Source organism: Megalops cyprinoides, chromosome 9 (genome assembly GCF_013368585.1).
Source record: "Megalops cyprinoides isolate fMegCyp1 chromosome 9, fMegCyp1.pri, whole genome shotgun sequence".
NCBI lineage: Eukaryota > Metazoa > Chordata > Actinopteri > Elopiformes > Megalopidae > Megalops > Megalops cyprinoides.
Genome location: NC_050591.1, coordinates 17,736,040 through 17,880,218, shown reverse-complemented (window position 1 = coordinate 17,880,218; position 144,179 = coordinate 17,736,040). Strand labels below are relative to the sequence as shown.

At 41.6% G+C, this 144,179-nt stretch overlaps 6 protein-coding genes across 10 annotated transcripts in view; 3 read left to right on the top strand and 3 right to left on the bottom strand.

The window, feature by feature from the left end:
- LOC118783603 (sestrin-3-like) overlaps window positions 1-18,711 on the top strand; it is a 21,287-nt gene extending 2,576 nt beyond the window's left edge. The window contains exons 2-10 of the mRNA XM_036537546.1: window positions 10,017-10,082; window positions 10,912-11,112; window positions 11,942-12,124; window positions 12,371-12,607; window positions 13,341-13,488; window positions 14,490-14,608; window positions 14,933-15,123; window positions 15,575-15,719; window positions 16,280-18,711. Of these exons, the coding sequence (XP_036393439.1) occupies window positions 10,017-10,082; window positions 10,912-11,112; window positions 11,942-12,124; window positions 12,371-12,607; window positions 13,341-13,488; window positions 14,490-14,608; window positions 14,933-15,123; window positions 15,575-15,719; window positions 16,280-16,366 (1,377 nt within the window). The 3' untranslated portion in view covers window positions 16,367-18,711. The remainder of the gene's footprint in view (window positions 1-10,016; window positions 10,083-10,911; window positions 11,113-11,941; window positions 12,125-12,370; window positions 12,608-13,340; window positions 13,489-14,489; window positions 14,609-14,932; window positions 15,124-15,574; window positions 15,720-16,279) is intronic.
- A 14,667-nt stretch (window positions 18,712-33,378) lies between these two features.
- LOC118783602 (angiomotin-like protein 1) lies at window positions 33,379-54,062 on the bottom strand. Of its 2 annotated transcripts, none has more exons than XM_036537544.1 (14): window positions 53,972-54,062; window positions 53,184-53,231; window positions 49,473-49,619; window positions 47,973-49,089; window positions 45,708-45,972; window positions 44,555-44,699; window positions 44,133-44,222; window positions 39,665-39,810; window positions 39,027-39,176; window positions 37,412-37,605; window positions 37,110-37,235; window positions 36,566-36,792; window positions 35,746-36,003; window positions 33,379-35,019 (listed from the first exon to the last, which is right to left on the bottom strand). In XM_036537544.1, the coding sequence occupies exons 1-14, from the start codon at window positions 54,060-54,062 to the stop codon at window positions 34,922-34,924; spliced, it is 3,102 nt and encodes a 1,033-aa protein (XP_036393437.1). In that variant the 3' UTR covers window positions 33,379-34,921. The 2 variants fall into 2 exon arrangements, with proteins under 2 accessions (XP_036393437.1, XP_036393438.1); XM_036537545.1 differs by having other exon boundaries at window positions 37,110-37,199.
- A 15,784-nt stretch (window positions 54,063-69,846) lies between these two features.
- LOC118783474 (alpha-(1,3)-fucosyltransferase 4-like) lies at window positions 69,847-71,095 on the bottom strand. Its single transcript, XM_036537365.1, has one exon. The coding sequence runs from the start codon at window positions 70,975-70,977 to the stop codon at window positions 69,847-69,849; it is 1,131 nt and encodes a 376-aa protein (XP_036393258.1). The 5' UTR covers window positions 70,978-71,095.
- A 6,466-nt stretch (window positions 71,096-77,561) lies between these two features.
- On the bottom strand, window positions 77,562-82,826 carry ankrd49 (ankyrin repeat domain 49). Of its 3 annotated transcripts, none has more exons than XM_036536751.1 (4): window positions 82,786-82,826; window positions 81,324-81,382; window positions 80,879-81,131; window positions 77,562-78,973 (listed from the first exon to the last, which is right to left on the bottom strand). In XM_036536751.1, exons 3-4 carry the CDS (start codon window positions 81,098-81,100, stop codon window positions 78,512-78,514), a joined length of 684 nt encoding a protein of 227 aa, XP_036392644.1. In that variant the 5' UTR covers window positions 81,101-81,131; window positions 81,324-81,382; window positions 82,786-82,826; the 3' UTR covers window positions 77,562-78,511. The 3 variants fall into 3 exon arrangements, with proteins under 3 accessions (XP_036392644.1, XP_036392643.1, XP_036392645.1); XM_036536750.1 differs by having other exon boundaries at window positions 81,320-81,382; window positions 82,786-82,820; XM_036536752.1 differs by lacking the exon at window positions 81,324-81,382 and having other exon boundaries at window positions 82,786-82,816.
- A 139-nt stretch (window positions 82,827-82,965) lies between these two features.
- mre11a (MRE11 homolog A, double strand break repair nuclease) lies at window positions 82,966-133,164 on the top strand. 2 transcript variants are annotated; one of them, XM_036536924.1, is made up of 20 exons: window positions 82,966-83,041; window positions 83,458-83,536; window positions 83,658-83,790; window positions 84,557-84,717; window positions 90,306-90,393; window positions 90,869-91,010; window positions 94,319-94,433; window positions 96,608-96,793; window positions 98,156-98,327; window positions 101,208-101,288; window positions 102,219-102,345; window positions 102,914-103,020; window positions 113,817-113,990; window positions 122,107-122,166; window positions 122,262-122,472; window positions 125,507-125,593; window positions 126,812-126,873; window positions 129,460-129,524; window positions 132,477-132,567; window positions 132,806-133,164. In XM_036536924.1, the coding sequence occupies exons 2-20, from the start codon at window positions 83,517-83,519 to the stop codon at window positions 132,860-132,862; spliced, it is 2,139 nt and encodes a 712-aa protein (XP_036392817.1). In that variant the 5' UTR covers window positions 82,966-83,041; window positions 83,458-83,516; the 3' UTR covers window positions 132,863-133,164. The 2 variants fall into 2 exon arrangements, with proteins under 2 accessions (XP_036392817.1, XP_036392818.1); XM_036536925.1 differs by having other exon boundaries at window positions 82,993-83,055.
- Window positions 133,165-138,433: 5,269 nt separating this feature from the next.
- On the top strand, window positions 138,434-141,095 carry LOC118783645 (probable G-protein coupled receptor 83). The gene is made up of 4 exons (XM_036537596.1): window positions 138,434-138,826; window positions 139,045-139,170; window positions 139,882-140,015; window positions 140,462-141,095. The coding sequence occupies exons 1-4, from the start codon at window positions 138,434-138,436 to the stop codon at window positions 141,093-141,095; spliced, it is 1,287 nt and encodes a 428-aa protein (XP_036393489.1).
- Window positions 141,096-144,179: the final 3,084 nt, after the last annotated feature.

The window sequence follows — 144,179 nt, the reverse complement described above, 5'->3', positions numbered from 1 at the left end:
GGGTTGCCCTCATTCTCAAAGAACTGGAGGAAAAACCACTGGAATGTGCAGTGTACACTGGGATGGGGGTGAATCAGTACTCAGTAAGTTTCTTTGTAGAGATGATAATACATGCAATATGACACATAGATTACATACATCAGAAATCTCTAAAATTCTGTTTCTCTTCAGACTGCTGTTGCATAAAGCAATTGTGACTGTTTTGTGACAAAAAAACTAGCCTTTCAGGGGTTTCATTAAATTTCAGAAAAACCCTGTGATCATGCAATTGTTTTAATTTTTTCAATGTGAAAGCTAAAGTGGAAAAGAAATTCGGATGGTTTGTCAAATAAACAAGACCAACCAAGAGAGAAATAAAGAGAGAAGCTTGTGGGCTGGATGCTGGACTCTGTTCTTTTTTTCTCCTGGACATTGTAGAAAGTTTTTTTTTACCCCTCTCTTCTCTTTGTAAAGCCACCATTGTTGGAATGTAATCCTTCTGTTGACTCACTGCCAAAGTGTGGAAAGCCAGAGAGAGCCCAGGCTGCTGATTCAACACTGGCCCTCTCACTTCCTGTTTCAGGGGACCAGCATCTGCCTAGCCCACTGGCATGAAAGGAAACACCAAACAAATGCAAAAACAACATGAACAAAAAAAAGTTTAATTTAACAACATTAGAAGTTTATACCAAAATGACAAGCAAAGGTAGTATCCCAGTCTCTCTGTCTCTGTAATTGGGGAAAGAAGCAATATAGGAAACAATAAAGGAAAAATGAAAAGCTTCAACACAAGAATATGTGAATGTCCACACTGATATGTGATATTTACAAGGACCCCCTCTAAGTCATTCACTTGCTCTTTTTCTCTCATACACCCCCTGTCTCTTGCTAAAATTAAATATAATGTGTCCCTAACAAGCCCAAATCAAAGAGGCTTTGTCTGACTTATAAATTCACATTCTTCTGACATTTGCCAAGGATTCCCCACAAAAATAATAAAAGACATTCTGTGACAATTCTGGCAACGAGCTGGATAGAACCTGATATTGATTTTGAAACATCTGTATATAAGCATGAGTTTGGGAAAACATGCCAAAGTAGCTTTTTCATTCTTTATCCTTTTCAATACAACCTTCTGAGTGTAACATGGACACCAGACAAAGACCCCTGCAGTTTAGTGGGTGGATATGCATTATTTCACTGCTGTTTTGAATCTTCTTGCCAATTATCTTTGGTCCACTCCAAGTGTATATACCATTCCATGAGACATGCTACATTTTTACCATGTTTCCCTGCATGTAGGGCCTGCCATTACCTATCCTAAAGGACTTGACTTAGTGCCAATATGACATTTTATTACATCATCTGTGTTATTATTTATTTGCTAAGGGGGTGATGTGTTTAACTGGGGTGGTTTACTTAGTAATTTAGTGAGGTCTTAGCTGCAACACCATGACCCATAACTGAACCAGCAACCTTGTGGTCACAAGTTCAGTACCCTGTCTAATTGCACCATACTGCTTTCCACAGTTAAAGGCCTCCAAAGCTCTTCTTCAAATAAATCTAATAAAACGATTTGTTAAAGGGAAGTCAGAGAAACCAACCCATCTGTATCCTTCTTGTATGCTTAACCGCAAACAGGAAAACCTCTCTGTCAGCTTGTTCCACCAGTGATCACAGCAACAGACATGACAAACCTAAAAAAAAATACCCAGAATGCAATGGCAGTTGAAAGGTCTGACATGTCTATTTAGCCGAGAGGAGATTTCAGGTTTTCAAGTCAATCAGCTTAATTCACAGGAAATTGTCTGTCTGTTTGTTGAGAGGACAAATAAAGGTCTGTTATGTAACTGGGCATATGCTTGTGTGTGACGCTGAAGAGGGTGGGCAGTGTGGAAAGAGGACAAGAAGCCGGGGAGAGAACACTCCTGGATCCAAATGCTGTTTGAGTTTCCATTGGCGCCGCAAGGGGGACTTTGTAAGGCGCATCCGGTTTCCAGGACCATTGAAGGTTTAGTCTGTTCAGGCAATACATCAGGACTCGGTTTGTGAAAAAGCATGTTATGTGCTTTTCTGTCACCTTCTGTCGTACACTCCCCCCACCCTCTTTGGTGGGAAAATTCTAGTGCTTACGTTCACCTACAGAATATGTAAGTCCTGCTTGTTTGGCTTGGCTGGCCTGAGGTAGAGACTGGTTTCCCTTGTGCTCTCTCTCTGCTTTAAGTGGCTGTCGTTCAAAGGGAAGTGTAGGCTCAATGGCAGTACTCTTTGGCTCATGTTGGACCTGCACAGGAATTGGTGTGAAAATGAGATTTTAAACACAGACTAGTTTCAGTGTCTTCAACTATGTGCAGCCGTTGGCCCAATTTTGTACGCTAACTTTTATGCTAGTTATGTAAATGAAAACTTCTACCCAATTAGGACAATCACAATCAATTGCTTTGAGGGTGTGTATCAGTGGCTGGGTCACAAATCAGTGCAGGACTGACACACTCTGAGGAGGAGGGGAACAGATCCTCTGACAGCATCAGGTCAAGTACCATTTTATAAATTGCTATGTTTCTGTATTGGTGGACACAATCATATATTTACAGTATCAAATACACTACGTATGTTATATGGTAATACCATATTTGCCCCTGAAAACATTGATCATGAGACTAGCACAGTGTCATGGTGGCTGGAAACAAATGGCTTCATTTTGTAAGTAAGTCTTTAGCCCACAAATGAAGAACCCTTGTTGCATCATTAGCCTAGATCAAAAAGCAGTTGTACAATGTATCTGGAAGTAATTTCTAAAGGGGTTTAACAACAGATGGTGTGCTCATGTCTCCCTCTTCTTCATCTCTCTTCCTTCTCTTGACGGAAGTTATTTAATTTAACATCTTACCCTTGTGCAGTTCAGTGCTCTGCCTATCAGTTAATACTGTATTTTACGCACCCACAATGAATGCATAGCTCATATTGACACAGTTGTTGAATATTTGCTCTGTGCAGTTGCAGCTTAACCCAGGTCTGATGCATTAGTGACTGTGAAGGACTGTATATTAAGTTGTAAAAAGGTGATTTTGAGGCATGTTAAAAGTGTGCAAAGCCCTTTAACAAGACTGCTGAGTGACTCCGTGGATGTCGTGACCAATGATCACACAATTCTGTTTCCATGATGAGGTTGCAACTATTACCATGACATCCTAGTGTTTTTGCATATTGGGGCTTTATTGACTGCTGCAGTTGGATGAGGTTTGCATATGTGCAGATGTGTATGCCAGCCCTCATTTGCCTCAGGGGATTGGTATGTCTTTAGCACTCTTGCACTGTTCCACTGACTAAAGGCTGATTAATGCTCTGGATAAACTTGAAGGAAGAGATTCGGGGGCGGGGGACATAGATCAGAAAGCAGATGATCTGCTTAACATGGGGTTAAGTATAACAGACCAAAAGGAATTTGTGTTTGAGTAGAGCTGGGCTTTTTTTTTTTCTCCCTGTAAAGGGTGATGCGTAAATGACTACCTAATGAGGGGTTATGCAACTCCTCCAGTGGAGTTGCTGGCTGGCCCCTGGCCAAGTCAAGCTCATGATCAGGCTACCATAAGGTCTTCTAAATTCCTGCCCCTCCCAGAGGAGACAGCTTTTTGTCTCATCTGAAGTACTTTGTCCTTCCCTTATCTTCCAGCCCCCCTGGTGGGTTAACAAAATTACCTCCCCTCCCCCAGCTTATATTTGTTAGATTAGTTGAAATGGACTATAAGAAATGAAGCTTGCTGTTGTATTGTGTGGATTGCTTGGTTGGTGAGGTGTGGAGTATTGTTGAACTGTTGGAAGTGTGGGGGGAGGTGAACTCCTGCCCACATTACACCAGATTATAGGTTATGGTTTCACACTTCAGGCTGGGTCCCTTGTGCATCATTGCCTTGCTTCCATGACTAAGGGGTTACGAAGCACCAAAGGAGCAACAGCATCTCCCTGATTCTCTTAATGAAGGGATGAGAGGGCAAAATAGCCTCACTGGCACATTGCATTTTTCTCCAGGATAGTGAGAACTGGGGTGAAGTCAGGGTGCCTAATGGGGGTGTGCTAACCCTCTCCTGGTGCCCTGCACCCCCCCCCCCCCCCCCCCCCCCCCCCCCAACACACACACACACACACACACTCTGGAGTGCCTCAAGGTACTCTTACACACTTGCTATTTGTAACCTTTGGTAACAATTTCGCCATGCCTGATTCCACAGTCCTTTGACTGAACAAAAATATTACTTCCCCTCATGTAAGAACTAATGTAATACACAAAGTTGTTTTTCTTCCTATTCCTTTTTTTGTTTCCTTTTTTGCTGCCAAGAGTCTTTGTAAACCACTTGTTTTTTTTTATTTCTGAGTCTGAATCTGCGTTAACTTGGTATCTCCCGTGTCTTGTTAAGCTTTGGTCATTTTGGTGTTCCTTCAGTTCAGTAAACTGGGCTTTTGGCCTATTGTCTTGCTGATGGGTTTGCTTTGATCACTTGGGCTCTCTCCAGTCCTTTCTACCAAACATAGGAGGTATTTGGGCTGGATTCTCATTAACTCTTCCCTGTATCAGGCTGGTGAAGGTTTTGGTTGTAGCGCCTCTTTTCAGGGCCTCTCCTCTCCATGTCTGTCCCCTTTGGTAGGTGGGCTTTGATTGGTTGGAAATCTGACTCCACTGACATGTGACCGAGATGGACCCCAGCCAGACTTGGAGCTCCTCACAGCCTGAAAATAATCTCCCTGAAACTGTACAGCGCAGAGATAGAATGTGGGAGCGAGGTCTTTGTGAACTTGTGATGTTGCATGCTAACGTGTCGCCCTCGGGAGCTAAGCCGGAGAAGACGCAAGTCTTGTTTTTGTCACCACATTACTACATTCGATAGGGTTTTTTTTGTGTGATATGCATTTCTGATAATGTGCAAATGGGTTTTAAAAGCTCTGTCTATGTCCCGCTCCCCTTGCCACACACTGCATCTTGTGTTGTGGATAACATTTGGCCTCTTCACCCCTCACTGCCAACAGATTTGAGGTTCCATAGACAAGCGTGTTCATTAGTAACCTGTGGTGGATGGTTTGATTCCCCCTGAGTGAGGCATTCTGGGACGCTTGGCAGAGGAGAGGGTGCAGCATAAACATGTTGGCCCAGGACGAAAACAACCCAGCTTGTTTTGTAAACCGTGGCACTTAACTGAACTGCAGAACACAGAGGTTATTCTCGATGTCCTTTTTTGTTTTTCTCAACCTCCCTCGCTGGCGGGGGCCGCTGATGTATTCCCGATCTTTGCTCTTTAAATAATGTTCCATTTACACAATAACGGCGGCCGCTGCAGCGGCAGCAGCAGCACCGGCAACAAAGACCAGCATTGTCCAGCAGACATGTTTTTCCAACTAGAGTTTGGACTGCTTGCGCTAATTTGGCTATAACCGATGAGCTCCTTCAGATGTAGGAGAGAGAGCGGTAGGAGGCTCTTTATGGGAGCTTTATTAGGAGATAAAGCTGGGGCTGTGCTCTCTATTTTGTCAGTGCAGCAGAGAGAGTTCAGCGCTTTTGAGTTCACCACCCATTGCCGTTGTCCTTGAGTGTTCTGCGTCTAACTGAATACAAAACAGGAGCCCATTCTTTTGCTGTGTCACTGAACGCTAGCAGGTCCTGCGTGAAGATTGATATTCAGCAGGTGTGTGATGATAATGGGATTACCTCTTACAAAGTGGGAGGATCAAGATGCCTAGGCCGCTCTGTATCTGAGGTGCAGATTTGCAACCTGAGGCCTCCAGCATCTCCAGGAATTTAATCTCAGGCCATAAACTAAAGCATGCGTCTCAGTTAGTCGGGAATTCCGGGGGGTATGTTTTAGGCGTGTACACATTTGCAGGGCATAGAATGAATGTGGTTGGATGTTTGTTTGAGTTGGATAGGGAAGCAGGCATCAGCCAGTTGAAGAAAAGCATTTTGCCCTACATTTTGCAGGTTTTTGAAAGAAACTTTTTTTTTTTGTTGGAGTGCCTGTTTGCTTTGGAGGAGAACATGAGGGAGAGTGGGTGGATCTCGCTCGGGAGGCAATGCATCGATCTTATTGGTGACTCCGCTGCTTGTGTAAGGAGTCTGGCCTCCGCATAAAACTGTGGAAAACTCAATGATAATAAAATGCATCTTGTTTTTGGAGCTTTTTTTTTTTTTTTTAAATTAATTATTTATTATTTCTTAAGGGTTTCCACTGACTAATGGCACTGTGTCTGGAAGTAAATGTGTGGAGCAAAAACATGCTGTCAGAACACAAACGGTTTTACCTCCATGTATGAGGCCCAGGTAGGGGACCCACTTCATCAGCCGTGATGTTAAGGCTCCAGGTTTGGCTGTTTTCATAAACAGACCGTGCTGGTTTCTTTGCTAATACGTGTTTGGCGAAGGTGGAGTGAGGTGAAGGGCGACCGAGCTTTATCACATGACTCAATCCTGTCTTTCGAGTCCAGCTCAATGTAATATTGTTTGTACGGTGGCTGATTCCTTCACAGCCGTCTTGGACAACTCTTATGGTGTCATACTCAAGTCATGAGAATATTTTTCTTTTAAAACAGAAAGTTGAAGTAATTAGTTCCCATAAAATTTGCAAGTGCTTCGGAAAAAAAAACTGGTGACTGGGAGGTCAGAAACAAGAGGGGAGCTTTTCTATTGCCCAGGGCTATCCATTACATGGTTATTTAAATAAATTATGTTTGTTACAATATGGCCAAGGTAATGTGTCATCAACCAGCCTGAAATATCACCAGATTCAATCAACAAAGGTATATGTTGTGTAAGATGGGGTGGTGTTCGTGTGTGTGTGTGTGTGTGTGTGTGTGTGTGTGTGTGTGTGTGTGTGTTGGGGGGGGGGGGTTAGTCTGCTGGGTAGTCAGCACTGTTATATCTGTAGCTCATTGTAGAAACTGATTATCTAATTCATGGATATGTTAATGTTTACTTGATTGTTAAAAAGAGGAAATGGAACACTGTTGTGTTTGTTTTTTAAATCTATTTTCTTGCCTTAGAAATACACTTCTGTTTTCCTCTTCCTCAAACAAGCAGAGCACAGCATTGACCAGATTGGTGCATGTTTTTATAACCTCAGTCTTGCACTTACAGAACAATGTAGCTTGGGCCTCTGCAAGATTGTCTGCCTGTGTGGAGACATTACAAGTGGTTTGCTTTCTCACAGAGGGAATGAAAGGACAACAAAGCATGGGATTATTGTATAGGTTTCCGAGTCTTTCTGCGTCATCTGCTGTGTATGTTTGCCTCTGTGTGAAATTGGTTTTGTATGTGTTTGTGATTATATATAGAATATATATAGATAGATATGTAATATACACAGACACACATTCTCATTTTCCTCACATGCAGTCTCATTTTTCTAATGCTGTGAAGCACTCCAGCACAAGGCCACTGGCACCCGCTCTCACTGTGAAGGGGAGAGTGCCGTAATTTTCCATGCGCTTGCCTCAGCGGCCCTCTAACTCCCTCCCTGCCTTGTTGGCCCACCGGCCTCAGTGACTTGTTCACCCTCGTTCCTGACCTAGAGCTTTTACAGCAGCTGTCTCAGGTTTTTGCCAAGGATCAAATCGCACACATGCACATACACAAACACGCTTATGAAGAGCAGGCCTCCTCATCCAGCCTCTCTCTCGTCACACATACAAACTCTGTGGCACATGCCAGGGTGCCTCACCAACATATTTTGTACATTTTATCAAACAGTTTCCACTGCTGAATTTGTAAGAATGTAAGAATGACGGCGGTAGTGTTGCATAGTGGTAAGGAGCAGGACTTGTAACCAAAAGGTTGCTGGTTCGACTCCCCGCTGGGGCTGTGCTGATGTACCCTTGGGGAAGGTACTTTGCCTCAGTAAATGTCCAGCTGTATAAATGGGTACCATGTAAAAAAAAAAAAAACTGTAACCTATGTAAGTCGCTCTGGATAAGAGCGTCAGCTAAATGCCGATAATGCAATGTAATGATGTAAGAAATATGTGGAAGTTTAAGAAACAGCAGTAATCCTTTCAAATTTCAAATCCCACACTAAATCATGAACAGTGGCCCTGATTAAAGGAGCTCTGCCATAAGGTATAACGGGGTTGACATGCAGTGTGGGAAAGATGAATAACCCCGGACGTCTTTGTCAGCAGACACAGTAGCTCCTGCCACATGCCGGCTGAACTACTGCGTGTTATAAGAGGTCACTTGTTTAACCCGCTCACTAGCGGTATGGAGTGTGAATAATGGAGGCTTCTTTGCTCTGCGCTCTCAGTGCTGTCTCTGGTCGTGTCCCGTCAGCTAATGTGCACACGAAGCTTGTTTGCTTTGCTGGAAACGTTAGCGCCGGATGGGGGTGGGAGGACAGAGGGGAGGGTGGCGGCAGAGAGGTGCAGGGCAGAGGTGGGGGTGTGATGACTGCAGTCCCGTTGGTCAGCGAAACAGAGTGAGCCGATTTCCTAACCTTATGACGCCGTGCCTCTGAGCAGGTCGATGGGGAGACAAGCCTGCCGGGCCGGTGGCCGAGAGAGAGAGAGAGCACGTCACCTGACCGACGCGCTGTCACGGAAAAATCTGCTCACCCAGCAAAGAGAGGGTGAGGGGGGGAGGGGGGGGGGAGAGAGGACACAGCAGTGAAAGGGAAATCATCCCGATCAGAGGAGAGGAAGAGTAACCTGGTTGTGGGTTAGAGTCCTGGGAATATCCATAGTGCTTCTCACATGGTCTTTTCATTTTACCTATATTTAATGAGACAGAGACATCTTATATGCTGAATTAAAAAAATACATATTTGTATGTTTACTCATATTTTTATATGTACATACACTGCACTCTACATGTATGGTTTGTGCTTTTATAAATATAGTTTTGTTCTGGATGAATATATAAATATGGAAATTTGGGTAGATTTCAGATGCATGCATTCAGATTAGTGAGCTGGTGGTGGTGGTGGGAACGAGGGGGTTGTCGCCAGGGACATTGGGATGTTCTGGTTGTCTGTTGTAGTTTAGCCTCAGAAGAGGCAATTGAACCAGATCAGCAATGTCAGGGAAGGTTTACCACACAACAGGGTCAGCTTTTACCACAAAACAAAAACAGTGGCATGCAAGAGGGTGGAGAGCTCATGCTGGTGGGAAGCTTACGGTATGGCCAGTGGGAGAGGGAGAGAGAGAAGGACAGGGAGAGGGTGCGTTGGAGCCCTGATCTGTGGCATATGAGTGAGGGAGTGTGAGAGAGAGAGTCAGCAGAGAGGAGCACACAGTGTTTGCCCTTCCACTGGTTGACCACATCTCTCACACTGTCGTAAACATCCTTAAACATGCGCTGAAGTTCTGCAGCCAAACAAGCAGAGCATGCAGACTAGCTAAGATTCAGTCGGTTGTTACGTTTTGGAAGATATTTACATTTTTGTTTATAAAACCTGTGTTGCAGTCAATGGAATTAGGGACAGGACACTGTTTTCCCAGTTCAGTGTGAGTGAATCTGCTGTTTCAAAGAAAAGGCGTTTATATCAAAATGAAGCATGACAAAGCTCCACGCTTCTCGTTTGACCAGGCAGGTCGAGATCTCTGCAAAGTACTCAGTGATCTACAGCGAAATTTTTTGAAAATTGGAATTTGAAGTTAACTGTTATAGTGCCACCAAGTGTCCAATCAGTGCTGTACAACTGCGCCAGGCTGGGTTGGGCTCTTGGAGTAAGCCTAGACTTGCCTGCCAAATCTTGTGAGTTTTCAATAAACCATCAGGATGTTATAGCTGTTTTTCCAAAGGGGTGGAATGAGACAAGAAAAAACTGGACAATAGCAATATGGAGCCTAATGATAATCATATTTTTGGAATCTGATCATTATTATTGCTTGACACAGTTCTCTGTGCATTTCTGCAGAGACACTATTCCAAAGTGGATTGCTCGGCTTTCATCAGGAGACGCTGCTGACTGGTGCATGTTGGGTGCCTATAGTTGTGATATGTCGCAGTTCTTGTGTCCACGCTGTGTTCTGAGAAACCTCTCTGTCTCTGGTTCTGAACAGGAAAAAGGAATGAAAGTCCCTCGACCCCTCACCAGCGGACCCAGCTCCTTCATTCCGGAAAATGAGGTAAGTGGCACTCACTGCAGCTGAACGCTGGCCCGCTTCCTCTCTGGCTTCCTGTTCCGCCCCCTCGCCTGCACCTCTGTTGGATTTGTTACGTAAGTCCAAAGCCCCTCAAACAGACAGTCTGAAGTCCAGCAGCCATCCCCTGCTCACATTCCTTAGTTCTTACATGCTCCGCTTCCACATTTTCCCAAGCCATCTAAGCCTGCGGCTGATTTGTACAGTCTGTAATACGGCATTCTTGCCCAGATTAATTTTTTTTTCCGCCTCCGTCTTTATTAAATCCACACCCCATATAACATCCCCCCAACCCCCAAGTCTCCGTTGAATTTGCCTGTGAATCTCCGAGGGCTGTGTCGGCTTGGGGATTAGCAATGGTTTAGCAGCGCAGAACAGCGTTAAGAGTGTGGGTTTGGTTTGATTTGGTGATTATCATTTAGCACGGGTATCTTACCATGGCTGCCTAATGTACGCCTCAGGTTCATTATGAGATTTCAGGAAAAAGCAAATATTTGAGAATAAACTTCAGGGAGAGCATTGTGTTGAATCACATAGCTAGTAAACTGATAGGGCTGGAATGACAAGCACATATATTTTCTTATATAACCACCCACAGTGCTTTTAAAGCCAGGTAATTAACCCCAAATTGCTCCAGTAAAAAGCAGTATAAATGCAGTGTGCTGTGTGTCAAAGCTAAGTCAGCCAAGGCAGCCTGAAACACCAATGAAATAAATGTTACCCGGATCCCACCAGTCTCCTGCTTTGGCTCTGTCAAACCCCGCACACTGAAGTTTTGCCTGCTGATGGTATCCCCACCCCACCCCGCTCGCAGATCATCGAGGCCACGCCTGTGGACGGCCACACCATCCTGTTGCTGGCGGAGGAGTACTCCACGAGTGGGCGCCTGGACAACATAACCCAGGTGATGGGCCTTCACCCCCACTACCTGGAGTCCTTCCTGCGGAGTCAGTTCTACATGCTGAGGATGGATGGACCCCTGCCGCTGCACTACCGCCACTACATCGCCATCATGGTGAGTCAGCGGCGGGCGGCTCCCATCACGCACCATAATGGCTGGCAAGGGTGGTATAGTTACAGAAATGGGAACTCCACATTGATTTTCCTCAGGAAAATGTCTGGTGACCATTTATTATACCTGTTGCAGTTTGAAACAAGTAGAAGTTACCTGGTGCATCAGAGCATGATGAAAAACCAAGGTGTCTGTGCCTGATTCCCAGCTGAGATATGGGATGAGTCCCATCTATTCTAATTTTAATACATTTTTGCAGTGCAGAGGTTCATTGAAAGACCACATACACATAATGTGCCCTATTGCTGAAAATGTATTGACACTTTTCTACTTTACAGTCTTCTTCACACTTTGGTTAGTAGGTTTTGTGTAGTCATTATACTTCCCACACATTCCTTTAATTTCTCACCTCAGTGACACTGTTTGTTCTAGCTTAGTAATGTTTAGTTTTTTCTGTGATTTGAGGGAGGAAACACATGTGTAGTTTACCCGGAAAGTAAAGAATGTGAAGTTGGCGGCAGTGTAGCATAGTGGTAAGGAGCAGGACTTGAAACTGAAAGGTTTCAGTTTTATTCACCGCTGGGCACTGCTGTTGTACCCGTGGGCAAGGTACTTAACCCACAATTGCCACAGTGAATATCCAGCTGTATAAATGGGTAACAGAAAAAATTGTAACCTATGTTGCTCTGGATAAGAGCATCTGCTAAAAGCCAATAATGTAATGCAAAGTGGGAGCTCATCTGAAAGTGAGCATACTGCCTGCTGTCAGAGTGGACACTTGTGCAGTAATGATTGTAGAGCTGGGTTCTCAGTCCTGACTCGGTGTCCGCAGGCGGCCGCACGGCACCAGTGCTCGTTCCTGGTAAACATGCACGTTCAGGAGTTCTACCAGATGGGCGTGTGCGTGGAGTGGCTGAACGGGCTACAGCATGCTCCTCAGCGGCTGAGGAACCTCAACGAGATCAACAAGATTCTCGCACACAGACCCTGGCTCATTACCAAGGACCACATACAGGTGGGACACACACACATACGCGGGTTGTTCAGCAAGGACTGTTCAGAATTATACACAGAATTAATGTTGGATTCACACCATAATACCCTAACTACTATCTAGAATAGAACCTGAAATCTAGTAATTAGCATTCTGAAGCTATGTCTTAACTGTTTGGAGCGACTGTACATATTCAGTAGCTGTAATGTTCAAAAGGTTCCCTCTTCTCTCTCTTACATCTCATTTTTTTTCTCCTGTCACTCTCAGAAACTGGTTAAGACAGGGGAGAACAGCTGGTCTTTAGCGGAGCTGGTCCATGCAGTGGTCCTGCTAGCCCACTTCCATGCCCTGGCTAGCTTCGTGTTTGGGAGTGGCATCAACCCCGAGCCAGATGGGGAGAACACCAACGGCTTCCAGCAGATGGGCGTCAGCAACGTGTGCCTGTGTGACCTGGCCAATGACAACATCCTTGAGGAGGTCCCCTTCAGCAGCCCCTCCCTCGGGGTGAGACATCCCTCCTCAGAGCCACAGACACATCCGACAGGACTGAGCTACTTCCTGCCACTGTGAAAAAAAGGGTCTCTTGACACGGGTACAGCTCGTTTAACCTTGCATGTCAGGTGCTGTGAAGAAAGGATGTGTGCCTTAAAATGTCAGAGGTCACAGGCTGTAACCCCCGTAAGTCCACCATACTCACCCCTGTCACTCCTTTGCTCACACATGACTTGTCTTCACCTCACTCACTGGGGCAGAAGAATAGTCTTCCTGTTACCATCCAGTGATAACGCAGAGCTGATATCGTTATAGTGTGGTCATGCATTTGTACCATGTAAAACAGTCAGAGCTCCTGTGCAAGCCTGGAGCAGTGGAAAATAATATGGATCAAATTGAAGAGTAGAATCTGGAAAAAATTAAATTCCACACCAGTGCTGTCGTAAAAATTCGAATCAATAAATATTGCCACCTAGCGAATGCTGCATTAGGAGTTAACTGAACGCCGTAGCTTCAGCAGCAAGCCAAGCGATCCCTCGCTGTGAAAAAGCAGCCAGGTTAATGTAAATGTGCACATGAGTGTGCCACGGTAGCCTGCCTGGTGAAATTGTCGAGTTGCTAGCTGTCACTAGTGCAGTAGCAGGGCAGACGATCGGGTGGTGTGCGACTCTGCTCTCCACACACAAAGCCGCGTGGAGCACGAGTGAAAGAGACACAGTGAATGATGGGGGCGTTTGTGTTTCAGACAACGGACTCTGTGAGCGAGCTGGAGGCCCTGATGGAGCGGATGAAGAGACTGCTGGAGGAGCGAGAGGACGAGGAGGCCACGCAGGAGGAGATGGCCACACGCTTCGAGAAGGAGAAGAAGGAGAGCCTCCTGGTGGGCTCTGGAGGTACTGCATTCTCACGCCACACCATTTTACACACATATACATGCAATCACACCCTCTCATAAAAATACATAGCATTAGCATATGTTGTCCTAATATTGTGATTCTGGGGTTTCATTGGGGGGAAAAATTGCAAAAAAAGTGCACATCAGGCAGCACTGCATGGTCTGGTGGTTCAACATGGAGGTATAAGGATTTAAAAAATCTCTATGAAATATTATTACAACGATGACGTTGCATTCTTGTGGCAAGCAGCCTTTTGAAGGGGCGTAAAATGCACTCAACGCATCTGTTTCTTCTCCAGGGTTTCGGTTTTGTGCATTTTGGTTCAATTAGTTTTTTTTTTTAATCTGTGACTGAAACGTCAATGGGGCAGAGCAAACAGAGGTGGTGGGTGACACTGGTGGATCACCGCCAGCCCCAGTTCACACGCTGCGGTTACTAGGCATCCCTGCATTAGCCGCAGAAGCCCCTGGATTGCAAAACTCTGCAAAGCTCTTTATCTGTGTCCTGTCCCCATCTTTGTCTCGGAGAGAGAGAGAGAGAGCCAGGTGGGCAGATGCGGTTGTGTAACAGTGCGTTAGTGGAAATGATTACCCTGTGTGTGTGTGTGTGTGTGTGTGTGTGTGTGTGTGAGTGTGAGTGAGACACTAAGTCATGGGTTCTCTTGTCGACTTTTGGCCAGATTCCCAAGTGTCTTCATTAGAAGACCGACCCACCCCCCACCCCCACCCATATGGCCTTATATCACACAGTTAAACATCAGACATCTGCTTGGGCTACTCTAACTGCATTAAGATGCGCAGAGGCTGTCTGAATTTATCATTTTTTCTGTTCTTTTTTTTCACATTGGGAAATGGGTTCAGAGCGACCATGATAACAAAGAAACTTTGAAAAAGAAAGTGCCTCAAAGGTCCAAGCTGCTTTGTCATGCACATTTTAAATAAGAGAGAAGAGTTCTGTGCAGGTTAAGTTATATTGATCCGGTCTGTGGATCTCATCAGGTTTTCAAGATACAATGGTGCCAACATCGAAAGTGTCCCAATTCGTGGAAGACGCCACCTTTGGCTACCAGGACTTTGCCAGGCACGGGGAGGACAACCCACCAACATTCAGAGCACAGGTTAGCCAGGAGCACAGCGAACTGGAGCAGAAGTCAAACACAAGATTGTCTCTATCCCTATGTGAGCATCACATTTGGTTTAAAATCAGCATTTGGGAGAGAACAGATACCCTGAACTATGACATGCAGACCATCGGAAAATCTGGACAGAAGTGTAAAGGAACAGAATGTTGCACACTTCCATTGCTCCAACACTGGTTCTACATCATGGGTAGCTTTTCAGAACTTAAAACAGCTACCTACTTGAAAGTCCAGTTTCATAACCACACTTCCTTACCTCTGTTCTTGATGGCATCTCTTTCTCTCGCTCTTTTGCTTTCACAGGATTATTCATGGGAAGATCACGGCTTTTCGCTGGTCAACCGGCTCTATTCTGACATCGGCCATCTGCTGGACGAGAAGTTCCGTACGGTGTACAACCTGACCTACTACAACATGGCCAGCCACGAGGACGTGGACACCACCATGCTGCGCCGCGCTCTCTTTAACTATGTGCACTGCATGTACGGCATCAGGTGAGCGGCACGCCCAACAGTACAACACCGCTCTGCACGAGTACGCCTCCCAGCGGCAGGCTCCAGACCCGTCTCCTCCCTGTACTGTGTGTGCATGTGCACTGCTGCGGACTCTCCTCTGTAGAGTTCATAGTAGGCTCTCCATTGCAGAGCGTAATGCACTGTCTTCTGTACAGTGTGTGCAACTGTGTGGTGTATTTGTGCAGTTGTAGAGACATTTGTCTGAGGAGTGTAATGTGTGTATGTGTGTGTGTGTGTGTGTGTGTGTGTGTGTGTGCGCATTTGCAGTGTGCTGCAGTGATAAATTGGAAATGTGAAATGTCTAATGACATCCATGTGCCTCCATTTCCAAAATTTTCTTAAAAACGGTTCTGTGTGTTTTGGCCTGCCTTGAGAATGAAGCTTGCCCACAGACACAGACAATAGTGTGTAAAGTACACCTCTGCTCCAGGTATGATGACTACGACTATGGAGAGGTCAACCAGCTGCTGGAGCGCAGCCTGAAGGTGTACATCAAGACAGTGACCTGCTACCCGGAGAGGACCACTCGCCGCATGTATGACAGCTACTGGCGTCAGTTCCGCCACTCTGAGAAGGTGCGTGTGCAGTAGAGCAAGTGTTTCTTAGTACTAATACTGTCATGTACTTACCCTGTCTCACTCACTTAAACCAGCTCAGCATGCAATGGCCAAGTGAATACCTTGCATTCTTGTTTGTTCTTTGAGACCTTGAGACACTGAAACTATCGAAAGGGTGCAAGGCAATGAAGTGCTTGGTTGCAGAAGGGTGGATTAATTGTGTGTGCACTGTACTTTTAAAGAGACTCCTTAGGAAAACATTCAAGCCTTTGCGCACACACACACTTCCAATAGACAAATAGAATATATAGGTCAATGTCAATGTTCTCTACACACGTAGCAGTACAGTAACAGACAAAGACTGTAACAGAGCAGATAGTTTTTATTTAGGCTCATGGCAGCTTTGTACATTTTAGTGTACATTATGGCATAAACCAAGTGAACTGACATTCTCTTATGCAGTGCTGAGTATTTGTTGTGTTACTGTAAGGTAATATGCTACTGGTTTAAAGGTTTGCTCAGGGCTGATTTTGTGGTCAGGTACCCTTTGGTGACCGCCTATCCTCCCCTCACTCCAGGTACATGTGAACCTGCTTCTGATGGAGGCGCGCATGCAGGCCGAGCTCCTCTACGCTCTGCGTGCCATCACACGTTACATGACCTGAGAGGGAGGGGGGTGTCCAGCTCTCCTCCGACCCTCTGCCTCCCCACCGCCCCCCTTCCCCTGGAGTGGGTTGCTGTGCTGAGTCCTATACGGATGGGGGGGTTGTCCATGTGTCCCCATATGTCGTTATTTCACAGTGTGCCTCTTGGCTCCCATAACCTACCCTGCAGTATCCCTCCCTGCCTCCTGGCGGAGCTCAGCACAGTGTCATGGCTCAGAGGTGCCATAAACTCTCCCTTCTTTTTTTATCCCCTCCCAGAGAATCTTGCGAGGCACAAAAGCTATTTCAGTGGCTCTTCATTATCTCTGAAAGGAAGAAAAGATGCAATATTACAATAATACGGAAGAGTCCGACTTTCAGTGCCAAGTAGTCCCTGTGTCATTATTTTACTTTACTTTTTATTTATTGGCAGGACTGGCTAATGTGAAAGGGCAGTGAGATTTCCCGTGGTCTGCTAGTGGATATGTAGCCTGAAAATGTGAAAATCATTTTAAAATAGTAACATATTAAAGCAAAGGCCAGTCATCTCAAACCCGGCATGAAATGAGAGAATAGCACATTTGAAAAAGCTATCAGTTCTCTTTGGGTGGCATGTAAAGGCTCCTAACTGTACCAGATCATAAAGTGTAAAATGGGCATCTTTATCTAAGAAGTCTATCATTGCATTTTACACATCTTTTTTGGCACAAATAAAGCATAGGCAGAATATTCAGAAAAGTCATCCGTAAATTCACGTATCTAGTTATGTGATTCATGTAGCATTTGTACCATCTGTTTAACTGAATCCTTCCAACTGTGATGCTTTGTGTTTTTATACATAAGAATCATATATCAGAGGGTGTTTCTGCACTTACAGGAAACTAATTACTGATACCCAAAGCGATTGCACAATTGACTGATAGACACTGTGGAGTCACTGGAAGAGACAAAGAAATAGTAACATATCTGAACAGTGAAATAAAGGTTTTGGGGGTTGAGCTGGAGCTATAAATCTGTATGTATCAACATGACAAACAGAAAAACGGAAAGTGTTTCATAAGTATACAGATAAAATTAATATAGATATTCTTCTATGTGGAGTTAATGGTCTGTCTGCTCCTCGTGTGTCTGTGCATCATGTTATCCTGTGGTGAATGTTCTGATGTTAATGGGCTCAAATGCATGACGTAGTGTAGGGAAGGTGAGACTTTGAGTAGGAACTTTCATATATACTAATCTATAAATTAAAGTGATGGCTTTTTAAATAGTCAATTCTTTCATTTCAAGCCTTGATTGAGATGACCAGTCTTGCACTTTTAGGTATAATTTTCACCACCTGGTTTAATGTAGCTTCCAATAGTGTGGCCACATTCTGATTTTCAAACCTACACAGATTTTTATAGACCTAATAAATACAGTAATACACCGATGATGGGAAATGGCTACACTATATATTATAGGCAGCACAGGCTGCATTCCTAATTGATTCCTACTCCCCTAGCCAGCACTGATTTCTGATCAGTGGTCAGAAAAGGGAGCCAGTCAATGGCTGATTCACACACTTGCATGACCTTATCAGAGGTCAGTGTTTGGATTGCAGCCGTGAACGAGAGACTGTCGAGGATCTCAGGTTCTCAGCCATTAAAAATGAAAGGCAAACATCATGTGCTTACAGAGCATTTTCCCCCAAATGCTTTGTGCTCCACCGAAGGCTCACATTGCTGTTTGCTGTAACATTGCCAAATCTACACCATGTTGCCTTCTATTAACCCATTTGCTACAGGGGTACATCTGTGATATTGTGGGCCATGCATCTGTATGCCTTCCCCTTGAGAAAATTGCTCATTGCCATTAAGCAGCAGTTATGCAAAACTCGTCTCCCTGTGAAAGTGCGGCTTTTCTCAGAGGCCTCCATTTCCCATGGCTCAAGTACAGGTGTGTCACTAAAGGATGTCAGAGCAGGAGCATGTATACAGTGCATCTGATTGTGTGCTGAAAAAAAGCTCTTCTGCTTACTGATGTGATTGGGGGAATTTAATAAGTGCAATATTCATCTCTGGTGAATCATCAAGTTTTACAGTTAGAAATACTGTGCTAGAGTATTAACCCTTACAAGAATTAAGCTCAGTTCCCTAAAAAAGAAGATATTATTTTCCACTTAAATATTTGCACATTTATAAAGTTTCAGGACTTTGAAAACTGTGCTGTTTTGCTCTATATTAGAATAGAGCATAAATTACCACCATATGACAGACTTTCAGAGCACTAGATTATCTGTAATACATCATAGATTAGATCTGCTGGTTCCCCATCTTCTGTTCTTCTATAAATGTATGTTTTCAGTATTAATGGTTTTGTTCAAGAGAGGAAATGAAAGCTGGTGACAAACAGCCATTGTTATCTAATTGTCACCATGGACCCAATCAGATTGGTTCTTTTAATCCAAACAATTTCAGTTAGCAAAAATGTATCCAACCCATTTAACAGTTGAAAACTCTTGTTTTTCAGAAATTAAACTTTGATGTAACAGCAAACTAACATTTAAATTGCTTAGCACATTTTTGTTTCCAAATTGCTGTGTTTTCTTTCCTACATTTTAGTGCTGTAATAACACCATATTTCATTTGAAGGTCTGCCTGTTTGGAGAGGTGACAAAGTCATTTCACCCCACAGTATAAATCATAACCTTTTATTCTGGAACTGGCTCTTTGAGGTGAGATTCAAACTTGAAATGTTCCTTCTACCTTGGCTTTGCTTGACTTGTCGTATGTCATATGATGTAATGAATGTATATATTTCTACTGAAAAGTAAATAGATAAAAAAAAAATTGCGAGGACGAATCTGCGTAAACTTTTTATTTTCTTTTTTTTTTGTCCTGTATTTTTTTAGATGTTTACTAAGAAATTTTGTAGCATGTCATGTAATGAGAGCAACATACTGTACTTTTATTTCTTGTGATTTTTTGAGCCCTTTTTTCAGTATTACTAGAATTATAGGCTGCGCTTTTGTGTGTGTATAAACCGACATTATTACACAACTGTCACTATCTTCAGTCATGTGCTTTGTTACTGTACCGTTCATTGTGGAGAAACAGTGTGCATTTTTTTCCATTGAATCTAAGATGACAATCATGTCTCTTAGTACTTCTGCTGGAAGACACATTTCAGAACTTGAATAAGCTATGTACTCTGATTAATAACTTAGTTGAAAATTGGGCCATAAACTATAGTCTGTAACAAATTTAATACCTTTTAGGGCCATTCAACCCTGGTCTGGCTGGGAGGGGGGGGGGGGGTTTTCAGAACTTTTCTGAAGTATTTTCAGAATTTTTCCGTGATTCAGGTAATCATTGCTTTGGCTTGTTGGATTGTAGGTCACCAGGACCAGGGTTGAAGAGCCCTGAGTTAGTGGCTTGTAAGGATGGCATATTTTGTTTCTTACTCCTCTGTCTAAACCACTGGTGTACAACAGAACTTTGAGAAGTCATTAGAGTAAGGAGGGGTTTGTTGCTGGTCTGATCCAAACCAGGAATCTCCAGCTTTGATTTCTGGAGATTTTCTTGTTCCCCTGGAATCAGAACACTATCAGCCAAGGAAGGGATGACTGTCCACTTTTTACAGTGCCTGCTGTTGAATTTTAGAAGAGCTTTTTTAAAGGGGAAAATAAATGTGATTACTCATTTTTGTATAGCTCCAAAATTGTTTTCATGGTGCTTTGTAAACAAATTTTGTGTACATCTCCAAAATGTTACTTAAAACAGACAAATGCTGACTGAATTCTCAATTTTGATATACACCAGGGGTTGCAGAGTTTATCACTAAATAACTTGTTGGAAGTGTACTTTTACAGTTTTGTTTTGTATTTTCAACGATAAACTATTTTTTTTAAGGTAGTATTTTTTTTGCTATTGATTTAATATTTTCACCATTTATGTTGATGGACCTTGATTGTCTGCTCTGGTTCAAAATGAGCGCAATACGGGCTGTTCTGAACAGCGTGAAGTAAAGATATGGATAGAAAATAAAGGATGCGGTGTACACCGTTGCAGCTGGAGAATGGAATACCTTATGCGACTTGTACATTGGACTGAATTAAAGCTGTGCCGTTTTGGCACTCGATGAGCCTGCATCAATGCAAAAGGGTAGCATCACCTCTGCTTATTCTCTATCCTGCATGTGTGTGTGTGTGTGCGTGCGTGTGTGTGTGAGCGCCTTAAGACCAAGTGAGTGAAACAAGCTGACCCAGCACAGCACACAGCACTCTCATAACATGACGACGCAGTGCGACCATTGCACGTTGACAGGGGATGGTGAATGGAATGAGGGGTTGACCCGTCTTTTGAACCTGAGATCGAAGCTCTCAGTGCCTTGTTTGCAGCCTGACGCAGGCCGTGCTGACCGATATGACCTTGGAGGTTCCAGACGGAAAGGATCAGAACTCCTGTGTGGTTCACTGGTGCTGTCTGTGTTCCTTTTGGTTCAGGCCATAACAATGAAGCTGTGATTCAAAACAAAACAAAAAACTAAACTCCTAAGTGTTACCATGGTAACTCCTCAGCGAGTAATATCTGCACTTTTCCCCCCCCCATGAGATTTTTCTCTTTTTTTTGTTTCTATAACTTGGTACGGAACAATGGGGTTGGCTTTATACAACTATATCATGGTCATATGGGCGGGATTGTATTTTACAGTTGCTTGTAGAAAAAAATAAGAATCTCATTGTTTCAATAAAGCTGTTCAAACACCATCTGATTCCTGTATTTTGTTAGGTCTTAATGAACCCAGGCACTGAAAACAAGAAAGAAGAACAAAAAAAAAAAAATCCAGGCTGAAGTTGCTGTGTTTGTTTTACCTGCTGGCTATCAAAAGAACTTGCATTTAATGATTTTTAGACATTTGGAGGTCTTTCAAGGGATGAGGGATGTAGGTGCAAAGTAGTATACTAGCTACACATTACAAAGTGAGTTAGGAAAGCCATTCCAGTTGTCAGCAACCACAAGATAAGGGCTTAAAATAAGGACTTAAGACTTACCTGCCTGTACTGCCCTTACTGCTAGTTCTGCCTATGCTTGGGGAAGGAGGCAGTGATAAATGTGGCTGTCCCAGTCTTCTGAGCCTAGATCGTATGGTCTCCTTTGCTGATACTGCAATCGTGTTTTAGAACAAACACGACTGATGATAATTATCAAAGGAGAATAAATAATATTTCCACATTCGCATGTCACTCATTAACTTCAATACATGAACACTGCGATTTTAGCGTCACCTCTGCACCGAGTACCACTCCCGACTCAAATACATGAGCTACACCGCTCCGCTAACCAGCTCACCCTCTTCACCCCTAGAGGTGCATTGCACCCCCAGGCGGTCAAAGAGGGCAATATAAAATTACAGCTGAACTTGATTGTCGACCCAAAACAGATTTAGGTGAGCTTTCTTTTCTGAGAAATTTACCGCTATAGGCAAGCCATGGATTGTAATTCACAGTAGCCTAGGCAAGAGACAAAGGGGGCAAAACACATAGTATTAAAACACTGTCCATTCGGGCAACCAAAAACTGTTGATTACTTGGCCCGCTGGGCAACCACGGGAAAGCGTCATGCCCTGTAACAACCTAACAACCTGATGAAAAGTGACAAACTAGTTAGCTGTGGCAAACAACGTTCAGCAACTACCTAGCAACCTAGTAAACAAATTAGCAAGCATGCTAATCATATCGGCAGAATCCCATGGAAGGTAGATAACGTTCACTGGGTCACCTGTCAAATTATGACGCAAACAAACATATAACTATCATATATTTACAAGAAAATATTGCTAACGTAACCTTTCGGCGAGAGAATTTACTATGGACCTAACCGGATCAGGAAGCCGTTTACCACGGTTCTCATCACATTTGGCGGTAAAATATTGATTTTTCTCAAAAGCATTATCTTGATTACTCCACCCCACACAAATTACAGGGCGGCCGTGCGCATATTCTTACGTTGCTATATTGTTGCGAGTTTTGCGGATGTTTGATATTACCTGTTCACTAAAAGAGGTGAGGCATTGGCCATACTTATGGCGGGCGACCATGCCTCCAACATGTAGAATGACGTGTCTGATCAAATTCACATGCAGAGAAAGCGGCCTACCTGGTCCAGGTTCAACCAGTCAACTTCAAATCCCAGAAAGCTCCTGACATTTTAGTTGTTTTTTCCTCCACATTTCATGATTGTACCACTAGAGGGCAGTAAGAAGCTGCCTTTTTAGCGATATGTGTATATCGTCCATTTCTCTTTTCCTCAAGCTTCCAGCCTACAGGTGTTCAAACAAGCGGGCATAGTGGTTTGAACATTATTAATTACCAAATTTTGTTAACTCTTATTTTCTAAAAATGGTTTATTTCTATAACTTCAGCATGCATGTATAACAAGTAGATTAAACGGTGTTAGTGGTAAATATTTTACTGTTGGGTTCCGATTAAGTTAATTGCATTACATTAAAAAGATCTGACTTGTTAAGATATTGCAAAGAAAATTGCAATTGAAAATTCTGAAAATCAGTCGTTATACTGCATGTTTCAGTGGTCCTCTGGGCGGTCCTGTATAGTAAAAGAAGCCACCTTAGTCTGCTCAGCATGGAACGCTTTTGAGTGCTTTCATGTCCACAAATCATAACTTATCCGTAAGTACGCATTTAAGATTAGAGGCTGATATTTTCTCACAGATACGCGAAATGTGAAATGTCATCGTAGCCGATGATGTGTTTCAGACTTCAAAACGTTTATCATCAGAAACCTTCACTGTGAGCATTTGCCTTGAGTGGATGAGTGGAGTAGATGAAATGCTATATTTTGCCATGTTTACAAAAGGCATCGTCAGTCAGACGGAAAATTGAACTTGGAGAAACGAAGCCTTTTCGTGAAAATGACAGATGTTTTGCTGTCGGGGACAAGGGGTGAACATTTTGTCTCGTGAAATTTAAATTTCTTTTCCTATGAGCATTAGAAATAAACATAATGAATTCCTGTACACATTCTTTGGCTGTGCTGGAAGGAGATTTTGGGGAGATACTAGAGCTGGCTAATGTTTTGTTTACAAGGGTGACAGGCCTTTGATTAGAGTGACTACTTATCCCACAGGAGCATTCAGTATGGTCTGGGAAAGGAGGCTTCCTGCTAGGCATGCCATATCTTAGTGTCATTAAAGCACTAATAAGGAGCAAAACAAATGTACTTCCAGGAATGTATCCAAATTAAATCTAGCAAATCATTAGCCTTTTCATATGCCCCATGCATACTTTGACAGTGGTGGGTTAGTCTTGGAGTTAAGGTGAGGTATGGTATGGTCATTGGTATGGTCATTGAATGAAGTTGTAACCAGATCAACCTAGTTAAAGTATCTTATCTAACCTGCTAGGTACATGACCAAAAAATGTATGTGATGTACAAAATGTGACAAATGAGGTTGTTTGGTTAACTAGCTAGCAAGCTGCCTAGCTGTTAACAACAGACAAGTAAACATGCTACTGCCCGGTGTTCCTGATGCTGCCCATACACACAAAAACACATTACCCATTTCACACACCCCATTCATACTTTGACTGTGGTGGGTTAGTCTAGGAGTTAAGGTGAGGTTGTGGGGGTATGGTGCTTGGTCAAAGGCACCCATCTTACAAAGCTAGCTAGCTTTGGTGTGGAAGAGCCACATTTACATTAAAAAATTGAGGCTGAATTTCTCTGTAAGTACAAACGTGTGTTCTTAAGCACTGTAAATTATAATATTAAAAAAAAAAATGCTTTAAACCGGCCTGTTGGAAAGCCACAATTTCTGTGGGTCTCCATTCCACACCAGTACCAGCATAAATCTGAAGAATCGGCATTCTGATTCTGCAGTATCGTCTTGTTTTGACTGTTTCTGAAAACGCTGGTGGTGCGGAAAGAGCTGGAAGGCCCGCCGGGCCGCAGACAGCTTGGGGGGCAGGCAGGGACATTAGAATATGGACCCATTCCACATGGTTGGTCTCTTGCACACATTGTTCAATGTGTTCGTGAAGTAGGTGCTCTCTGGTAAACACGCCTGAGTTTGTAATCCGGCAGAGGTATGCATTCTCAGGGTCCACAGTAATAGGCGTGAAATCACCTCCGGTCAGCCTTGGCCAGGCCAGATTTCCTTTTAGGAGCAGAAATGAAGGGTGCATATGAGCAGGCAGGGCAGGATGTGTGTATGGGTCACCATGGGTAATGCTCTGCAGCCCAGCCTCATTAAAAAAGAGGCTTTCAGAGCAGAAAATCAGTGCCTGGATAACCAGTGTCTCCCCCCCCCCCCCCCATGACCCCGACTCTCCCTCAATTGATGGGCACAGTCGACATGTCAATCTGTATCTTTTCACCCTGCTCTGGGAACGGTCCAAAGGATTTTCGCCACCCCATTCATTCTCCAGAGTGCCCTCAGCCTTATAGACAGGGTGGAATTGCAGGGGAGCGCTGTCTGTCAGGAAAAGGACAGACAAAAGTGCTGCAGGTGTGCTGCAGCGCTGTGAAAGTATGTCAGAAGTCACATGATCTGCTGTCACTGGGCAGAGATACACATATTATGACCACTAGTTTTACAACCTTTGTCTAGATGGAGTGAAATTCAGTTTTATTTGACTAAACAACTGTTTTTGCAACATGAACATGAGTTGTAGCCACTGCTGTGCACATTAAAAGACGGAGTCCGCCCTGCCAAGGTGATGTGTGCTGGCCGTGCTATGTGTGTTGTTGTTGTGTGTGTGTCTCTGTGTGTGTGTTTGTGTATATTTTGGGAGGGTACAGTAGGAAATGCGGTGCGTATGCATCTCTAAACCTCATTTTAAAGTGAGCCGTGACGTGTGACCTGGGGCCTTTCCCGTGTGAAGGGACCGCGCCGCCCCTCCCCTGGGGAGTCTGGGTTTGGTGGAACCGGGCCCAAACGGGGCTGTGTGGTTGGGGTGGTGAGCACTCTGGGCAGCACATAAAGTCCCACATTATATTTATATCCCATTTGGAGAGGCCCTGAGAGCCACATTTTCTATATGAATCAACACAAGGCCTTGTGAGAGAAAGTCAGAGAAAAACATGCACACATGCATGCACACAATCACACACACATAAACATGCACGTGATAAACATCTGCCCTAAAACTTTTCCCATGTGTAGAAGAGTGGGAAAGTCCCTCATGCTATGCTGACTTTTGCTAGTCTCCTCCCTGCAGCACTGCCTGACTGACAGGCCATTCGGCTCTCACAAGTCTTTACTGAGGCCTGCATCTTTCTGAGAGACACAGAGAGGAGGTGACGGGCTTTTAGACTGGAATAAACTGGAGAGTCTTTCTCTTTAGTGTCCTAATGGAGGAAACTTGTGTGCTTAAAGTGGACTTACAGGAAGAGAAGTAAAGAAGGGAAAAACAGGGTCTCTTTCTCTCTCTCTCTCTCTCTCTCTCTCTCTCTCTCAGAACCTTCTTGGCTTTAGATTTTAGTGCAGAGATCTAGAGTGACTAAGATCGTGGCGGGAAGGGTGGGGGTATGCTTGCCCATTTTAATTGTACTCCAGACATCCGGCAAACCCCTGCTTCCATGCACAGCATTTCCTCATGTGGGACTTGCCTCCCCCTCCCCCTTTGCCCAAACATTGACAGAAGAAAATACCAACTTTGCTTCATAATTACATAGCAGAACTTTCTCGAAAGCAGGAACTAAGCAAAGACCAAAAAAAAAGCAAAACTCAGAGGGAACACAGGCCTGTGTTCTTCAAGTTTGTATTCTTCCAGTGTACACAATTGAAATGTGCATATGTTGAAATCATGTTTCACAAAAACTGTAAATAACCACTCCTTAACAATAATCAACAGCCATTCCACACAAGAAGCAATATTCGGAATGGCACTGACAGACTGACAGTCAGCAATGGAAGCTGAGTAGGTTGATGTGGTGAAGTTCTCCTTCATTTTTCATCTGAAGTTGACAATAGAATAGCAGTAGATTGTTGTGTAGGTGTTTTGAAGGGGAGCTGTATGTTTATGTGTGCAGTGTGTTGCTGTGTGTTTGTGTCGTACATGTGTAATGCATTGTGTGTGGGTGGGCAGACAAGTAAATACAAGGAATGCTTGACAATGCCCAACATTAATTTGTGCTCTCTGACTGGCTGAGATGGACTCAATGGGGCAGGATAGCCGACTTAGTCATTTTGGAACCAGATCTAGCTGATTCTACAATGTCCTAATAATGTTTTCCACACAGATACATTTGACTTCTTTCCCCAGTGATCAATCACTAGTTTATATGGGGTATATTTACGGTAGCACAGTGCTGCAAAAATGTAGGGTACATGCTAAAATTAAGCTAGATGTCCGTTTAACATTAGCTAAGCTCTTGCCCCTGTTGACTTTTTTTTTTTTTAAAAAGTGACCTTTGGAGAGCAATCGTGCAAATTTTTGCCCGGGAGGGTCAAACACCATAAACCCAATACAGCTGCTAGAGCCCGCTGGAGTAGATGCGTTTACTCACAGAACACTGACGATGACATGGGGTTGTTTCTCACAGAAGGAATGATAAATTGTCATGCAAAAGAATCTCTGGCAGGAGCCATGGGAACCCTGGGAACTCCCCAGTGTTAAAGCTTCCCAGAGATCATTTGCGTTCAGAGCAGAATCCCACACTATTCTGAGTTGTCACATTTAATCGAATCGGTTTTCCATTTGGTACAACCCCCCTCAGAAAAAGTAATGCCACAGAGTGATTTACAGATCACATTTCATTTTTTCAAGTACTAGCAGATATAACCCAAATGAATTTTCAATTCATGAAAAAATCCCTCTCATACATTTAAAGGAATAGATGCTGAGGAACTTGGTGGGGGGATTTGCTGGTCACATTAAAAGTGTAATCCTTACATTGGGAGCTAGCACCCGTGCGTTCTTCGGAAACGGCTCACGAGGATTGCTCCTTGCCTCTCTAACAATGCAGTTGCTGTCAGCTTTTGGGAACAATGAATTCAATGACAGCAGAGTAAAATGACAACAGAATGTTCCAGAAGGCCAACCTGAATGGCCTCTCCTGCATGCTCACTCACACACACACACACACACACACACAGACACACCACAGACACACCACAGACACACTCACACACTGAAGTCACCTTTTGTTGATAATATTTGTCATGTTTGCCACAGTAGAGTGTGAGGACTGGTTAAAGATTGGTTTCCCAGACGAGCTGTGCTTTTTGAGTGCATCAGAGAGAAAGAGCTATCTATAACTGAGGTCAGCTTCATGTCGATGCAAATGACTGGATTTGAGCGTTGTGCATTTCAAAAGTAATTATCCACGCTAATTAAGTGTACCAGTTCATTATCCTTTCTTCAAAATAGACTATTTTAAGGTGGAAGATGATAATATTGCATCTGATAACAGCCCTTGTGAACTTTTTTTACCTTAGTGAATCTCAGAAAACGTTGTATTTTAAATATATGTTCAGTTTGACCCTAAGCTGATGATATTAATTTGCAGAACTTTTGTGGAGTTTGACTGAATTTGTCATCCAGACATATAAATAACTAAAGTCTTTGTAGTTTTGTCATGTATAACCAATAAAACAAGTTTAGTCTATCCATCTTTGATAGCGTGATAGCATCCCACATTGGTACTCAATTGGTTAATGAGATTTAAGATGTTCCTGTAGAAACAAACTGAAATTGAATCAGCCAGTTTAAATTTATCCAGAGAGGCTGCCCTGACTGACCCAATGTAGCTTTCATTCCTGAAAATACATGCTGTTAGTTTACCCTTCCTGCTATAATCTGTGTGGAACAGGCTGAGAAGCTAGAAGGCTGGAAGCTGTGTTCTGTTGAAAGAGGTACATATCAGAATCTGTGACAGTTATCCTCATAAGGTGTAGGGTTATAAGAGGTTAAGGTAAGGTATAAAACCTAGTGATGGACATGTATTCAGCACATCAAAAGAGCCACCCAGCCCCACCCCCAACCAAGCCCCTTCTGACCATGGATAACAGGACTGGAGCTAAGGCAGCTCACAGCTGCTCATGTGAATCTCTAGGAGGAAGTGGGAAATTTAGAGCAGACAGAAATATTACAGAGCAAAGAAATATTTAACATCCGTAATACACATATCCATGCAATCTGATGATACAGTATATAGCTACAGCAGGTCTATTGCAAAGGTGAGAGACTCATATGCAGTGAAAATGGAAGCACTGTGTTTAGCCACTAATATTATATGGATCTGTCCATATAATCAAAGGTGTGTGCTGTTAGTGAATCCAGATGATGTAAATATTAGTGGACTTTGTAATACCTGCTTTAAATTGATGCCCGTGAACTGGCAGATAGTTATGTCTAACTGATTTGCCATTCAGCATCCCCTCCACAGTCCTTTCAGATCCATTGTGTCCTCCTCCAGATAAGATGGTAGTCGAAAAGGATATTTTTTCTTCACAGCCAATGAAAAGGTTAAAACATGACTGAAGTCACTGAATGGAAATATGAGCAACATGCTGACATCATCATTGCTAGACCTAGGTTATCCAGGATTGAAAGCCTGTATTTGTTGTCTATTAGAATACTCAGAACAGATGCAATTCCCATTGGGGCTTGCAGTGCATGTTGTCTTTATTCTTAATGCCACTGGTTATTGGTTATGAGTCAGTAGGGCTGGGAAAAGTAATTATATAGGTCTCTTTCCGGAGGGATACCCATATCATGTTCAAGTACTGACGCTGGGGATGACTTCACTGTGAAGGTGTGACTCATTACTGATGCCCTGACATTGGAATTTCACAAGAAATTTGTGGAAAACTGCATGAAAAAAGCATGGCCAGTTCCAGGCAGATGCGACGTCTCTGCCCCTGGCTTGCTTGTGGCAGTGGAGAGCCTGAGAAGAAAGGGTTGTTTGTTCTGGGCAGCCAGTGGTCTAAGGGTCTCTTTACTGATTCAGACCTTTAACTACAGGTAAGGCCATAGCAGATTAAAAATGATAATTTACAACAACAGAAAATTAAAATACATAATAATGTATTTTTATCATTTCAGATTTAGGCAACATAACAAGCCAAAATGGGCTTTATGACATGTTCTTATTATCACAATAATAAGATAGCCCCAATTAAAACAGTGGAATATGTCAGTTAGTAGTTTCCTGTGGCCCTGCTCTTGTGCTTCGTGGTGTTGACCTATGCTGCACTTATGTGAATCCCAGATATTTCCCTGGAATCTGAGGAACCTGTCGGCAGCTACGCTTTGCTGACGGTTACTGAAGTCTCAGGAACAGGTGGTGAGCAGGTGAAAGTGAGGCTTGCCTGCCTTGTTGTCCATGCAAGTGACATGCCATGAATTCCTATTTCTGTGGACGTCTGTCTTTCATGGAGTGGATTTGAAAACATGTGCTAACTGTATTACTGGCCTTAATGTGACACCTGAAACATGTCTATCACAATTCAGAAACAGGAGGGTGATTTTTTTTAAATACAGTTTTAAAGATAGATTTCAATTGGGATATGGTTATGAGCTGCAACAATTTTTTAAAGAGACACTTTCATTGGGATATGGTTGTGAGCTGCAACGAGTAGAATATGCTCAAGATATAGCACTTGTCGAAACTCCAGGGCACACAAAATCACAGTTTATATCACATTACCCAGCTATTTCCAATTACCATGCTTCTGTTTGTAGTAGGAGCTGTCTGTAGACAGATTAAATAAACCCTTATGCTCTTGCCACAGCTCAGGATACTTATCAGCTGACATTGTCTGTGTGTATTTTCAGCTTTTCTTTTAATCCTTACAAGGCCAGTTAAAAGAAGTAACCTGAGGCTAAAATTGTGAAGTGTGTACTGTTGCTCTTGTGAGTTTTCTTACAGTTTAATGGCATGATTTTGGTGAAATTGAGAAAAAGCACACTGAATTCATTGTATGTGAACACAATAGGGGAGAAGGGCTTCTTTCCTCCGCAAGGGTTAAAGTGATCTGGAAGTGGTTATTGTGTTTATGGTGTGAAACCCATTTTTTCAAGTAAGCAACTGTTTGAGACAACTCCTGTCTCAGTGGAAGTGTTAAATGTAACTCAAACTACAATTAGCTAACCCAAACGAATGAACTACGATCAGCCAACAAAGACGAGAATGTTTTATAATACAGAAGAAACTCTACTGTAGGTTTCTCACAAATACCTTATCAGAGGTGGATCAGATCAGATACATTATGAGGTTTTTTCAGTCTGGCTGCAAATTGTTTTCAGGAAAGATTGATGGCTAAGACAATTTTTATGAGAGAACAGGATTCAGCTCATCCAGATCCTTCTCCAGTTCTGTACTGCTGCTGATGTGTAATGCGCCAAAAATACACAGGCATTTTGCAATGTCAAAACAAGCAGCGGACTTTTAAATAGGTGGATGTCTGGATGTTGCTCATGCCCCTGATGTGCGGTAAACATGATTGCAATAGTGCGCATATGTAACCCCGCTGCATTTGGGGAAGGGCTCGAGATCTGCTTTCATAGCGGGGAGCAGGACCGAGCAACGTGCTCTGGGGGAGGGGGAGGGGGGGGGCAAGTTGTTGGGGGGGAGATGTAATGCTATCGAAACGCACTCTGGAAACTATGAGGTGAGACATTTTATTCATCTGGAAGCTGAAGTGGCTGGTATGAGAGGGAGAAAATGCTTGTGGCAGGGGAGGGGGGCTGGAGGGGTGGGGAGGGTTTTCTAGGTTCACTGTAATGCAATTCCATGGCTCTGTTTATTTCTGGTGGCGCTCCCTCCCTTCCTGTCGCAGCCTAGAGTGCACGCTCACCGGCTCTTTGCTGCTGCGAACAGGCTTGTGTTCACAAGACGCAGTCATGCACAGGGCCTTTGCCATGTTGCTGCTCATTGTGTTATTTGGATGGGCTATAACGAATGCAGGAGAGAATGCCCATCTTATTCCATGGGACATCTGTATTCCAGATAATGGAAGGATCGGTGAATCTGGTACAGGTCCCGGGCCGAACTGATCGTTGTGGAGACACCTGAATGTTCTAATGGAGCAAGAGGGGATCCGTGCATGTAATGAGGCTAGCTGGCTGTCACAGCGTCACCCTCCCTGGCAATATGGAGTGGCCGCGGCCAGATAGGATGCCTATTAGGGAGTGGCTGTGGGAGTCAGGGGTGAGGAGGGAGGAGAGCAGAGATCTACACTACCTGCAGATCTGCTGGAGGTGGCCCAGGTCAAATGTCTTGAATAAAGCTGTCTCCAAGTAAAGATCTTCATCATTGCTGCAGATGCACCACAGAGCGCTTGCTATCTGTAATCCTGTGTGGGTCTGCAGTCCTCCTCTGGAGGAAGGGGTTAAAGCACGGGGGACTGGTTCCACGTTGAGCGGAGGTGTCAGCAGTGGCAGCTTGCACACAGCACCCCTCCAAAGCCCCCAAACCCACAGAGCCAGGTTAATCAGACAGGCATCCCTGACATCTGCCTGTCTTGCTGACACATCGCCATTCCGGAGCTTGTGCAAACAGGTGCAGGGGGAGTGGCAGAGAGCAGGGGAGGGGTGGGGTGGGGGGTCACGGATGGGACGATGGGGCTCTCTGGCAGCACTCATGCCAGGCATTGGCTGAGCACTTTCACAGCCGTTGGGATGCGGTTCAGGAATTTCCTAATAGAATCACTCAGGCATGTAAAGGCCGGCTGTATTAATAGGTAGCTTGCAACACACTCCCAGCCCTCTCAGTTGTTTCTGTGCCTTCTGATGCCCCCATTATCTCCCCTTGAACTGTTTCCCATTCCACAGAGGGGTATAAAAACTCCAGGTTCTAAGTCTTACAGATGGCAGTCAAATCCAGCAGCGGTTCCCACACAATTTCCTGAAAGATGACGTCACATAATTCACATAATGACTGCTGCGCCTCATTAGTGGTGGTTATGATAAGGTTTCTCTATATTTGTGTTATTATTATTATTATTGTTGTTGATGTTATCATAATAACTCTTAGAATCTTGATGTCTTGCATCAGCAGGAACAGATGCGCCTCAAACAACCTTCCTTATGACAGATTTTTGGAACCCAGAAAAATTTGTATCCTGCCATTCTGGAGCATGGGCAGTCAGTCTGAAGTAAGAAGGGAGAGAGCAGGGTCAGTGAGGACACTGCAATTTGTTGCCTGATATTCCCTGACTGCAATTTTCGTACAAGGAAAATACAAGGATACACTGAATACACTTAAATCGAAGTTTACTGTGTGCTTTGCATCATGGGTAAAAAGCAAGAAGGGAAAGACACAGAAACAAGTGTATCACAAGGAAGAACTGTTTTTTAAATGTGCAATTTAATTTGTACAGTACACATCTGAAGGCACCATTGTATGCTGCAAGAAGAAAATTCTTTGGTTGACAAAATCAATATTTTCTACAGAAGTAAAAAGTTTCACATTCTTTATGTACAAATACCTCCTTGCTGTACAGTTTTGTACAAACATCTCATCTGAACAAACTCCAAGTATTTACTGCAATACTGATATGCATTTTTCTCTACCCATAGCTCGGAATGAACTAAAAGAAAGGCCACAAGAAAAACAAAAGCAAACAACAGCCGAAACAGCGTAAACAGAACACGGAAATAATTTTGCTTCATTTTTTTTGTTGAGGCAAAACCATTTGATTAAATATCAGTGTAGTCTGTGCTATCCATAATGAAAACTTAACATTGTGAAACCGGACACATTTCATTGACTGAAGGAAAGAGTAAACAAACATCTTATCTCATCTGTTCACAGAGGTGATATTTTCAATCAAAGCCGTTTATCATGTTTTGACCCCCCAACCCCGTTCAATTTTCGGTCCTCTGAAGGCAATAGTCTTCAGAGGAATGTAATGCTATTACAAAAATGCAAGTGAATACAGATGAAAACTATTAAAATGCAAATTAAAGGAAAAGGAAAAATACAGATGAGCTCTATTAATATCCCAAGTCATGTGCTGACCAAATTTGACATATATTAAGTGATTTTTATAAAAAATAAAAAACAACATATAAACCTACAGTGCATGGAAAATGTTTTAAAGGTTTTAAGAGGGTTGGTATGTCAACTTCAACAGACATTAACTGGGTTCATCTGTAATTTGATATATATTTGTAAAACATCAAAAATATTTATTTCAGTAAAAAAAAAAAGTCTGAGTCATTCATAATCCTTTGCATGTTCACAAGTTCTTGCTTCTCTCAACTCTTAGCACAAGCTTAGCCTAATACTCTTTTCACATGATCCCCAAAGGCATTTAGAGGGTTTGTTTTTACTTGCCCTTTCCCATAATCAATAACTTGATTGATTTACACACTACTATCTCTAGGTTTTCATTTTTAATTTAAACCTATTGCTCTGAGTCTGTAAGGTGCACAAAGGGGAAATATAGTACTAACATAAAAATATCTACATTTTATGAACAGGATAGAACAAGGTAAGTGCAAAAGCCAATATGAATTTTTTCCCTGGCCAGGAGGGGAGGGGGGTGTGGACTTAGTTGATTTTTTTTAAACCTTTCATAACAGAGAACTGGAGTTAAAATGCACGCTAGTCTATCCAGAAAAGACAGTGGAGTCAGGGATAATAACATCGGAATATGGGTTTTAATTTGTGCCAATTCATTTAGAATAGACTATTATTATTAATATGTATGAAGGAGAGAACAGAAGGACATTCTCACCCCCCCCCCCCATCACCCCCTCACGTTTGACATGACTCGCTCTGTCCAACTGTTGTCTCCCACTCGTAATTGTGATATCAGCTTTCACGGCTGTGCCAGTGGCTGTGACAGCTTTTTAGTCAAGGTTGAAGTCCTACAGGAATGCAAGCCAGACACAAGAGAGCTGCTAGCCTCCCACAGACTTGACAGCTGAAAAAATACATACAGGGTCACTGCATGTCTTGTAGGAGAAAAATCGTATTACTTCTTAGCCCAAACAAAACTTTCTCTCCATTCCTATTTGAAGTATCCATTGGAGCTGTGGTGAAGTTGTGGTACACATATCTTGCATTCTGCTGTTCCTTTATAGAACTGGTAGCAAACAGAGCGTGGCTGAATGCACTGCCATTATCTGCTTGAACCATAATGGCACTACACATCTCCAGAATGCCCTGCTCATAAGCAGTGCTCCATGGACAGTGCCCAGGACATTTTTAAGACTCTGTGGTAACAGTACCAAAAGAAACAACTGCCTACTTTCACAATTCTCAAACAAATCATGTATCCCTTCAGCCCTCAACACCCTACACATTCCATGGTCATTCATCACTGCTTAGCCTCTCTCCAACCAGTAATTCTGTCTTCTCTTTTCATTGCTTTGAGGCCTTTCTTCCAACTTTCAAGAGTCTCTTTCTGCCAATGTCAGAGTTTCTCTGATCCTTCTTCCTCCGTATGGGGGAAAACACCATCCTACCATGTTTTCTGACAGTCGGCCATTCACATGCCCACTTCCTGAGCCTCCCTTTCCCTTTCCCGCTGTCCCTCTCTGCCTTCGCTTGACTCCCTCATATGACACCCTCTGTGAATCTGACAATAAACATCTCGCTGCCTCAGCTCTGGCGCCAGCTCAGATGAGTATCTCCACCACGTCCGAGTCGGGGAGCTCATGCCTGTGGCCAGAGCCCAGAGGAGGTCTTCCTTCTGCAGCCTTCCCCAGGGTGTTCTCTGTGAACATACAAACACACGAGGAAGAAGTCAGACAAATGCAGCAGAGAGGTGGGGGCTCACAGACGCATCAGAGCCAGCACCAGAGACTGAGCTATCCAGGTTTGCAACTTGTAACTCTCCCATGAACATGTCTTCTGCAACAATGGGGAATTTTTTGATGGATAGATAAATGTCACATTCTATTACAGACAAATGTCTTCCACATCACCACCCCTGACTTTGCCCCTGCTATTTAGTTGCCCAGCCTGGATTCACTGCTGTCACGTCACTTGCTGACTTGCTGTCCTACAAGGGAAATCCATAGAGTGCTCATGGACAGCCCCCCCTGCCCCCCAAAACTGCTTAAGCTGTATGATTCTGGCACAGACACACAATGCCCCAGTCACAGCCATTAATTGTCAAAGTGTGGTGGTAGTGTGAGTCTAAAACCCAAGATGCAACACTGTGAGGGTTGAAGTGTGCTTTTTTTCTCCTATCACACAAGACCCTCAGTAGGACAAGGTTGATTAGTTAGGGCCTGCAGGTTTGATCACTCTAGAAGGGAGGCAGGGCCTTTTAGGTTGTGATGCTTTTCCTCATACAAAGCCTTTCTGACAGAGAGAACAAAATGCAACAACAGGGCAAAATAACAAAACCAGGGGTATACTGTTCTGGTCAGCATCCATGGCGACAGCGCAGGGGATCCTGGCCTAATTAACGTGACCCCCAAAGTGACCCCCTCACCTGTCTTCTCAGCTCCACCCCTGGTCAGGGTGTGGCGCATGATTGGGCTGCTGCTGGGCGTGTTGCCCAGCCTGGCCCTGCCTGCGATGGGCGTGGCCCTCAGCAGCTCAGGGCTCTTTTCCGTCTGGGTGCTGCTATCCTTGCTGCCCGTCTTCATGTGGGTGGAGAGCAGGGGGGTGGAGGGTAGCGAAGCAGGTGCAGGGAGCAGCTGAAGGGACGGCAGGAGGTGCTCCAGGGGCTCCTTGCCCAGCAGTATACCTGGGAAGACACCGGCAGATGATCAAAGAAGCTGCGGAACACATCACTCCACAGCATGAACCAGATCCTTATGTCAGGGGCAGTGCTCTGGCCAGAAGTGGTATGTAGTTATAAAAGGACTGGGCTTAACACCAAAAGGTTAGAGTATGAATCCCTGTCGTAGCCGTACCTGCAGGGTAAGTATATTATTAAACCCTGCCTGAGCCCAGGTAGCTCAGAGGGTCAGCAGATATCCTGATATGTGGGTATCAGAAAGCTCTCTGATTTACAAATACACCCCCTGGACAGAATGCCAGTCTACCGCTTCCAAAAAAAAAAAACTTAACTAAAATCTCCTAAGTGGATATCCAGCTGCATTGATAGATGATACAAAATGTTTATCTAATAAGGGTGACTTCTAAGCAAAAAATGTAATTGAAGCTGTAATATTAATACGTGACAAGAATATGTAATGTGTAGCGCATGACTATAGCACTGCAATGGGGATCATGCCTAACTGCACAGCAGGCTGTCCTTACTGCCTCTCCCTTCGGGTTCATTTCAAGTGTCAGTCGCCACTCACTCATGCTGCCCTTCCAGCCCCTCTCCTCCCTCCTCTCCTCTGGGATCTGGCCGCTGGTCTGGGAGGCCTGCCGCAGGTGCAGGCCCGTCGCCACGGAGATGGAAGGCACCGAGCGGGCGGGGCGCAGCGGCACGGTGTCCGTCTTCCCCGGCTCCTTCCTGGAGCGCTGCTGGAGCACCTTGATCATGGCGTCCTTCTCGATAATCTGAGCGTGCAGGTTCTTTATCCTGTGGAGGGGGGTTGTCAAATTTCACACTGTCAGGACCTTTGGGGAAAGACTGTTTGATGGATGTAAGGAAGGTAGGCACGTTAAACCCCTTCCTCATTTAGGCTCTAGACTACAATCTGTTTTAATCTGCAGATCAGCCAAAAAATTTTACAAAAAATTTCAGCCACTGGTGTTTGTGTCACTTCTGCAAGAAGTCGCTCTGGATGAGAGTGTCTGCTAAATTAATGTAATATAATGTAATGGATCAATCAATTTGAGGAGCTGGAACTGAAGGCTTGCACGCAAGGTGGAAATGACTGGGGGGAAATGAGGTACCTGTGTTCCATGTCCTGGCAGCGGCGGTTGGCTTGCAGGATCTCCTCCTCCTCCTGCCAGATACGCGCCTCCAGCGAGCTGTCACTGTAACTGCCATTGCGGGAATGGTTTATTATAGTGGTGTCCCTGCCGAGAAGGACACACCAACAGCTCCGTCTCACTACTGAGGAAACCGCTTCTGCATTCTGCACAAGCACCTCTGCAATTTACTGCAGTGCTTTTCTTTTTCTTTTTACTTTAAAAATGTTTTGGTTTTTTTACAAACTAAATGTTTGTCGCACCCATGTTTGCCTGTGCTGTACCTCTGTGCTGCGGCGGTGGCGGCCGCATCCATGGCAAAGTGCCTCATGGCGCTCTCTTCCAGGTACTTCTGCTCCCACTTGGTCATGTCGGCCTCCAGGGCCAGGATGCGCTCCTCCTTCTCCCTCAGCAGCTCCATCAGGGCAGGGGCGTTGTACTCCGAGGGTGGGGCGCTCTGGGCCCCTCCCCCTTGACGCTGTTCCAGAAAGAGAAAGAGAGTGGATATTTGGGAGTTGTTTCCGTTTCTAACTAAACCACTCACTTCCTTCTGGGTGATGACAGTGAGGTTTTAAGTTTTAAAGTTTAAACCGGCAGAAGGGGGGAGGGGGCATATCACACAGGCAGTGATAAATCCTCTGTGCCTTTTTAAAATATGATCCAGGTCGTATTTTGGGAGAATGTTACATAATGCCAAAGAGTCTGAGGCCCATGCGTCCGCTAATCAAAGACAGATGTTAATATTGGTGTTCAAAAGGCAGCCGACCGCAGGTAAAACGATCAAGTTACAAGCCTCACAAGCTTCACAGCAGGACGCGGCTTGGTAATTCACACCAAAACCCGGACAGGTACGCCTGCTTTCATCACTAGCTCTGATCTCAGAACTATTTGGGAAGATGATAACTTACAAAGACTTTTTTTTCCTCTAATCCTTGAACTTCTCTGTGCAAGTGTGTCAGACTGCACGAGGGAAAGTCTGTCAAGACATATTTTTACCACTGAGCAACCCAGGCATCAGGGATTTAAAACAAATAAAAAAAGAATTTCAGAAATAAAGTCCTGGGCTGAATGTTTTAAATAACTTTAAACTGTTCTGTCCACTTGAATTGAGCTGCGTTCCTTTTTGTTTTCACAAAGCCAAACTGTTGGCCTTTTCAAGCTCGTCCTTTTTTCGTGCAGCGCCTTCCTTTACACCCTGCAATTACGGCTAAGGCAGACAAAGTAATTGGTAGGGACAGGAGTCCAAGGAGTCAAACGGGAGACTCCCTTCTGTGACTCAAAGGAAGAGAAACGACCGAACTGGCTGATACGCTTTCAGAAACCACTGCCACTTCCTGGGGGGCTGTGACCTCTGACCCCTGAGGATTCCGAGGCATGCATGAGATTCCAGCCTCACTGAGCAGGCTAACGAGCAGGCTAAGAGAGTGGAGAAACACAAATCCAGCGTACTGGATTCAGAATGGACTCGTGCAGGTGGGGGGATGGCACATGACCTCAAATTTCAGACAAAAATTCACACTGAAAAAATGTGCAATGTGTAAAATGTAATAAAGAGACACAAATCAACCTTCAGGGGTCAGGCTAAAACACTTGTCCCTGCCATTGTCAACCAAAATCTCTATCACTTAAATAGCCAAGGGCGTAATTTTGCATATGGACGGTAGGGACATATCCCTACCAATATTTGAGCGAACTCGTTCGCATTATCTTTGGAGTGAAGTCATATTACATAATTCCAATGTCCCCTCGGTTGTTGTGTCCCTACCAATGTTGAGACCAAAACTACGCCCTTGTAAATAGCGGTCCTTAGCTGGACTAGGAGGTGAAAGTTGGCTATACAGCCTCCCACGTGATAGAGGGTCTCCGGGGGTCACCTGCGGTCTGCCGGTGGCCGCTCACCTGCTGCGAGCGCAGAGACTCCAGCTCCCGCTCCAGCCGCGTGCGCAGCCTCTTCTCCAGCTGCTCGCGCTTCTCACAGGCGGCCTGCAGCTGAGACAGGGCCTGCTGCAGCTTCTCCACCTTGTCCACGTACACCTGCTTCTTCCGCAGCTGTCCGGGTGGAGGGAGAGAGAGGGAGAGAGAGGGAGAGAGACACGCCCAGCCGTGAGGGTCACGCGTCACGACCCTCCTCCCATTTCTGGCATTCTCCACTGTGCATATGTGCTGCACACATTTTACCTCAGACGACTCCCCACTCCGAATATCCCATTTTGTAAAATACTCTATATCCACCTCCCCGCCCCAACCCCCACCCCCTCACATACATGAAGGGCTTGGTATAATCTCTTGCTTACAAAAACGTGCCAAACAGGAGCATTAGCTCATTAATCAGCAGCAACTGGAGCATGAAATCTCATAAGACCGAATAACAGGCATTCTAAGTCCTGTTGTGCTAAAGACCTTAAAGTACCAGGAAACCCTTATGACTAGGCTAGGCAGGGCATGTGTGAGTACACCATGGGAGAGCTACACAGTGTCTCCATCTGCGCCCTGCTGGTTAACAGGGATAAGTGGATGAGATGGAATGAGCCGGCTACCTCCTCCTCCAGCTTGACCACCTTGCCCTGCGCGTTGTTGAGGGCCTGCTCCAGGATCTCCACGTGTCGCCTCTGGTCCTCGTTAGCTGAGCGCAAAGCTGCAACCTCCATCTCCAGCTTCTCTCTCTCTTTTATGCTTTCCCTGCCTAGGGAGTAGGAGAGAGAGAGAGAGACAGAGAGTGCCCTGTCAAAATCACTCACAGATGCTGGGTGGGGGCCAAGTGACCTCAAACTGCAAAAATGAGCGGGCAGCCCATGCAACCACGTGGGGCACCCTGACATTTAAAGTACTGCTCTTGGGTGTGGGGCTCAGTATGCAATAGGGTGTGTGCCTTATTTACCAAACGATAAAAAATAACAATAAAAAACATTACAATAATATAATGTAATATAAATAGATTCAGCTTGACCATGGGTGGCTGAATCACGACTCAAAGGGGGTCTCTGCCATACAGATGTAAAGCTAAATCACCTGCTGTATCAAATCCAAATTAGTTTTGCAGCACTAATGTACCAGCAAAGCTAACTGCAACGGCCTCTGAGTACTGGAACAGTGAGGCTGAAATGAGCTTTGAGGGTAGCTGGTGACCCAAAAAAATAGGGTGGGTTTATCCCCGGGTGGCGCACCTCAAATATTCAGAGCTGAAATTCCAGAGTGCATTGGGGAGGGACCCTCTCATCCAAACAGGGAAACTGCTGATTCTGGAGAGTGGGCGGGGCTTGCACGGGGTGCTGGCACAGTGCTCGGCTTTGTGCCGTAAACGCAGGGGTGGGCTTACAGAGGGGCCAGCAGACAGGACAGCACTGGCCTTGGCAGCCCAACAAAACACGGGCTCCTCTGTGTGTGTGTGTGTGTGTAGCTGGCATGCAGCACCCAGCCCAATTTAGATTGGCAGGGTATTGCTGTCAGTCCAGAAGAGGGTATGTTGCTCAGGAGAGCGCACCAAGGCCTGTGTCCTGGTCAGTGTCATAGTACTGCTGATACAACAGCGTTAAACTCTTATAGCGAATGGTGGGCTGGGAATGATGTGCTTTGCTTCACCATGCGCCTTTAAGCAAAAGCCTTGAACCCTACAAATATTACAACAGATACAACAATATGCGAGTAGCCTCATTTCCTACAAACCCACTGATGGCTTCCTGTGCTGTCACGTAAGCCACACTGCTTTAACATACTCAATGTGCAAGTAACACAGGACCACTGTAACATTAACACAGCCTCACCTTTCGTTCCAACACGTGCCTGAGTCCCAGGACCAACACACTGGGACCCATCTGGCCCTCTGCGGAGGGGAATCCCCGGGACAGGAGTGAGGCCAGGGGTCTTGGTTATATTTGACTCCTCTCAGGACCAGATATATTCTCATGTTACCAACAAATTTACTACAGGGTTAAACCCAGGAGAGAGCTCTTTAATGTAAATTATTGCTCCTGTGCCATTCCCTGGAGTTTTTCTTCAGCTTTTCCACATATAACGTTACTCAGAGGCTATCCCCTGGAGTTCTGTCTCCAGCTCTTTCACGCTGCACAGGGTTGAACATTTCCAAACACACGAGGTCACGGGGTAATGGAGGAAGGGGTGGGAAATGAACAACCACAAATGTAAAAATGTCAGGAAGTACTGAAGAGAGCTAAAATGAGGTCCCATGGTACACAGTCATGCTGTGAGGGAAAATACAGGAGAGAACCGGGGCAAAGATAACATCTTTCTGGATTAACCTTTTAGAAAAACAAAAAAAAATGTACTTGATGTGCCAAAGAAGACTGTTGAGAACAAAAGGTCAGAAGCAGTGAGACAAAGTAGGAGTCTCTACCACACAGTGTGTGTTTATGAGACCTGTCTGCTCCTGTTCATGTGCATGTGTTCACTCAGGATTCCCATATGTATGTATCTATATTATCATATTAAAAAAACACTACCTTGTCATAAGGGATTCACTCATGCCACAAGGTGGGCTTCATCTGAAGAAAAACTGGAGGCAAAGACTACAATGTCAAAAATTTGACCAGGTTCCATTGAAGCAGGGCACATTTTGGTGTTTGAATTCCGCTTTCATTTTCGTCTCTGTTTTCTCAGGCTTTCATCAGATAAGCATGAGCTCCATGACATGGCAGCTCGGTGTGTGATGGAGATTGGGCTTCCATACATGCTGGAGCACACAACCTCCACATTTTTTACAGGCTGAAACCCATGCGCACAGCAGAGAATTTACTAGAGCAATTTGGGCAAATTACATCACCCAAGGGTGCATAATCCTCTCCTGCTCAACACTGCCGGCCCCATAAATCCAAAAGGCTCAGGCAGGGGGCATGGAAGTAAGAGTGGCCACTATTTATTTTGCCATTTTAGGAGAGGGTAGCTGAGGGAAAGAAAACTCTGCAGCCCTAGATTGCAAATATCAAGACTGCTCTTGTTCTGGTCACTTATGAGTGGCAACATTGGCCTTTTGAGAAAACGCTGCTCCTCCATTGGTGCTCTCATTATTGCAGCAATAAGAGCCTGGCTGCTGTGAGTGCATCTGGGAAGCTCACAGCCCCGAGTCACCGCGATTGGGTGTTAGTCGCAGCCATACAGGGCTCTTCTCCCACCAGGCAGGCCCGTCGGAGGAATCTCTCTCTCACAGCAAGTCAGCGTTTCAGAGCAACAGTGCAAAATACCAGAGAGCCGGGAGATAAATACCAGGATTAGACGCCATGGCTGGCAGTGGGGCCTGATCAGTGTACCCAGAGAGGCAGAGAGAGAGAGAGAGAGAGAGAGAGAGAGAGAAAGCAAAGGGCTTGAGCTGTCAAAAGCAGAGAGGCTGTCCACGTACTGCCCCTGCCTCACCATGCTGATAGAGTTGAGGAATAGCTGTTAGTTGAAACCCTTTGCCCAACGGCAAAGTGGCAGACTCTCAAAAGAAATCAGTCCAAAAAAAGCCTACTTAAATCTGTGTTTCTAGTTCAGTCTTTCTGTGCTTTATTTCTTCAGTTGTTAAGAGCTATGTTTATGTCCTCACTTCAGAGGCTGTAGAACTCCCACAGGCCCACTGCGTCCTTTCTGTGACTATTTTCTGTCATGCTCTTTGTTTGGATTTTAAACTGTGCAAGGGAGGCAAGGTCAAAAGCAGTCGAATATAGTCCTACTTATTGTTTAAAGATGAATCACTAATAACTCCATTCAAAAACAAATCAACGGACCAAAGCCTTCACGGGGTTAAAGTATCCTTCTCCAATGAAGGCTACCATTGAAAAAGCCATATTGAGAGCTTTGAGCACACCCAATAGGGGCTATTTATTTAAATAATACAGAAGCAGACCGCAACAATAGCCAAGCTACAACAGCATAGCCAGGATAATCAAACTAATTTATCTCCAGTAAACATTAAAGTATGTACTGAGATCACGGAGCATTTAGTATTCACACAGAGAGCATGGATGTGAACTACTGCGCCTTTCAGTTGCTCTCTGAGACCCCCAAACACAGATGCCCTCTGCCACTTCATTAGCCAGCATCAGCTATCAACAGACCACATTGTTCCCTCTGACACACAGACAGCACTCCTCCATATGGCCTTGACAAAGTAAACCCTGCCAGCGCAGCTCTGTTGACTGAGATACAAGGACTATTGTGGAAACATCCACACTGTTGTGATACATCCCCACAGCAAACCATTTAACTTCTTAAAAGAAACAGCGCATAAGGGCAAAAGAGGGGAAAATACATTGACTGCACACAGATATATATACAACTTCTTAGTCTAAAAGGGCATGGAAAAACTCCAGTTATACTACTAATACCTAGGTGGCAGGGTGTGTGTGTGTGTGTGTGTGTGTGTGTGTGTGTGTGTGTGTGTGTGAACAACAACTGTTACTCTCTCTAATGTATGGGCTGTTCTGCTAATTCACTTTTATCTGTCTTACACTTCTCCCAAATCAAACAATGTACTAACAGCTGCCATTGTCACATTGTGTTACCATACTAGAATCACAAAATGCACACAATGTTAGGGCAGGTTCATAATCCAGCCTGTAAAGCTACTGATAGATTCCTACTCTCCCCAGGTAGAAACCGCCAAGTGACACGACAGAAATCAAACCGAGCTGGGAGATCCAGGAGAAAGGATGGAGCGGGAGTGGCGTAGACAAATCAGTGTTAAATGGACTGTTGGTGTGGAAAGCATGTTCACTTAAAAAAAAAGTATGAGAATCAGACCCTTGTGACTTTTGAAAATGCTCACAAAATATGTCCCCGGTGTTTCTTTAACGACTTACATCACTCACTTAACAAGTTCCCTGTGTTTTCTTCCCAAAAAGTACTTTGTAACACTGAACACATTTTTTGTCAAAGCTGGCAGTGGGATAATTTTGTCCATGCCATTTTTAGCCACAGAAGGCTCTGCAGAGAGAGAGAGAGAGAGAGAGAGAGAGATAGAGAAAAGGGAAATATTAAGGTATAAGGGCTGGTGTTGGCAGGCTACACACTCACTCTGTGACAGATAGAGCCCTGTTGCCCGCCCCTCCTCATGGCCTTCCAGGTCCCGGCTGGCCAGCTGCCTGTTGGCTGTCTCCAGCCGATCTGTAAGCAAGAAGCAGTCATTAAAAGATGACAGCGTTGCAAGTACAGTCTATCAGGCCTTTAAGAGAAAAACTCTTCGTCTGAACCTGGGTCATCTGGGTCAGCCTGACGTTCGCAGAGAAGAATGCCTGGATAGCCTTAGTGTCTCAGTTTTATGCAGGAAGCTAAACCTGGTTTAATAGGAGATGCAGTAGGTAATACTGCACTGTATAGTGCCTGGGAGACATCAGTCTGCATGGTGTTTTTAGTGGTAGATCCAATTACTATTTGCGTAATGTAAACCATGAGGTGGGCCACTGGACGTGTGTGTGTATATGACCCTGGTGTCTGACCTCTCAGGTCCCGGTTGAAGTCGTGCAGGCGTCGGATCTCTCCCTCAAGCTTGTTTTTCATGGCCTTGTCCAGGGACTCCCTCTTGGACGAGCTCTTCACCAGGCTCTCGTACGCCTCCGAGATCTTCTGGATCTCCGCTTCGAACTGCAGCGAAAGGAAATTCAGCCCACAGTGATCCCACGGTTTCCACTGATCACATTCCCCTACAGACTGATGCTTGATGCTGATGCTCAGGCAATAGCCATGTGCTCAGTTACTCCTGAGGGTAAACTTTCTTTAACTTGACATCAACCAAAGCAGTCAACTCAAATTTTTATTTTTTGACATAAACTGCGACTCTATTTAATCAGACACCAGAAATCAGTAGTCGTTTGTTTAAATAAAAATCTCCCTACCCCCCACTGACAAATTCACGCTCCCATGACTTGACTTTTCCCCACAAAGGATTGTTGTGGCCCAACAGACGGACCAGGGCTCCACACTTGCGCTGTATGGGTGAGTGGGAGGCTTATCAAAGAGTCTTTTGTTTCAGCATTTAAAAGGGGGGAAGGGGCGGCCTGGCAATGAATCAAGCTTGGGTTTCTGTTCAGGCAGCAGGGAGACTCCAGCATGCTTTACAATGGACCCCCTGCCCCCCCCCACCCCCCACCCTCCTGAGGGCCTGTTGGTGATGATGCCAGACAGACTACCAACACCCTTCCATACGTTCTCAGACACCGCTCGCTAACCTCACCACCTTCCACTCCTACACATACTTTTTCTCCTTCACATAAAAAGGGCTCTTTTATTTGTTCTGCCAGTGTTGTTTTCATCCAGATGTGAAGCTTTTTCTTTAAAAACTGGCAAGACATAATGGATCAGAGAGCCGATGCTTATGTGAACTGCGAAATACCAAAAATAAGGCTATTAGGGTTCAGAATTTAACCCTCACATAATAAATGGAACAATTCAATAATTCAAGGGCAGGTAATCTTGAGAATGCTGTAGTGTCCTCTATTTTCATACCATTCCCGAACTCGTGATCTCTGTGCTGGATTAATGAATTATTTGGCTTAATTGTTCCAAATAACCACATGGCTGTTCTGACGAAACACCTAGAAAATCTGACGAACAATGGAGAGAGCCGGTCCCCGGGGGGTGACGGTGCAGTACCCGCTGTATCTTGCACGCCTTCTCGCAGTAGCCCTGCATCTCCTGCCTCAGCGCCTTGTTCTCCTCCGACAGGATCTCCACCATCTGCTGGGCGCGGGCCACGATGGCGAAGGCTGCCCCCGGGTGCTGGTGAGCGGCGGGGTGGGAGAGGGGCAGGGGCGGTGGCAGCGGCTGGGGAGGCAGGGCTCCGGACAGGGACGAGGCCTGCGAAGACATGGGGCTGTGCTGCTGCACGGACAGGCCCCCGAGGGACACCGGGAACTGCCTGAGGAAAGGGGGGGGGGGGAGGGGGAGAAGGAGCTCAGGCGCCAGATACAACTCAAGCCTCACCTTTATTTTCCATAAACGTGCCCTCAGACACACAGAACTGCTTTTCTTAATATCCCCAAGAGCTTTTCACTGAGCTCGGTGAGTGTAATGTAGTCCCCAATGGGTCTGTTCATCAGGAACATTTGCTGACACTACCCAAAACATTCCCCTGGAATTACATTACATAACACCCGCAGTTCTCAACACATCGCTGGAAACCCCCAGAGGGTTTTGTTTACATTAGCGTTATTTGTGATGATTTGCTACCCATCCAATCAGCTGCAAAATATTGAAACTCCACTCCACAAGTTGTGTAAACAAATATATGTATGTATATTTTATTTTCAGCAGCTACATCAGATTACTTATCATACCTGCATGACTGATCCTTAACTCACTTCTTGAAACAAGAAAAAATAGAGCATGCGAGAATGTAGGACAAACCACAAATTTTGGTGACTCATTTTGGCCCTTCACTGAAGGAACACCCTTACAGGTGTGGGAGGTTACCTGGGTCAAGATATCAGGTAAAATACCCTGGGGACATCAGGAAAATCAGTCCTATGTGAGTTTGGTTACATAAAGAGATCGCCTTACCCTGACTCACACCTGCAGTACCCACCCAGGAGGTGGGTGCCATAACTTACCTCACTGCTGCCTGACTGGCAACACCTGAGGCATCAATACTGCATGAGCATCAATACTGACCTTGGATCAGTCCTGAGAAATATCACCACACCTTTGCAGATAAAGGTCACCTACCAGCTTCACTCACACCTGCCAGACCGTAAATGAGTAAAGGCCACCATGTGATCATATCTCATCTGCATTACAGATGGAGAAGACTACCCAGTAAGAAAAACCTGTCCAAAAAACCTTTTAGCAGTTTACCCTATTAATGGTATTAAACCACCTACATCCACAGAGCATGAAACTTCACTACCTCCACAGAAACCCCCCCCCCCAAAAAAAAACAGCCTGTGGGTTTTTTGTGGGATCAGTGTTTTAAGTGTTAAAAGACAAGGATGAACTAACTGGGAGACACAAAAAAAGATGAAGATGGAAAAAAGTAGGTACAGAACAGGAGGAAACAGTAATCTTGTACTGTAATGATTACTAAAGAACCACGACAAAACGTGGGCAGTTCGGCAGCGTTGGTGCAGATAGACACAGTAGGCATGATCTGCTCAGCTTCAGCTCTCTGAACTTTCTGTGACTCGTCACATCGGTGGCCTGTATATTTTAACTCCGGAGCTGTGTAAACTCGGTCCACGCTCCCACTTCGCATTGAAAACGGCTGTGCCTTAGCAGCGGAGAATGCTGGGACGTATCATAAACAGATGGCCATGTATGTCCTACAGTTCCAGTAACTTCCCCCAGTGAGCTGTCAGACACAAAACACTATTATTATTCTCAGGCAGGGGTACAGCTGTTCTTGGCCTGTTGTCATCCAGCGACTTAAATCTGCATTTTCATTATACGTGTACATGGGGCACTGCAGGTCTCACACTGGGTTCAACAAGGACATGGCTAGATTAATTGTGTTGTTGTTTACCAGATTGCTGTCCCCCTGATTTTATATAGTAATAGCTGACGTAATGACCCTGGCACCACAAACCATTCATCATAATGGAGACCGGCCTGTCTGCATTCTGGCTGTTGAAATGGACAACTACATATTGTTCCAGTGATGCAATGCTCAGTTCACCAATTCAAGAGTAGGAAGTTTTAGTGTAAATCACAGAGGCCAACACTCCAGATAGAGTACATGCAGCGGAAATCCCATGCAATTCATTTAAATCTGAAAGTGTCAGCAAGTCCACTAATCAAAGTAGATTTTTTTTCCTAAAAAAAGAGAACTGAACAGGAGAGCTATGTATTTAGATTATTGCCTTGAAATCTTCATAGGCTTCCTGTAAGTTCTAGAGGGCTGTTCAGGTCTGGCGGGAGGGTTACCTGGTGTAGTACTCTGGCGGTGGGGGGTATCTCACATAGGTGATCTCTGTCTTTGTGGGCTGAGGCATGGGGTAGCTCTTTGGCAGGTCTGTCATTGGTCCAGGGTGCTGGTCACTGAAGAAGAGTCCATGCTCCATGGGAGAGGAGGCCGGAGGGGTCTTGCTGGTGGGGGAGAGGGTTTGCTTAGACTTGAAGGGGTACTCAGGTGGAGGCCCTCGAGGGTCCCCTCCTTTCCCCTGAGCCTGGGGCGGTGAAGGTAGGGGCGGGGGTGGGGGCGGCAGCGCCCCTGCGCATTTCAGGGCTTTGGCGGAGGATCCCTGGGAAGGCAGGCTGCTGCAGCCGGACGCCGGAGGGTGCTGCTTGGCCCCGTTCCGCTCCAGCGACATCTGCATGATGCGCTCGCTGAGGGACCTGACGTGGCCCTGCTTCAGCTCCTTCAGTGCCTCGTCCTTGTGGGGCTGCCCGCTGCCCGAGCGGTTCACAGTCGCCCTGCCCTCTGTCCGCGCCTTCTGCGCCACCGAGGACGAGGAGGACGAGGAGGAGGAGGAAGTGGAGCTGATGGCGGTGGTGGAGGAGGTGGAAGTGCTGGGGACCCCTCCGGCTATGTAGTACTGGCTGCTGATGGTGACTGGCTGCTGCTGGTGGCCTCTGAAGAACTGTGACTGGGCCTTAGCCTCTTCGTAGGTGGGCAGCTCCTCGTTGTTCTGCTGCTGCTGCTGCTGCTGCTGCTGTTGCTGCTGCTGGCTGACCCGCGTCCCCTGCTTCTCCATCGCGGTGCTGTCGACCTGGTGCTCCTGCCCCTGCGGCTCCTGCCGCGTCGACTGGTGGACCACCTGGGGGTCGTCCTGCAGGAGGTTCTCGGTGGAGGACAGGGCGCTGGGCCCGGCGCTCGCTGTGCCCTGGTGCTGGTGCAGGGGCTGTGATGGAGCTGCTGGCTGGGGTGGCTGCATGCTCAGCAGGCTCATGCTGTCGCCCTGGTGGCCCCCGTACCTCAGGTGCTCCTGCATCAGCCGCTGCAGCACCGTGCCGGACACCGCATCCTCGGAACCCCGCATCTCACTTTCCGGCGGGTACAGGGGGAGTGGTGCAGCACAGACACCAAAACAAATCTCCTCACCTGCGGGAAGTTTACGGATTAAGACTCAGATACGGTCAGCTCAAGGCAATTGACTACATAAATCAATGGCACCATGCTGTCTTGGTAATCCAAGTCACAGGGAACAGTTAGTGTGCATTCCATAGGGGCTCTGTCTTACCTTAAGAGTGACAACATCAAGATATTCTAACTCAAACTAAGAGTTATTTAAAAACCTGTAGTACCATTTCAGGGCTGCTGAGGGCTGCTGGACAAAGCATCACAGTGTTACCTTGACTCACCCCTGAGAACACAAGTGTTGTTCTGAAAGAAATCTGGCGAAATCCATGTGCATCAGGTTGTTCAACACTTAACAGAAAAGCCAGGATAAGCGCTTGTGCTCTTCTGAGAGGAGAGCTTTGTACCTGATTCCCTGTCAGGTCTGGTGAAGCACTGGGCCGTCAGTGGGAGAAGCTCATGATTTCTGACATATGGCACTTGCTCTGGGTAACAGTAGACCAGGTCATCCAGCACCCCAAGCGGACTGCACAGGCTGTGGTACCCAGGAGCCGCTGGATAACATTGAGGAATGGAAAAGAAACAAACAAAAAACGAATAAGCTTTCTTGTGGCTGTGCAACTCGCACACCAATCAACTAAGTGGCTGCTGGCATTTCTCGCCATCACGTGAAAAAGACTATAGAAAGAAAGCCAGGATCACATGCTAACTATTTGCAGCTCAGCCAAATACCAAATTAAAAATGCATTGCCATGTATGTATACATATATATTCATGCACACACACACAACACACACACATATTGCCAGCTTTGCTGCTGTGAAAAACATTATTAAATGCAGCATTCATTTTAGAATGTTATTGAGCTGAGACTCGGAAGACAAAAAATATCCAGGGCTTACTATAGCTCCTAATGCTTTATGTTATTAAATTAGAGGGGGGCACTGTAGGAATTCTAACATCTACATCTACGTTATATAATTTACTCAGTAACATCGCCACTGTACTCATTTAATTCAAAGTGACTTGACACTGTGTTTTAATCATTCACACTAATAACTGGAATTATGATTTTCCAATTTTTCATGAGCGCTCTAGTGTGTATTCATAGACACAGGGTTCTGCCGTTGTGCAACTAGTGAGTTTGCATCAACTTATTTAAAATGCAAAAAATATCCAACAGCATATGTTCAAACCTACAAATAATTAAGATTTAAGAGGTGGCACAGCTCTGGAAATCCGCGTCTTGGTTACAATGGCCAGATGAGGTGGTGAACGATGTGCCCCTTCTGTTCTGCTGAGAGCATAAAGATCCGTGAGGTACCAAACAGCCAGCTGTCAGCAGATCACTCTGAGGAGTTGTGTGACAGTGTCGTTTCGACTTGTTTTGGTTTTGGAATTTCTTGGCTCCTGGTGGGAGTCCGGACGTGCTACCCTGTGCAGAATGGGAGGCATGTGATATAGTCTGTGTTGCTCTTCTCATGACTTGATGCTCCTGAGAACTGAGTGTACAAAGGCATTTCGGTTGTCTTAGCAATGTGCAATCATCTTTCCCTTGACATGAAGTACAGAAATAGCAGAAGCGGGGTAAATCTGTTTCCTAATAAACATTTTATCTAAAGCTATATTGGTTAGTTTTTATACAACTACAGTTACATTAATAATTTTTTTGTTTTATACAATAATGCTAAACTCAGCTCATAATTTACTGTGGTTATGTTAAAGCATTTAATTAGTATTTTAACCTGTCTCAGCTGTGTAGGCGTATTACGTATAGTTTGGCCTGCAAAAGGAACCCCTGCATTCAGTTTCACCAAATTGTTTCAAGTTAACATTTTACTTCAAGAGAATAACGCCAAGGAAAATACCTTTTTCCACGTTTCTAAAATAACAAATATTACAAATTGCAAACATTACACATTTCTGTGTTGCCGCAATTTCTGGCTGAGCATGCAGCTCCAAGTGGGGGTGTGAAATGTTCCCTTTTGGGTAAATTGAGCCATTGCTGTGGCTTCACATTCCACGATGGAATGGGCCATATCCGCAAGGGATTTAAAATGAAGGTAACGAAGCCTCTGGGATTAAAACAATCACCATCTGGCAAGCAGTTAAAACGTAACACCTCTTATAAAGCGGTGGTCGGATCGGATTGTGGATGAGGTACCGCTTGCGATAACGTAAATGTGGCAACGTGATACCTTTGACCTTAGGGTCAGTCGTGCACAACTGACTACTAGTGAATTGATGTTCTTTGACCTACGTGTAATGCAAGGAGACACCCGAAAATGAGCGATTAGCATGCCTCTCTTGGTACTGCCAACGATGGAGGTTGCCCTTTAAATAATGAAATATCTGACATTACAGTATGAGCTTCATTGTTACTGACGTAAAAGATATCATGTGAGAGTAACAACGCACAATGGTCTCAACGCGTTTATCTCGAAAAACACTTAATTAGCGTCGCTTGTTCACCCACAGTTGTAATTAACAAGATGACCTCACCAGACCTTAAATCCAGTAAATTACAGTCCTGGCCGGAGACCTTTCGAAGTAGGTAGGCTACTGTTAAACTTTTCATACTGTGGCAAGTTATTCTGCAAACGTCCTGACACAGATTTATAACACCATGTGACAAGTCAATTTTACTTCTTTACAAACGTAATGAATTAACTTCCCCGTTTACGACGACTCTAAGTCCATAAAGTCCACTCTAAGTCCTCTAAAGCCATTTCATGTAGGCAGAAAACCATGCATATATCCATGACTATTGCACATTCCTTGATATTGAACTTTTAAGAAGCTTCCTTGCAGTACACTAGCGGTATGTTACTGATATGCTATTTTTTTACTTAGAAACTGTCATTGCCATCGGTATAAAGATATTTCAGACACCATCAAAGTTTTGATCTATGTCGTGTTCTGTAAAGAGATCGTCGATAACGATTTTTACCTAATTAGATCAACCAGACGCAAGTATAAAATAAATACGCTGTTGCATAAGAGGATGATCAACACACAGTACGCCTTTGCCACGGGGAATACTGTACCTTCCTCACGTCTATAGTGCACGGATTCGCGGTGAAATGACCCGTCAAGTCAGTACCCTCTTGTTGAGCGCTGCGAGAGGAGACGGTACCGCTGAGAGTGTGGCAACGGATACGCACATCGTGTTATAGCCAGAGCTGACACACTTTTCACGGACGAAAATAGAACGCGGGGATGAATTTCAGCAATACCTAGATAATCCACGCGGCAGTCATTCTTAACACTTTTAGAATGTCTGTTCTTTTCATTTCTGTCCACAGTTTACTTCTTTTAGAGTCGTTCTGCGGTAGGCTTGTTAGACAAACCAAATTTATGGTAAATGTGACGCTTCAATTTATTTCAAAGTTCCTAGGTAAATCGTATGTCGCTATCCACACACATGAACGTCGTTCTTACAAGAACACTGAAAATACTGAGCCTTAATCTCGTAATTACTTGCGCCCGGGTGCGACGAATAGCCTACAGTGCATAAAGTAACAAAAGTTGTTTCACGGTAGTTGTTTCTGGAGTTTCACAAGTTGAAAACAAGAAACAAGTTACGATGAGATCCCACAAGCTGCTCATAACAACTTCAGACGCAAAGGATAACAAGTTTACCAATAAGTAGGACAGTTAGATGGTTATTCACAAGCTTTTTACCTCTTTAGCCTTTTCCTTTGTTGTGATGAATAAATGGCCCGCCGGAAAGTGCCAATATGTGTTTCTTCCCATGTAAAATTATCAAAGCAAAATGCGATAAAGTGCCTCCCCAGAGGATGAGCTTGACATAACGTTTTGAGAGCTGTACTGGACGGATCTGATCTGGGTAGTCCTAGTAACAACAATCACTCCCATTCATACTGGAATGAGAGGAATGCCAGCGTGCTCGACCCTCTATTCAGCAGTATGTGGGTCCTAGTGCCTCCCGTTTCACAGGCAACCCCAATCACGGAGCAGCACAGGGTCCCAGTTCAGGGACCCTCCCACATCCCTTTAATTTAATCATGCTTTGTCACAATGGCACAAAGGCATATATTTTGCACCATATTTAAAAATGATGATGTAACATTGTTAGTATTATTGTGTAGACGTACCCATTTGTTCCACATCATATTGGTTTGGCAGACGGTCAATTTCGTTGTCTAGGACAAAGGGAAAGCAATTGATAGAATAATCTTATTTCGAGAGAGAGGTTATATTAGTACAACGAGATACTACAGCATAACTTCTGCCTGTAATTCAGTTAAAATAATCCTTTTTGTACTAATTTGATATTAGAGTTCATAAACAGGAGCACTAGATTATCTGACAAGGGAAAAACAGGAAAAAAGTATCTTAAATGTCAGATGTTTGGACGACTGAATCTCACAAAATGGCATAAAGAAGCATCTGTACCTCAGTATAGATAAAGAACTAGGTTTGTTATCAGAAAGTTCAAAGGTTATTTTGTAATTGGAGCTTTAATATAAAGCATCTTATCTTGAATTACCTCAGAAAATGTCCAGCTATAATTGATATTGGGGTAATATGTAAACATGTGAATTGCCAGATAAAGTGTTACATGGTTTCGTTCTTCCAAGATTTAGTGGAGGGATGTCCAAATTAAGGTCCTGAAATGGTCCTGTCTTCTGTGAACAACTCACTACCTGACCAACAAGTGTGAGCAAATTCAGCAATAAATCACTTCACAGGTAGCTGCTAAAGTTTGATAAATAACTTGCATCCGACTTACTGACTAAGTCATAGATTTCCCGTCTTTATGCACCAAGCCCCTGGTCAACCTACCACCTGATTAAATCAAATTCATATCCACCTGCCCATGCTGGTTATTTCATCAGTGTGAATAGGAGTGCTGATGAAGAGAGACCCTTGGAATTTTCACCTCTCTGTGTATTTGCGGAGTTGTGGTGAACTCCAATATGATCCAACCATCGAGCCACGTCTTCCGGGATCCAGTTATCTCCAGGATCCATTCTCGTCCCTTTTCTGACTCAACTGGGGTTCTCTTTTTCACCCCCTTCTGAAACAAGCACAAACAAAATAAATAGAAGGATCACCATGGTACGACTATTACCTCTGCTACTACTACTAATAAAACCAGGACTTAAGTGGAATGTAAAAAAAAAGGTCATTTATGGTTCAAACAACATTTTTTAAAAATGATTATTTTATTATTGTTAATTCAGAAATGTACTCAGTTACATTCTTCAAATATAGAACAAAACATACTTGAATTTACAATGCTTTTATGTAATCCTTTGTCAAATAACATGGATCACATTAATTATTTCTAAGTCACTAGAGCAAATTAATGGGCATTGTGCAGGCTATGGTGCAGTCACCTTGCAGTCAATGTCCATAACTGAATTAAAACATCTAATAATATCACTCACATTTATTTTTTCAAGAGTCAACGTGATTACTGGCACTATACAGAATCAAGGGATGCTTCAGCCATTGGATTCTTCCATTTTACACAGTTTACCATGTCCTACATCCTGTCCTTTAAGAATCTGAGAATATGTAGACTGTTGAATGTCCGGTTTTTCAGCCATATCTCTTTTGATGGTCATAAAACTACTGCAAGACTGAAGAAGGCAACCTTTTCCATTTGTATAGAGGATGTGCCTTTTTTCCTGTCATGTAAACTGCCATCCAGTCATTTAGCTAAAATGCACAATGTCTATTCTTAAATTATTTTATAGGTAAGTAGGACAAAATAGGAGATTCAATGTATTAAAATTCTAGATGACTTTTTTCACTTGCATGCTATTGCATTTGCTAATGCACATGAATATTGTATTACATGTTGTGAGTGAGCCCACATGATTCTTACAAGCAGAACATTGAAACAGTGTTAACATAGAAATGATTCATTTACAGTGTTTTTGATCACTGTATGAGGATATTTCTTATATCTAATTCTTATCAGCATAGTGCACTGTATTATTATTGTTAGTATTATGGACATGAGTATCATAACTATTATGATGATAACTCTCAACATCTTCAGAATGATGACAAAGGCTTAATTTCAATTAACTTCTGACACAGTCTCCTAATAGCTTGTAGATCATCTTACAATCATATAGCTGTGACATAATAATGATATTGATTGCCAACATTGTCGGAATGGGCTGAAAGATGGAGTAAATGTTTTGGCCTTGATGTGATCAACATTAACAAATCGTCAAACGTTCTTCCATCTTTCTAGCATTATTTTACTGTCAGGGTTTGATTGAAGTATGTTTGAAATAGACTGGGAGCAGTGGTGATAGACAGAGACAGGCAGAATGGTGGTTTAATGGAGCTGCTCAGGAATTTCAGAACCATCTGTGAAGTCATTTTAACTGTTGCTGGGATCAAAAGACTGCTGCCATTTCCTACACCTCTCCAGGGGGGCCCGGGATGTCCTTTTTACTCTGCTTTAATCAGAACAGACCTCAGATCCAGGGACAGTCCTAGCAATAACAGTATTTACATTATTTACTCACTGAGCCTCACAGTTCACAAACGGCCGCTTTTACTCAACCACAGCATCACGTAACATCATGTATTTCAGTACAAGCTTTATATCGAGACCATTTATTTTTAAATAGGAAGCAATCATGATGTATGACCTCAGTATTGTCCTGTCTTTCCTGGTCAGTACTCTTATACTACTACTACTACTACTACTACTACTACTAATAATAATAATAATAATAATAATAGGGCAAACCTACTCTGCTGTAAAAAGTCGCATGTCTTAACACTGTATGAGTGAATGCACTGCAAATGGAGCCATGCAAGTGATGCCTGAGGGCACATGAAACCTTGCTATGCCTGTCTCTTTCCATGAAAGCAGCCCATTAAAAGGGCCTTTAAGCCATTTTGGGCAAAGGACATTTTTGGGGAGCTGCACTGTAAATGTGATTCTTCTTAAGAGTTAACATCTTTAGGATCTTCTGTTTTCCTCTCTCTAATTAAACTAAGATAGGTTAATGAATTCACAGTATAAACATTAAACCATAAAGCCATAAAAAATAAAAATTTGTGTTTTGTTCAGAAAAGGGAACATAATCACACCTTCCTGCTGCCTTCATTTACACTGACTGCAGTGTAACTTTGTGGAACCTTCAAAACTGTAAGGTGGTAGACAGTCCTCCACATGTCTGAGCCTGTTGTGTTTAAACACAAGCACAAAAAGCCCCTCAACAAAACCAGTACCCAACCTCTCTCCAAGAATGTATCTTCCTGCATGTGCTCGTTCATCTGCAAGTGGACAGTGTCTTACCTTGGTACCCGCTCAGGCGATGTGGGTGATAAGCTTGGCCTCGTCTCTGTCCTCTCTGTGGATATGAACAAAGAGGGTTTTTGGGAGCGGGCAATACGCTGCACAGCCGACAGAGTGACGCCGGTGTCAGAGGTATGCAGCGGCTGCCCAGACTTGCTAGGTTCAGAGTCAGACTCTGAAAGGCCTTGGAATGAAAGAGAAGGAGTGAGGAGAGAGAGAGAGAGAGAGAGAGAGAGAGAGAGAGAGAGAGAGAGAGAGAGAGAGATAGAGAGAGAGAGAGAGAGCAAGAGAGAGGGAAGAAGAAAAAGATAAAGAGTTCTGTCAGAGGAGCCTTCCCAGAGCATTCCAACACCTTGTTAACACTGGAAAAACTCTCTGTCCTTCCCCTGGTTATCTCCCCAGCTTTAACAATGCAGAGCACAAGGACAAGGCCAGAGGGCCACAACATTATCCACAGATGTTTGACTCGGCTGCAGCGTCTGGCCCTGACTAAGTCACAGGAGAGGACACCTGTCACGGCGTAAGTGTGGGGTTTGTCAGAAAGTACAGGTTACCTGGCAGAGCTCACTACTTTTGTTCTTCAGCACAGGGGCTCTGCAGAGATCAGGAACAGGGTTAATCTACAGTACACCGATCTCAGCTAAAGTCCTATTCATATGAGATGCATTTCAAGAGACTTAAGGGTCTCGTACATCAACCCAGAGACCTGGCTTCACAGTAAATGAGCCCTGACGAGTCAATGCACTGGGGTAGTTGGAGTTTTACAGGAGGTGACGGGGTGATGTAGAATCCTGAACACTCACTGGGTATTCCTGAGCCATTGGAGCCAAGAGATACGTGCAATAGCAATGATGCGTCTACTGGAGGTAAAGGGTTCTATTCAAATTTTCACTGACACAAAACAAAAAACAGCACTGTAGTTATGCATTTGTTTTACAGAGACTTTCCTGATTTACACTTCGTTCTTTGTTGTTGTTGTAATGTAAGTCAAACATTTGAATAAACAATAAAGATGCGGAGTTACAAAGAGTTGCAAAGCCCTATGGTTGCCTAAAGATGATTGGTTCTCATAAATGAAAGGAAGAAACAATACATTCATTTTAATGCTTCAGGGTATTGTTCCTGTTATTCTTCACCAGAACTGTGTGGTTAGATGCAAACTGTCAGTTTCAACAAGTTGAGAGGTGTTCCACTTCATGTGAGGATCTCAAACCAACAAACAAACACAGAATAGATCTGTTGTGAACAGATCTATAAAGGCTTGAGCTTGATGAGAGTATCAAACCACTGGTAAAAAGGGACTCTTTTGCAAGTGAAACAGCTGAGGATATTAGCAAAAGGGAACACTGCAGCAAAATGGCACTTGTGAATGCAAACTAGATACTCAGAGAACCTGCCCTTTCATGTTTGTATTTTTTATGGCATCATTGTTGTCTCCTTTCAGTGGAATCTACTGGAAAATAGACAGAGGAGAGAGAATTCTCAATCAATCCTCTTACTGGGGAACCCTCTGAGAGATGGTGACGGCCCATGCCTGACATCTCCCTCTTTTTGTGAGACTGTTAAACAACGTTTAAGTGGATAAACAGGGGTAAAGATGAAAGACAGTGCCTGCTGTCTTCAAAGACCCCTGAGTTTATAGCATGTGGTGCGCAAAGGTAGTGCGGACATGCAGTCAGGACTTAGAGGGGGACTTAGACTTAGAGGGGTTCAGCACATGCACCACATTACAGAAACACATTACTGTTTCCTCACTTCCAGTTTTTACATCAAGGAAAACAATAACTGGATTGAGGAGCTTCATAATCCATTTCTGCCTATCTGTGAACAGAACTGAGTATGGCAGCTTAGATGAATGGGTGAAGCCGAGCCGTCAAACCCAAACTGACTAAACTTTTCCACTTGTTAAATAAGCTGCTAGGAGTAGTCACTTTTGTACATAATTCCACCCCCGGTTTGTTCCCTATTCTCAACACACTGTTGATCATTAAATCCCTATTACAGCATTAATTATCAGACCATTCCCAGCTCTCAGTCTTGAGGGACACATCAACCATTGCTCACGGGCATCATTTTGACACACTCTGCAGTGAAGATCTCACAGTAAGGAATAGCAGGAAAAATACTTTCATACACAGTAACGCATTTACTCGTCCCTTGTGAGAACAGGAAGAACATAAAGCCTGCTCCTGAGAGTTGAACAGCGTGCATCACGTGCAATGATATATGAACCATGTTTCCTATGCTGGGGGTAAAACAGAAATAAATCTGTCCAGTTACACATGTCCCCCTATATTAAGTGAGATTTGTGCTCAGCTGTCTGTGGTGAGACTGACAAGTCTTCAACAGCCATTCTGGAGCCTGACAACATAGGTGCACACCGATGCCCTTCCATGGCCAGTGCACACAAAGTGTCCACAGTGTCTCTTGTGTTAACTGAGCAGTAGCAATACACTGTACTGTTACTGGTGGAAGATGCTATACAGGGAATAGGGTTGGAATGGAAGTCCTTCATTGCGACGGGATTGGGGGTTGGGCAGACAGCAAAGGTCAAAGTAAATGGGGTTCAGAGGTCATGGCAACTTCCTTCCTTTTAGAACAGGGTCGTGATCTCAGAAGGCTCTTTGGTAATGGGCCTGGCTAATTACTTCTGGAGCATGCCTTCTGCAGTTTGTGAAGGATGAGCTGAAGAGTGAAGGGAATCCCAGAATGCTTTGCAACAAGTGAAATATTTTAAGACTAAACTGGGGTCATGTATCAGTGCTTTTCAGTCAACTAACTGAATAAAAGATTTTACAGCCAAATTGAAAGGTAATGTTTTTAATGCTGATCTATGCTGTGTAAGCAGTAACTTGTAATTTGATACCATTTATCTAGGGACAGCTAAGTTTTTTGATTGATTCATACAACTCCGCAAGCTATAGAACATAGTAGTTCTACCTTAGAACTTGGGACTTGTGATTATAATGTTCTGGGGTTGGGGAGCTACTACCCTTGAGCATAATGGCTTATAGTAAAACTCTTTGAATAGGTACCAGAACACCTGAAGAAGCAGCAGAGGCCAGTTTCCAATTTTCTATTGTACTATATCAATTCTGTAATTGCAGGACATTCCTTGAAATTTGACCTTGTGTAACTTTTTCTTCAAAGCTGGCCATATATTTTCTCTAAAAGAGACACATGCTCCCCTTCTCTGTCCGTAGGACTGAAAATGAATATGACGCTAATGGTAGAAGTTAAAAATTTCATACATTATATAATTATATACATGGCTATGTAATATATTATATATAATGCAATGAAATACAGTATAGCTATTAATCTTTTCAGAATACAGCAAATCAAACATTTTGATTGTCTTTGCCCCACAGTAACCTTTACTCCAATTACTGTACAGACAGTAAGGTTAAAGTCAGAAGTGAAAAAGTATGAAAGTTCTTAAATGAGGAGCTCTGCATCACAGAATTAATGTTCCATAGCAGTAAAATTGCTTTTCTGGTCTCTTGATGTCAGGCTTGGTTGAACACATGGTTTCAGATGGTAGAAAACAGCTCAGCACCTCTTGACAGTACAAATCACTTCAGCATAACAGGGCTAGAGGCAAGAGACATTTAAAATTCCTTTTTGTTATTTTTGATGATATTAGTCTTTGCTGGAGAATTTAAGTTCTTTTTTTTGCTCCTCAAACATTAAGGGACAGCTTGACAGGAAAACAAGAAACTGTTTAGATTCCTCAGTTTTTAGTATTTATTTTGAAGTTCTTAATTTCAAGCTTCAAAAATACTGTGAGACTGTAATAGGATTCAATGTATAGGATAATATAATAGGATATAAAAGGATATCCTTTCAATGTTGAAATATTGCTTCAGTTCAACTGACTGTTGCCACTGATAATCACGTCAACAATGGCAACTTCTGAATTAATGAAAAATGATTTTTGATTGACGGTACGCCAGGCAACATATAGCTGCATACAACATATGCTTTCAGATTTACAGGAGAGAATACTATTGTAAAATTCCATTCCTTTTATAACTTTGGCATTAGCTGTGCTAAATAAATGAATGAACACATTTTTACAAATATTATCGGCAGGATGTTGCCTCATCTCCTGCGCATGTCTTGCTGCATGTTTAACTCCCTCTGCCGCTGAGTCACCGTTGTGTCTGGACACGTTGGGTGTTGCTCACACAAGGGCGGACTCATATTTTTCTGGATTACAAGGCATCCATCTCTCCCCATAAACTGCCACGGGGCATTATTCTCTTGGTGCATGATCCAGCGGGCTTGGCACTGTTGGAAATTATCCCCACACCCAATTCAGGAGCTAGGGAGCAGCTCTTGCTGCAAAAAAAAAACAATGTGGAACGTAGGGGGGAGGAGGCTATTGGAGCAGGGGGCAACATGTGTCTCAGAAAACTTCCTCTTGGTCTCGGCATTCTTCCAGGTGCATTTCTGAAGCGCTAGTGGAGGCTGGTCTTAATCCTAGTTACACATGTGAAGTCACAATAGGGCTGACAGAGGGAGAGGGCCTGAGGAATGCAAAAGTGTGAACAGAATGTTCACAACTTCTCTAGGCCAGTGGCGCCATTTTTCCATGGAGCCCAAAACGACAAACTGTTTGTAGATTTCCTCTATGGCGCCATCAATGTCAATGAAACTGTGGTCTAAATAAATAAGAAAATCTAATCGACCAGTTTTCCCATTTCTCAAAACATTGTCTTATGGTTTTTATCACACAAAATGCAAATCTTAAACACAGTTTTGCAAATCAACGAATATGGACCGCAGTACTTGACACAAGATATCAATCTTTGTTAATAAAATGTAAGTGCTTGTATGCAGCTTGTATGCATAATATATATAACGTATATCATTAATCCTTCTGTCACATGAGCAAATTTGCTTAAATTGCTTAATCACCAGTCAATCCTGAATAAGTCAGAGGGGGATGAGATATGAGAGTAAGATGTGAAAGCCAACAACCTCAAAATGGCACTAAGAGATGACAGCGGTCTCTGACAGCACCACACACAATATTTCAGTTGCTGATTATGTAGTAGCATTTCTTGTTCATTTTCTCACAGTAGCTGAAACCCCAAAGAAAAAAAAACAGAAATCTGTTTGTCAAAACCCTTTATACATTCTCATTGTTTTCACAGAAGTTGCAATACCAGTAACATATGCTTTCAAAATACTTAGGCTTTATTGATTACTTTGACAACATTTCTGAAACAATATTCTTTGCTGCTTTGCTTCAAAGTGATATATTTGTCACTGAACAGAGGATGTGCATTGGGACATAGACACTGAACAGAGTGTACATCAGGATGTAGACACTCAACAGTCTATAAGTGTATCTCCATGACATTGTCTGAAGTGCTCATAGGCATCTGCATGAATCACAGTGTGATGGGAGCAGTGCAGTGCCAAGACCCTGGCCTACCCCAACTCCACTGGAAGGAAACTGATTTATTCCACCACTGTGGGCTCCAGGTATTTGTCAGCAGGCAATGGTGGCTGGGTTTTAGCTAGGGTCGTGGGGTTCAGCTTTTGCTTGGAACACATGCCTTTATGGTCTGAGCCACTCATGAGCCCCCACCGCATCTGCTTTTTACCTTATTTCTTCTGTTACCTGATCAGTCCTTTCATTGGTTTACTTGTCTAAAACTATTGGAAATTGTGTTATACATGTTGATCCCAGTTGTCTGGGATCTGACACTGGCATCACAGTAGACTTTCACGTCAAATCGCAGTTTACTAGAATGTAAATGGCATACAGAAAAAAGGATTTTATCCAGCATCCAGCAGCTGGTGTCTGTCAGGCTGCAAGTTTTCATACATTACTAAAAATAGTCTTTTGGGTTTACTACTTTGGGAAAAAAATGAAGTGCATGGCAGAGCTACCTCTGACAAGTGATATCTTTACATATCTCTTCTATGGCCTGGAGACGGACTTTTGCCAGAATGAACATTAATTGCTATCTCACAATGAAGTATTTCGCCAGAAAAGCAATTAGCATTTGAAACAGACTCCTTATAGAAGACAAAAGTATTTAAACAATTGAGCTGGGTAAGAGCTGTGTGAAAGGAAGGAATTTTTCAAATTCTTTTGCATTAAGGGTTTTCACTTTGTGGTTTTTGTAAAATCTTTTAAAAAAGTGAACATATATTCATACAATCTACAAAAGGTAGTCTCCTCATTGCAACTAATTTGCGTTTTTGGTAAAAGTGAGAAAGAATTTAGAAATTAAACCCTCAGAGCATCAGACATAATGATCAAAAAGGCAAACAAACAGCCCTTTCAAAGCAGATTTTCAGATGCTGGGCACAGCCAACAAAACACCCCGCGGTTCACTGTCATGTAGGTGCCTTTTTGTGAGTGGCTACTGCCATTGTCACGCTCTCACCATGTAATTTGCTTGTTTGGTTAAACCCTCAGGTGATTGCACATGTACTCTGTTAGAGTGGACTGAAAAGTTTGTGATCTCACCCAGGTACGAGTTTCTCTGTGTTAGAAATACCCAGAAATACACAGAAATACCCCCTTTCATATGCGTATCTTTTATAGTCACATGTTCAGGCATCACAGTGAGGGCCGTAACCTGCTTCCCTTTATGATATCGGAAAGCAAATGAATTGTTGCACTTCTGAAAGATAGAAAAAAGTGACCTGGGTCTAACTTTAGTCTTTCATCTCACCACCTCCAAATAAAACATGTACTCAAGTTAGTCTTGAGTTGGATGAAGAAGAACATCCAGTTGTAATGTCAAGATAATAATATGTTGTATTACAGGAGCATTTTTCCATCAGAAGTTTAAGTGAGATTTAGGGGGCTCAGTCCAATTATGTTTAATCACTAAGGCAAGGAATCTCTGTAATTAAGATTATGCTAATGAAGCAGACCTTGACTATGAAATTAAGTGAATTCCCACAACTTTCACATGCTTGACTGTACTGCCCCCTTGTGTCAACTGTACTCAGTGCAAGGTTCATTTTGCGTTGGAAATCCTTTTTTGTATGATACATAAATCAAACCTTTTGCAGCCCTACATATCTGGTAATTTAATGAAAGATACAAGTTATATTGTAATCATCCCTTTCCTCATATCCTAAACGCACAAACACACACTGTCACACACACATATATACATACAATGATGCAACTAGTGCACTGAAAACCCCTAACATCCCTACTTCATGGCAAGGTACTTAAAAACAAAGCAAACAATTAATATATTTTTAAGTCTAAAGTGGTGTTGTTTCATTTTTTTAAACCTTTGGTTATTATTTTTTTGTGTAACAATTACATCATCCAATTACAAGAGAAACTTTCAGCTATTAAACAAATTTTAATAAACTGTTCCACCCAAGAAAATGATTAAATATTTGGTGAAATTGTGCAAGACCTTTAAAGGTTAAGAATCTAGTCTTGATTAAAGGTTGAATAGTAAATATGACACTGGTTGTATCTTGATTAGGGATTTAGCTTTATTAGAATCATGATATTCATTTACATTCAGTTTTAGTTTAATGTCCATGATACCCAATCAATTTGCATTTTAAAGATATGAAGGCTCATGATTTGACTGCAAATGTTGAATGTCCAACTCCAAGCTGTGTTACTACATCTCTGCTGCTGGCATCTGTACTGGAAGCTGTTAGGAGGCAGAGAAAGGAGAAACATGCAGCGTAGGTCACAGCAAGCAGCCAGATGCAGATAATAACATTTAGCTTTTGTGTGGAGGTTGGGAGGAACCTCGGCAGACTACAGATGAAGGACAGGCAAGTTGTCAGTCTGGGTAAGCGCCAGGATTTAGCGTGACTCCAGCGTGCGCTGGGAAAATGATAATGCTGTAGTGCGCTGCTGATCCAGCGAGCTTTGGTCTCAGCTTGTGGTAACCTATTTCCTCCTCTGTGAGGGACAATGAGTATCAGGGCTGTGGATGCTAATTGCTACCACAAGGCAGCATGGGTCAGATACGTCTCAGGGCATAGTTACATTAAACACCTGAACTCTAGTACTGGAGGTGATTTACTACCTCTTTGGCAGGTCAAGTGTCCAGAGCAGCCCAACATGGCTACCAAAATAACATTTCCCTTGTAAATGAGTTCATTTAAATTCACAATTTCGAGGTAGGTCTGTGATTTTATCTATTGCTACAGAGCAGCAAGAAGGTTTACTGCTGCTTAGTTGGTCCACAGTCTTGGCAATTACTTTTGCCTCTTGCCCCAGCTGATCTCCCTCCCTGGCTGCTGGTAATGGCTTTCATCTATTTCAAAAAGCTGGTATTAACTAGCCAGGTGGCAAGGGGAACGGCTATCCCTTATCTTCAATCTTCATCAGACCCGTAACCAGCCAAGTCACCCTGTTCTGCAACCTCAGAATGCCTAGCTGTCCCTCCTCACTGAAGCACTTTCACGTCCTCTCTCTGTTAAGGACAAACGTGGCAAGAATAGCAGTTATCTTCTATTGAAGACTAAAGACCCATCTCTTCAGATTGCATCTTAGCACCCCAACCCAAGTACATGACACCTTCTCCTTATTTATGTGATTTTATGCTGTATTCCACTTATATGTAGCCCTTGTGTACTTACAGAAGAATGTATGCTCTAAGCATTACAGCACTGTGTAAGGGGCTGATGCATGTATTTAGCATCTCTCATGTGACTTTATTTGATGTGCTTGTAAGACTGTACTCATTCTTTGTATTATTTTTAACTCTAAAAAGAGCAAATGACAAGATGGGAAAGTAAATGTAAATGTTCATGTATATTTAATCAAAAGTAATTGACCTGATACAGTATAATAGTACCGTTCAGTTAAAACTAAGGCAGATTATAATAAAGCTCACATTGATTAATTTAACTAATTTAAAGTATTATGTGTACATCTTCAATAGAAATGTTCACTCAGTAGTCTGTAGGACTGAAGATTGATTCTTGCATAGCTATCATGCTGTCACTGGCAAACATGGTTATTCAGCATGGGGAAGATAGCATGATTCTTTTGTATGTATTTTTAAAAGTATTTCTCTCATTTGCTAAGTTAAAGGGAACATAGAAGATAAAAAAACTGGTTCTTATAGGAATTAGTTTCCAAATGACTAAAGTTTAAAATTCCCAGCTTGTGGAGAGATTTCCACCTTACAATTTAAAAAAGGAACTTGTGCCTTGATGCATGAAATCTTTATAGTTTTACATATAGTTAAAACAGGCAAGTAGCTTATTTAGAAATAACACATTCACATGATCATTGGTAACATGCGAGCAACAAAGAAAAGACAAGCGCATACATTGGACGGAAGTGGAATATGAGGAGCTGGGACCAGAGCACAAGTGCTTATATCGAGTACTGTTCATTTGCCCTGTGTGGCACCATCCTGGGGTTCAGAACTGGCGTGGTGCGCTGGCCTCGACCTCAAGGATTCCACACAAAGACGCCTGCACGGAGTGATAGGTACACTATAGCAAATTCTTTAGAGTGGAGAATTTATAGAAAAGCCTGGTTCAACCGCAAGGCATTTCAGGTAACAGAAGCCATAAGCGTACTGACTCACAAGCACGAACACACACACACACACACACACACACACACACACACACACACACACACACACACACACATACCCGTGCTCCACAAAGCTTGTCCTTTTCTGTTGATGCAATAAATGGAGTTGACCAAAGTAGAAATTAACTGAAGAGTAGCCCCATTACAAGGATGGAGGTTTGATTTAGCTGTGAATTAAATGTGCATATGAAGATGCAAACCAATTACATGTGGTGGCAACAACAGACCCAAAATGCTCCTTTCGCAATGTAATAGTTTGATAGGATCAGCAAAAGGCTGAAAATCTCCCCAGGTGGACTCCTCCTGTGTGATTGGAACAGTGCCTCAGAGCACTGTGATAACGTTAGCATTACAGAGGGTCAATTTAAATGTAAATATGCTCTTGGTCTAGCTTCCCTTGGCTCCGCTGTGTGTGTGTGTGTGTGTGTGTGTGTGTGTGTTGGTGTGTGTGTTTGTGTGTGTGTGCTTGTGTAAGCGTAATTGTGCTTGCATGCGTTTCACTGTTTGCATGCATGTGTGAGCATGTGTATCCATGTACGTGTGTGAGTGTGTTTGCATACGTGTGTATATGTGTGCCCATGTACACATTTGTGCATTACATTTGCGTACATGTTCATATGTATGCATGCAAATGCTTGTGTGTGTGTGGACATGTGTATGCGTGTATGTGTGTATGTGTAGATAAAATCAATTCAAATCATGTGGATTATCACATTTTTCCCGGAACCTGCTTTCATGAAAAATTGATTCAAAAAGCTAGGGTCTTATAGACAGAAATTATTTCATCACTCAGTTAAATCCAGTGTCAGATGAATGCAAAAGCCATGTGACCACAATGAAAAGTATCCTATCAATCTATTTCAGCTGTGACTTTCAATAAGAAGTTGATGTGATTTAAGGGTGGCTTGGTTAGCATGTGAGTCCTGTCATTCACAAACAACTGTGGTATTTTGGATACCACAGTTTTCTGAAACTCAAAGAGAATGTCCCACCAACCTAACCAGTTCATTTCCATATGTAACCATACATTACACCTTGTGTTCAACCCAAAGCTGCAGAGTTACTCTGGCAAATTCAGGCAGATGTCCCTGGTGATCTCTGGTTTGCCACTTCTTCTGAGGGGGATGCCTCTCTCAGGTGAGACTTTAACATCTCATATATGTATGCATCCATTATTTTTGCTTAAGGTGCAACACTATTGCAATTTGAACTTTCATTCTAGTGTTAACAAGTGCTCCTAAACCATTTTACAGTGGAGGCTGGTAAGCTGCAGATAGGGGAGGCAGAGGGCATATTATGTATCATATTATTATTATGATAAATATCCTGAGTATGCTGTTCGACTGTTTTGCAGGATTAACAAGCATACCAGTATAGATAGGGGATCATCAAGCACAATCCTTTTTCCTTAGCTGCATATGATGTTAGCTTTACCTTTGTGCTCTTCACATGAAATCATTTTAATTATTACTACCTCTTATGTATGATTACTTATTTTATGCACCTGATCCTCCTTGTTATTGAACAAAAATATTTAATGCACAGTGACCCAATCTCTTTGTAATTGTCAAAATTAATTCAAGCACAGTACGAAATAGTAAAAGTGTTACCTTAACAACAATAAAGTAAAAAACAATCAGATTCTAATGAGTAATCCTCATTAGAATTGAAAAGCTTGTAGTTTTATAAGAGCTTTCTGGACCATTATCAGCTGAAGTTAATTTCTCTGCCTCCCCCCTTATTGTACCTCGCCAGCCATCGCTGCTGCACATTTCTGCAGCTGTTATGGTCTTTGGTGAGCATTTAGGCAGAAGACTTCCTTCCTGTCCTTGTAATGGTAAGCATACTTACAGGAAAACTGTATTCTCCAATGGTACCGATCTGATTCATTTGCTGTTCTGCTCTGTTTGTGCAGGGCACGTATGATAAACACATTTTGAAAGCCACTGTAGTTTTGACGTAAGTTCACATTCACCACTGCAACATTTTGTGGTCCTTTCCTGAATACCCGCGTTTTCCTGGACCTTAATTTATCAGTGAAAAGATGAAAGAAATCCCACAGACCCTGGATACACACACATACACATAGATGGAGACTCTTCATAAAGTTCGGGGCCAAATAATTTTGTGAAAAAGCACTCGCAAGTGGAACCTTGTTAGAGAAGGTCAGACCTTGCTGGCAAGTACACGCAGTACGCACAGAGCATGCTTGCTTTCAGTGTTCACACCAGACATCCTGTTCTGTGCCCAGAATCACTGTGGTTTTTTACTTCATCAAAGGTCTCAGAACTGCCAACGTGGCCTTATTCACATCACTTTCTCAGAAGTAAACATCAACAGTTAGAAGCAGATATAAATCACTAGATACAAATCATTTTTTACCCTTCTTTAAAATCCACCATAAATACCAGTCATTCAAACTGCTGAAAATTAGCACCTCAAAAATAGCAGGTCATGGAACATTTCTTTCAAAGCAGTGTGTACTGCTGTGGTCTCATTGTGGAGATGTGTGAGTCAGTTAAGATACTGCTTGCTTACTCTTCAGTGTGGATTAAGCTGACGACTAGTGTTTTCAAACTGAGGGCAGCCTTTTCAGAGAGGTTCTCAAAATGTCTTTTACTAGCATTCATTACACAACCGTGGCATGGAAAGTTACTGCAGTATTTCTGAAATGAAATTTTTCAAAGCAGCTATTAATGTTCAGAGTATTTCAACTCTTTTTCAGCTCTCCACTTTGCCTGTGCTTTAATTTCTAAGAAAAACCAAAGGAACCATGCTCTGCTCAAAATACCAAGAATGCCTGCCAAACAGTAGAAATAAAAGACAGTGCAACACCACAGAAACAATAGCAATCAAGTACACACCCACAAATAGACAATACACTGGGAAAGAAAGAATGTGTTCCTACTGACTCCTTTGAGGAAACGCCTGCAGTTTTCTGTAGCAGGATAACAATGGATTTGATGTGGGGTCCGGAGGGGGGTGTCCTCTTCCTGCAGTATCTCCCCTTTCAGCCTGCACCTGAGGCCATCTCAAGGTCTCCTAAAGGTGTGTAGCGGGGGCTGCACTATACAATGATGTACTCTGTCTGATTGTGATTTTTTGTATTCTAGCTCCAATGGAACAATGTGTCAGGACCAAGTTACTGAACAAACAGGCAGATCATATTGCAAATTTCCTCAACTTAATACCACTCATACATTTTTGTAACACTAGAACAGCCATGTTAATAGATTCTGCTTGTAAGAGTGGGTAAGGGAAACCAGCACATTCATATCTGTGGTGAAAGCTACAATGGCGTACAGTGGGGGGATGTGGAACTATGAAAAGGGGTCTTTGCCTCTGCAGATCTGTGCAAAGTAATACCTTTGTGTGACTATTTTCTTAATAACTGGCTTTATTTAAATTGTGAATGGACCTTTCAAGAACCCGTATAAGCATCATTAAAACATGTATGGTAAGCATGTGATGGGAGAGTTTAAAATTTCCTACAATCAAAAGTCACTTGTTCAGTCAGCAAATCAAAGAAATTACACATGGCCAACCTGTAACATCATCTTGTATTTTGCTCTTTCTCAATGACAGAATGGAAGAACACAGTCCTTTCTGAGTTGACAGCATGTTAGAAACACCAGTGTATAGAGGGTGGCTGAGACAGACTTTAAGAGATGCATTCAGTCTGAAAGAGGCTCAGGTTCCTTGATTGTGCATCCAGAGCCACTCGATCTTTGGCTTTATTAAGGCAGTCAAAGAAGGCACAGCTCCTGTCTTTTATTTTAAATAATATAACTATTTTCTTCATAATTCTGCACAGTAAATAATTCTCATTTGATAAACCATAAATAAATAGAATTAGTCTCTCCTCAAGGGTATGCACTAATAAAGAGCAAAAATAGCAACTCTCCGTATCTTAGGTTTCAAACCACAAGGTGAGGTCAGAGACCACTTTAGTCTGGTACCTGCCGGCCCGCACCGCTTTGCAGGCAGCACAGTAGTGTTCATTCCAGAAGGAGGAGACATGGACCGTGTAGTCCCTTTTCCAGTTAAAGTAACGTTTGTATAGCCGGGGGGTTTTGGCCAGGAACCTCAGGTATGCGGCGAGCATCTTGGGGCTGTGGAAGTCATCGACATGGATGAACGCGTCGCCAGGCAGGAACCTCTCGTAGTTGCTTCGGGGGGGCCCCAGGACCACTGGCACAGCACTGGACCCCAAAGCATTTCGCCACAGCTTCTCAGTGATGTAGTCTGGGTGCTGTGAGTTCTCAAACGCCAGATAGAATTTGTACTGTGAGACAGTCTGCACCACGCTGTTGTTCACCAGCTGCATGAAATCACGGCCGTACACATCAATGGGAATGTACTTACTCAGCCTCCAGTAGAGGGCTACTCGGGCATGGTTCTCATTCCAATTGCTGATAACCCAGGCTACCAGCCTTTTCTTGCGTGGCAAGAGCACAGTGGAGGACTGCGAGGTTTTGCGAGGTCGCAGGTAACCGTATGGCATGAAAATGTCAGAGCCCACCTTGTAAGACATGGTCCAGTTGAAGATGCCCTCGAGCTCCTCCAGGCCTGAGGTGTGGGTGGGCGACTCAAAGTTCATCCATATCCACTTCTGTGTTGGTGGCCGTGGTTCGCGTGGAAGCCTGCTCAGATTGCCTATTATTTCCCTGTGATGTATAATGACTGCGTCGGCTCGTGAGTACACAGCATGGTCAGTAGTTATTTTGCACCCCTGAATTCCGTAACTCGCTTCACAGTCCGGCATCCGCCGGTAATTCCCGAAGGGTATCCACCAAACAAGAATGGTGATGGCGTTATTATCGCTACCTGTAGGGAGACGGATACTTTGCACCGGTTGCGGTAGGTTTCGAAAGCACACAACGATGATCAGAAGAATGCAGGCGAAAGCAACGACAAAAACCTGCGGAAAGAAAGTTCTCATAACAATTGAATGACATTGTTTGTAGCACAGAGGTTGCCGCTTCTCGGTCTTGTAAGCTAAGTGTGTCTCTGTCTCCGAGTCGATGGGAGTACTTTCCATGAAAAACCGAGATTTCGAAACTTTCTTTATTTTCGCCGTCGCTTTCAACTGGTTGGCTCACAGCTCCATGTACGTAAACCTGAGTCTGACAGCAAGATAATGCTGTTAGTCTTGAAGTAGTCGCGTAAGTTCTGAGTCACTTGCCAGCGTTTTCCTCCGGCGCTTTAGTCCTTTATTAACAAATCAGTTGTCCTTGTTTGGCGACTAGCAAATTTCTTCCGCGGGCGGATGCGTCTTTATACATTCATCTGGAAGAACAGCATGAAAGCCTTAAGCAAACTTTGTATTGCAGAGATTATAGTCACACTTTAATAGCCATGGGATATGTACTTTTGCTGGAAACAAAATCTGAAATAAAAGCGAACAGCGGTGATATATACCCTTGGTGTCAAGCGCCTGACGTGGCAACCCACGAACTCAGGTTACGGCTAAAAGGGCTCTTTGTTAATACCTTAAAAACTTCTGCTGTTTCTTAACAGCATGTAAATGGCATGTAAATATAGAGTTTAATTATTAACTTAATACAGCAAAGGGTAGCTCATGAGTTGGCGGCATGTAACTGACTTTAAGTTGAGGCACCATTAAAGCTAACCCAGCAATTAATTAAACGTGATTGAAAACAAACACATTTATGTTTTGATTTTCATTTATTTTCTGTATTTTTTTTTTTTCGAAAACGATACTATACACAAGGGGGTAAACCATTTGGAAGTATACAGATGCTGACACTGTTAATTTGATAATATACATATATTTTGATAACATAGATAAAGATTCTTTATGCACGCATTGTAGCCTAAAGCTTTCGTTATCATGCTTCGGAATAAAGAGATCTTTGTGAACCAAGGCAACATGTAACGTTAAGATGAATGGTAAATTAAAACGACAGGCCTTTTATACAGGAATGTGTGTTTACAGGACTGCGTGTATGTGTTATAGGTTCTTCCTGTTGTGATACAAAGACGGGGGGAGAATTAAACTCGTGTGTGCGTGTCTTTCATAATTATATAACTCTAACAGCTGTAACTACCGGTAATACACCTGCATGACACTAAAGAGAGAGAGGCAGACATGGTGGTCACTTGCATATTTCATGAAATTACGACAAAGAAATGACAACGGTGCTGAGACAACCTGCAGCGGATCATCCCCTGGGCATTTCCGCGACCGTGCCATCGACTGTAGTGCTCCGTAATACGGAGAAACAATTAGGCCGAGACCTGATGCTTATAAACGGAGACGACGACAAAGTGGCGCAATATAAATACAGAGGAAGTGAGAAATAATCGCATCTCTGTTTGGGCTTGAATTTCCCACTAACTGTACGGTCTTGTGTATTTCAAATGAGCATTAGCACTAGACATAACTCTGTTGTGAAATTACATGCAAACATTGCATTGAATACTAAAAGGATGTGTATCAGACTCCTAATCTCACTTTTTGTAGTGGTCAAATCATTGTAAATACTGAAATGTTTGTTTCCCAGACTAAGTACAGTTGTTAGTAGTCATAGCGCAGACTCCTTTAGTGAATTAAGAAAAGCAGAGGTAAGTGATACATTTAACCTGTGGACCCAGAAAGAACTAAAGGTTTGCGAGTTCTAACCCTTAACCGTTGTCACCTCCCTCCTCTGTGTCTGAGCAAGCAGAGTGGTTTATTATGGCTAAAGGCCTGGACTAAGTGCACTTCTGTTCCAAAGTCCTAATGATCAAGGTAAACCTTAACCTTCTACTAACTACTTGTGTTTATGAAATCCTTGGCCTTGTTAGTTGCTTGCCATGCTTTTCATGTGAGGAATCCGTTATACATTTTGAGTAAAATTCTGCAAAAACTGACCCTTGATTGCTTCATGACCTGAATTTGAGACATCTGGGTTAGACAATGGGTTAGGACAATGTCACAAAGGACATATTTAATTCCAGTGCCCATGATCTGCAGAAAAGACAGATACAGTTACTGTTACCTGAAAATCAGGTAACACACCCACCAGGTCTTTTCACCTTATCTGCGGCCACGTCGGGGAAATTCCACATCTATTTACATTGAAACTGAAGGTACGAGTTGTGCTGCGTGTTGCCTGGACTCACACGACTGGTTGGCCAAGTGTTTGTCATTTCTGCACTTGTTTTATTTTTTGTTCTTATAAATCTATACCTATTGTATTTCGGCATAGACCACATACAGGGTTTCAAATAATGTGCTCTTCAGAGTGTGGTATGCAACTGTGCTTTCATTGAAATTATTTTTGGGCTTTGGAAAAAAAAAAAAAAAAACATACCCAGTGTCACATTTGCAAGTGTGCAAGTTTGCAAGTGTGATTTGTGTATGTTCTTTTTAACCTATTTACAAATCGTTGAGAACTGTCATACGGGGTTTCCAATGATGTGCTCTTCAAAGTGTGGTATGTAACTGTGCTTTATTGAAATTATTTTTGGGTTTTGAAAAAAAACAAAAACATACCCAGTGTCACATTTGCAAGTGTGATTTGTGTATGTTCTTTAACCTATTTACAAATTGTTGAGAACTCTGTGAAGGAGAGATTGTGTCTGCTCAAATATAATGCCTCAAAGACAATGTTTAGATGTACATACATCAGTGATAGAGAAGGGTTAATGTGCCATCTGAAAGGGAGTATTTTCTAAATCATTTGAAAGAACTTTTCATACCACTGTGCTCTCAGCAGTCCTAAAAACGAAGCTGGCCCATTTGTTTGGTGTACCATTAGAAGCCATTAGCGTTGCATAGATACTGAGTAAAAAGGCTGTTAAATTACAAAATGTTCTTTACACATGTCTAACTTTTTTCACTGTGTAGTATTTTCCACTGACTATTTCTAGTATTGCAAATATAATATATATGTAAAAAATTATATGCCTAATGTAACTGACCAATATCTGTATGTGTGTGCGTGTGTGTTTGTGCACGATCTTGAATTCCTGCATGACAGAGAAATGGGGCAGTGTTTTCTATTTACTTTCTTTCCGAACATTCCATAGTCAAATTTTGGGTCTATATTAAAACTAAAAATTAAAATATCGTGTTGTTGTTTCTCTCTTCACTTAGCTTCTCAGGCAGGTTGACTGTCTACCTGACACATACGGTAATCCAGTCTGAAGAGTGCTCCAGCCACAGAGCATTGGTGTTGGATTTGGCTGCTCTCACACTAATGTGTGGACCAAGGGCTATGAGAAATTGTCTTTAAGAGACAGGTTGTGTGTCTGGTTGGAGCATATGGTGCTATAGTTCTACACATTTGTGGTGGGAATGCTGCCTTTTAAACATTTTTACAACAATAAACCATTTAAATCTTAGTGTATCCCATGGGGTCACCATTCCTAATGCAGACATAAATGTCTTAAAGCCTTCCCTGAAATTTGCTGATCAGTCAAGAAAAATATAAATTTTAATCATTTGAGTGATTTGATTATCTGAGCAATATTGAATCCATCTGAGTTTAAATACCATGAATCCATAAGATATTATTTAACATTTAACTGATATGCAAGCGAATTAACCAAATGAAGCAAACTGATTTACTCTCTGCACTTTATTTTGTTTATGCTTAGAAAAAGTTCTTGCATCCAGTCCTTTCACAGATTGACTCTCTATGGTAATTTATTCTGAAGCAGAGAGGTCTGAACCTTCTGTGCAGCTCTTTGAAGGGAAGGGACAAGATAATTACAGATTTCCTCTGATAGCTCTTTTGTTAGTTCAATTAAACATGATTTTGCTGTAGCAGAAAGAATTTTATCCATAATCTGAAGACAAATAACCGCCTAAATACAGTAATAACAGTCTTGTGCTTAAGGTTTTGCAGCTTGAACTGTGATTCATGGCCTCTGTATCATGAGCCACCACAGGTATGAGTGTGATGATTATTGAAGGTAATTAAATTTGTGCAATATACTCGCTTATATAGTCAGTAATTGTAAATCTTATGTAACACACCCTGTAATATAACATGTTCAGATTGCACTGATTTATTCAAGCTTCAAAATAAATAAGACAATTACATTCCTGTATGTAGTGGGAAAGGCTTGGAACACGTCTTGCTCTAATATTCACAAAATACATTTCCAGACAGAAAATTGTGTTTGGAGCATTTGAAGAGATGCCATTAGATACTGCTGTCCTTACCTCAGCTGAAATGGGAGGTAATGAGAGGGGCCACACTCTGCCATTGGACAGGATGGACACATCTAAAGACTACACTGTGGGCGTGAGAGGGAGGAGGTGGAGGGAGAGGAGGAAAAGAGCAGCAAGGGCAGTGGACTGAAGTGGGACAGGCAAGAAACTGGTTGATGGAGTAAAATAACCTGGCAGTGAGACAAGGCCCATACACAGAAATAATATGTTGAGAATGTATTTTGTAGCTCAATCAATGTATTTAAAATATGTAAAATGTTGCTGTTTTGGTATATTACAATGTATTGCTGGTTGCATTAATATATAAATATATTTGAAATATAATGCTTATCTCAACAACATATTTTCAGTGTATTGCAATATAGAGAGCAGAGGTAAGCTTTGGTTTTGCAAATGTTTGTGTTTCTTCCATCTCTTTACCTCTAAGTTGTAGAATGCATGAATGCACCCTGCAAATGACTGATATTCCATTCCATACCACAGTTACAACTCTTGTTTTTGGGCACTATGATTGCCATGGTTGGTTATAGCTCCCTGTAATCCTTTAAAGATAAGTGTGGTCACTGAACATAGAAGATCTACCTACAGGAAGTAACTACAAAAAAAATCCTCAAAAACATTCCAATTACATTTGAAACTGTAAATTGTTTGTCCAAACATACCCAGTTGATAGCATGAATAGCTTAATTTGATATGAAACCAAATTTCAAAAATATTGGCTTTGTTCTTGTTTTGTTCAGTAACATATTTATAGGTCAAAAATGTATAGGTCAAATATTTGGCTAAAAAATGTCATGCCTGAAACATATTAACTAGTTATGAAGCTCAAACAGTAAAGCTAATCTGCTAAAAAAAAAAAAAACCTCATCAGAGGTAATGCTGTTGTACCTGAAAAGCCTGTTTCACTGTAACCTGAGATGGAAGCCATCTTACTCTCTGTTCACATGCAAATGTTAGCAGTATGGGGAACAGACTAAAGTAAAGAGACTAAAGTAAACACACACAAACACACACTACTAATACTGCCTGTTCCCAACATGGTACTGGATATGTTATTGTATTGGCAACTATCTCATGGTAGTCATTGGGTCTGATTATTACTCTGCATGGTAGAACTGCAGCCATGGAATATGAAGCTGTTTTAGGGGACCAGGTGCACCCTATGGTGCAAATATTGTTTCCTTAAGTTGTTTCCATATTCCAAGACAATAGTGCCCCCATGCACACCGCCAAACAGAGTAACCTCGTGAACACCAGGATGAGGTGAAACCGCCCATGGCCTCCCCAACAACCAGATCTAATCATCATTGAACTTTTATGGGACATTCTGGAACTCAGAAGAGAAATGGAGGTATGTGTGTGTGTGTGTGTTCATTTCTGTTTACAATGGTCAAGGGATAAAAAACATCCATCATTCCAAAGCATTCACTATCCCCAATCCTGCCCCTGCAATCACATCATTAACCCTGTAGCTCCAAGTAGTTGCTAGACATAAGGGAAATATAACATGCTCAAGGCAACATGCACTTGAGTCTTTCCAAGGCTGCTTCACATTCTTCATGTATAGTTGAGTCAGCAGAGCTGTGTGGTACACAATCACCACTGCACTCTCAAAAGTCATGGTAACAGAGGGTTTCCATGTACAAACCCTGTGTCAGAGCACACCCCCTTCATTGCTGTAAAGGGAACACTGATCTCTTCTCCCAATGCATTTCATTTATTTTGTGCAGACATAAACTGTTTGTGTGAGACAGAGAGAGAAAAAACACAAGAGTTGGGTAGGTGAGGATTCAATCAGCACAGTCGTGTTCAGAAAATGGTGAAGATGTGATACACTAGCAATTGAAAAGGTACATCTGTGACAGTAATAAAGCTCAGTGGTTTATGTTTCACAGCCCCTATAAACCCTGTACACAAAAGCTATCTGCTGCTTATTGTTGGCACTTTACAGTATTCTGTGATAATTCCTTTGGGCACGGTGCTATACACATTAAAATATGACTGATTCATTCCCTCACTTCATTTTATGTGGAAGCTATGATTTGTAAAATTACAGATGATCCATCACGTCACTGCCACAGTTTTGGTGTCAGCTGTCGCTTATGCGACAGTGATTGATGAAAATGCATAACTATTATTTGGACTTAAGGGTAGCAAACACCCGATGCATGAAATGCTTTGAATTATTTTAAAACATATGAATTATTTAGTATGTGTCACTTCATCATTCCTTTGAACTTGATAAGGCAGTTAGAATGACAATAGCTGTTCACATTCACAGTAAAATACCTGCCTGCTCAAGGAAGAACAACAATAAAATAATTTTGTTTGACAAAAATAATCAAAGATAGACAGAGAATATATTACTTCCACTCATGAAAATAACACAGCATCAACAACACTGACTTTACTGTTGCGTTAGCATAAGTGTTGCCTGAATTCTAGGGAGCCATACTTTAATGGCCAAGATATGAAAGTGTGGTTGAAAAAAGCTAAGAAAATCAATCAGATTAAAAGGCAAGAAACCAGCTGAAAGTGACCCTGGTGGCACCGAAAAACCTGTTTTACTGTGCCCCGAGGAGAGGTCAAGCTTATTTATCTTGCAAATGCAAACGGTAGGAGCCGAAAGGACTACGACTATAAGGTGACCGCTTATCAAGGAACAAACAGGGAGCAGTGTTCACAATGACATCAGTTTTAATATTGACATTCTGAGTCCTGATATTATTCTAGCGACAATATATGATACTGGCAAGATAAAACAGCTGCATTCAAGTGGCTCCTCCCTGAAACAGATTTTATTCTGTTTTTATTTTTTGTAAGCATCATAATTTTGACATGACTTTCATTCTGCTCATGTCTGTCCATTTGCTATTTGGAAGTAAACTCAGAAAAAAATAGGCAAACATGTACCTTGAAATATGACATGAAAGAAATCACTATATAGGTATGATTTCTATGCATATGCTGTGAGAAGTCAGAGAAGGACAGTGCAAACATCACATGCTAATTCACTTTTTACAGTTGTTGGCAGGAACCACTCCCCTCAGTAATTTAGTTTATGACTGGCAGCTTATACAGTTTAAAAGTGTCCGCTCATTGTGTGCGTCACACTCAAGGACGCATCCCTTCAAAGAGGATTTTTATTCCTTTGATCTTTCCTCACAGCTGTTCAGAGAATCATCGTCCCCGGAATTATCATTCAATTCTGTGATACTGGTTCTAACCCTAAAAAAAATGGTAACTGCATCTTTTATTGTTTGATCAGTTTTATTTTGGTGTGTGGCATTTCTTGCATCCAGTGTCATACCCTTATATACCGCACATGCATGAGTTGGTCCTGGGGCACGTTGCGGCAGACATGCCTTTACAAGCCCGCCTCTCAAATTCAGCTCTGTGGTAACAGGTTATTGCAGGGATCCACAATCTCAAACAGGTGGTAGTGCACGCTTGTCCTGCGTGCAATGTCAAAGGCAGTCTCGCCACTGCTGCTCTTCAGTCCAGCCTGTAGTTGGCGCTGTGTCAGCAGCAGCTCTAAGGTCTGCTTGGCACTGCTGTTGCCAGCTGCCAGGTGTAGAGGTGTGAGGAGGCCATTGGTCTGTGCATTGATCTGCGCCCCCTGCTGGATGAGGTAGGACGCCACAGCAGCATTGTTCCACCTGCAGGCGCTGTGCAGAGGAGTCCAGCCGTCCACTGTACGGGCGTGGAGATCTGCGCCGTGACGCACCAGCGTGCGCGCCACTTCAAGGTGACCGCTGTACGCTGCACGATGCAGGGGTGTGTACCTGTCCTCGTCCCGGCTGTGCACAAGCGACGGGTCCGCCGACAGCAGCCGGCAAACTGTTGCAAGCTGTGTTCACGTGACAAGGAAAAGTCAGAAAACAGGGACTGGCACCATGCTATGCAGTTGTCAACAGTGGGAACAGTGACTGACAAAATAGCACTCACACTCCTGGATTTAAGTCATTTATCAGTGATCCTGCACCACAGCTTAAAGTGAACTTCAGAAGATTTAGACTGCCCCGTTTCTTTTAACCCTAACAAAATGAATCATGTTTTCTAAAAAAAGTGCTTTAAAAAAAAAAAAAACAAAAAAAAAAAGAGGAATGATCAAAATATCCCACATTACTTTTATGTGGGACTTTTTCCATGAATGATATTATGAATCATGTTCTTCAAATGTAATAAGGATATTAATAAATATGGAGGGAACTGTTTGTAGCACACGTTGAGTTCCTAAGCTGGGGGATAGAGCATGGTCTTGCAGGTCTGTACAGAAATATGACAAGCAGCTATTTCATTGCTGTCTCCACCTGACAGTATATTCACAGTACATGTCACTGAGCCTGACATTTCCCACGGCTGGCTGTGCTGGGACTGGCGCACACATGCACAGGTTTGCACAAGCTCCGTGGGAAATGAATGTAAATGAGACACTTTGCCCCCGGATAATGTCGCCCGGTGAACAAATTCCACATTTGTACTGGAGATTCTCTGGAAAGCCATCTTATCCTCCCAGGCTGCGTGGTGCACCAACTGATTGGGCATATGAGTCAGTTAATCTCAAGGTGGGTGCAGAGCCCGCCATCTGTGGTGGAACCACACAGCGGCCAATGGGAGGAGAAGCCCCGTTAGCACCTGCACACTGAATCACACAGTAAGGTAATCACAGGCCACGGAGGTGTGCAGCTGATGCTGAGAAATGAAATGTGTCAACTGTGAGCCCCTCCACTTTGGGAAGAACAACTGACTATTTTTCTAATAAGTGCTGGATCAGTTTAAGAGCTCAGAGCTCTGGATGCTGTCCAGTTAGCACTGTTCATATTATGCAATTATGCAAATGCGCTCTCATCTCAATAAAAAATTGTTCACTTAAATTCAGCCTCAAAATTACATACAAGAGGCTGAGTAATACTGTGAATACTACAGTATTATTCATTTGGTCCATAATGATATAAAAAAGACATACAGCATTTATATGTGTTGTTAGCCTTCTGTTATGACATGGTGACATCTGTGAATGTTTTCAACAGGGGCCTTGTTCAGTCACCATAGATGTCAACTGCTTTCCAGAACCCAAGAAAAAAGTGACATCGGGTAAATAGCTGAAAGGGCCAGACTAACACTTGCAATGTGAAAATATCGCTCAATGGTAGCAGCAGTTCCACTGCTGCAGGGCTGTATTTGAAACTGTCATCACTTTTAGAAGCATACAGATTTGATGTGTGTGCCCTCAGAGAGGTCATGAAAACAGAATAACAATGCACCTCTGTGTTAACTCAAAACATTAACTTGTGAAACTGCAGACACAGAAAGAATAAAATATGTCCTGTCTGACAAAAGCCTCCTGGCCCACAATGTTATAGCTGAATGGCACTGTACCAATGAAAAATGAAGATGAAGCTCACATCCCATAACTATGTGTCAACTTTACAAAAGCTTCAAAAACCGCTTAAAGGAAGTTTTAAAACAATCCATGGTATCCTTAAAATTAAATTCCAAAACGGTCAACTTCAACAATCACTTTCATTGCTTGAAAGACAAAAAATTCCGTCTGATAAAATGTGAACTGAATTTCATCTTGTTTTATTAGTGAACTGTATGTGACTTATTCTGTTCCTTTGTGTCATTGTGATGTAACTGTGTACTGCCAATGTGTATAAAACTGTGCTTATTTCAGTGTTACTGTGTGTAAATGAATCTAACCATACATAAATGCCTACAGTATGTGTGTCTGTTTGTGTATAGCACTCACTCTGTTCCTCTCAGAGGACCACAGCAGCAACTCCCCAGGCCTGTTCTCCTGCCTCTTCTCTTGCTGCTGGTACCATTCCTCACTGCGAGCACCCTCCCTTTCTGCTTCCTCATCATCTTCCTCTTCCTCATCTTCAGGCCAGAGGCTCTGTGTTCCCACAGGAATGAGGTGCTGGTGTGTCTCCAGCAGCTCAAGCTGATTGAAGTCTTCTGGAAACTCCATAGCCACGACCACAGCTCCTCCTTTCAGCAGTCTAAAGCATGGCTCATAAGGTCAGTACATTAATATCACGACATAATAACAGGCAAGCTTTATATTCTGTTGAGAAAAATACACTCTTTCCCAGGATTTTTTTCTGGAAAAAAGCAGTTGCTAGCTTGCTATACAGTAGTTATTGAACTCACTAGCCTGACAATGAGTGTAGTAGAAATCAAAACTTACCCACCATCTAATGTAAAGCTAGTAATGGGAATATTGGTGTGTTCATCAGCATTGAACTGAGGCCTAAAAACACATAAATGTGCATTAGTTTATGTGTTGCAAACATGGAAACATTGGGGGATTTTAGTCAGAGGTGTACTGAAATATGGGTCACATATGTATATATATATATATATATACATATATACAATATGTGTGTGTGTGTGTGCACATACACACATACTAACTTAATACAGCCAATGGACATGGACAAACTTGGACCATTTTGCACCTTCTTCCTTATCTTTCTCACACATTTTTTGTCACATTACATCTTCACAAGTCAATAATGCGTCTCACAACTGACCTGTCCTGTGTGAATAGCCTAAAGTCCATCATATGCAGCCTTTAGCAACATTGGTACATTGTAGCCAGCTCTTTCAACTTTCAACAACAAGTATTACGGGTAACAGGCACAGCTTCTGTGGATAAATAAACCCACAAATGCTATTGGCCGCCTGCATGTTCTGTGGGTGCACCTTCACCGTAATATTTTTCCATACAAAAAGACACTTAAATCTGCTGTTTTCTTGTATATAAAAGGTGTCATTGCGTTCATTTTTGAAACTGAAGCACTATGTGATGGGCTGATGCACGTATGTGCTTTGACACTTTCCGTATCCTCATAAATTGAGGTCCCTCTGGTTACCAATAATCATGTACCAATACGGATTCCCGTGTAATGTTATTGTGTGCAATTGTGTCGTAGTGCCATTTTCTGACACCAAGAAAACTGAAGAGGCTATTTCTTTCTGTGTAATCGCATCACTACATTGTGTGTGTGTGTGTGTGACTATTCGTCTCTGTCCACGCTTTCATGAGCATATCATGTTTCTAACACATAAGTCATATTGACAATAAATCTTTCAACGTAGAAAAAGGCCACACTCCTCATTACAACTCGCAAGTCAACACCTAGGGAGCTGTTACATCCACATTTGCAAAATATGTACTAATACTGATAACAAACACAATCTGTGATAAATACTGTAAATTACATTACCCAATCTGGATAGCAGTAGGGTAGTTCATTCTAATGTCAACATCACGTTAGCTAGGTGGGGTCATCCATCGTTTTGCATTGCAGCTAAGTAACTAACTAAAAGCAAACAAACTAGATACATTTTAAATGGATACGGGACGATTCGTTGCATGCGAGGTATATGGCCTGATACGAGAACTGACACTATCGACAATTCAATATCGATATTACCTAGTTAGCTAGTGAACAATTCGTATTCCGGTTGCTATCTAGATCAAACTACCTACTGAAATATCCCAGGAACACCTGACTTGCTAGCTAGCTACACACTACACTCAAAACCCATTGTCATAGATGCTTCAATAAGTCTTACGAGAACATCTGTTTGGCCTGGGTCATGCATTTTTGAACGAATTTATGTCCAAGCAACAGCTAGTTACGGTACCTTCCAAGTTCATAGCAGCAGCTAACGTTTAGGCTAGTCTCACTCAGTTTCGTTTCTCACGCCTAGCTTTTTGCTGTTTATGGGAAGCATAGTTCTCTTCAAAGCACGTCGTAAGGTATTTCAAGGAGTTCAGTAACCTTTTAAAACTACACTTCCCATAACACAACAGTATCCTGTGCAGCTTAATTCAACTGCTTCCGTAGGAGGGAGATTTCACATGTGTATTGTACAAAAATAGCGAGCATGTAAGATAAAGGTAAAACAAACGAGGTATATACATAATTAGTTAATGATTTGAAGTTATTGTGTATTTGAAGGTAGCAAATATATGTAGCTCGCCACTGATATAACAGATTTAGCATAGCAACATATGAGTTTTGTGAATCTTGCCAATATTTAGCTATCGTCATGCTACTGCAACTGCAAGTTGGCTAGTTGTTTAGTTAGTTGGTAAACAGTTTATACTGAAGTGCTACCGAATGCCACAATCATTACACGTCTGTGCATTATTTGTGGATAATAAAACTATGTAGCTAACTTAGTCTTGTTTCTGTAACTGAGATAGTAAATGTGTCGTGGTAGAGGGAACTCATTTTGTAGCTAGTGAGCTAAGACGTTTATAGTGTTCCAAATGTGTTTGAAAACTACATCGTTTTCACTTTTTCTGCCTAGATATCGTTCTGATTTGAGAAACGTTTTGTTGACTCTTGTGTTGGAACTTCGACCTCACGATGACATCAGAGACCTTTTTGTAAGCTGAAAACACCATATATCATATCCCACACATGATTTACGGAATCAGATAGTGTATAATAGAGTTGACCCATTTCATTTTCGTCGAGCCATTTGTTATTGTTATTGTCTACATGCAGAGATGACGAAGATACCTTCAAGATTCTCATTGCTACTGACATTCACTTGGGTTACCTGGAGAAGGATGCCATCAGAGGCAACGACACGTTCGTGACGTTTGACGAAATTCTGAAATGTGCCAAACAGAACGAAGTAAGGGGGGTGTTTATTTGACCAAAAAATGCATGTAATATTAAATGCGAAATCAAAGAACAAACAGGAGACTTACTGTTCCTGTGTGCAAGATTTCTCACTGCTGGCTCATAAAATGGCCCATTGGACAGGTTTCAGAAAGGCAAGACTTTTGATGTGGGAAAGGTCAAACCAGAAAATGAGTTTAAGGGCACTTTCATACCTGGTTCTTTTGACTGGTTGATTCGAATGGGAGTGTGATTCATTTATGAGCATGAATCAATAAGCTGCATAATCCTAAACAGGAAGCCTTTTGCTCCATCAGCAGACTAATTCTGAGTTAGGTTGTGCTGCATCTTGAATTGGGAAAAAACGTGGGAATTTCAGACAAGGTTTTATATCATGTGGAGGTTTTTTTGTGTCTTACTCCAGTCTCAAACAGCCTGAAACCTATTCCCTTATCCCTTTATGTTCTGCCTTGTTTCAGAAGTCTGTGCTCCTCATATGAGATACAAAAGTAAAACATAAATCATTTGAAATTAACTTCAAACATTTTAATGTAAAACATTTAAAGTCAATTATTTTGGAATTTTATTTATTAAATGTAGACTTCCTATCTTTGTTGTTTGACTTGTTTCCTTTTTTTACTAATGGAAACAGTTTATTCTGCAGGCTTCTTTCTTTCTTTGCTCTTGTTTGCATTTCTCTGGGTATGGTTGTGGACTAGAGACCACTTTGGTGGTCACTGTCAATGTACTTGCCAACCTCTCCTATTGTGGCCTTACAGGTGGATTTTATCCTACTGGGCGGCGATCTTTTCCATGACAACAAGCCCTCCCGTAGGACTATGCACAATTGCATGGAGCTGCTGAGGAAGTACTGCATGGGAAATCAACCAATTATGTTCGAAATACTGAGTGACCAAGCTGTCAACTTTGGCAACAGCAAGTGAGTCTGGCTTTTTCCTCCTGCCTGTTTTTGGCTGCTGTCACAGCTTTCCTTCTATAGCTTGTGGGTACTGAGAGACCCTCCCTTGTGCAGTTTCTATGGCCTGAAGCACCCTTTCAACCTGTCAGCCCATGCTGCTTGCACTGTCCAATAGCCCATTCCAAATCCTCTGTTTTGAGGGCTGTCCCAAAGCTCAGGGAGTAAATTTCAGCAAGGTGTTATTGGCTTAATAGGCCATTGGTTACACACTTTGATCAATGAACAATTTGCTGGCTGTGAAGCAAATTATATCCTGCAGTGCTTTGTGATACACTGTATTCATGCAGGTGAAGATGCACATCACCTTCAAAAGTAAATGCTACTTCAAAGGCCTTTGTAAATGTACTGTATAATAGGTGTCTATGCTCCATTTCAAATCTACAACACTCTAAAATATGAGTAACATAGTAAAAAAAAAATCAGATTTAGGGATATTTAGAGGTTTCTATTTAAATGGTAGTACAGAAAACACTTGCCTTTTATGGGGGATAATTTATTGAGGTGCCTGGGGAAACCATGTACCAGCATCTGGTAGGAAGCTGGTGGTATTGTGCTCCACTCCTTGAAAGCATTAGCTAGCTTCACCATTTCAGCCCAGGCCTATTTCTGGGCTCCAAAGATGTTCTGTCAGGTTAAAATCAGGGCTCTTTGCTGGATACTACAATGTCCTGATGTACATTGACACCACAGTGTAATCCTCCTCTTACATGAACAGAAAGTGTGCTTCCTGGTGTGTTCTATGAAGGTCTACCTCTAGCTCTTCTGAAGGTGGATTTTTGTGTGTAGTTGTTGTTGAATGGTTCTTTTTACACTTACTATCCTCAAGATGCCAGTTTGCGAGAGAGAAAGATAATTTGTGAGAAAGATAAGGAAGAAGGTGCAAAATGGTCCAAGTTTGTCCATGTCTTTGTTTGGCTGTATTAAAAACAAATAATGTCTTTTAAAAATCAACAAAGTATAAACTTAGGTACAAAGTATAAACTTGGGTACAAAACCAAACTGCTTGAAAAATGGTGAGCCTCTAGCAGCAGCTACACATTTGTATGTAATGAACTGCTGATGAAACAGGTGAGGCTCATTAAGTAATGGCTGGCTCTTAACACAAAGACAAGTACAAATGGACAGTTAAATTAACCTGTTTGGATGTGATTTATAACATGAGCTCAGTTATGGAGAAAGTAGCAATTGGAGCAACAAAGATCCTTAGGTACACACATTTAAACGATTGAAAATGAATTAAACTATCAGTTTTGGAGGAACTTGGATTGCCCTTGGATTTACTTACCTCATGAACCACTTTTCTCAAAGCTTGTGGTGGTAAGATATACTTTTGCTCTTTGTGTGGCAGGGTTGCCAATGCACTATTAACCATTTATTTCAGCATAATGAACAATACAGTAGTACAGAAAACTAACCTTCTCAACACAAAGAACCAATTGAATCAATTGTTTCAAAAAAAAAGAAAGTGTCAAGCCAACTTAAACCTTCCACAATATAGTGACACCTAATGGTGTACGAAAGTCAGGGCAAGCAGCCATCTTGTCCTGAACTCACTGAATGTTAGAATGATTCCCTATGGGTTTCATTCTGTTAATGGGGATCAAGAAGAGAAACATCAAGGCTTTGAGCTTTAGGCATTGAAATCGTCATGCACATGGCTGCTTTTTTCATATTAAGACTGTGAGCTGAAGTGCGACACAACCACTGTTCACTATACATGGGTTTGTGAATACATGAACCTCTGTCCAGCGCTCCTTATGTCAGTGAAACATGGATTTGAGGATTAATGCCTGTGTTAACAAATGAACTTCTGGTCCCGCTGCAGTGTCAGTGAAACATCGTCTTGGTTTGCACATGCATCACCAGCTCCATTCAGAAACCATTTTTACTAATGTAAATGATCAGGTCATTGGTATTATTCAGTGGTGCGAAATCCCCAGTGTTAAAATATGTGTAACCTTAGACCACAAAAAGGAAATGTGATAACGTAGTGATGTGAAGAACGTGCTGTATTTGAGTGCTCGAAGCTTTTGCTTGTGAACACTTTTGCTTTGGAAGGCTTGAGACTGATTTGAACCTTGAGATCAACCCTTCAATCACTGCATTACAGTGGGAGGTGATGCATTCATCTTTTTATGAAGTCTTTTTATAGCCATCTCCCAGCTTGTAGAGGTCAATGGCCATTTGACACCAGTCTTCAGAGAGTTTTCTGACAAGATAATGCATGCTACTAGGGCTGGGCGGTATAGACCTACCGGAATATCAAATAGCTATTTTTAGTGCAATAACAGCTATCTCTGGTATGCGGCGTTAGGTTTCTTCCCCTATTGTTTTTGCTTTTTTCATACCTGATGCGAGAGCACACCTCCAAAGTTCAATGAAATGCTTCTGGGGCAGGAAAATTTCACTCGTATCTATATGTTGGTTAATTTACCTCTTAGCTTTGAGAAACACATAGCATATGTTTTCACTCTTTATCTTTGTAGCCATGTGTTTCTATCTACCACATGGAAGCAGCATAGTGGTGTTGATACCAACATTGAATAGATACAAGGAGTGGCGGCGGGTGAGCTGGAAACGGGGGAAGCCCAAACACTACCTTTAAATCTATCATTACTTCCAACCTGTTCCCCTTTATCCTCATTGATTAACAATAAAACAAATAATTCACAGAATAATTGGCACCAATTAGAACAAACGATTATGCTCGCGAAACACTGCAGATTGTCTGAAATTTGTGCGCTATTGCGAAAGCTATAGTATGAGATTGTTTAATCAACAAGGATGGCAATTTGAATAATTAAGTGGCAAGTAATCCCAAAGCTTTCTCTTAAATGTTTCACATTATAGCTTTCTTGTGTTACAAATTTCAAATTACAAAACGGCACTAAATTTAGTTAAATCGATTTAAATGACTGAGAATAAACTTTTAGGTTAGGCAATGAACAATAAAGTTTAGAACACAGACCTCACAAAAGCTGTGATGTGTCATGAGCATTTAACGTAATCTAAATCGATAAATGCCATCCTTGTTGATTAAACAATCTCATGTTGTAGCTTTCTCAAATACAAACTGCAGACAATCTGCGGTGTTTCGCGAGCATAATCATTTATTCTAATTACGCAATTGGTGTTGATTATTCTGTGAATTATTTGTTTTATTTTTAATCAAGGAGGGTGAAGGGGAACAGGATGAAAGTAATGATAGATTTAAAGGTAGTGTTCGGACTTCCCGTTTCCAGTTCACCTCCCGTCACTGGATACGAGTGGCATTTTTTCCCTCGGGACCATTTCACATGGCCTCGGAAAACTGGAGGTGTGCTCCCGCATCAGGTATAACAAAAGCGAAAATAATATGGGAAGAAACCTAATGGCACATACCGGGGATAGCTGTTATTGCACTAAAAATAGCTATTCAATATACCGGTACGGCTACACCGCCCAGCCCTACATGCTACTAGTGAATTTCTTCCTTTATGGTTTCTTTTATACCCTGGGGAGACAGGAAACCTTTGGACGCCTCTGTATAGTTCAAGAAGCTTCCACTGAATTTCCAATAAGCAGAATCATAGTGTAGATTTTTGGTTAGATTGTATTGAAAAGATTAGTGAATGGTGGGAATAAATATCTTCCTTATATTTTCTGGAATCAAATGCACAATTTGAGAATGAGTAATATCATTTTCTCTCATTACAATGTTATTAATATTATAATGTAATATTTATCATTTTTTTATCGTTTAAAATGATCCCGTATAGGGCTGGGCGGTATGGCCTAAAATTTATATCACGGTATAATAAGCACGGACGGTAACGGTATATGTCATGGTATGTTTGTTTTTCGTAAAATTTCAATATAAATGTCTCTGATGCACTGGTATGGCAACTGCATGGCAGCTATTACTGTATTCTTAACTGTATTACTAGGACATATTTCACATAGTACAGAGGTATTTTAAGAACATTTAGTGTGCAAAACTACAATAATAAATAGAAAAAAATACAAAACTTTTTCTCAAGTAACTTCCATCTCTGAAAAACACTTTTTCATGAAATACAATAAAATCAAGCTGCACAAGCCGACGTTAAAAACCCCCAAATTACGAGAGTCTTAAAGTCCAGCAAGCAATAGAAATAGTTCAAATATGAATAAAGTCAAAGTTTATGACAAAGAAGGAGCGAGAAGCCGCAGTTCAAAAAGGAGCAGCCTGCAATCTCACCACTCCGACGAACGAGAAGGAAGCAATCCTTTTGCAACCACCCACATCTGCTGACAGAATAATGCACAAGGAAAGTTTATTCCAGCAGCTAAGAATCATGACAGTTTGCAATTAGATGAGCCCAAACACTGTGTTCGCCTGCATGCGCACATTAATTCCCCCTCATCCCTAGCACTTGGCCTGTGAGGACGTTCTGTCGTCTTCATTATACCTGTACAATATAATCAACTGATAGCGCATAGCATAATTCAAGAGTAATGGAAAAAGAATAACATGTTATTATTTAAAAAAAAAAATAACATGCAGATAGACTTTAATGGGTGGCCATTATAGTGGGGCATAGTGGTTCTGAAGGGTTTTGTCACGTTGTTGTATGTAGGCTACATTTTGTTAGGTTAGGCTATTGCTTTGTGTGTGTGTGTGTGTGTGTGTGTGTGTGTGTGTGTGTGTGTGTGAGAGCGAGAGAGAATGGCTGCGCGTCTGACAGTAGCGCAAACTCACGGTGTCCCGTAGGCTATACAGACGTCGGGCTCACGGTGTCCCGGACAACAATATTTTAATGCTTCAGAAAAGATTAATCACTGTCAGGTCAGCAAAGATTTGTGTATGTAGATAAAGCCTAGTATCGTGTCTTTTCGATGAAGTTACACCTAGATCTGTGAGGGCTCTACCGGTCAGCACGGTATAGTCAAAATCCGTAACAGCAAATTCATACCGGTGTACTTTCTGTACCATTTATACCTTCCACCCCTACCAGTATGTATATTTTTCTAGTACCTTGCTTTTTTGTCTCTTTTTTGATGAATATGTATAAGTATGGAATGCGCTGTATGTAAGCCTGTACTTTAGTTGCCTATACTTTAGTCAGTTTTTGAATGACAAGGAGACTACCTTTGGATGATCGTTTTTCAGCAAAAACCTGGGGCTTGAACTCTAGGGAAATAGTATGACGGGCCAAGCACACATCATGTCCATGGCCCCTACAAAGCTGGTTGACAAATGCTTTGTACATTCAACCAGTCACTCTCTGGGTTTCATTTTCTCAGAACCACCCTAGGTGCCATTTAAAAACCAACACTCAAGAACATGAGATGGAAAAATATGCAAATTGGGTAAAAAAAAAAAACCTTTTGCATTCAACAAATAATTTACCACTCACATTTTGGATCATGAATTGTTTACTTTGCATTTTTTCGTTTAAATGAATAGGCGTTGAACATGGTGTTCTCATTTGTTTTGTGTTGCATTTTCAGTCCAGCTAGTACTTTGAGTTTGGATGACTCAATTTTAATCTAAATGTCTCTGCCTGTCCTTTTTGTCTTTCATTCAGGTTTCCCTGGGTGAACTACCAGGACGAGAACTTGAACATCTCTATCCCTGTTTTCAGTGTGCATGGGAACCACGATGATCCCACAGGGGTAAGGCCTGCTTTGTTCTCTGCTGTCATTGTACAGCCCATTTGCTATAGGACCTTGGGGAGAACTGGGTTGGGGGAAAATGAGGAGAGAAATTTCAAACGGAACCAATTTATGTGGTAACGGAATGAATTTTCTCTTCATGTAATAAGAGGGGAAACAACCATCTTCCTGAAACAACCATTTATGAAGTGTGGTTTAATTTCGTATAATTTTAAATTGCAGTTGTTTGGCGTGAATGAGGGCTGTGTGGGGTAGATCCACTGTGTCCAGTAAGGTTATAGCTTGGAGGAGTTTACAGTATATGTGATGTGACTGGACTTGTCACCATGGGCTTCTTGGTTCTTACATACCAGCAAGGACAGAAAAACTGTATGAATGAGTCAATTGTAGAGTTCATCAGGGTTACCACGTCATCCAGGCTGATCACCAGTGCTGTATCTCTGATGGTTCAGGGTACATGTGTTCCTTCCCCCAGGCGGATGGCCTGTGCGCTCTGGACCTCCTCAGCTGTGCCGGACTTGTCAATCACTTTGGCCGCAGTAGGTCTGTAGAGAAGGTGGAGATCAGCCCCCTGCTGCTACAGAAAGGGAGCTCCAAGATTGCGCTGTATGGAATAGGTGAGTCAGCCAAGGAGCCAGGGACAAGGAGGTCCTGCTCTCCCCATTCAAACAAACAGTGGGATGCACCTTTTAAGCACCGCTACGAATCTGCTGATGAGCCGAGGACAGAAAGAGCAGTGTGACGCCACTGATCATGCACATCTCCCACTTTATAGGCAATGGAGTATGAGCATAAAAAGTAGATTGCTTGATTCTTATGAGTAGAGTGTTCAAAAAGTGTTACCATAGGTATGATTTTGGCCCTGTGTTTTTGATTGTAACTGTATTTGTGGTTGATTCTTAGTAATTCACAAATCAGAAATATCAGCACTGTAAATGCTAAACAAAAATTTGTTTAAAAATTAATATAAGTACTATCTTATACATGTATGTATTCCAAAATGTACTTGGTTAAGATAATGGGGTGTTATAAGCTAAATTCTAATAACAAACAATTAATAATTGAGCACATAAAGTAGAAAATAGAACGCTACACTACATTGAACAACATATGTTTTTTTTTTTTATACTTGTACATTTTTTAGAGCATGATATATTTTTTTATGTAATATTTTTTCATTGCCTACAGAAAGAAATGACCAGCAAGCTAGATATGGCAAGATTTTATCTGAGTGTGAGCATGCTTATAAGTACACTTTGATTGATTTGGAGCTGTGTGAGAGTCCAATTACAAGTGACATGAACCAACCAGGGTACAACTGGCTGGAACCAGTGGGGAACCTTTGTGCACTTGTGATTTCGGATTTCAGGTGTAAAAGCTACTCAAAAGCAAACACATTAAGGTTCAACTGGAAGCAAAGGAATCGAAAAGGGCACCAGACTGTGGAGGTGGTGTCTTATGAAGTTACCAGTTTGCCTTTGTTTTGGCCATCTGTTCATGAACTGTTTCATTGCCCTCCACAGACACAACATTCGCTCAGTATGCTGTGTTTCCACTACAGTTAGTTACTGAAAGCACCGAAGAGCATACAGCAAAAACAAAACGCTGTGGTTTGTGCCTGTATTTTCCATGATATCTCCAAATTCTCCAGAGCACTTCTGCCACTGGTAAACCACAAACTGAGCCCTTGTTGAAAATTTGCCATTGACTACTAGTTCAGTTTTCCTGGTCTGAAACAAACTTTAAAAAGTTTCACACTGGGTGTGAATCATCTAGAGGCAAATGTGGTGTGAAAGTACCCTATCAATGTTCAGCATATCATTCATTGGTTTACCAATGATTTACCACATCACTCTTTGGTTTATCTGCTGACTGTTTTAAATGGCCTTTCTTCACATGTTGCTGATTGACATTTCAAAGGACCTCCTGTTTCAGGGTGCGTTGTTCAGTTAATTGCCTCACAGTTGAATCTCTGTCACTGGCTGTGATTTTATTTTAACTTCCATTTCACACCTGTCAGCTGGGGGACTCAGCTAAGTGCAACCAGGATTTCATGAGCAGTTACTAATGATTGTATCTCTTCCTGAGTAGCACATCATGCCCTAGTTGTGACCTCAACCTGACTTGAGGCTTTTGGCTTTTATATTGATGCCATTAATACAGCAATATTATGCATCATACTTTTTAACTATTGCGTTTGTGTTGGCAGTGACATTTCAGAATATGTGCTATACAACATCACCCCAGTTTTATCTGTATTGGTAATCAGATTTTCTGTAAAGTTTTCTGAGAATGTTAGAACTGAGTGCAGATGATTTATCTGCTTCTTTGATGTCATGTGCAGTCCTTAATAGGATGTTTTCATATTTTTTTTTCAGTTATTTGTTAGTTTTATTTTGCCAAACATCATGACATATTTGGCCGTCCTCATTAAAATATACTTCTGCTCTGTTGGGTACAGTCTGGACTGTTGACCCTGCAGTATATGAGCAGTGCAGCCCAAAAAAGTATATTCATTATTATTACTCTTATTATTGCTCATTCATTATTTTTTATTACAATATGAGGAATGATACGAATAAGTCTTTTCAGGGGGATATACATTTCATTGATTGGTTAGCATACAAGAGAGCTGTCCGGTTGGGCACAGAAGCAGCCAAATAATCTGAGTGCAGTATAGCCTCAGATCTAATGTGTAAAGGGCAGTACAGACCTCTTTGTGGGAAGACAGACAGTGTTTTTTCTGAATTTCTGCCGATGGAAATGTGGGGCATTAATGCACGTACTGTGTGCAAGTGAAGCTGGCTTTTCTCTCTGTGCCACTCCACTGTGCTCAGATCTAATGCAAAGATGAACTTGATTGAAGACCAGATTAAAGGTGATGGCTCCCCCCTTAGCTGTTCTGTCATTGCCTTCATTTTTGTGTCGAAGCTTGACATTGTGAAATGTGATGTTTTGAAAAATGGTGCGACTTGAGGTGTTAACGTTGTATAGTTGGTACAGCATGTGTATGTGTTATCGTCAGTCAGTATAAATTAGTTTTATTTGTTCCGTGTCTCTCCTTTTTGTTTGGTGATAGCATCCATGATGCAGCCAGTATGAAGGCTACACAAGAGATGACTCACATGAGGTTCACTCGTCTGTAATGCAGCTCTGTGTTGCTAAGCAACAGTCCAGAGGTCTCTTATTAAGGGAATAATAGGTTTGGATACAGTGAGCCCAAGAGGAGCTGTGGCTCCAAAACTGCCCCACTAATAAGGGTGTCTTTCCTGTTCCCCAGAACAATTCCATTGAAGGCCTGCATTCTGATACCAAAAAATCAATGAAAAAAACAGTTGGTACAGATGACTCTCATTTACCATTTAAAGGAGATATGTTATTGAGATGCCTATGAATGGTGCAGTCAACAAATCCTGTACCTTAATGATAACTAGCTAGATTGTTACTCCCCTAGATAACTTAGCTCAGGGGTGTCCAAACCTCTCCTGGAGGGCCACTTGTCCTGTATGTTTTAGATCTCTCCCTGCTCCAACACAGCTGATTCAAATGATCAGTTTGTTATTCAGCAGCTTCAGGAGTTCGTAACGAATTGATCATTTGAATCAGTCGTGTTGGAGCAGAAATTGGTAGATGGTAGAAATTTGCTTGCTAGCGATAGATTTGCTTGCTAGCGCTAGATAGATAGAAGGGGTTTGCTTGCAGGCTAGATTGCTGATTTCAATATTCTTCTAAGTTTTTTCCTCTTAAAAACCAACCACACAAAGCTGTTCCCATGTACTCAGTCTTGTTGTTGAATTATTGCTAGATGCTGAGTAAGACAGAGTGTGTCAGAAAATGAAGGTTTTAAGCTTCCTCCTTCCCCACAGCCAGCCGTGAGTGACAAAGATGTACATGATGTAGTAAGATTGACTTCCCGTTTTCCCAGGTTCCATACCTGATGAGAGGCTGTATAGGATGTTTGTCAACAACCAGGTGATGATGCTGCGACCACGGGAAGAAGAGAGCAGCTGGTTCAATCTGTTTGTCATCCACCAGAACAGGTAAAGCCTCCCCCCTGAAGTGGGGCTCATTCCTGATACATGCTTTACTTTTGGTTCTATATATGCTCATATAGTCTTGCCAGTGGCACAGAGGAGTTATCTTCCTGGATTTTACTAGAGAGAACTGCCTTTGTGACATCTGTCTGTTCATTTTTTAATTATTAGAGGCCATTTGCACTTTGTGGTGTCCCAAAGTTAAACGGTTAATGTATCTTTAGAAGTATATGGTGGTTTACAAAACATTTCACTCAGTCCTCACACCTCAGTATAGCAAGAAGCCTACTTCAGCATATGACGAATTTGGAACTTAGCTTTATTAAATATTGAAATAATAGACAACAATAATTGATTGTATTATATGTTACCAGTACTGTGCATTAATTACTAATAATACTCATCCTTTTCTATTAATAGTAGCACCTGCTGTAAATGTAATTTCAGTGAGTGTGAGCATAACACAATTCAAGCCCTACCACAAATTAACTTGTGCAACCTCACTAGGCAAAGGAAGCCCAGTATACTGCCATACATTAGTCACTAGGTCACAGAATCGAAAAGCAGACTGAAGAAGTGGGACCCCTGTGGGGAGTTCTTTCCACCACTGAGGGATCAGTACAGACAGGGATCGTGTCTGAGAGGAGTGACTCCGTAAGAATGGGACAAACAGCTGCCTCATGGTTGCAGAGTGTAGTGATCTTGGCAGAAAATATGATTTGAGCACCAATTTTAGGTATGAGGGGGCTGTCCCATTCATTGTCCTCTATGCCAGCACCAACGTTCTGAACTTGAGGCGAGTGATAACAGGAAGCCAATGAAGTAAGGTGAGGATGGGTGTGACTTGACTACATTTAGGGAGGCTGTAAACAAGTCGTGCAGCTGCATTCTGAATTAGTTGTAGGGGTTTGATGGCACAGGCAGGAAGACAAGCAAAGAGGGAGTGACAGTAGGCCAGCGTGAGAGGACTAGGGCCTGAACTAGGAAGAGGTAATGGTAGTCATTGTGATTTCTTTTTTTTTTTTTTGCTGTGGAGCAGTGTAGTGAGAATTTCAGTGTAATTTTTGATGGCGTTAGCATGCCATTACATAACACTGTCATCTGAGAAGTAGATGCTTTGCTGAAATGCTATTCCTGCACAGTATTTCTTACATTTCTTCAATGATTAAAAAAAAGAATTCATTCGCGTCAGTCACATTCCTCTCTTGTAAGTATATAGTATAGTTCCATTTTCATTACCTTGTGGTAATGAGAAGTACTGTCAGCCACAGAAGGCTTCAGAGATGGAAGAGAGGGGGGCACTTGTTCCACTCTGAAGGGATCCTTGAGGGCGCTCTGACATGGAGGAGAAAATGGATTCATTTTGGTCTTCCATATTTCTTTTATTAAAAAAAAAAAACACAAACACAAACTTCTTATGTCTTTGTATCTGAGTCTTGTTCCAGGGGATGCCAGTGTTAAAGAAGAAAATGCGATCCATCAGCAAATGACAAATGAGATGAAAAAATGTGTGGGCATATTGTTGGTATTGCAGCAAGGGCTAGTGTCTAACATTGGCAGGAAGGCCATTGGGTCATTGCTCATTTGTGTTATTCTGCCTCCAACCAGCCACATTGCCTCACACACTTTTGTTCTCATTTTCATTTTGTATATTCTGCAAGCATTCACTCTCTGCCCTAGGGGTCATAGGATCTACTCTGCTCCATGGCAAACTAACTCATTAGGATTAATGCGAGCCAGTGACATATTTTCTGATGACTACACACCAATGGCATTAAAATGTGAGAATTTAAAGGGTAAAATTTATGCATGTGCTTGTGCTCTATTTAAGAAGTCCCTCATTTTTTGTGAATTATGGGGAATTTCCCCCCATAACTAACTGCAATTTTAAAACTCGTATATATTTCGTACATGCTAGCTGAAGCACTAGCTGAAAAAAGTCAGGCTTCTGTACCTGGATATACGCAAGAAATGATGGCCAAATTTCAGATAAATTTGAAACATGTTTCTCAAAAACTACTTGGAATGCAGAGCCTAAGCTTCAGATTTGTTCTCATGTATAGTTAGGGAGCTTGCAATTTGTAGTAAATCTAGCCATATTTGAAATGGACTGACCCATTTGTGCGTTTGTCCATGTCTGTTTGTGGGTGTGCATGACTGTGTGTGCCACTCTGCTTTAGGAGCAAACACGGAGCGACAAACTACATCCCAGAGCAGTTCCTGGATGACTTCCTGGACCTGGTGGTGTGGGGGCATGAACATGAGTGCAAGATCTCCCCTGTGAGGAATGAACAGCAGCTCTTCTATGTGACACAGCCTGGCAGCACAGTGGTGACATCACTTTCACCAGGGGAAGCAGTCAAAAAGTAGGCCCCATCCCCCTCCGCATATAAACCCCTCTGAGGCCAAAATAAATGCCTGTGGCATTTATGCTCTTTGGTACTGGGAGCAGGACTTGTAACCTGAATAATGAAGGTTTGATTCTCAGGTGAAGCTCAGCCCTTGTACCTTCATGGTAATTGTATGAATTTTAATCGTCTCAGTAAATACTCTGCTGTATAACCCCATAAAATGTAAGGATAAAAGCAACCCTGTATTGGGTCATCTACCAAAAAAACACAATAATCACAGAAATAGTACAGTTTTTTCCCTAATGTAAGGTAGTCTTTACTATAGGGCGACTCATCCATTTTGAAGGAGACAATGACAAATGCGCTCAGACAAGATATACTATTTTAGTAATCGGCTGGGAATTTTTTTTTTCTCTCTGCACCCTTGCAAGACAGAGAGTAATCCTGGGACTACTTACTTGCTGCCAGCAGCTATTTTATACACTTCAAGTTCCAGATTGTACTGCAGGAAAGCCAACCCTGATTGAGCATCAAGTGCTTCTCCCACTGAGGACAGCTTAGCAATTTACTGCCACATGATTACGAAGTGATTGTATATTTTGTATATATATTTTTGTAATTAAAGAGGAAAATACTAACGATAATTTTGATTTTGAACGTATGTTTAAGACCTTGATGTTTTGTGGCAGACACATTTTGTGGTGAGTTAAAACATTTATTGTTTCCTCAGAAGGATGTTTAGTTTGAGGAGTAGTTGAATTTAGTAGTTGAGTTAGTGAATCAGGGTTCAAACTGACATGCCTTGCTTCAGTGCTTTCTAATGCGAGTTTGGAAAGCTATTTTTGTACTGTGCCTTAGTGATTCCAAAAGGTAGAAGAAAGTCTGCTGAATGCACCCAGAGTTATTCTGCATATCTTACATGAATTATCTTTTGGAAACAAAATTAGACTATTGCCTTGATAAAATAAGGCAGCTTGGTTTATACAACATGTTACCAGTTAGAATTTTCCTAGTGCAGTTGCTCTAGGGAACAACAAGTGTTTAATCAAAGATTTTACCTGCTGCTCTTCAGATTTCTTTAAATATGGTGTTTATCCAGTAAAGCCCTCGAACAAATATTTTTCCAAAATGTCAGGTCCTCTCGTTGTGGACCTTGAATGCATTTCACATTATCTGAGGACCTTTTATAGGCATTGACTGATGATATAACACCAAATCAATGGTCATGACTGAACCTCCACCATCAGGGTTCTTCCAGAAAACGAGTTTGGGTGTAAAGTGGGTGCTCTGAAAAGTTACATTTATCAGTTGCATTCTTGCCCGCTCTGTCTGTTGTCTTGTCTCATATCCGTGCCATTCCTGCTGCCCCCCCACCAGGCACATCGGCCTCCTGCGTGTGAAGGGCAGGAAGATGAACCTGCAGAAGATCCCCCTGAAGACTGTGCGACAGTTCTACATCCAGGATGTGGTGCTGGGAGACCATCCTGACCTCTTCAACCCTGACCACCCGAAGGTCATGCAGAAGGTCGAGGCCTTCTGCCAGGAGAAGGTATGCCTTAAAAGGGTTTAATTCTGGCACACACAGTTGCGAGGAGATGGTCATTTAGCTAATCTAGTCCAATCAGTGGCTCCGTTGTGATGTTTAATGCTTGTTGCCATGTTACAGGGTGTATTGAACTCTTTGGTAACATCTACTCCATGTGTCACAGGATGTTCTGTATTGTATGAATGGTACTGTACATGTTACAGGAAGCTGTGTGGTGCCCTGTTTTGAAGCCCATCTTGACTTTGCCGGTTTTAGCCATCCACCCTAGCATCAAACATTCAACCCTTTTTGCAAAGCCATGTTGACTTTTGAAGCACCCTCACCGCTGCTGCAAATGACTTTAATTTTGGGGGGGGTTTAATCGTTGAGATTTTCTTTGATCTGCTTTGATCGTGGTTTCCGAAGACAATTTGCCTCTCCCAAAGGAGGAGGGACTCCTCTTGCAACTGATCCTAGAGGAAGCGTGTTAATTCAGTTGATTCATTGGATGTTGCTCTTTTGCAGTCGTCCCAGCTCTATTCCAATATGAAGCATTCTCCCTATTTATCATGAAGTCAAAAGGGTACATGTCAAGAATGACCCTTTTACATGACTGATACACATCGGATTGTATTTTTCAAAAGCTGCTGCCTTTGACGGCAGTGTTTCTTTGTACCTACTCTGAGAGTCTTGTTGACACCCGACCATTTTTTGCTGTCGTGCATATTTACCTCAAAGAGACTTTCACCTTTTTGGGGCTCCTGAGTGGCTCAGTCGGTAAAAGCACCCGTTCCGAGTGTAGACTGAACGCTATGGCCCGGGTTCGATCCCGACCGTGGAGGGGAGCTCACAGGTGGAACATACTGGCTTCGCTCTGCCTGGGATAGGGGTGGGTATGTCTTCCTCCGACTCATCTCTGTGCTAGCTTAGCTTGTGGACAGAGCAACAAGAAGCAGCAGCTGACATCACGTGTCTCGGAATAGGGCACATGCTTGTCCACGCTATCCCAGATTGACAGTGGGGATTGTGCAATGGGACCGAACATCGATGCCACATTGGGCATTCCAAAAAAATTTGGGGAATTGGCCATTCCAAATTGGGGAGAAAATGGAAAAATGGAAAAAAAAGAGACTTTCACCTTTTTCACCCTTTCACTGCATGGGACAGCGCTGAGAGTGTGGACCTCAGAGCTAAGTGAAGTGTCACCACTCTGCGCTGGATACAGAAGTGCCTCTAGAAAGAAATAAATATTTATGTATTTAATTTTTTGTGCTTCTTTGACGTCACATGGGAGAACCCTCTCAGGCTGATGGGGCCTCCAGCAGGGGCGCTCCACTGTATCACAGAACACAGAACTGTGTAAGCAAGCCAGTCTGCCAGGCACAGCAATTGCAACAACAATGCCAAGGCGTCATTATACAGAGATCACAAAGACCTCTGGCGCAAGGCAGCCAGGTATCTGGCCCAAACCTTACAGTGGTGTTAAGCCTTCATCTTGATGACACAGTGTAGACAGACTGATGTACTGCTGAGAAATGCTGTACCCCAGGGCTTGGTAACCCTGACCCTGCTTCAACCCTGTGGGAATTCCTGGTCCTCACTGTGTAATAGGCACTCACTTAGTACATTGAACTTTGAAACGGTGATTGTCACACCTGGGTTTATAGCCACAGGGACCTTTAATGACTGCAGGCAGGACAGAAGAGTGTCCGTGTCACTTCCTGTTGACCTATGCTGACAGAAGCGCCCCTGGCGGGGTTACAGTATTGCCCGTTAGAGCCCTGTGTGGGACTTTTTTTCTATTCCACTCCTACGTTTCATCCCAAACTCAGCTGAGTCATCGTGTCCTGCACCCACTTGCTTCTGCAAAGTTTAACACAAAACATAAAAATGTCCTGCATGTTTGCATAGCATTAAATTGCAATCCTACAAATCTTAAAGCGACACTTGCCATTTCCATACTTTCTGAAGCAACACAGTGCGAGTAAGGCTTGCTGGATTAAGGATGTCATTTTATCACCAACATTTCCTCACCAACATGCTTTCTTATCGCCATACTGTCCAATCCTGTCAATTTGCATAAGCACTACAGTACCAGTCAAAAGTTTGGACACCTGGTTGAGATAACGGGAAACATGCATTCAAAGTAATTTTGATCTAATGACTTATGCTTAAATGTTTGAAATTTGTTCCTTAGACAAATATATAAATATATATAAAAATACCTGGCTGAAGATGTTAGAACGTTTCTCTTTATTGATTTTCAAGAATAGTCCACATCACAATTCATAGCATAGGGTATCTTAAAGCAACCAAATGAAACAAAGAATCAACATTATGCAACATTACTTTGCTTATGTTTGGGTGATTGTTAGCTCACAAGCAAGGTATCTGTCTTGCTCCCCCTTTCGTCTCCGAGCACCTGCTCCTGGCCACAGCAAAGTAAGATTGTTCTATGAGCACCGTTTTTGGTTGGGACCTGCAGAACATGGGGAGTCCCATTCCTGTTGTAGGGCCATAATGTCTGTTTTAATAAGGCATAGAATGACATAGACATAGAGGGTAGATAATCAGCACAACTGTATTTGGATCTGCTAAAGCCAGACTGAGGTGCCTGCTCCCTCTGTGAAATGGTTAGCTTAGAAAAGGGCACTCAAAGTGGCAATGCAAACATGCAGTCAGCAAAGTAGACCAGCCAAATGTACAGGCAAATATTTATTATTCTAATGAATGTTTGATTATACACATGCTGTGGTTCTTTTCAGGTATTGTGTTGCTGTATTATTAGAGAACATCTCTGCCATCCCTTTACTAATTTTCTGCAGATGAAATGGCTATACATGCAAACATTTGTTACCTCAAAGAATACCTGCTGGGATGCTTACTAATACCTTTGTTTCCCAGGTGGAGGAGATGCTAGAAGAGGCTGAGCGAGAGCGTCTGGGGAATCCGCTGGTGCCTGAGAAACCACTCATCCGCCTAAGAGTGAGTATATCAGTGACCCTTGACATTTTCTCTATTCTGTTTTCCAGGTTGTGATGTCCATTAACAGGGATTGACACACTGTCTTACCTTACCTTACATTACCTTATTGTTATTTAGCAGACACTCTTATCCAGAGCAATTTACAATGGCTGCAAAGTTTAAGATTTTATCCACTCATACAGCTGATGCAATTGTAGGTTAAGTACCTTGTCCGATGGTCCAGCAGCAGTGCCGCAGTGAGAAATTGAACTGGCAGACTTTTGGTTACAAGCCCTGCTCTTTACTACTATGCTACACTGCCACTGTCAGCCTGCTTTAGCTCCTCTTCCATATCTCCCAGGATTCTTGCTCTGTTTTATATACCACTGTTTTGAATGTGCACCATTAATTGCCATTTAGGCTCAGCTTTTGCATGTTTGAATGTTAGGCCCAATGTTATGTTCAAAATGTAGCTGTGATCCCATGCAGAAGATGAACAGATTGCTAACGGCATCGGGCCATGACCCACTCACTGGTTTTTTCAAGTTGTTCCATGTTGAGGAGGTGGTTTGTATATGAGTGCTGTTATCCCATTGTAAGTCCTAAAATAGTCCAAAGAGAGGCACTCCGAATATAATTTTTGTAATTTTATTTAATTTTACTTTTTTCTTAAAAGAACAGACACCAGCATAGCTGTGTTTTGGTATATTATGCCTCTGTTAATAACATAATAGCCTGTTTTTTAAGATAAAAAAAAAATGAAGTATATAAAGTATTTTTTTTTGAGTTAAGATTACTTCTTTTAAATTTTGCACTCAATTTGTTGCAGGGGATCTTTAAAAATATTTTTTCCAATGTACCTGCTACCCTATCCTCAGTTGGGGCTGTTGGCTGCCTCTTTCTGTAGTGGTGGCCCACCTGCAGTCATTTCTCCCTCACTCTCTCTCTCAGGTGGACTACAGTGGTGGGTTTGAGGCCTTCAACACCATGCGCTTCAACCAGAAGTTCGTTGACCGCCTGGCCAACCCCAAAGATGTGCTTCACTTCACTAGACACAGAGAAAACAAGAGCACAAAAGGTTCTCTGGATTTTTTTTTTCATTTTTTTTTCATTTTTTTTCATTTCATTTTTTCATTCATTTTTGTGTTTATTTTTTTCTGCCTTTCCACTTGAACATTGAACATAACATTTGGAATTTGTCTACCCGGTTCTCACAGATAGTGGTCGCACAGTAGCGCTCTTTGTGCCACACAAGCTTACAGGACTGGTTGTAGATAGTCATTACCAATGCTTTGCATCTTCAAAGAAAGGGTTAAAAGTCAGCATCACTGGTGTCATGTCATGATACACACCTTTGTATCAGGAAACAGGATCATGCAGTAAGTCCTTTAGTACTAGTACGCATGTTATTTTCTCTTCTTCATCTCAGCATGTTTCACATCCAGCCAAAGAAATCTAAATGGCTTCACATTAAATATCATTTAGATTTCTTTGGCTGGATGCCCCTGTGGTCCAGACCAAAGCAGGTCCAGGCAGTCGGTGACCCCTTTGCTCCTTAACCACAGCTTCAGCTGCATGATATAGTTAACCTCTCCTTCACCTCCAGCTTTGATTGAGTCTTCCACTGTGCTTTATTTCTTGTGCAGGTGAGGACAGCATTGACTTTGATAAGCTGCTGAACCGCACTTCCACTGAGGTGATGCATCTGAGAGTGGAGGACTTGGTGAAGCAGTATTTTGAGACGGCTGAGAAAGTGAGTATGGGGCAACATGAAAAGGTAGTGTACTGCTGTTTGAAACTGTTTTACAGGCCCAGGTCCTTCAGCTATCCAGTTCTGAGGGGGCAGGGTGGTGAGGTGAGGTGAGATGGGTGAAAATGGCCACGTGAATAAAATACTGGTAACTCAGCATCACAACCATTATGGTTGAGGGCAAGCAATGGAGATAGATAGGAGTATCTTGTTATTAGCCCTTTCAAGTCTCAGTATTTTCAAGTTTCAGCAGTAGTATCAGTGGTCCTTCAGTACTTGAAAATCCTTGAAAATGTTTTCTTCCCAGAGATGATGGACATCAAATATTCCCTGTCCTTTACCAGTTACAGAATTGAAAAAAAAAGCCTACAGTGGGTAAGATATGTTCATGATTCTCGTTAACTCGAGCAACGTGCCCTCATTTTGAGTAAACTTCACCCCAAATGCGCTTCTCCCACATAGCAATTTAAGTGGTCCATGTCCTAATTGGCTTAGTAGTAACAGGTGTGCAGCTCTCCGCAGAAACACCTAAGCAGGGTTCATGTGCATGTATCTGAAGTCTGTCTAGTTTACTATCACTGTAAACTACAGTTTATAATTCTAACATGAACAAAAATTGTTGCAAGTGTATATATGTTGATACAGAAATGGTAACGTTCTACATTCGTTTCCATAGCTTGCTCCTTTGTAGAGCCCTGAATATCAATTGGCACACATGTATTGTTAATAACTGATCTTGCTACCGTCAAGTTTTGCCATCCTCTGTTTAAAATCACTGCATAGCTTTGTAACTTTGCGAACCTGTACACCAAACGCAAAGCAAAGCAGCCTGATGCAAATGGTATGTCCAACTAATGATAAAAAGAGATTTTTCACTACGGGTACTAAACCTCTAAAGGTGCCAGTCAGGTGTTAAAATACCACATACCAGCAAAGAGGCTGATTATGCATGTTAGCCTCAGGGCTTCCAGCACCCTAGGGGCCTCATTTATCATGATGTGTGTGGAAGTACTGCTAAATTTGTTCTCAAGCACATAGTGTGCACACTGTGTTCACACTTGGTTTATCAAACATGCATATGAAACGTATATACATACATGTATGCAATATAATTTTGTAAATCCCAGTTCTTCTACATTTTATGATATTCTGTAAGATATTTCTTCCTGACTATAAATGCCCCAGACTTCACCATTTGTGGTAAATCTATCACTTTATGAATAACGTACCAATTCTGTATCCATTATATATAATAGCCCAGCAATGTGGAAATTAAAAATATATTTCAGAGACTGGGTGGATTTGGTTAATGATGTTGTTTCAGTATTTGCGAAGCTATGTCTACTCGTATAGATTCCTTGGAACATGTCATTATCAACATCTTCCTGAGGCAAATCTTGTTTTTTCAAAAACCTATTTTTTTCAAATTTGTAATATCGGAAGTTAAGGTAAAAAGAAAAAAAAATGTCTCTGGCTTATCAAACTGACGTTAAAAAGTGCTGCCCGGCTGTGAAAATGTCAGGGCTGTGAATGAATGTAGTACGTAGTTGTGACATCACAACTTATCTTAGAGGGATTCTCAGTGCCACAAACATCACTATGGAGACTCTTGTGAATCTTGGTTTTGCTTTTTGTTTAATCTCCTTAAGTTACTCAATTTGAACTCTGTAAATCTGATTGGAAAAGCAGGGGATATGCTCAGTTTTCCATCATTCTCTCCCTCTCTCTACCTTTCATGTTCAGCTTCGTCCTCACATCCTTCTCTCAAGCAGGGGGCTGATAAGGATGTAAACGCAATATTCATATCAATAGTCCTCTGATTTCTTCCATTGGTTCAAACAGTGATTGAAGACTGTAGATCATACCTTGTGATAGCCTTGCTCCCTTTGAGCTATTCTACCCATATAGATAAGCCATGCAGCTCACAGGCTCATAGTCCTCTTCAGCTGCAGATAATCATGACTTTCGTCTTTCATCAGTGAAATGGGGAGGAACAAACATCAGCTACAGGGGTGGTTTTTACACATTCACTTTAATGAAATTTCTTGCCTGAAGTCTGTGTGAATACTAAGAATGCTATCTCTTACCTGATGATCCTGGGCCCTTAATAACCTTCACACTGTAACTAAGCAACCTTTCCATCAGTCCAGCCATTCTGAATATAGCTCTAATAATATTCACCCTCTCATAATCCAGTCTGTTGATTTTTCTGATCATTTATATTTATTTACGTAAGTTTTTCTTCGGGCGTGTCTTCGTAGCCACTTGATTCAGTAGCAATTTCGGAATTTTTTCTTTGTAAACCAAAGTGTGCATCAAATCTGTATTTGGAAAATTTCATTCTGTCCTTGATGACCATTATAGTCATGCATATTATCCAAAAATACAAATTTAAGTAAATAGGGTTTATTTATGGTGTGTTATGCCTATGATGGTAGAGTCTGAACAGACAACATTTTTCTTTAACTTGATGAACTATTACAGGGTTGCAGTGTTGACAAGACCTCATAACCCAGCAGGGGGCTGTGGTTTTTGGAGTTGGATGTTGTCTTTGCTCGTAAGAGTCTTAAAGGATTCTATATCTTGCTCACTCATTATGACAAAAACAGTCCACATCCACTTTTTTGATTTTCATTCATGCTTTGACAAAAAAAGCTAGTGTCCAACGCATATCACTGCTGTTCATAAAAATGGCACTGGAGAAAGTAAGGTGTTTGAAACAGCTGGTTTCAGTAGGACCATAGGGTGAAGAACCACTCAAGATGAACGCCTTGCCAACTGAGCCACTCAGCAGCCCCCCCGAGGACATAAATTGTTTGAATATATGATACAATAGTCTATACAAATACTTACAAGCTTGACATTCACTAGTTACATTTATTTTAAAGATCAATATTTTTATTGCTAACATTATGTGATAACCATGCACATAGGAAACTGGTGCTGAGGGGTGACTGCGAATCTGAGGGGCTCGGATATGATTAATCATAGAAGTAGTAATAATAGAAACCTTGAGAAATGCCACAGAAGAAGTGATAAGTCATGCTTCTAGTTTGCCATTGATTGCTTTATCATTTGTGTAGTTGGGTTCGCATAACACGTTGTGACTTAAATAAAAATGACTTAAATGACTTAAAGTCTCAGAAGCGTTCAGTGGCTGGGGTTGGTGACACCGTCTGAGTGGACCACAGGACAACTCTCTAAATAATGTACTGTACCAGAACAATTTTAGCAAGGCTGTGGTTTTACTAGCTGCACAAAGAAGGATCCGCATCATCAGAGCTGCAGAACTTATTGAAAGAAGGATTTTAAGTTCTGTTGTAAGCGGACGTTTTCACTACCCTTAGCTAACCAGTGTTAGCAGCATTGTATCAAAGGCATCAATGCAAATGCTGCCCAGGGTATTCACTAGCTAACTAAATATTTCATGGATCCTGTTTCCTGAAATCAGGGCTGTTAACATAGGGCTCTCAAAGCACTGTACAAGCCAGTGACAGGAACAAAGCAGATAATTTTCTCTCTGAAGCTAGCCTTGCACTGTGGGAAATAAATGTTCATTATAAGGCATGGGCCAGAGGGGCCACCATTCTCAGATATAGATACCTAACATGAAAGAAACTTTCCAGTCATGAACGGCAGGAGCAGGGTAGGATTCTGACCAGAAATGCTCCCACACCCCCTCCCCTTTAAATATGCAGTGTTTATGAAAAAATATGTATTGTTGTATTGTTCTGAAGTCATACCTTACGGTCCTCAATGCAAAAATCGTTCTACCCTTCTCTGAAGCAGTGATGCCCAAACAGTAATAACAGTTTTCAACCGTGGGCCCCTGTACTTTCACATTCCGTATTCATCAAACTTGATTTAGAAGTCTGTGATGTGTTTTAGTGAATTTACAATGCACCAAGCCAAAAATGAATAACGAACAGTACGTAGAGTGATGAAACTGACCCCTTTTGCCTGTTGCAAACCAAGTGTGCGATAGTATGAAGGCAAAAAATGAACACTGACTGAAAAAGCAAAATAAAACCTATACTATTATAAGAGTACGGGCAAGTATGAGGTGTTCAAACACATCTCTGTTGTCTTTTGAATCAACAGCCCAATTGTTCACCTTGACCACACTGTGAGCAACTGTCTATGAGGTTGTTAGTGGCATCTTTGTCAGTAATAAGCAGCTTTGGATATCTAGGGGTGAGAGTGAGCTAAAGGGAAAAAAGTGAAACAAGGGGATTTATGTACAACAAAAGTAAGTTACTAACCTCATTACATTTCTACAAACAAAGGCTGACAATCAAATAGTGCTTGCAAAATGGATTTTGGCCTCATCTTGCTGACAGTTCAATTCTGACAAAGTTGTAAGGTCTGTGACAGCATCACTATATGCATTTTCCATTATTGGTGTCATGTTTTCATGTCATGCTATGTACTTGTCATGCTTCTCACCAAACCAATTATAATCTGTCAGCATGTCAGCTGTTATAAGTGTAATTGAAGTGTCCGCACCCCTAGTTCGAGCTGTGCTTGTCCTTGGAAATGAAATGCGCAAAGAGATGGCTAGTTTGATTTTAAGAACACCACTCATCTTTCCATGCCCTCACTCTTGTCTTTTGAATTCGCCATTGGTTGTACTTGTTTTGTTCCCCTGCTGTTTCCCTGGGAATTGGGAACATCTGGTCATTGTCTCTGCAGAGGTGGCTCTGCCCTAGAGCAAAAGTGCCACAGAGATTTCTGCCATAGCAGAAACCTGCCTTCCATTTTATAAATTATGTGGACTTTCCACAAGTAAATAAAATTCTCTCTAGATCTCTCCTTTCTCACATGTTAGTGTCTTTGCAGTTTAAGACAGGTTTGAATGTTAGATTTTGAAATGTCACTGTTGCTAAATTGAGATTCTGAATTAGCTTCAAACTAATAGACTAAAAGGTCTTTAAAGTGTCCTTAAGTCATGCCCATCCCCCTAAAACCTCGCCCCTCAAAAGTGAAGCATCAACAAGATAATGTAGTGTCTTTTTGAATGGGGTGCAGCACACAAATTAATTTTGCAAACTAGAGATTCCTTATGAAAGGACGTGTGTGTGTGTGTGTGTGTGTGTGTGTGTGTGTGTGTGTGTGTGCGCGTGCGTGCACAGTCCGCCACTGTGTAGATGGCCAGTATACAACCATATGTATGACCGTGTAGACTATACTGTTTCTGTCTCTGTTTCTCTGTCACCTTGTCCATGTCAGTTTGCTTCTAGATCTAAAGACAGCTTTTTTCATTGGTCATGTCACCCCTTAGAAGGATTGGCTGGCTTTTCCCCTTGTCGCTAATAACCTGCTATTCCTGCACTGTCCATTAAGACTTCTACTACAAGTAAAAGCCTTGGCCTTTGCACACTAGCCTGTGAGAGCAGCTCTCCCTGTTCCGCGGTCCTCTCATCTCTCTGTTGCAGATGAGAGAACCCTGTTAAAATCCCAAGCTGAATTACCCGGCACACTCATCCTCCCCCACACACCTTTACAATCCCCAGGAACAGGCTGGACTCACCATTGTGAGTAGGCGAGGCTACCATCAACATTATTATTTCATCATAATTATTAACATCATGTGCATCTTAGATATGACAGCAAACAGAATGGACTATGAGGAAGCAAAAACCTATAAGGAAAGATTAAAAAAAAGGTTTCATATGACTACATTCACTCATTGTGTACAGCAGATATACCGGGTACATTAAGGTGGGATAAAAGTGGTTTCCAAAGAAGTCCTTTGATTTTTTCTTAAATTATTTGATGCAATCCCTTTTGTCACAGTAGCTCATAAAACTGGTGTTGCTGTTAATTTCTGGTTGTTAAACAAAATTGTCATCAACACAAGGGATGAGAATGGTATAACACATACTATAGAATATTTTGAAGCATGGGTGTGCCCTGTGCCTTGCCAAAGAAAGGCATTGAGATTGACTGGAATTTTTGAAATATCAGGGAATTTAAAAACATGAATGGCAATTGGGGAAATCATGGAATTAATTTATTGGTGTGGTCGTGGGAAGTAAGGGAAGCTCACATTTGGTGTGCCATATGGAAACAAACTGTAACTGTATATCAATCCATCCATAAAGGAATATTTTTAGTCTGTGACTGCTTTGTCACTCTGAACTGGTTCATGTCGTTGTCATAGTTACCTAGCCAGTTTTGATACTTAAGTTCATTTACAACATACCACAAGCTTGCCTCACAGAAGTGATCAGTAACCAATTAACTGATCTTTATATTGTTTGGAAAAATGTTAATTTAATGATCTGTGCTTGGAGAGTAAAAAATAGATTCTGGATGTTGAGTGAAATGTATCATTTGTTGATCTTTATACAATCTTGTAAAGAGCCTGTGGAATTTGCTAAAGTCTTTACCTCTTAAGTAGTACAGTGTTCCACTAGGAACACTTAAACATCCCGTGGTGAGGTGGGCTGATTGAACAAAACAGGTAGACTATAAGAGAAAACCTAATGTACTAGCTGTTTTGCATAGTGTCCTGCATTGATCTTGTTTGGTGGGTAGCATGCTGTCTTAATATCTAACCTGTATCAAACACTAATTTAAATGGTCTCTACTCATAAGGTGAGTCAGTGTTTGCACTTATTGGTCAGCAGGATATTGAAGACCTAACTGCACCTCATCTTTGGAATAAAAAGAATGATTTACCCCAACAATGTAGACTTTTATTAAATTATTGCTATCATGACAACAGTACATATATTCCTGGCTAATTCTTTCCTAAGCTAACAACAACATAATTTTGCCCTTAGCATTTATTACTAAATGTGTCTGACACAGTAGTGTGAAGAGGGAGAGTGTATTCAACTCCTGTTGGATTTCCAAGACTATATTTTGTAGCTGTGGGCTGTGTTGGAGGTTGTGGTTTCAAAAGAAACCAAAATGTATATACAACCAAAATGTGTGTGTTTGATTGTTCTGAGATCTGGTGATTGATATGACAAGGTGGAAAATTTGTTTTCTGCTTGGTTGAATATTTCTTAGTAGATTTCAGTGAATACTTGACTTAAGGTTTTAATTCAGTTAAAATCTGGGCTGAAATGTGGTGTAGTGGTAAGGAGCAGGGCTTGAAACCAAAAAATCGCTGGTTCAGTTTCCTGCTGGGGCACTGCTGTTGTACCCTTGGGCAAGGTACTTAACCCACACTTGCCTCAGTAAAAATGTTCACCCATATAAATGGATAAAATTGTAAGTTGTTGTGGGTAAGTGCATCTGCTATATGACAATAATGTAAGGTCACATAAAATATTCTGAAACTGTTTTTTCCTTCCAAGCATATTGACATTTTATCTCACTGGAGCTAATTAATTTATTTCCTTGCATTGATTTAAAACCATGAGTGTTGTGTGTTACGTGTTTCAATAATTTGACATTTAAATGGCCATGAAAATGTAAAATGTGTTTTCTTTCATGGAAGAATCTACCTTTAATATGAAATACACTATCTAAATTAGTTTGGGAGAAGTTGTGGAAATTGTATTCACATGTCATGAAAAGTCATGGTATTTGGTATGGAGAAAAGGGTGGGAACCCTGTGCTGACTTTTTAAATCTAATGCAAGGTATTTCCAGCTCTCCAGTTCACTACGATTTTACTATTTTATGATTTCCTTTCAGTTTTGCAGCACTGCCCAAAGGAATGTATCAGAGAATCACTTTGAATCTTATTTGTTTTGTTTTGTGCTGGAGCTTTATATAAATTTTGTGTTTTTATCTTGAATGTAATAAATTCTTGTCATGAGTTAGAATTGCATTGAATGTGAATTTTTGGTGATAATATCATTTGTTTTGGATGTGTCCCTTCCATTAATCATTTACTTTTTTTTGCTGTATTCGGTATTTACTGTAGTTCTATATCATATTTTACAACAGTTTAGTTTTTGAGCGGTGTAGTGTGTATCTTTCTTGTTAAACAGTATAGTATATAATAGTATTTTTAACTGAGATTGATCAGGCCCTTTATCTGTAAGTAAATCATTGTTGGCTGGTTAGATTATACCTTTATTACGGTAAAGTATATTAGTTGTTTGCTCTTAATAACCACTTATTTAGTTTATTCATTACCTTTAGAGTCATTACCACTAATTGGTCAGTGATTGTGTATTTCAACTCAAGAAATGAGTTCTGTACTAACTTGTGATTTTCTTTGAAAATGTCTTTGCTTTGCTGGGAATGCAACGAAGTAGCACAGTGTGCATATTGACACTGAGTCCATAAATGAGTCATTTATTTACTCATGAGAAACAGGATAGAGTTTTTTCCTGAATCAGCTGGGGTCTGATTATCTGGCTTGATAGTCCCAGCTGAAAGTAATGAAGGCAGGTGACAGGTTGGCTGCGTTTCCGTTATATACATTTTGCAGCGACATGATTACCGCCGCTGCTTCAGAATTTTATGAAATCCGTGGCTCCACTTTTAATTTCAATTATACAACAGCTAGTTCCGGTCAAGTAATTTGATTGGACAAGAGCATTCCAAAGAGTGCCGATAATAGAGTATAACTGCACTGGGACGTTTTACTATTATGTATCACTTCGCTTTACAGATGTTCCGATCGCAATCGTTGTTTACACCAATGCGAACTTAATTCGCATTTACCGACAGCGCAAATGTGGATACGTTTCCGTGTATGATAAAAAACAACCTAGCTAGCCTGCAGTTGGGTATGACATATCGTCATCGAAGAAGTCGGGATATCAAAAACAAAAAGCGAGGCAACAGAAAGCTGAGAGGGAGGAAAGGGCCGACAGTTACTCACCCAGTCCCCCCCCCCCCCCCCCCCCCAAAGAAAGGTATATGTATTTACGGACCTTCCTTTGGTGCCCATTAACACGTAGCTACCTAGCCAACATTACTATTGTGGCTTAAGCGCTGCCTGGTTGATCTAGCTAACTAACAAGTTGAGTTAACTTTCAGTGCAGTGTCAGTGTCATTTCGCTTAAATATTTGGTAGGTTAACTTTATCGCCACCGAAAATGAGATGAGTGCAGTTTTGGTCCAAATATAATTAATATAGCTCAGTGAACTTGTAGCCAGCTAGTGCATACTCTTGCTATAGCTAGCTAACTAGCATACATGGTAACTAGCTTGTTCACTAATCGGGTCTGCCCTAGTCATGCACAGATGCAGCTTCAAGATTAGGAAACCTTCCCTTAACCCACCTCCCAGTTGAAGGAGAAGGGGGTGAGCAGTATTTCGTTGATAATATATTATACAGCGCAATCCATGAAGCTAAAGGTCTTTGGGGTTAAGGCTCATACGAGCTGATTTTGAATATTTTAATGTATGCTGTATCATACATTTTTAAGTTACCTATTGATATTCACTCCGATCACCCAGGTACAACAAAATTCCCCCCCCCCCCCCCCCCCGCTGCTGAAAAAAATGCGAGGGGAAACACTGGGTGGTGCCTCTGACATTGGGGTGGTGGTGTTTTTATCAGTTGTTTCTGCTGGGAAATTTAATGGCTCAGGAGTTCTTAACAAAAGTGGCCATTTGAATGTCTGTACCAACTGACATTAAAGTGACATCTAATGTGATTTTTCTTGGCTTGCTGTATAACATTTAAACAGGTGTGTGTGTGTGTGTTTGTCTGGAGGTGCCTGTCTATTCTAGGCAGATTCTGTTTAATTAAAATGTACTGTTTAAGGTCATAAACTATTTATTCTGTTACTTGTTCTTGAATTTAAGTTTATGTCAATGTTGCTTTGGAGAACTGGTCTAAAATCAGAAATGTAATATCCAGTGTGGCATAGCTTTAAAGTAATTGAGATCACCGCATGATGTAGCGAGAGAGGCAGTGTGCTGCTTGGGGAAAAAAACAAACAGTTTTGAAATCTCATGAAAAGCATACATATACTTTCTCAAAATCCCAGATAACACTTACACAAATATGACTTGGCCAGCAACTCTTCATTTAGGAGAGCTTTTCAAAGCGAATCCCTTTTCTGTTATCTTCCTCTTAAGTTTCCATTTCTGCTCAAGAGATATTCCTTTGAGTGCACCTGAGTGGAGAAATGGCTTTGAATCATAATTAGAATTTTTTGTTTTGGATTTTCATAGAATTTCAAAGAGTTTTTACATTTTTTTATTTTAATATTTCTCATTAATGAATTTGTTTGTGAATCTCTGAGAGTGATCAGGGGTTTTGTATTTGTTTGTTTAGCTTATAAACATAATTGGTTACCAGATATAGCCTGATTTGATATTCTGCTGGAGTGAAGATTGTGATGAGCTGAAGCTGTTAATCAGCCCTCTCTTTGTGTTAGTTTGTTTGAGACAGGTTTGGCTGTGTATGGTGTAATTACCTCTCACACATGTGGATGAGATTTTTATGTTGGATTTGAATATATCAGCGTGCTCAGTGTTATGTAAAGTCAGGGTCTAGTAGAGATTTTTTTCGTTCCTTTCCATGATCTTGTGGGTAATGTATTTTATGTTGGTATTACTGTACATAAAATTGGCTTGAGATTGAGACAATATTAATTTTTTTAAGACACTGTATGACTGATAAAGGTCGGTGGCTTTATTGTTGTCATGTTTCTGTGGTGCTTTTAACTCAGTTGATGAACTTACCTGATTTTTGGGCAGTTACTGTGTTACTTTGTAACCTTGAACAAGGCACTTAACCTCACGTTTTACAGCATACCCAGCATAAATGATGGTGGATGAGGGTGTCCACTCATGAGGTGGACAGTGACAGGATGCCCTCCTGGGTGGATGATCTGAACCGATGTCTGAGGTTCTGCTGTGTCTGCTTCCCAGAACGTGCAGCTGTCTCTGCTGACGGAGCAGGGCATGGGCAAGGCCGTCCAGGAATTCGTGGACAAGGAGGAGAGGGACGCGATCGAGGAGCTCATCAACTACCAGCTGGAGAAGACCCAGCGTTACCTGAAGGAGAGGAGCGTGGAGGCAGTGGAGGAGAAGATTGACGAAGAGGTTGGTCATAGTGTTGCCAGGGCGGGGGACATACACTAATTTTTTTATTGGACAGGGGTGCAGAAATAGTAGAGTGAGTGATGAAAGCATTTCTGAGAAGAGAGGATGGAAGACCAGGTAAGTCACAGTAATGTGGGACATAGAGGTTTGGTGGAGGTGGTGAACTGAGGAGTGGTGGGGTAGAAGTACGGGAGCAGATTGGCAGGGGATCAGTTGGAAGATTGTGGCTCATAGCAGGAATTATGTCGTTAGAAAAAATTATGACTGAACATACGCTTGTATGTTTTTTAGGGGAATTGATGGGAAACAATTATTGTAATTATTGTAATTGGGTAAAACCCAATTATTCTTGGTGCACTGATGAAATTCCATGCCATACGTGCGTGAGCATTACAATCAGATGTTAATGTAGCAGTGTGTAGATCTCCAGCTGTGTCTTCCAGTACGTTAATCAATAAATTAATCACCCAAATTCTATTAACTGTAGGGCCATAAGTGGAATAGTTACTGCACAATGTGTGACAGTGCTACATTTGCTTGGTATTTGAGTGTTTTCAATTAGCTTTTTATAAACCACAAGTCTGAAGGTTTCATTTAATGAAAACCCTTGCAAGGTTAAGCCATTCTGTGCATTAAAAATTTTGTTTTTAAGAATTTTTAGAATTAAGACTTTTTTTTACCTGTATGTAACCTACAAATAATAAACAGGCAAAAATATTTTTCAGCTTTTATGGTGCTTTCGCTTAACAGTTTTACCTGAGTTGTACAGTTGTAAGGGGTGGAGCCAGGGGCCAGGATGATATGAAAAAGAGGTGATAGCCTTCCTGTACAGTGTAAAGGGGATGGAATCCAAGAAAGTGTGTTGGAGTGATATAGAGTGCATTTTTCTGTTTGGGTGAGGCCTTATTTCTTTGATTACTTTAGGATTTTTTAATTGAATTTGATTAATTGTAATCAAAGTACAAATATTTTGAGTTCCTGAAACAAGCTGTTTGAGTTTCGTTGTTTTTGGACCCATTACAGGAGCTTATGTATTATAGAGTTTTCTTAGAAACTTTTCTCACTGTCATCTCAGACTGTTGGTAACCAGTTTGATTTTTATAATACAAACAATATAAGTGACAGTGGATTACACAATGTGGGTGGAAACAGAATGGCAGTTATTTGCCAACGAAGAAGAACTTGCATACTGTGAAAGTGATGCATTGAGGTATTTAGTGTTACCCAAAATAAAGGTGTAAACAAAGGTAAACTGTGTAAACAAATGCAGTTTGTCTCTTCATTAAATCAGAGATTTTGAAATAATTAATTGAAGTTTAACAGTTGAAAACATACTATGGTGTTATCAGTTTTGAGCAGCTAAAACAGACAAAAACAACCACAGGGACAAAACAGAGCCTCGATGTAGGTCAAAGGTTGAGTTGCCTAGTGTAGAACTAAAGAGCACTGAAGGTGTTGATGGGGATGTGGGGTCTTTATGGCATCTGACATAAAGAAATAGCAAAGAACATACATACAAACACAACATACACAACATGAAGTTAAGTATAAACTAACACGTTTTTCTCATTAATACATTTTCTAATCTTTTATTCCAGTACACCATGTCTTGTGTTGAATAATAGTTGAGTGAGACGTACAACATTTGACAATTAGTGCAGGAGAGCCGGTATGAATTAGTATGCTTTTTAAGTGCTGCCTCTCTCCATATGTGGGTGATTTTTGTTTACCATTAAGCTTCTATAAACTCAGTCCAATTCTAAGGTTCACAGTCCTGCATAATTGCAATCATTCAGAACTTGTATTTTATTAACTAATCCCCAGTTGGTCCATTTATGCAGAAAAGCCAATCACCTTGCCACAAAAAGCTATGTGAGGAGAAGCAAAATGTTGAGCATTAAAAGACACCACAGTTTATCTTCTGTCTCGTCTTTTGTTGTAGCAGAGGACATGCCCTCTGTTGAGTGTGAAGAGCAGGACAAGAATAGAACAAGCCTCAATTTTTTTCCTCCATCTTGTATTCATGAGTAAATGCACTTGTCACTTGGGGAGCTGTGGTCATTTTTTCACCAAAACACATGCAAAGTAGGTGGCACCACAAAAGGAACCTATAAGCCAAAAAACCTGAGCTGTTGGCAACCCAGTAAATTAAAATGAAATCCACCACATTGGCTTACATCAGACCAGAACTCCATACAGATAAGGCAGGTCAATGGAAACCAGGCATTGATCCTTCTTGCCTGTTCTGATGTTTTCAGTACTATCAGATAATGCTTTGACCCTTGCTAATCTGGGAATTTTGTTCTGCTTTTGATTGCATCTCCTCTTACCCTTCCGCTCCATCCTATCAGGTATCCCGGAGAGGTTCTATGTACTCCATTGTCTACTTCCTTCTGGTGTATCTCAAGGCCTTGTGGTCAGTCCTATTCTGTTTTCTCTATATACCAACTCTTTGAGTCCGTTCATTAAATATGTGTCTAGGTGAAATAAGACCGATGGTTTGAATTAGTTTTACCTGCCATACCCATATGACCACTATATGTGCAAACTTTCAAGAACATCTGAGAGATTCATCTTCACCTCTCTAAAGGACTGATTCAGACTAAAGAGCCCTGAACATTTTTCATGTGCCATACTTGTGTATCTTTCAATTTTGTGATTCAGACTTAACTCATGCTTCCACATATGCTTCTGTTCTTAGTCCTCATTGCCGAATATAGTCACAAGACTGTAAGCTAAGCATACACTGCAGAGAAAATGAAGCAGTTCTCGAACCAAGATGTGCCTTTTCAATACTAAGGATTAGTGTGACAGTATTTGAAAATATTGCTGAATACTTTCTGTTAGTAAATAAGCATGTTGCCCTCTGCTTTCAAACACAACAGCGTTAAAATATTATATATTATAATCCAATGAATATCATTTGTATTTCTTGCTAACTACCTGGTTTCTACATTTTTAGATAAAGCAAGCCAGCTGTATTCATGGAAGAGTATAAATGCACCCTTCCCAGCTAGGTCATAGGACCACATTTTGGAGTTTTAAAAAGGTGCATGGTGTAGCTTGCACAGTGTAACAAGACAGCTAACACATAAGTTGGAAATTGTTGCTGAACCACTAAATAACTAAAATGCTAGCTGCACAAAATTATGTCACCACTTTTGGGCACTAGAGCTTTGTCGATATGTCATGAAGTACCCCAGCATTAGCTGGAACTACATAGCCATGACCATGAGCACAGTTTTGTTTTTGTTTTTTTTGTTTTTTTACACAAAGCTGAGACTGCAGTACAGATTCTTCGGAGAAGGGCCATCATAAATCACCTCTTGTATAATCGCCACACAACTGAAAGCACCGGAAACATTGTCTATCAATACCATAATATCTAAACAAGGCTGGGGGGGGGGTCTTTCTTGCCTCACTCTAAAGCTCTGTGAGGGCTGTGTCTCTGCTGCCTTTGCTATTGCCAGTGACAGGACATTGTAATATTTTGCTCTCCAGCCCTCTAGCTAGCTAGCTAGGTAACTCACAACATGGTCGGTAACACTTTCTGACTGTTCCAACTGTGTGAGCTGTTTCCCCGTTCTGTGCACTGTCTGGAGTCAGCTACCATTTAAACAATAGGGCACATTGTTGCCAAATAGATGTGTGAATTGTCATGCTAGTCTTCCCTTTCAGATGGCAGTATTTTAGTGTAATGTGTTGCAATAAAGTTTTGCTCACTAGCTAGGTTCAGTAGCCTCAGGAATGCATAGTAGGTCACATGGCTGATTGTTCTTATAGAACATCATGTGACTGGGAACATTATTTACAGGCATTTATGTACATGTATGTGTGCACGTATGACCAATCAGCATGCTGAGGTAGCCAAATTCATTTATCACAGCAGTTGAGACAAACATTCATTATAGAATGTATCTTACAGCCCGTGTTTCCGAGTTTCAGATGACAGAGAGAATATTATGCCTTGTTTAAAGAAAGTAAATGTTCAACATTTCATCGATAGATTAATTATGCATGGTTATCAAGTGGGGTGAATTGAATTAAATGTAAATGATCCAGAGTTGGATCAAACCTTTGTTAGTTCTCAGAGTTAATGGGAAAATACTGGAAAACAATTCTGTGACAGTCATGGTTTTTGCCAGAAGAATTGCGAAAAAGAGGATTGACATGATGCATGAAGGTCAGAATGGTCAAATGTTATGGCACCGTGGAGGCAGACCACAGAGCCCATCATAAGGCTGATTATTCAGTGTCACATACAAAATATTCATGTTGCCATGAAAGTGCGAAATCATTCATATGGATGACAAAATGATGGGTGTTTGTCGCTGTTAAAGATGAGAGGGGGTTGCAACTACCACATACAAGGCTTATAACCTAAGTGATGCAATTTTTGGTCTGGAGTCCGTGAGAATGTTTTCACTTTGCCACTGCTGAGCGGCTGTTATTGTGAATAAGTTCAACAGTTTTCATTATCTTACATTTGCAGGCACAATAGATTGTCAGGGGTACTGTCATCGCTCCATGCGGCTTGAGCTCTCATACCCTTCGTGTTCTCCCATTCATTGAGGGAAGGCTCACCTCTGTAAATGGGTTTTGTTACATCCACACCTCCATTAGGCATGCTTTCTCACCTTTTTCTTGTCGTTGTTCCTGCTCTCCTGCCTTCTGCCTCTCTCAAGGCTCTCTCCCATTAATTCTCACGCCAGAGCTGATATGTCACAGCTGCTGTTGCCATCAGCAGTCCGATTATGGTTTATCCAGGGGTTCCCTTAGCAACAAGCGAGCTCTTAGGTTTTGTGGGGAGGTGGGGCATGGACACATGCAGAGGCTGTGGTGTTGGCTGAGGACAGCATGGTGCCCATTAGGGACTCGCCATCTGTCGCGATCTGTATCTTATGTCACTTAAAACTTTGTCCTTATTTTAGCCTTCACTCTCTGCAATGAGGGCAGTCAGCGCTCCAGAGTTTCCATTCTTCCCTCTACCTGAAGGTATGAAGATGTCAGGCTTGTGCCGACACTCAAATACAAACACAAGCAGATGGTTTGGCTCATATTTTTTATTTTAACATAATTTTATTCATTTCATTTAAATTTTATAATTTAATTTAATTTTTAAAAATTCCTCTAAGCTGATTTTAGTTCCATTCAGAAAGACCCCAAACACCACTTTGCCATTCATGTTCTAGCCAACACATCTGTAGAGTGTGAAGTATGGATGATGTTTAATCTAGTTTATTTATTTAGCTGAGATTGTGAAGATGAGGGTAAAAAATATCTTCACTGCCCTCTTGGATATTTACTTTTTTCTTCCTACACAGACAGCAGATTCAGGTAAGTGTCATCTGTCCTGTTTGCCCAGGTGTATCTTGTATTGGAAAAAATGGTAATGGGTCCCTGCGTTTTCACTAGGCCGGGGCCATTAGGTTCATGTGTTGAGTGTCCAGTCCGCAGTATCGCAGAGCTGTCAAAGTATTACTGTTGATGTGACTGTGCAATTGACAGCACTATGTTATTGCAAGGAAGAGGGAAGGCTGTTAGAGCAAAGAGAGTTTGTGTTGAGGGGGTGTCATTTTCCCATAATGGACCATTTGCTTCCTGTTAGGCTTCCCCTATGGAGCATGCTGGACATAGCCATAGCTTTGTTATGGACAGGTAAGGCGCTGGCCTGGGTGTTGCATGGTTCACTTTGACTGACTGGTCATGTGTATGTGTCCTTTATGGCATATCCCAGTGGGAGACTCAGTGCCTGTGGCCAGCATGTTAGCTATACATCAGCTGTCCTTCAGCACTACATTTGAACTTGTATAGTGTGTATTGGAGCTTCTGAAAGAGAAATTCTTTTGAATCTCTCTCGCAGGAGTTTTTTTTCTTGTATGCCTCTGCACAGCAATGAAAAGAAGGGCATTGAAAGACATGGCTATAGACACATTGTCAGACATTTCACTGTTGGTTTTCACTAATGGTTAATAATTTGTTCTCAGGTCTCCATTCTCTCCAAATCAAGGTCATGAAGCTTCAAAGCTTTCAGTTATTACCATTGCATCTTCTTATCAACAACCTCCATCACAACAACAACCACCAATTGATGAACTGACAGAGGATCTTTCATTAATTCAGTTTGCGCAGAGATATGTTCAGATATCATAAAATTTCACTGTCTCAGTTGATGCTGAAAGTACTGACTAACAGCTGTTACTTAAATGACTTACATTATCAAAATTATACATTGCTGTCCACAAAATTTATATATCTAGCTGTGTTCGCATTGTTTGGTCGAAAGTGATGGAAATTACAATGTATGTGTGAGCTCACGTCTGTCAGTATTCTTCAGGATATACAGTTCAATAGCAAATTTCATAGAGCATATCTAACTCTCTGTGAAGCTGCTGTATGTTTATTCATTTTCACTAACATACAGGTATACCTTTGTTAGTTAACTAGATTTATCACCTAAGGTGACTTAAAGACAAATGTTGTCGCCAGAGATGTGTGTAGCGTAATGTGTAATGGATGCATTTCAGAACATGGCAAATAGGGGTACTTAGCAAAGTATTGCTAGAAATGTTAATTTATTTCTTAAACCTTTTTGAACTTGCATTAATTAACATGCATTAACACTGCTGTCTCACACAGCGCTAGTGCTCTAATGGCCATTGCTTTAGCTCCACTTGTCCTTCTAGTGATTTGAAGTGTTTGTTGAGCCAAGTATAACAATTTCATTGCAATTCACTTTTTATTTCTAATGATTCTAACGCCATGATGTGCAGTTCAGTGTCTGTAGAAATTGATTGATGACATTTGCCCACAGATGCCATCTTTACTTTGTGAGAAGTGGTAATTGGAGAAGGGAGATAATGTCTTATTTAATTGTTACTTTTAATTATTCCCAAACCACCTCCTTTGTTTCTTGATAATGTAAGAAAACATCTGTTTATCCTTAAGAAGCAAGTACATGCAATTTACAGTTCTGAATTTCTTTCCATGACCCCTGGAAATTTTTCCATAAATATTTTTTTGTTTAATTATGAAAAGAATGTTGGGTTTGCTGCAAAGGAGCAACTTACTCAGATGTTTTGTTAATCAAAGTATACCTGTATGGCGCATCCTCATGAATTATCCGCGCTTTCTAATTTCTTGTTCTTTTTCAGCTTGAGGAGTGTCCTTTTTTGGTTTATCTAAAATGAACTGTTCTGTGTGAGGCTGGTTCAGTCCTCCTGTCCTGTGTAAGGATACCTCATCTGTGGCTGTGCTAATAATCCTGTTTAGTACCAGCTCAGTGGCATGTAATTTTGGGTGCCACTTAATATGAACACAAACTAGGAAAGTTCCCAGATGCTTTTACCCCGCAGAGCTAAAAGTGCATTTAGATGAAGTCATTATAATAAATAATGAGAATGTCTTTCTTATTGTCAGTAAAACAGAATGTCTCTTTCATTGTATGGGCATGTAAAATGTTTTATTTCATGCAGGTTATTGTTGTTCAGGGTTATACAGATAGGGTTATTCAATTCTAAAGAACAGACTTATTCAAGTACAACAGACAGATATGAATGCATTGTGTTGAATTCAGAAGAAAGAGAAGATGTTACTCCAGATCCACCGCTGTGCTTGCAGCATTGCAACACAGCAAGCATTTATTAGATAATTCTAATTTAACACTGTGCATCTGGAAAAGTCAGATAAAGCATTGATCTTGAATTTATTAGCATTTATTAGCACCTGAGACAAGTTTGTGCTTCTCAGTACTTGCAGAATACCGCTGATGTCATAGCAGATGTGGGCTAGATGAAGAGTGCATGTAAATAAATGTAAATGGTTGTGCGCAGCTTGGGAGCTCTTTTGTTGATTGTGGAAATGTTGTGGAGATGTTTTTGAATCACAGTGCTATGGCTCCTGTAGGATCCAGATGGTTGTATAGAGGAAAAGGAGCAGAAATCTGATCCAGTGAAGTTTAACTTGGTCTAAAGCTGTTATCATATTTGGTGTTGAAAATGGGGTATCGTGTAATTGTCACAAGAACATTCTGTAATTGTTTTTCCAAACAGGCTGCAAAGAGTTGTGTGTTTTTGGTGTGTGTCTTTGTGATGTTAATGCCTGCGTTTACCCACAGATCCGTCGTTTCCGGGACTCAAAGAAGAACACAGCAGAAGAGGAAGAGGAAGTCCGTGAGGTAGGCTTCCAGCTGAAGCGTTCTAGTTAACTCCACACTTCAATGGAGGAAGAAGATCCCCTGGTGAGAGCAGACCTGTGCTGTGATTGTTACAGGCCATCAATCGGGCCAAAGCTCATAGAACACAGGAGTCAGGAGACCAGTTCCAGGATGATGACTTCCATCTCTCTGAAGAGGGTGATGTAGCCATGGACTCCGATGACAGCCTCGCCCCGCCACAGCCTTCCCGAGGTCGAGGAAGAGGGCGTGCACGGGGGGCCAGGGGTCAGAGTTCAGCTACCAGAGGGACATCCAGAAGGGGCAGGGGTGAGTTGTACATGGTGTTCTCAAAATGACCATAGTTAATTGAGCAAAATTATCAAATTCACACATATTAATCTCAACTCTTGTCACTGAGAAACTGAGGAAAAAAATCTTAATTTCAGAAGACCTTGATATCAAACACTTTATCTTAGTCTGTTCATTTCTTGTGGCACCTGATTCATTATTCACTTGGTTAGAATATTGGCTCATCCATAGGTACCGTTTTTGCACAGGTACAAGTCCGGTCTTGTGCTAACTGAAAAGCACTCTGGTCAAGTGCCTTGCAAATGGGTACAACAGCAGTGCTGTTAATTTGAACCTGTCGCTATCAGTACGCCATCCTACCATCCAGCTGGGTATTTGCTGGAGCAGCCCAGGTGACTCTAGCGTAATCACTCCGAGGTGTAACCCATCCCTGTTTCTGACAGAATGAAAGAAATGCCTTTTGAATCAATAAGTTCAGCAGTATTGGCACAAGTAAATGTCAGGAGTAAAAGCTATGCTTTTCAGTGGGTTTGCCTATGGTTGATATTAGTTTGCTGAGAAAGGCAACTGATACTGAAGGTTAACATTATTTATGTGTTGCCATCTGGTTCCCCATGAATGAACATGAGGTTTGCAGCACAAAGCTCCCATCTTCTCTAGACCAAATGGCACTCTGCTGTCTTCTCCAGGAGTTCAGTTCTGCGTGGTCATTTTGTTTTATTTTTACAGTTGTACATTATAGTGTATTATAAATTAAGTATGCAAATGTAGTATTCATTTTTTGTATATACACAATTTGGAAAGTAGAATTTTGTTATCACAGCGCTCTTGCTTTGCCCAGAGTGCTGTGATGGGTGGAGGTCGAACAGTGCAGTGCATGGTTATTAATTCAATGGTTATGAATTACCTGCTCAAGGTACAGTGGCATTTTTGGTACAGCTTGGTAGACCTTGCGCTTACAGGAAATGAGAGCTGGTAGAAAGTGAAGTGTCTACCCTGAGCATTTCACAGCGTGAAATAATGTTCAGCTGTGAGAGATGCGGGAGAGAGATCTGCAGCCTGCAGGTAGTCCCCCAACATGTAATTGACATTGAGAGCATTAGCTGGTGAAAAAAAAATGCAGAGTTAAAAACCTGAACTAACTGCAGTCACTAATTATGGAACAAGAAGTACTGTTAACATTGTCTAATTACTTTCAGTTGCTGTATGAGCAACATGTATAAACCTGATAATTTTGTGAATGGTGTTGGAGTGAGGGACAGACCGTGGATTAATAAATACTTCGGGGAAATGGAATTTCTGGCAAAATAACTTATAATAATATGAATGATTGATATACATGATTGATGTACAACTACAGCATTTAAATTTAAAAAAATCATATATAAAGTGGAAATGTATTACCTTTTCATAGAGACATTTAAGTGTAATAACTCCTGCCAGCAACTTGGAAATAGTATAAAATATTTTAAAATGGATTAGTTTGTGTTAAAATGAATATTGAACGCAGTAAGTTATTAAGTTCATGCCTGTTGGGAACATAAAGTGCTCTTTGAAACGTACCGTTTTGTACATCCAGGTGCGTTACCTTGCGCGTTCGTGCTCTTTTCCATCCAGAGGCGTAGTGTTTCGAAATGCCAGCTGTGGGCGTGCTGGCTCATTGTGTGTATGACAGCCAGCCTAGAGTAGCTTTCCATGACAGAATCAGAACCAGCGTGTAGAAGCAATACCGTATCAGTATTTGTATGACATTTTCCGATGGTTGTTCTGGGGCATGATGCAGGAAACGTGATGCTGAAGGCATTGGAAGAGAGGAGCTTGTGTGATCAGAATAGTTTTTTTGAATCGATCAGAATTTTTTTAATAGTATATGTTGCAAACATGTGGATAGTATATGTTGCCAATTGTGGACTGGAAATCATGTACAAGTTTGTTTTTAAATTTTGTGTGTAATTTTGTCAGATAAATTTTGTAAATTTGTGTGAACCAAAGCCAAAATTTTAATTATGGAAGTTCTAGGGTCATTATTAGACTGTGCTTCAAAAGTTAAATGGGAAATGTTCCCATTTAAACATTTTCTTGGTATTGCCTTACAACCTTTTATGAATTGCATTACCATCAAAATTTAATGTTATATTGTATTGTAATACCTGAAAAAAGTCTGAAAATATATACTTTTTTTGCATTTTATTGTAACCAGTGCATTAACCATGTATTATACCTGTAGCAATCCTAAATGCTCCTTACTTTGTATGTATCTCTTTAACATGTGTAACACATTTTATTTTCATGTTTTATGACCTTGTGATTCTGTATTAACCACCACAGAAGAGTCTTTAACAGGGAAATTTTTACTTGTGTTGATGTCTCAGTATGTGAGGAGCATAGATGGCTCCTATCAGAGAGAGATATTTGCTATGACATCAGTCCATCTCCAGGTGGGTTTTGCCCTTCAGAGAAGCTCTGTTTAAATTGAGTCATGCTTAGGCAAATAGTATTGCACTGTGCTCCCAAGAAAGGTTTGATTGGTTTTGACTGAAGGCCAAGTAATGTAGGTGTAATAATGTGGGTGATATGTTTTTCTTCATTATACACACATCAGCCATTTCTTTTTTTACACTTTGAAATTCTGACATGAACTAATTAAGTTGAATGTACCAAAGAGACACAGTCTTACAGATTAGAATGTACTTTTCGCACTCTCCAGCAGCAGAAAGATGAGGCTAGTCACGGTCACACAAAGCTCTGGGGGAAAAAAATTGACAGGGTCAGGATAGTACGTATTCATGGTCTGTCAACCATGTTGGTGCCTGCTCTTAAGTCTGAATGACGAATTATGCTGTTATGATGCATGTTCATTGAAATGTCAATTACAGTATATTAAGGTATAAACTGTTTGGCTTGAGCTCACAGATTGTGTCTGACCTCAGACCTGAGGCCATCTTGGAACTCCTCAAACACGACTGCAAAAGATAAATGTGTCGCATAAAAGCTTTACACAGTTTGTAGATATGAAGTTCCATAGGAAGCTTTTTTATTTTTTTGTAACAAGGTACGTCTGAGGCCAAGGCTCCAGGGAGAGGGCGTGCCCAGCAGAACCCTGTCGTCAGCCCAGTGAAGAGCAGATCCATCATGGAGGGTAGGTCTGCACCACATCCTCCACCTCCAAAACCAGCCTTCGCTGCCTCTCAGCCACTCCCTGTATTCTCTTCTTCATGCCCAACACCTCTCCCCGTCTGCGCCCCAAACGCTGGTCTTCCGCACACTTTTGTCCTTACCTCAGCCTCTCCTTTGCTGATTGTAATTCCCTCTTACCCTTTTCTTTCATTTCCCTGATTTCCCTTAGATTCTTCTTTCCTTTTTCTTTGCTTCATCATTGTTCATTTCCACTTGACCTCCGTCATCTCCCGCCACTACCTCTCTTTCAGTCCTCATTCCTCTCCCTTCTTCATTTATCTTGACCTCTTTCCATCTGTCCCCCTTCCCTCTCTTCCATTGTTTTTTCCTTCCCTCTCTTTCATTGCGCTTTACCTTATTCCTTAATTTCCTTTTAACGTATTTATTTCCCCTCTGCAACAGTCCAATGGGTGCATAGTTGGTGTGACGCAGTTTTAATATTTCTATGAAATTAACCTTCCATGAGCACCCGTAAATCATAGTTAAACATTTTGTGTGTTGAACTCCCTGGTTTTGGGGCATGACCATAATTCACCATTTCTTGTTCCTTGACAAAGCACAGTAGTGTTGGTCACAAATCATTTTATTCCAGAAACATGAAGGTCACAGTCATTCACTCCTGTGTAGTTATTTTTTGTAAGACCTCTTCTTGAACAGTCTACACTACCAAAACATTTCCTATGGTGTGTTATGCGGTTTGTGAACATCAGGGATTTTTTAACTTTAGAATTGCTGTAGTTCTTGAGATATTTTGTTTTTTTTACTGCATTCTTAAGTCTGAAGCACAAATGCTTGGTTCAGTCAAAAATTTCTTCTGTAGATGTGGGTTAATGATGTGCATTATTGTCATGCTGGAATGTGTGTTTTCAACTTGCACTGTTATTTAATCAGTAGTGTGAATATATATGGAGGGCACTATATACATATTCAGCTGGTCCTTGATGTACGTCCCACTCTTGAACAAGAGAGCGTGCTCAGCTGTTGTTGAGATGCTGAATGCATGCCCTTCCTGGCATTGCTGCTGTCCTGTTCCCCCTGTGTACCCAGCTGAGCTTCCTCAGACACCTTCCATTCTGCTGCATTTCTTAAGTATTGTGGAAAATAACTTGACAGGAACAGTTACATAAACATCAAAAGGAGATACTGTATCTGTCTCAGCGTTTTCCTGTCTGTGTTGCAGCCTTCCAAGCAACCTCTCAGAGACCTTCCAGAGGTACAACATCGAAGAATTATAAAGATGAAGTAAGATTTTTCCCGTTGTTAAGGAATAAGGAGTACATTTTAAACTCCTCTGTCCTGATGGCTATTCAGTGTTCTCAGTAAATGTAGTATTGTAGAGCATGTATTTCCTTAACTCAGAGGATCCAGTCTCTCCATATTCTTTCATATTAAGGTTAACAAAAGAAGCAGTATTGAAAAACCTGAATATCCAGAAGGAAGAAATGACTGCAGACATTTGTATTACTGCAAATGACTTCTTGTGCTGCAGTAATAATACCCTCGAAATAAGGCAGTGTTTTTGCAGTGCTTCAGTACTGTAGCCACGGTGGTCCTTGATCAGCTCAGAATATGCATTTCAAAACCATTGTTGAGTGAAAGCCCTTAGTGCATGGTTCTGAAATATGCAGTCAATATAGTACAGAGGACAATAAAACTCTAGCATACCCAGTGGGTGACATCACTGGAACATACTCAAACCTGTTTCAATCATGGTGTCATGATATGCCACTGGGATCTAGTATGGAGCTCCTGGTAACAGTATCTCAAGCCTTCCATCAAAGAACTGACCTAATAGGGAGCGAATGTGTCAACACCCCCCCCCCCCCCCCCAAAAAAAAAAACAACCTTTTCTGTATATTGCTTTCATGACTCTGTTAGTAATGGGTTGTGCCTTTTTTGCTTGTAAAGAACGCTATGAGTCATGGTTCAATGTGAAAGCTTAAGAGTACAATAGGATTTTCTTGGCCATGCATCTGGTGGACTTGCTACTAAGCTGGTGGTTTGCAAGTATATGTGTTTATCCCTGGTGCTGTCATCCAATTTTATTCCAAGAGTTGTTAATTATAGTAATAAGTGATTGTTTTGGGAAGCACTTCAACATCCACTCATCCCAAATTTTCAGGAATTTTATGTTGGGGGGGGAAAACAAAACAAAACATTCACAGCAACCCAAGCTTCTCATTAAGCAATTAATTCATTCATTAATTCATTAAGCAGTATGCATACAAACATTGAGAGTATATTTGAATACCATAGAAAAAGGTGGCGGGTGAAGCTCAAGATCACACTTTGGATCAGCAACCTGCTAACAAATATCAGTTGACAGATCAAACTCAATTCCAATGTGTGTTCTATTCAGTACACAAATGCTGGAGCGCCCCAGTATGTTAACTTCTGTTTTATACATTTTGTAAATATTGAAATGAGCATCATAAGATGAAGTGAAGAAAACCAGAGACATGATAAATTTAGTAATGGTAAAGGTAAAGATGGTATCCTGTGATCTGTAATGGATCTGTAAGGGGTCACTTGAAAGAGTGACAGGATACAAATACTTAGGGTAGAGGTTCAGTAGAAGTTCAAGTTATGCACCAGATCTAAATGCAAACAACTGCAGCAAGGTGTTTTTAGTTGGAGAAAAATTATGGCAGTTCAACTCTGAGAGTGGTCAAGAAACAAGTATCACTATTCCTGTATTTGAGAAGCTAATGTTTATGCCTCCTAACCTTTGTTTATATGGTTTGGTAGCTTCCATGTTAATAATTTACAGAAGAACTTAACAAGGTAGTAAGCTATCTGAATGCATGTGAGTAACCTGCCATGTGCCATTTCACTTCATCTTTCTTTGGAACTACATATTGTCTGGTCTGGGAATTGGCAGTCTTTAAAGAGGAGAGACTTTCTTCACTTGTGAAATAAAAGAGAGTGTATCTTCAAACGTATTCCTGGTACAGTTTTAATATTGTTTAGACTGAACGTGCTCTGGAGGTCTGATATAGCACAGCCAAATGGTGAGGAGAGACAAGAGTGATTGAAAGTTTCTGGATAAGCTGTCTGAGCCTCCTGTCTCACAACTGGCCAGTGTTCAAATTGGAAGCAAGTGCTGTGGCTAGTCTGATTGTTTTTTGAACCCCAAAGACAGGCTCTGGGCTTCTTGGTTAATTTGTCTCTCTCATTGCAAGAAGTTGCAGCAGTCACCAAATGGGAAATTTGAATGATGCTAAGGGGATGTGAAATAAATCATTACTTTTTGTGCAGTTGGATTGAGAGATGATTTGAATGAATAATTCAAAATCTAAAAGTGGATCACTACAAAAAAAGACTGAGCTCCCTAAAACAGATTGGACAGATTATTGGGGAAGCAATACTGGCTTCTTCATTTTGTATTAATGTTCTGATTGTACTAATTTAGCTGCTTTAGCAGCTTCTCCCAGTGAACAGTTTTTCACCTGTACAGACTCTCCTCCTGGTAGAACACCTGTTCCATTTCCAGTTGCTTAATGAATCGGGTAAACTTGATTAATGAAGTCTACCCACACTGCAGCTCTTCCTGGCTAACTCTTCTAAGAAATTATTTTTGTGTGAAAACAGCTGCCAGGAACCTTGCACCTCAGCTCACTGTGTGTATGCATGCATCTGTATGGAGGTGAGACCTTCATCCAAATCGAATTTTCAGTCTCCCTGTACTGTGGACCTGCACAAGATAAATACCCTCGCCCCCAGCATACCATGACTTTTACAGCCAGTCCCTGCTTGTCATTAACTCCACAGTTTAAAATAAAGGCCCTTTTCCCAGCCTTCACCTTCCACTTGTCGCCTTTTCCCCAGGTTGTCATCAATGACGAGTCCGATGATGAGGTGCCCTTCACAAGACCTTTCAAATCAGCTCAGAGGTAGGTCTGCAGAACTGCCATCTTATTTTTCATTTGTTCACCCATTAGTTTTAAATCTGTTAGTTCTCCCACTTTGTTCTGCTGTGGTTTCAAACTGTTGCTTGTCAGAACTTTTTAGAAGTGCAGAACTTTTTCGAAGTTTAATAACTTTAATAAGAAATGCAGATTAGATTCATCTGCATATAGCATTTAAAAGAACTGGGGTAGAATTTAAAATTCCACTTGTAATCAAGCGATCAGTCTTATAAGAATCTTTTTGGGCTCACTTATAATACGATACTCAATCGTTTGAAATGGTGCATCACTTCCCTATCTTTGGCTAATTACCAAGTGAAATATTGGAGAAAAAAGTACTCGGCTTTTAAAGATGAAAAACGCTACCTTTTCAGTTTTAAAATAGTGAAGGATCAACCAAACAGATGCTTCCAAGAAACTGGGTATTCCACAGCGTATGCTGTCACAGATATAAAAGAACATCATGTTTCGCTCCATGTTTGAAGAATTTAACTAAAAACATTTTTCTGAGTTAAATAACACAAAAATGTTGAGTTTAACATAGACGTCCAAGTTATCCATTTATTTTGAACTTCACTTTTAAGAATCATACAATTCACATTTGCTTTTAACAACATTAAATGTTTTTAACTAAATGCTTCACACATAATACATATTTGAAGGTAATAAGGTAAAGGTAAGGTAAAAAGTAAATGGAGATAAGATTAACATTTATTTGAGTTTTCAAAATAGTAATGCTGTGTGGTCAACAATGCTGTGGTGCACTGTACTCCACCAAATAAAGAAGAAAATGATTTGACTTGTGTTTGTTTTGACTATGTTCGTGACTTGGCAGTGTGTACAGTTTGTAGAAAGCGCTCCTTAATGAGCTCTGCATTTGGTTTGACACTAAAACATGCATGGGATGCCATTTCTCAAAGTTTTGTCATTGTAGTCACTGAAACTGGTTTGTATGTTTTTGAACTTCAGGAAAGAAAAGGAAAAAACAAACCCAACTTAGTTTATAATTAAGGCTTTTTTGTTCTTTAACAGAGAGATTATTTGCATCAGAAGTAGGCTGATAGTTTTTTTTTTTTTCCAAGCCTGTGGGAGGTTTCGAATTTTAATTAGACCTTCCTGATTCTGTCTGTAGTTATGTATTGTAAACAGTTCTTTTTTTTCTGTATTCTCAAGCTGTCAGTAATATGACAAACATGTGCCATCTGAAAACAAAAGCAGATTTTGATGATAGAATAGTGCAAATCTTTATGCATCTAGAATACCCTAGTTACTAGCAGATAAAAATGTAACTGCTTTAGTTTTTTATCTGCTGGTTACTGGGATGTTCCACTAAAACTGGGATATGATCCATTTAAAATGTAAGTCTGTATGTGAAAATGCTTACTTGTGTGTAAACATTGAGTGGTGAGAAAACAACTGTCACCAATGTGGAGACTGGTAGGCTATAACAGAGTCCCATTGTGTATGCAAGGTCTTTGGTCTGTGTGTATCTGTCTGTGTATCCAGGTCTTTGTTTCCAAAGATGCTGCATTGCAAGTGAAACTGAAAGCAGACAGCAGTCCCTCCTAACCTTGGTTTTATCATCTGTGGATACCGTGTACGAGTGGTTTCCCATCCATACACTAGCTGCAGTAGTTGGGTTTTATGTGTCCTTAAGCATGGCTGCACTTAGCCAGTGAGTCTTATGCCGTACTCACATTACTCCATGATCCTTGTTATCCCTCAGGATTCAAAGTAAATAACATTCATTTTCAGTAGTTCTTAACATGTTATTTAAACTTTTGTTCTTTACTGTGTTATTTGCAAATTTATTTCTAATTATGTTACTGTGTGCTGTTGGGCCTTGATGAGCTCTACTTGCAGCTGCGATTTCCCCAAACCCATAATTTCCGTGAACTATTAATATTGCCTGCTGTAGTTTTGCCAGCAGCAGGGGTTTTCAGGAAATAACCGCTGCTGTTGGCAAGTGTTCTCTGGATCAACTTACTTTTGAACAGGAATACTGAAATCACTTACTGTTACTCTGCACTCGTACGGGAGTGCGGAAGCATCACACATGGGGTTACGGGAGGTACAAAAATCTGTGCTACAGGTCCCATAGTGTACTACAGTGGAGTAAGGGCCCATTGGAGAATTGGCAAAACTCCCATTATGCCCCATTATGAGTGGCTCACAGGTGCCTGCTGGCACACAGAGTGCCGGAGAGCAGGGAGACAAAGACAGCCCGTCGACAGATCCTCTCATGCCCAGCAGAACACATGCCATATTCTTCTGCCGCAGTGGACTCTTGGTCAGTGTCGGCTGATGACACAGCTGGGGTGAGGCTGCAGGTTTCACCCCGTGCTCAAGACAAGCACCATAACAACTGACCCACTCCATCAATGCAAACAATGTTACCTAGAAATTTGTGGTAAAAATGTTACAATTAGAGGTAATAATAAAAGAGTGGCTAGTCCTGCAGCATGTGTAACATAATTGTATATACTTCAGTTCATTGCATAACTGACATTTCATGCGAAATTACTGGGTTGGTAGTAGTGAGGAAGGAGTGCCTTTATTTCAAATGGACAGCATGCCAAACACTAGTCTTTATAAGTGTGTCCAATCCTCCCGCTTAAAGAAGCCTTAAATGTGGTGTAATTTCTGAGGACAAGCATTGTTTCCAGACCAGAGCTCATAACTAGGGCTTCAACTATTTAAAAATGAATCTTTCTGTATTCTATTGACTATTAAGCTTAAATATTTGAATGATTTAAGTATAGAATGTTTCAAAAGAAACATTCCAGATGGCAAACCAGTAATGACTGGTGCTTTCAGCTTGCCATGCTTACTCTGTTCTCACTTTGGTTAATCTACATTATGCTGCATGGAGTTGTACATGCCTGTGTGATACTAATGTTTGATGGGGGCTGCTTTCTCCTTTGTTTTTTTTTACAGGGTCTCTTCTCTATCCTCAAGTAGGCAGGGTTCTCAGAGTCAGAGCCAGTCGTACAGGGGTGTGTGTTTTGATGACGACGACGATGATGATGTAAGCGGTTTGACCAGCTCTGTCTCATGGTTGAATTGCAGATGACTTCCTGTCATTTCAGTGTAAAGTCAGTGTGTCAAATTGAAGTTGCACCTATTTACTCCTTTTATAATCTAAACTGATTTTCTCTATCAACCTGCCTCTTTCCCCTTTTCTCTCTTTCTCCCTCCCCCTCTCTTTCTCTCCCTCTCCCCCTCCCTCTCCCCCTCTCTCTCACACAAATATTCTTGCTCTGCAGGACGTGTTGGATCCTTTTAAAGATTCCAGTAATTCCAAAGGAAGAGGTCGAAGATAACTGCAACAAAACACTCTCTGCGAGACACTGCTACTCAAGCTGTTCTCACTATCTGTCCTTTTGTTTTTTTTGCTCCTGTTGGACTTATTTCCTATTAACAATCCTCCCCCTGAAATACACATTGTTTAATGGTCTGCATTAGCTGAAGAGCATTTGCTTTTCTTACTTTTGATGCGTGTGTTACCATCCACCCAGATTCAAAGCCTTGTGGGCTTAGAGGTACAATAAAGACTGTCCAGTTTCATGAAGTTGTTGTAAGACTCATTGTTAGAAAAATAATTTTTTTAAAAATAAATTTTACCTCCTGCTAGTGTCCTTGATTGTGTATTTTATTTTACACAAACGTACAACAGTGAAATCGTTTTTCTCTCTCCATCAAAATAATGTAGTCAGGTTAGACCTCATCCTGTCAGATATAGTCCTAAAACTGACTTTTACACATTTAATTTAATTTACATTTATTCATTTGGCAGATGCTTTTGGGACAAGGCTCTGCCACCCTGTTGTGTCCTCTGTTATATTTGTCATGTTTTCTTTCCTTTTTTGTCAGATTTTCTTGATTTTCTCTGCAATTATCCAGTCTTTCCGAAAAATGTTGAGAAGCACACTGTCCTACCGACCTGGCTGACAATGATCTCTCCTTCCCTCAGCAGTTGTTTCCATGGAGAGAAATCTGCTCTTGAAAAAACTATGTCCCTTAGTTGAAATTACACGCAAACATTTCAAGGATATTGTTCAGAGATGCCAAGTGCTAGGAATATTTCCTATTAGGTGTGTTGTTTGTCTTTCTTGTATCTCTCCTCCCAGATGGGGCACTCGTAGCATGTGATGTGGATACTTTGTAAGGACCTGTTTACATATGTGAATCCCATCCCAATCACAGTTTCAGCACAGGGTTTCTGCGGGTCCTTAAAAAGTCCAAAATTCAATAATCTGAACTTTAGGCCTTAAAATGGCTTAAATACGATTTTGACAGGTCTTAAAAATTGATTGGATTATGGAGTTAATATTACTATTATAAAGTTGCTTAACTCCAGTCTCACTTTTAAATGGGTTTTTGGGAAAAATTTGGATTGATCACGCTGTAACAAAACTACACAACGAAACCAACATGGAACCAATAACCACTAATGTAAACTGTGCAACCCGGTCAGAATTTATCAGCGCACACCCAGCTAGTGTGTCGCGATGTGGTGTGTGGTGTTGCTGATTCAAATGATCAGTTTGTTATTCAGCAGCTTCAGGAGTTCATAACGAGTTGATCATTTGAATCAACTGTGTTGGAGCAGGGAGAGATCTAAAACATGCAGGACAAGTGGCCCTCCAGGAGAGGTTTGGACACCCCTGCACTAATGAATCTAAATGTAGACGTTGACAAGTAATAAAATCAGTTGCTGTAATATTTAGGTACACAGGTAACGTAAAAGCAGAACAGTACCAAGTTCATATGAATATCTGTCAGGACTCAAGCATAGACAGGGAAGACTGGTAAGCAACAGGTTTATTAAGTCCAAAGCGAATGCAAAAACGGGGTCAAACAGGCGAAATCCAAAACCAGAAAAACACAGCAATCAATACCAAAAGTCAGATCCAAGAATACGTAGTCGAGGGAAACGGGCAAGGCAAACAGAACCAGCAGACATTAACGCAACAGACAGCTAATAGCGAATCAGAAGACTGAGATGACAGGCAACGAGACAAGCGACAAGCAGGGAAGATATGGGGCTGGGCTGATGAGGAGATGGGATGCAGGTGCGCAGGCAGGCAGGTGGAGACGATCAGGTAATCAGGTGGGCGGGGACAGGGCGGAGAGCAGGGCAGGGCTGGAACACAAGAGCACATGGACGGGGAACACAAAAACAAACTGGCTAAGATGCCGCAGTCCTGACAATGTCATATATAGAACATCCAGGATGATATTCAACCTTTTTTGAGAGAGTGCTATTCTGCCTGTCTTCAAGTGCACGTCTGTTGTGAGAAACTGAAGGGAATTTATTTTAAATTTTCATTACCAGAATTTCTGCCTCCCTGCTTTCACTAGAACAAAGTTTCCCCCCTAAGATTGCAAAGTAAATTTAAAGTAAAACACATCCCATTCTCTGTTTTCTAAGCGGATGATGATCAAACCAGTATGAGCATCACCTTTTCAGCACTAACAAAATACAGATAAACAAGTCACAGACTGTGATTTATTTGATTGTAAGACATGGTCTTAATTGTCATTCAGATGCTGTTTTGACAAACAATCATGATAAGCCTTCAGAAGAAGGCGCTGGGTGCATTTGAGTGAAACTCATCCAATTACCACTGGCCCCACTAAGTGAAAAATAGAAAAAGCACAAGATAAAAAGTACAAATGACCTGAAATTTTCTTCTTCAGAAAATAACGTTACTTTCTGGATTACATGGTTTAGTTTCGGCTGCATATTTCTAGTGACTTTCCTTGTACAGAAATGCCACTTGTGTTGATTACATCAGATACCTTTCTTAGGCTTATTTATAGCTTTCATTAACATAAAAGGTCCAGAGTATCCAATAATTACTAAAGATTGCATTAGGGTCTTTGCATGTACTGAAATCGAGTAAAAGACAAGCCTTTCTGCCCATTGTTCAAATTGCCATACCAATCTGTCTGTCTTTTTTTTTTTCACTAACTGGTTTACCTAATGCTTGACATTCATTCTAATTTTCCTGCTGAACTTGAGGCATTGAAGTTAGAAGTAGAGAACAATATCTTGTTAGGAACATCATATAATCTCAAAGATTTCAATTGAATGTGTACGTTCTGCTGTGGGTAACAATGGATCTCTAAATTGACAATGTCTAGCATTTTCAACCATGTTAAAGCAAGGATGATTAAACAAAGGGAGAGCATGTGTTAAACCTAACCTTTAGCAAGAACCCGCTGTGTTTCATTGTTTCCAGTTTCCAGTTAATCCTGTTTTGCCTGGTTTTTTGATCCATACTAGTCTTTTAGCAAGTTCAAGATTTTCAGAACCAACCACAGATGAAAAACTGTGATCTTTCAGCTGTCTTTCAGAATTGTTGCCTTCCAAAAATCACTACAAAACAGTGCCATTTTATCCTTGTCTCTTCTTTCCTAGTTTGTTTCTTAACAATTCAAATACAGGGTTTTTTATATTCCCATCCCATCACCAGTTGTTATGTACATCTTCAGCACAGACTACATAATTACTTTGACTCCAAAAGGTATGTTTTTCTGAGAAATAGGTATATTGACATGTCAATTGTATCAGCTCTATATCATCTGTCTGCTTTTTACAAAGACCAGCCACTGTCTTCCTGGTACAGAAATGTACCACTCCATTTTTTCTTTGAATTTTCACATCAGTCTGAAGAGATAGAGTTGAAATCAGTAAATCCAGAGTATGATTGTTTAACAGAGCACTGTCTTTCTCTAGTGAGAATAACTGTGTCACTTACCTTGATGCAAAAGGTGACATTAGTCATCTTGGATAAAATGAACCCAGATGGATAGAAACTCATCCAGGTTGTCACTCCCTGGACCCATCTGAGAACTGACACAAGCAAGTTTTTGTCCACCTTACAAAGAAGTGGGGTCCTCGGGTGATGAATAGGGATAGCGAAAAAGGGATAAGATGTATTCTTTCAGGCAGACAATGTGCAGTGTGTTCTTGACAAAATAATGGAAAATATTAATCATATGACATCTTGCAATTGACTGATTGCTGGAAATCAAGATAAGTTATGTAAATGTGACTGTTCATTATATTGCAATATCATCTCTCTGAAATGTAAATTGAATCTTAATAGCACGGTGCAAGATGCAGTCCTCTGAAACATGGACTAGCTAACAAGCTGCTTGCTTGTTAGCCAAGGTGGGCAGCCTACTATAGCCAGCTAGCAGTATACAGCGTGCAGATTAACCCATCTGAATCTAACTGTTTCAATAACATTTATAAATATCGTTTCAAGGCCTGAAACTAAAATTTGGTATAGATTATTAGTCTATTGCTTCAAGAGGAGATATATTTTAAACATCCTTGCTGACGTATTTTAAATGCTATTTTTGTGCAATCATTACACTTTCCATGTGCAGACAGGTATAAACAAACCAAATTTCAGGATCAGGGAAAAGCTGTGCTTATTTGCACAGTTTAAGCAAAATTCTCAGTTTGGGGGACATATTGAAATTGAAAGTTCAATGAACTCAACAGAATAACACCACCATGCAGTCAATCAAATGTCATATCCACTTTGAGCATGGAAGCCATGATTCTATAGCTCTATATCATCCCTCTGTCAGGTTTTATGAAAAGCAATGTATCAGGGATTTATGGTCATTTTTTCCAGACCATTCAATTTTCTGTCTCACAAAACTCCTTTTTTTATTTAATTTCAAAGTTTCACATAATATCTTTGGTCACTGTTCAGATGTCAATGTCTGTGCAGATTTCAAATTCAGCTACAACAGACAGATGACAGATCACACAAAAGGTGTAAAATATGTGGCACTTTTAAAAGAAGAAAACCTGTACTGATTGTGAACTAGACATTTTTAACCACAGTTGTAGCTAATGGCTTCATTTAGATCCTTGTACAGAAACAATATATGGCTGAAAATGATGACACATTCAGACATTGACAGGAGTCTTGAAAGCCTACATCCTTTCACTGACAACAATAAAGCAACAAAATATTAATATAGCTAACAAGTATATGTGGTTAAACATAAAAAAGGTGGTAAAACAAAATTTATTCATTGGTATTAGTGCTACATAGTCCTCTCAAATAATTATAATCAGTGTGTTACTATTTAATTACCATTTAATTAACTTTTTCACCTATTTTGATTCATTTAGTGTGCTGTCCAGAACACAGTGAAAGCATTGCCATATGCTATATTTTTGTAGTACAGATATTTATATTTATATCCATTTGATTGGATAATAGACCAGTTAAGTTGCCTTGGTTAAATGCATTATTATTACCATTACATTCCATTTTTACGCTCTCCAAGCACACTCGTTGTCACTTAAGATTACTGCAATGTCGGGTTATAAATGACACGCGAGTATAAAAAATACACAAAATATAAATTTACCCAATATATAAATAAATATATTTTATATTTTGTTGCAAAACAAAGCAAGAACTGAGAGGCAACTTGATTTTTGTTTTTAATGCAAAAGAGTAAACTGACCCGTTGTCTTCATTGTGCAGGAATGAAAAACGGATTGTACACGAACCTTATGGGGATATGTGACTTGTGGGTTTAAGGAACTTGGCGTTCTTTTGCAGAGATGCGTGCAGTATACGCATTTGACAGAGATGCACTCGTCAGTGGTTCCACGTGTACCGCAAGTGGGAGGGGGTTGCGTGGTTTCAAAAGCAGGGGAGCAAAACAACTGAGTATCTGCAGTGAAATTACTTCTTAATAACGCTTGTTAATGCGCGCAGCAGTTGATACAAACTACTGCGCTGAATTTGATTCTTCAGCTTCTCCACCTTCTAGAGATTCTAACCGCTCACTATCTATCTTTGAAAATATTGGCTTTTTTAAATAAAAACTGTTTGTCTGCTGCAGAAATGAGGGAGACATGTGCGTTGTTGGCTTTGACATATCTAGCCAGCAACTTTCACACATCAAAGGCTCGAATTTACAATGATTCGTTCTTTGAAGGGATTTTTGAAGCTGCGACAAACAGGTCGAGTTTTTACACTCTGGACGACAACACTTTGGCAGACTGGCAGTTTCTGATAGGAAAAAAGAAATACGGGGCAGAATCTCAGAATCCGACTGTTAAAGCTTTACTGATAATTGCTTATTCCTTCATTATCATCATTTCCCTTTTTGGAAATATTCTTGTTTGTCACGTTGTGATAAAGAATAAAAGGATGCACTCAGCCACAAGTTTGTTCATCGTCAACCTGGCGATTGCTGACATCCTCATCACTCTTCTCAACACTCCATTCACCTTGGTGAGTAAGCTACATTTCCACATACCAATATAAACAAGAATACGCTCCGATTTGTCTCCGGTTTGTTATCTGTTAAATCATGTCCACCTTAATTCAACCGTAATGTCAATCCCTTGTCACGAATTTTTGATGACATAATAAGGTGTATCATAATCGGACGCTAACCGTTCTCGCCCTATGCACGTAGCTTGTTAGCTCATATATCTCTTTATTTCTAGGTTCGTTTTGTAAACAGTACCTGGGTTTTCGGAAAAGGCATGTGCCACATCAGTAGATTTGTGCAGTATTGCTCTTTGCACGTGTCTACCCTCACACTAACTGCGATAGCGCTGGATAGGCGACAGGTAAATATTTTTCGTCAGTGTTTCCCCATACTAAAAGTAACTTAGCACACAAATGACTAAGAGTTTCAAATTTCCTGTGTTATATATTTATAATGAAAAGTGGTGTGTTGTTAACTTGCATATTTTATATTACTCATAGAAAACACACGATGGTTGGTGTATATCTAATGTGTAACTTTCATATTTGTAATTCCTCAATTACTCTAAATGGGCATTTATAGTTAATTAAAATAAAGTAAAAATTTTATTATATTTTCTGGTATACTGTTGCGCTTTTACAGAGGAAAATAATGGCGAGGAATACACGTACAGTGCACAAAAGTTGCCTGTACGGTTTGATATTTGCGCAAGTCATACTGCTCTATTCGCTTATTTTGGGCGGTTTAAATTAACACGTGCTTTCATTTTTAAGGACTACAGCACAAACCTCAACTTTTTAGAGACAGTACTGTGGAGCCGAATTGCAGTGAGCGCTGTCCAGTGGCATAGTGCTGAATTTGTGCCTTCGGCGTTGCCTCAGGCTTTACAGTTGAGATGATAGAATTATTCAGCCTAATTTGGCCACTTTCGTTCCACAGCCAAATGAATATAAATGCAGAAAACTGGTGCCAGAGTGGGGCCGCCTGAACAATGGTTTTATAAATAATTTGCTAAAGCTGTGAGTCAGTACAGTGCTGCATGGGATATTAACCTGTATATTGTTCTCTATAGGTTATTTTACATCCCTTAAAGCCAAGAATGTCCACAGAGCGAGGGGTTGTGTGCATCACGGTAATTTGGTTGATGGCCACCTGTTTTTCCCTTCCCCATGCGATCTACCAAAAGCTATTCACGTTTGTGTACAGGTACATAGATACCACACACACACACACACACACACACACACACACACACACACACGCCATTAAAAATCAAAGCCAACAGTTTACTGATTAACAAGTTAAAGGTCAAAGACTGCCTAGATTTTCTGATGCATGCACTGCATATTTATTCAAAAACTATAAATATGTAAACATGAATGTAAATATGACATGAATTTAAGTATGAATACATCCTACTGATATCAATTGTGAGGTTTCACATTTCACTGAATAATTTTTGTTTTCAAAATCAATGTTTATCTATACTTTTACCTTTGTATATTTCCCACATGGGCAGAAGAGAAACATCCAGGCAATGAACAAATAGGCTCATCTGATGAAAACTCATTGTCCTGACAACATATTTAGCTCTTTGTCCTTTTCCTCTAGAGCTCTGGTGACTTGATATGTCCTACTGCCTATCTCCACAGCAAGGAAATGCTGCGCAGTCTCTGTGTCCCAGATTTCCCAGAGCCTTTCTACCTCTACTGGAAGTACATTGACCTGGTGACCTTCATCCTGCTGTACATGCTGCCGCTCCTCATCATCACAGTGGCTTACACCACAGTTGCCAAGCGGCTATGGCGGCGAAACGCCATCGGCGACATCACCACCGAGCAGTACTTCGCCCACCGCAAGAAGAAGAAGAAGACCATCAAGATGCTGATGGCGGTGGTTGCCGTGTTTGCCGTCTGCTGGTTCCCGCTCAACTGCTACGTGGTGCTCCTTTCCAGCCAGGCCATCCGGAGCAGTAACGCCCTCTACTTCTCCTTTCACTGGTTCGCCATGAGCAGCACCTGCTACAACCCCTTCATCTACTGCTGGCTCAATGACAACTTTCGCTCTGAGCTGAAGTACCTGGCGGGCATGTGTCGGAAGCGTCCAGGCAGGGCGTCCTCCCGGCCTCAGCCCTCCACTACGCGCAGCCACCGTGCAGCCTGGCCCGAGTGCCACACCTCTTCTAACCCCCGGGCAAAAGAGAGCCACAGCCTCCGTTCCACCTCCCATACTCAGTCGGGCAAGACAGACATCCTCTCTGTGGAACCCATCGTGGCTGTCAGCTAGGTAACCAGCGGAAGCACTTACCAGCCCACTTGCCCCCAGCTCCTCACGACACCCTAAACATTCAGCAAAATTCAAATGGACTGTGCAAAGGTGGCGGGAGGTTGGGGGGGGGGTCAGAGCATGTGCCCAATTATTCTGTGTTTCTTATAAATGTGCAGATATATACATTATCATACCACTCTGTAGCCTTCTTCTAACATATCTGGAGAGATGTAATGCTGGTCTTAGTTGGAGGGTAGACCTGGGAAAGCCAACTTTCTGCAGGAATTGGTCTTGGTGGGCCAGTAGAGGGAAGTCTTCCTTGTGCGCCAAATAAGACAAAAAAATGCCCCAGGATGTTTCAGATCCTATCACACCCATTCCAATGAGTTGGGGGTCCTGATGAATTGTTCTAAATGTTCTGGTGAAATTCTATGTCTGGTTCTCTACATCTGACCATCTCAACATTCCCTGTTTAATTCATTCCCTCCCTCTCCCCCTCAGATAGGAGTGGTTGATGTCAGCCAGCCGCATCATTTTAAAGTGTTTTGAGGTCCTTTAAAATGATGGAATGTGTTGTATAAATGTAATCATTATGATTATTGTCGATAATTGTATGTTTTCCAATAAGTGTACGTTTGAGTGTGTGTGTGTGTGTGTGTGTGTGTGGGGGGGGGGGGGGGGGGGGGGTGCTTTATATAGAGCAGCATCTTAAAACATGGTCCTTAATTCCCTAATCCAGAAAGTTGTCCTACATATTACATGATATCACCTGTATTTGGTGGAAGAAGGCTATCTGTTGACCACTGACAGCCAACTGCTATTAAAGATTTAGTTGTAATTATAATATTCTCTAAATAAGAATATTTTTGAGGAGCAAGAAAGTGTTTAATACACTTCAAGTTATTTATGAATTTAAGAATACAAATTATTATTATTATTATTATTATTATTATTCACTGTACTTTAAAGCATATTGATTCAAGTTTTAACAGTATAAATATTTTCCAACATTTTTGTTTCTATTTTTCTATTTCAGGTTAACAGCAAGAGTTAGCAATCAGCAATCAGTCACCTTTTTTTCTTTAACAAGTGACTGTCTTGATTGTGAATGATGAACAGATGACTCCAGTCCAGCAGTAAGAGGTGATCTAGGCGAGGTTAGTAGACGGACTGGGGGGTGGTGGTACAAGATCAGGCCTTGCCATTTCTGCCATAAAAGAAATCATCTGTTCTCTCCCCTTGGGACTCATGTGCTCTTGGTAGCATGTTTCTCTGATCCCAAATTCACAGCTGTTCTGTAAGAGTGCAGTGCACAGAGCAAGCATCAAAGGGCAACTCCAATCCCCACGCACATGCACACAGACAGAATAGCATTGTCGTCTTTGAAGACATTACACTGATGTAAAATATCCTGTTTGAGGTACGGGTGTCATGTCAGCAGCATTTTGTGCTGTGATGTTATGTAATTAAAGTAAAAATGGAAAAGGGTATGTTGACTGATATCAAAGCGACCTTCCCACATTTATTGCCTTAACTCATGGTGCCATTGTGCTTTTTGCTGTTGCTTGTTGCTGTTTACAAGTAGTATTTACTGTGTTTTTTGAAATTCTTACATTGTGACTGATAAGGCATTTTTTATGTATGCATTTCAAAATCATTCATTCAAACTTATGTGAAAGGAGGTTGTGCCAAAAAAGGCAACCTGTGTGCTTTTAGTGATCGAGACTTTGTGTGGTGCTTGTGTTTTTCAGTGAGGTTATGTGGTTTACAGATCCATTAATTAATTTCGGGATGTCAAATCCTGTGGTACACATGTGATTTTATCATTGAGTAAAACCAACTATCCATAGTATCCATAGTAGTTCAGCACAGCATGTCAAAGGCAAACTCTCTGGATCAATCATAGCAAATATTCAGAGAAGAAATATTATGTGATCTACAACTTAATACTTATTTTACAGGCAAGGTCAATCTTCCACACAAGTTCTCATTGTAACTGAACATGCACCTAACATTAGCTTGTCAGCTTTGAGCTACAGCTGTCCTCAATTGCCTTAAACCCTCAGCTTCTGCAGTGGACCTCTATGGAATACTAAAATGTGAGACTAAACTTAGAGAACCTCTTTCATTTGACTGAGTGGGTTAGTATGATGCTAGTGGGTAAAAGGAATACCTGCACTACCTGGCAAAACTGATTTACATGGAAACACACTTGCACAAACATAGAATGCATAGATCAGACACTCCAATGAAATCCAGGCGCTGAATGCACAGAAGCAAGTTGTCATCTTGACCAGTAATGGTCTTCTAAATCAGAATCTGCTTTCACTCAAAATTTTCATGGTTTTTGAGTACATCTACACTGGATGCAGTATGGACAGGATTTTGGAAAATAGGATGTAAGATTACATCTGACTTATCATCAAGTAAACTATATCCTTGCATACTGAATGCACTTGTGGACAGCAAAAAAAACTACCTGCTGAGTATCTTTTTATTCACACCAACCTTGTGAGAGTGAGAGTACAACAAAAGAACGGATATAACTATGCAGTAATCACACATTTCACATTTCAATATGAATCAACTTTTTACATTTACAACAAAAAATACAGTGATGTAGATGTAATGAATTTTTTTCTTATCTAAGTATACCCAGGAATAATTACATTGCAGCAGGTAGCTGTGGTTAAAGGGGGATATGTTTTTAAATAATCACTTTCATGAAGGATGTCTCTCATTACACATTTAATTTAAGGCTAGGGAATAACTGTTGGAATCACTGATCACATTTCTTGCTGAACAAAGTAAACTAAATGGAGTCATCAGGGAATAAACCTCTGCTCCCTTTTTCATTGGAGTGTAGATTTATTTGGCCTGCAGGCTGAGCTGAACACGCGCTAATACCTTGTTGGTACCCACTAGTCCATGTAATCAGTGTCCATTGCAACTTCAAAGGGGTCTTTGTAAGATATGTGTTGGGTATTCGCATTTCATTTTGGACCATGTTTTTTGGTTCCCAGAGAACTGTACCTCAGAACCTTGAAATGGTGTGAAAACTGTTGATGATTCATTTGTGTGATTTAATCTCCTTTCACCTCC

What these genes read in the sequence shown, in the direction of transcription:
- LOC118783474 (XM_036537365.1), bottom strand. Translation starts at nt 70,977, where the DNA reads ATGGAAAGTACTCCCATCGACTCGGAGACAGAGACACACTTAGCTTAC.
- mre11a (XM_036536924.1), top strand. Translation starts at nt 83,517, where the DNA reads ATGACATCAGAGACCTTTTT. An exon ending in AGGCCTTCTGCCAGGAGAAG is followed by an intron (nt 98,328 to 101,207) that starts GTATGCCTTAAA and finishes TTTGTTTCCCAG; the next exon opens with GTGGAGGAGATGCTAGAAGA. An exon ending in AGGAGAAGATTGACGAAGAG is followed by an intron (nt 113,991 to 122,106) that starts GTTGGTCATAGT and finishes GTTTACCCACAG; the next exon opens with ATCCGTCGTTTCCGGGACTC.
- LOC118783645 (XM_036537596.1), top strand. Translation starts at nt 138,434, where the DNA reads ATGAGGGAGACATGTGCGTTGTTGGCTTTGACATATCTAGCCAGCAAC. An exon ending in TAGCGCTGGATAGGCGACAG is followed by an intron (nt 139,171 to 139,881) that starts GTAAATATTTTT and finishes TGTTCTCTATAG; the next exon opens with GTTATTTTACATCCCTTAAA. An exon ending in CTATTCACGTTTGTGTACAG is followed by an intron (nt 140,016 to 140,461) that starts GTACATAGATAC and finishes CTATCTCCACAG; the next exon opens with CAAGGAAATGCTGCGCAGTC.
- LOC118783602 (XM_036537544.1), bottom strand. Translation starts at nt 54,062, where the DNA reads ATGGATCCTGGAGATAACTGGATCCCGGAAGACGTGGCTCGATGGTTG. An exon ending in CTTCAACCGGGACCTGAGAG is followed by an intron (nt 44,223 to 44,554) that starts GTCAGACACCAG and finishes TCTTGCTTACAG; the next exon opens with ATCGGCTGGAGACAGCCAAC. An exon ending in GGGCTGGAAGGGCAGCATGA is followed by an intron (nt 36,004 to 36,565) that starts GTGAGTGGCGAC and finishes GTGTCTTCCCAG; the next exon opens with GTATACTGCTGGGCAAGGAG.
- ankrd49 (XM_036536751.1), bottom strand. Translation starts at nt 81,100, where the DNA reads ATGGAGTTTCCAGAAGACTTCAATCAGCTTGAGCTGCTGGAGACACAC. An exon ending in GGTCCTCTGAGAGGAACAGA is followed by an intron (nt 78,974 to 80,878) that starts GTGAGTGCTATA and finishes ACGTGAACACAG; the next exon opens with CTTGCAACAGTTTGCCGGCT.